Genomic DNA, 144,179 nt, shown 5'->3' on the forward strand with positions numbered 1-144,179 from the left:
GTGTTTGTTTTCCTTGGAGCAGAGGAGGCTGAGGGGGGACATGATTGAGGTGTACAAAATTATGAGGGGCACAGATAGGATGGATACTAAGGAGCTTTTTCCCTTCGTTGAGGGTTCTATAACAAGGGGACATAGATTCAAGGTAAAAGGCAGGAGGTTTAGAGGGGATTTGAGAAAGAACTTTTTCACCCAGAGGGTGGTTGGAGTCTGGAACTCACTGTCTGAAAGGGTTGTGGAGGCAGGAACCCTCACAACATTCAAGAAGCATTTGGATGAGCACTTGAAATGCCATAGCATACAAGGCTACGGACCAAATGCTGGAATATGGGATTAGAGTAGACAGGGCTGATGGCCTGCGCGGACACGATGGGCCGAAGGGCCTCTATCCGTGCTGTATAACTCTATGACTCTATGACTATGGCCCATAGAGAATATATGGCCATGAGCCTTTACAATCTGACCCATAGTGTCTCAGTCACATGCAGTACATTCTTGAAACAGGGTAGCAAATCCAAGTTTAGCTTGGGGGGAGAGTGCTTCATTGTTTTTTTAATCAAAAAATATTTTCAAATTTAAGTTTGTAACTTAGCTTGGGGAGCTTGCCCTTGAACTCAGTGGAGCTAATTTTAGTTTTAAGTGTACATTGGGTTGTTGGTGGGCAGAGCCCGCTCATTACCCGCCTGTTGTTGCTGCCATTAGGCCTGAGCTATTTTAAAGTCCGGGCATCATTTACATGGTACAGGCACTAAATGGACACTCCTAGGCAGCTCTCTGGTTAGGGAGGGCCGACAGTCGGGGCTTGGGAGGAGGTGATCCTTGGGGGTGGGGGCTGGGGTGGGAGGGGGATGGAGGCCTTGCAAGGAATTTTTTTGTGTGCCCAGGGAAGCACTCCTACTCCTCCTGGCCCCACAAAAATAAAAGTTAAAAAAACGTGGGTCGTTATCTGAGTGGCCTCCTGTCGTTCCTTTAAGGGCCACTGGTTAGGCCGCTCAATGCTGGTATAAATGAACGGACCATGGCCTGTCTACATTGCCCATTTGTACCTCAAAATTGCACATCATATGTAGTCATAGGACTCAATTTGCATATTACAAGTGGCCTCCCTGCTGGAACAGGCAGGTGGTCCGAACACGCATCTCAGGTTCACTATCTAAGTTGGCGGCAGCCGGAACACCAGAGTAAATGGAGCACCAGCATAAGTGGTAGGTGACCAATGCCATTTTCAGGTCGCTACCACCCCAATTAAGCCAAGCGGAGGCACTTAAAATTGGCCCCCATGATTTGAATCATAATCCTTTATATGTGACCTGTAGGGTTCCATTGTACAATACAATCCATTGTACAATGTGGGAGAACCGTCACCACACGGACTGCAGCGGTTCAAGAAGGCGGCTCACCACCACCTTCTCGAGGGCAATTAGGGATGGGCAATAAATGCTGGCCTCGCCAGCGACGCCCACATCCCGTGAACGAATAAAAAAAAAACTAGGTGGCTCCTAAAGACAAACTTTTGGACATCCATGATCTACCTCTATCTTTTCCTGTGGCCCTGCTTTATTAAATGAAAGGCACTAAGTTCTCAGTACAATACTCATATCAAATTTATTCAATTTGTTTTGTGATGTATGAATGTTGTTAGTTTGTCTTGCATACACTGCTTTGTGTTTGTACTTGTGGACTGTGTTCAACATATAACACTTATATAATGCTACAAACTCACAAAAGCTGACACCAGGGTATTGCATTTGCAGTTCGGTTTGTTTTCCTGTGAAAACTGAAAACTGAAACCCCCAATAGCCTTATCTATGACGTGGAAAGAATGAGAGCGCTGTTCAATGTGAGCTTGATAACTTAAGTTGCAGGTATAACCAATCTTTCATCAGTTGTGTTATAGGGAAAAAAAACAAAAGTACAAAAAAATTAGATATTTGCAATGGCATATTTACAAATTCCTGCATGTGGAAGCGGGCATTGATAATGCAAAATTTATTTCCATGAAGGGTTCGCAGATATTTGCCCCCCAAGAGGCTTTTATTTTGGATACTTTTTATGTATTTTCCACATTTGGAGTCTACTGTAATTCTTTAAGCAAAAGTAATGGTGAATAGAGCATACTAGATTCCCAATATCAAGTACTCAAAGAAGCGCATATCAAAAATGTCCAGAACAGACATTCTGAGACCATTCTTTACAATGTCTGGAAAGCCAGCACGGATTTGTTAATAGCAAATCGTGTTTAATTAACTTGATTGAGTTTTTTGATGAGGTAGCGGAAAGGGTTGATGAGGGCATTGCAGTCGATGTTGTGTATTTGGACTTTCAAAAGGTATTTGATAAAGTGACACATAATAGGCTTGTCAGCAAAATTGAAGCCCATGGAATAAATGGGGCAGAGGCAACATGGTACAAAATTGACTAAGTGACAGGAAACAGAGAGTAGTGGTGAACGGTTGTTTTTCGGACTGGAGGAAGGTGTACAGTGTTGTTCCCCAGAGGTCAGTACTAGGACCACTGCTAATTTTGATATATATTAATTGGACTTGGGTGTACAGGGCACAATTTCAAAATTTGCAGATGACACAAAACTTGGAAGTGTAGTAAACAGTGAGGAGGATAGTGATAGACTTCAAGGGGACATAGACAGGCTGGTGGAATGGGCAGACACATGGCAGCTGAAATTTAATGCAGAGAAGTGCGAAGTGATACATTTTGGCAGGAAGAACGAGGAGAGGCAATATAAACTAAATGGTACAATTCTAAAGGGGGTGCAGGAACAGAGAGACCTGGGGTATATGTGTACAAATCTTTGAAGGTGGCAGGACAGGTTGAGAAAGCAGCTAAAAAAGCATAAGTGATCCTGGGCTTTATAAATAGAGGCATAGAGTACAAAAGCAAGGAAGTTATAATGAACCGTTATAAAGCGCTGTTTCGGCCATAACTGGAGTACTGTGTCCAATTTTGTGCATCACACTTTAGGAAGAGTGTGAGGGCCTTAGAGAGGGTGCAGAAAAGATTTACTAGAATGGTTCTAGGGATGAGGGACTTCAGCTATGTGGGTAGATTGGAGAAGCTGCAGTTAGAACAGAGAAGGTTAAGGGGAGATTTGATAGAAGTGTTCAAAATCATGAAGGATTTAGATAAGGTAAATAAAGAGAACTGTTCCCATTGTTGGAAGGGCCGAGAACCAGAGGACACAGAGTAAAATAGTTGAAAACGATAACCAAATTAACAGGACAGTTGCACAGCAGACATCCGGCAGATCCGCTAGAGGGTGCTGTTGTAGTGCTTCTCATCTACAGTTCAGACGTCACGATGTTAAGGACATTTGTTTTGCACAAGATGTAATGTGTAGGCTAATTGTACTCAGATTAAAAGTTTGTTTCTAAAAATGTTAGCTGCTGCAGCCAAACATAGTCAGAAGGGAGGTTGCTTGTTGAAAACTTAATTACATGTTGCTATGCGGGAAGACATAGTAAGGCCACAGCTCAGAATGAACAGACACTTTGTAAAAAGGACAAATCCTTTTGTTTCATAATTTCATTGTGTTACTTTAACAAATATTCATACTTTCACTATCCTGTGAAGTAGGGAAGGATGACTTGCACAGTGATGGATAAAGAGTAAAACAACTTGCATTTATATTGCATGTCTCACATTCAGGAAGTTGTCTGAGCGTGCTTCACAATAAGGAGGAAAGGAATACATTGAACATCAAGTATGGGCAAAGTGGAAAGAAATTGATTGGCTAGGATGGGAAACTGAAGGCACAGTCAAAGAAGAAGATTTTGAGGAGGTTTCTAAATGGATAGAGGAAAGTGGCAATGCAGAGGGAACTGGGTAGAGAATCCCAGAGGCAGGAGCCTAGTAGTTGAATGAGTGTTGGTGAAGCAGAGAATGCAAGGGGTGAGGAGAAGTCCAGCGTTAAGGAGCAGAGAGTTCACGCCAGGATGTTAGGCAGGAGGAGATCATTAGAGTAGAGTGGATCGAGGCCATAAAGTGATTTCAAAACCAGGACAAGAATTTTGAAGTCAACACACTGAAGTATGGGGAATCAGTGGAGGTTAGAGAGGATAGAGTGGGACTTATTGCGGGCATGGATGCATGCTGCGATGTTTTGTAGCTTGTGGAGTTTTGATGTGGGGTGACCAGTTTGGAGAACAAGAGAAGTCAGGCTATAAATTGGGCCGTGTAGCACCCGTTTTGTAGGCGCTATGCGGCCTCCAGAATGCACGCCCACACTTCACGTGCGCAGACACCTTCTTGGTAAAGTCGTTTGCGCACATGCAGATAATGAACGCCGGCACCATGTAAAGTAGGATTATGCGTTAGATCAGTGCGCAACGCTGATTTAAAGGGACGGATACGATTTTAGAACTCAATGCTCCACAGCTCAGCTGAACAGGTCGTAATCAGCCTGGTGGACCCCCCCACCAGCGCTATTTAAAGGGACCATGCAGGATTTATAGGATACTTGCTGGATTATTGCTTCTGGCTGGTGATGCATTTGTGCCTATTTTTGGAGGTCTCCTATACTTGAATACCAGGACTAAGGGACATAGCCTAAAAATTAGACCCAGGACTTGCAGAGTGAAGTTAGGAAACGCTTCTACACACAAAGGGTGGTAGAAGTTTGGAACACTCTTCTGTAAATGGCAGTTGATGCTAGCTGAATTGTTAATTTAAAATCTGAGATTGATAGATTTTTGTTAACCAAAGGTATCAAGGGATATGGGCTAAGACGGGTATATGGAGTTAGATCATAGATCAACCAAGATCTCATTGAAAGACGGAACAGGCTTGAGGGGCTAAATGGCCTACTCCTGTTCCTATGTTCCTATAATAAAGTTTCAGTATTCTACAGAGAGTGGGCTGGCTAGCTGACAGCAAGGGCACTGGCAGAGTGGCAGGGTTGGGACAGGAATGCTGTCATCCAGAGAGAGGACAACAGGTTCATGTTCCATGGAGCCATGGAACATGAACCTTGCTTCCTCCTGTAATGCGCCACCTTCTCCTGCAAGAAAGTAGTGTGTTGGTGAGTGTCCTGCAAGATGTTTGGGTGATGTGCCTTTCATGGCTGAATAGCTGCCAGTTTGTGTGACCTGTGAGTTGTGGGTGTGTGGCTTGCAACAGTGGTAATGTGCGAGGATGAGAGGAAGTATCTGATTGAAAGAGTTGAGTACTGATTCAAAGAGTTGGTCTATGGGTGATGGGGCATATAGGGAGAGTATAGGGGGAGCAGTGGATGTGGCTAGTGGTGCAGTTGGTAGGAGATGCCAATTGACAGTTGGCCTCACAAACCTTAACCACTCATGTCTAAGCATTGAACTTCCTCCTGCGCTGCATCCATGTTCGTGGTGCTATTTGCCTGGCATTGACCTCGTCCCCTACTGCCTTCCACTGTCTCTTGAGCATATGTCCGGAGGGCCTCTTGCCCCCCTGCGGATATAGGATGCTCCTTCTTCTGTCCACCTCTTGCAACAAGGCCTCTAGTACATCATCAGAGAACCTTGGTGCACGCTCTCTCACAGGCTTGGTACAAACTCAGATCGGCAGATTGGTGGGGTCTGGTATGTAGATTGGGGATGTGGGATTTAGTAGTGAGCAACCTTTATTCAATTTTTCAACATAACCCTTTGTAAACATAGGGCCGAGACCTGCAGCTGTATTTTATGTGTACGATGTCTGATATCCGTTCAGACTCAGTGCGGACCCATTTCTTATATTTTGCAAAAAAGAGGTGCAGGCTGCCTTTAGTCGTGCAGGCTGCCTTTACGTGATGCGAGCCACTCACGCGATAGCGGAGTCCCCCTGCTGGTGAGCTGCCACTCAGCAGCACAGCTAGGTCTGGCTGCTCGCAGGAACCAGGTAAATGACCAGGCAGCCCGAACGTCACGTGCTGCCTGCATCTCAACGACTGGGCGCGGGTTAATCGCACACCGCGACTCCTGTGCCTGGATTCGGGGGTTATCGATTTTAACCCCCGTCAAGCCTTGAGGTGGTGAAGGCATAAATCAGGGTTTTAGCAGCAGAAGGGGAGAAATAGTCCGTGTGGTGAAGGTTCTCCCGCAGTGCTGTTAGGAAGGGAGTTCCAGGATTTTGACCCAGCGACGATGAAGGAACGGCGATATATTTCCAAGTCGGGATGGTGTGTGACTTGGAGGGGAACATGCAGGTGGTGTTGTTCCCATGTGCCTGCTGCTCTTGTCCTTCTAGGTGGTAGAGGTCGCGGGTTTGGGAGGTGCGTCGAAGAAGCCTTGGCGAGTTGCTGCTGTGCATCCTGTGGATGGTACACACTGCAGCCACAGTGCGCCGGTGGTGAATCGAAAATTTATGCCCCTTGCTATCGACCAGTGGAAATAATCTTTCACTATTTACCCTCTCAAGCCATTTCAAAACTTTGAATAATTCAATTAGAGCAAGATGCTACTCTCCTTCTGATACATACAACAGTTCATGGAATGCGGAGAATCAAAAAGGGGAGCAAAATTAGACTTAAAAAATAAAGCAATGTAGTGTTGGTAACTTAAGCAAAATGAAATAGAGGATGTATGGTAGCGTCTGTTATATTATGCTTTCTGCAATTAGACAATCTATCAGAGGGTATACAAGCAACAAACTCCTCAATATGTTATGGTATAAGATCCATGAGTTATATAAATACTGTATTCAATTCAAAGTGTTTTTGTGTATAGTGTGATTCTGCTGGAGTTACTGTGGTACATGTAACATATTTTGTTAACTTCATTACACATTAAGGGACTGGCCCAGTCAATGAAGCTTCTTTGGGGCCAGGTAAAAACGTTATTGAATGGGGAGGATAGAGACTCTGTTATGCTGGAGGAGGAGGGACAAAAAATTGTGTAATAATATTTACGTGGGGAACCTGGTTTGAATGCTATTACTCAGTGTTCTTGCTGTTATAAATTAGACTAGTGCATGCTTTTTCCATGCTTGGAGTGCAAAAGCTTCAGGTAAAAAATCATATCTATTATTTGGCATTTTAATACCATATTTGCAGAGACCTGTTATATTCCAAGAATTATACCCTAATAATAATTAGATACCAAAACTTTATTAATATTTCATTGAATTTTTCCTGGATTTTTTCTTTGCATTTTAATTATTTTATTTAATTATTATAATGATTAGTAAGTAGATGCACATAGTTCAAAGAATTTTGCTCCTTAATAATAATCAAATACTAACATTTTTCAATATGCTTGAATTTATTTTACTGAATTTTCCATATCTGTACAATTATGCAGGCAGTACAGTTCAATGTCATTGGTCAGTGACTCTAAGACTACATGATATGGTTTCCTCCGAGGAACTGCTTATTGTTTTTACCCCAAATCCATGAGACAAATGTTAGATGAACAAAAACTCTTTCAATTTAAGTCAAATCCTAAAAGCGGATGTGCCTAGCTCCAGATCCAGCTCCTGCAATTGCTTTGCCATTTGCTTGTTCCTAGAAAAAAAATGTAACCGACATGTGATCAGGATGTTTTCACATTTCTATAATCTATGGTAGATACTTGGGGATTGAGACTGCTGTTACATTGTCCTACTGATTTGACATTGGTAGCTACAGTGTGAGAAGCACAGTTGGTGTGGTCCCTGTTACATTGATGCTGCCCCTAGCTGCAAATCATGCTCCGCCCAGTAGGAAGAGCTCTACACACATGCTGAGACATGCTGCATTCCCAAATGATTCACCTTTAGTGTTTCAACATAGAAATGAATAGCTGCTTTCTCAACATTAAAAAAGGATCTCCGGTAAGTTCAGAAAGTGCCAGGAATTTTTTAAACTTAGCTTTACAGTGCATTGGTGTCAAACCGAGGTGAGATGGTCTTCATGCCTGAATTGTGCAAAGGCATCATGAAGAAGAAAGATGAGAGCCTCTGTGTTAGATCCATCAGTTTGAATGTTTCTTTTACAAGTTAATTTTCATGGGATTCTAAGAAAACTTTACTGCTTCAAAGATTATTTTATTTAAAGGAATATAGCCTGAATGAAAATATGTTCAGCAAACTTCTTTCAAACGCCTTTTATTTATTTATTTTTCTTCTAGGTATCAAAACCAACCTATTATTAACTCCTTAATGTAGAGGTTTGTAGCCAAAGTGAATAAATCTTCATACAATTAACAATAGAAAATAAATATCACTGGTATAGTGGTGAATAGTAGGAAGATATAAACACCTTGCAGCCTAGATCTTACGCTGTTCCATTACTTTGGTGAAATGTGCAGTGTGGTGGGTTTCTGCTGGGAACTCCGTGTTGGGGGGTGGCGGTGGGGGGGGGGGGGGGGGCGGTTGCAGCAGGATCAGAGGTGATCCCTCCGTTCCCATTTTAATTTTTTTTCAAACTTTTGAAAACAACTCCTAAGCCTAGCACTTTTTTAGCGCTTTAAATTTATAAATGTCCCACTGCCACCCATAGCAACACTGGATGGCAGGGATGAACATACAGTCCTTGCATCCAGCACTGCTTGGCGCAAATACTTTGGATGATATACTTCCATCTTTGCATAGCATCTGCGTACACTCATCCACATTTGGGTAGATATATTTTATGTCCTCCCTCCCCCAGGTCACTTCAGGTGGCGGAAAGTTCTGGAAGTGCCAGGAACAAGTGGAGATCCAGTGGACCAGCTCAGAAGCAATTTTCCACTGCATTGCGCTAGCATTACACTGGCTCCCTAGCATATCTCTACTGGAGAATCTCAGTCACGTGGTCTAAAGTTTGCACAATGAAACTAAACAGATTTTTTTACGTCTAAGGAACAATGCTGCTAAGTCAAGAATCTTCAATCTTTTGATCAGTGACACAATGGCTGACTCGTGATCTGGTGTTCCTAGTGGGGAGTGGCACTCTCAGAATGGAAAAGCATTCATTTAATGGCCGGGAAATCATGGGATGCGGGCCTGTGATTTCTGGCCCCCACTCCAGGTGAGCGCTGCTTCTTATGGGGAACGCAAATCGTGGAATCACCCCAGCAAACTGATCTTTAGTAAAATTAAACAAACAATTCAAATTTTGCCACACCGCAGCACAGGTAAATTCCACTTTTAATTCCAAATGGAACTCCTTCCTGGTGAGTTTGTGTAGTATGCACAGCACTCATTCTGCATACACTAGCTGACCCATATTGTACTAACTCAAACTGACATATCCTAACTTGCACCAAGTCCCGTTCACCCATCGCCCCTGTGCTCACTGACCTACATTGGCTCCCGGTCCGGAAACACCTCGATTTTAAAATTCTCATCTTTGTTTTCACATCCCTCCATGGCCTCGCCCCGCCCTGTCTCTGTATCCTCTTCCAGCCCTACAACCTCCGAGATCTCTGCGCTCCTCCAATTCTGGACTCTTGTGCATCCCTGATTTTAATCGCTCCACCATTGGCGGCTGTGCCTTCAGCTATCTAGGCCCTAAGCTCTGGAATTCCCTCCCTAAACCTCTCCCCCTCTCTACCCCTCTCTCCTCCTTTAAGAAGCTCCTTAAAACCTACCTCATAGACCAAACTTTTGGTTACCTGTCCTAATATCTCCTTATGTGGCTCGGTGTCAAATTTTGTTTGAAAATCGCTCTGTGAAGCGCTTTGGGATGTTTTACTACGTTAAAGGCCCTATATAAATGCAAATTGTTGTTGTTTTACAACATTCTGGTCATCTTGTGTGCCTGGTTCCGTCCAGTAATTTTTGCTCACTAATAAAAATTAAAATAAGACTTACGTGGCCCAAAGTTTCTAGGTTAGGGGAGAGTGTAGGTCAGCAATATCACCTTTCCAGGGCTAAGGACTTCAGATGGGGCCAATTCATGCTGGGCTTCTGCTGGAGAAGTGCCCTGTCATAAATTCTGTGCAGTTTCAGCGTGAGCTGAAGAAGTGCCTTTCCTTCCCAGTGGCAGGCTCATACAAATGACGGAGTGAGGGTGGGATGACGTCACCCATCCAAAATTTTGGGACTTCCAACTTCTGAATGTGCGCTACTGTTTATAAGGCACAGTTTGCCAGAATCCCCTCATCAAGGTGAAAGTACTTGGTTAAAGGGACACTGCTCAACTGACCTTGCTTGTAGTGACTTTTGGCCATATTTTGGTACTCATTGCAGGTACCAAAAAAAAATCTTCACTGTCATACTCACAAAGCCTAGATTTTGCATTACCTTTGGAAAGCATTCTATTTTAAGACAATTACTGAACTTCGATCTGGGAGCTGCTCTGGGAATCCCAATTTACATGTTCTATATGCAGAAGGAGGAGGAGGAGGAGCAGCTGGAGGTTGTTAAGCGAAGCCAAATTAATCAAGCAGTACAAGACAAGAGCCAGACCATCCAAGCAGTACACAGGCGTTATACACCCAAGTGGACTTTCTAAGACCTTTCCCCGCAGCTTTGTCGCAAGAGACTGCGCTTCAATCGTGAAGCTTTGGAGGAGCTCTGTTTGCTGCTGCAGCCAGGTCTGCAACCAAGGTCAACTGCATGGACAGCTCTAATGTTGGGAGAAAAGGAAAGGGCAAATACAGAAACAGTTTGGGTAGAGTTAATAGATGGTAACAGAGGTAAACTATTACTGGGGGATGGAGTAGACCCCCAAGCCACAGTGAAATCCATGATCAGAAACTCTGGGATGAGATAAAGAAGGTGACTGGTAAAGGGCCATGTATAGCAATTGAATATTTTAACTTACCAGGAATTGATTGGGACAATAATGTCTCAACTTGTAGGACAGGGAAGGGATTTCTAGAGTTAATAGAAGACTGTTTTATGACTCAATTTGAAAAAGAGCCAACAAGGAGAGACGACATCTTGGATTTGATTACGAGTAATAGGGACTATCAAATCTCAAGTAGCTGCAATATCCTTTTTGTACTAAGGCAACCAGTACTGTGCACAGTGTTCTAAGTGCGGTCACACCAATGATTTATAAAGTGGCAGGATTACCTCATTATTTCTGCTCAATGTTGACCTTTTAATACACCCAACATCTGACTTATTTTACTCACTGCCACCGAGCATTGTTGCGATAGTTTCAATTTATTGTCAATCAGGACCCCCAGATCTTTTTCATTTTCTATACACATTATTTTCTTTCCATTTTTTTAATCCCCATTTGAAGCACTTTACATTCCTCTACATTGAATTTCATCTGCCACTTGCCTGCCCAATTCCCAAGTATAATCAAATCCTCCTGTAGCTTATCCTGTTCAGCATTGCAGTCTATCACCATCATTAACTTTGTATAATCTGCCAACTTAGCCATTGTGCTTGTGACTCCTAGGTCCAGATAATTTATGACGCAAATACTGTGAAATACTTTGGAGGAGTTAATTCCTTCATTGGGTTCTACGTTGCATTCAGCGCCATCAGAACCTGAGCCCAGGAAATGGGGTGAGGACAAGAGGCAGGGGCATGATGGAGGATGTATACAAGCATGTTTCCAGCCTCTCCATCCCAGATCCACCGGTGGGAGTGGGCTAGATATCCAAGCTATTATTTCCAAAGTGGAAAATAACACTCAATAAATCACAACACAAGCAGGAGTGGCGGGGGTAAGTTACAGATAAGTATTTAGTTTATTTCTTCGTGTTTTTGGTGGTTTGTGTTAAGTATTTAGTTGATTGGTTAGTGTTTTTAGTAGTGGTTAGCGTTTATTTTAGTGGTTAGACTTTCAGTGTTTTAATGTTAGCTAAACAGATAAATAGCCTTAAAGCTAAAAAATCATTTTTAAATAACTGTTAGCTAACATGGCAGGACAACTGGGGCCTGTTGCATGCACATCCTGTTGTCGTGTGGAAACTCCATAACACTTTTTGTGTCCTGAAAGACCACATGTGCAGGAAGTGCCATCAACTGCTCGAGCTCGAGCTCAGAGTTTCTGTTCTTGAGGGGTGGCTGGTGTCACTACAGTGCATACAGGAAGCTGAGAATTTCGTGGATAGCACATTTCAGGAGGTGGTCATCTTGCAGCTGTGGAGAGTTCAGGAGGAGAGGGAGTGGGTGACCATCAGGCAGGCGAGAAGGAACAGGCAGACAGTGCAGGAATTCCCTGGGAGTGTGGCACTCACAAATCTGTTTTCAGTGTTGAATATCAGTAAAGAGTGATGACGCCTCGGGGGATTGCAGTCAGAAACAAATGCATGGCACGGGGGCACAAGAAAGTGTAGAAATGCAGTTGCTATAGGGGATTCGATAGTCAGGGGGATAGACAGGCGTGCCGTCGCAGATGTGAGTCCCGAATGGTGTGTTGCCTCCCTGGTGCCAGGGTAATGGATATCACTGAGAGGGTGCTGAACCTTTTGTGGGGGGAAGAGGAACAGCCAGAAGTCTTTGAAGAAGTAACAGAAAGGGTAGGCAAGGGTAATGTAATAGATGTAATATATTTGGATTTACAAAAGGCCTTTGATAAGGTACCATATAGTAGAATCATGACTAAGGTCAGAGCATGTGGAGTCAAGGGACAAGTAGCAGAATGGATAATAAGCTGGCTAAAAAAAGAAATCAAAGAAAAAGGGTTAAAGGTAGTTACTCAGACTGGCAAAAGGGGAGAAGTGGTGTTCCACAAGGATTGGTGCTGGGACCACTGTTGTTCACCATTTACGTAAACAATTTGGACTCGGGAATCAGAATTACAATTTTGGACGACACCAAATTGGGGGTATGGTTAATACCAAAGAGGACTGCAACAAAATACAGGAAGACATTAATAAACTTGCAGAATGGGTGTGTAATTGGCAAAGGAAGGATAAGAGAGCCACATACTGCATGGATAATAACAGTCTAAATGGGGTAGAGGTGCAGAGGGATCTAGGGGTACAGATACACAAATCACTAAAAGCAGCGACGCAGGTTAATAAGGTCATTTAAAAAAAAGCAAACCAAGCACGGGTTCATTTCTAGATGGATAGAATTGAAAAGCAGAGAAGTTATGTTAAACTTGTATAGAACCTTGGTTAGACCACACTTGGAGTACTGTGAACAGTTCTAGGGGCCGATTTTCGGATGACGGAGCGGTGCGTTGGGGGCGGGGGGCACCTAAAATCGTAGAAATCCGGAGCAGGTTCGGAGCCCGGCTCCAACTAATGCCGATGGGATGATCATTTGCATACCTTGACAGATAGTTAAGGTACTTGAGATATCTGATTGAACCCCTGCCAAAATGTCTACTCAATTTTGAAGGATCCTCAGCATGCTTCCCATGCTGAGGGAAACACTCCCTGTTGCAACAGACATGTTTCAGCCAGCAGCCAGTGGGAGATGCAAATGATTATTTGACAGGTGGGGAGAAAACGGCACTCTGTCATTTCAGACAAAGTTTTGGCTGCAAGACCTTTGTGTTTTCACTCAAAGTTCTTACTTTCCACCCAAAACATATTTACCGACTTTGCGGACCCCCTCAAACTCACACCGTCAGGATTGGGGGGGGGGGGCGCCATGGCTGCATTCACCACTTTATCCGAGGACGAGCAACATCACCAGCCTTGCCAGGCATGGCGTCCACCTCCGCCACGTGGAGCTCCACAACTCAGTGCTGCGCCACAGGCACCTGCACAAAAGCACGGAGGGTAACAACAGAGAGAGCGACGTCACTGGAGGCACTACCCTTGCAACAGGGTCTACAGACCGAGGCTCAGCTTCCTGGACCTCTCTGAGGAGCAGTGCATACGGAGGCTCAGAGTCAGTCGCCAGGTAGTCGCAGACATCTGCAGCCTCCTTCAGGCTGAGCTGCTCCCGGCTGGGCTGAGCAGCATCTTCTTACCTGTCACTGTCAAAGTCACCACTGCCCTCAACTTCTTCGCCTCCAGATCATTCCAGGGTGCCACCGGGGACATTTCCGGGGTCTCTCAGTTTTCTACATACAAGTGCATAAGGCAGGTCACCGATGGCTTGTTTCGCAGGGCTTCGCACTATGTCAACTTCCCCATGGAAGACCTTAGCCAGACGGAGAGGGCAGTGGGATTCCACGCTGTGGCTGGCTTCCCACTGGTGCAGGGCGTAATTGACTGCACCCATATAGCAATATGAGCACCTCCACACTGTTCATCAACAGGAAGGGCTATCACTCCATCAACACTCAGCTCGTTTGTGACCACCACAAGAGATTCCTTCACGTGTGTGCCAGATATCCTGGCAGCTGCCATGATTCCTTCATCCTCTGGGAGTCCAACATCCCGCCCCTCTTCCACGCACCGAACATCCACAAGGGCTGGCTCCTTGGGGACAAGGGTTGCCCCCTGCACACGTAGCTCATGACCTCTCCGAGGAACCCCACCACCGAGCAACAGCGTCAATATAACAACAGCCACATCGCTACCAGGTCTACAATTGAGCTATAGGGCTGCTCAAGATGTGCTTCAGGTGCCTTGATCGTCCTGGGGGAGCGCTCCAATATGCACCAGACAGAGTGGGACGCATTATAGTCGTGTGTTGTGCCCTGCACAACAGAGAGGGGTGCCGCTTGAGGAGGCCCCATCCATGTCTGCCACCTGGCTGTTCGTGAGGCCAGGGAGTCACTGATATGTGAACGGTTCTCCTAACATCAGACAGCGTGAAGACTCCAGTCCTCACTACCTGGAGAGTGCAACGGCAACACCAGCCCCCCCGCACAAAACAGTCCTGCAATTACACATACACCCACTGTAGAGTGACCCAATGGGTGGCATCAAGTATGGGCATTCATGGTGACCCTCAAGAAAGGACCTTATTACAGAAGCCAGTCAAGAATGGCCAAGACGTGGCAGTGGTGGTGACAATAATAATATTTAACGTGCGTTTAACAAAAAGCAAATATAAATAAAAAACATGACCAACCGTCAAACACCCTTGTGCATACCCTTTGTGCTTACAAAACTTTCGCCTTTCACTTCCTACTACTTATATATGGTGCATCCCCTGTGGCTGTAGCAGAGGTAGTGGCAGTTTGCTCTTGCTCATGCCCTGACCGATTAGATGTTTTGGGCCTATGCCCTCTGGGTTTTGGTGCCTGTGAGGGCCCCTCCAAGGACTGCTCCACCTGCACCTGTGCAGGGGCAGACTCGGCCACCTGGAGAGGAGGCAGCATTGCGGGTACTGGTTGAGAGGGGCCAGCGGGGGAGACGTGGACGCTTTGAGTGGCGTCCCCACTTCCATGTCCCCTTTCGCCATCATCCCACACCTGGGCCAGGCCCACACCACTCCTACCACTCTGCTGGACGACAGTTTGGAGGACATGTGTGAAGCCTTGTAAGGCCAGTGCTAGTGCATCTGCCTGCCTGTTTAAGGCGGCAGAATATTGTTCACCCTGAGTCCGAACGGCCGTTGTCAGGGCCTGAATGGACTCATTTGTGAGCCGTGCTTGAAGCTCCATGGAGGCTAGCTTTCCTTCCATCGCAGACATTCCCGCACTTACCCGCGACACTCTCTCAGAGATGCCCTCACATCCCTGTGACAGTATCTCAGAGATTCCCTCTCTTACCTGTGCCACCATTCCACTCATGCAGTAGTTGGACTCCTCCATCCTCTGCACAGCTGTGGAGAGCGCGCGTGGCACATGTTCCAGCACCTCGCAAATGTACTGCTGCCCCTCGATTGTTGTTCTTTTAAAGGATGGCCCCCAGGGTTCAGCATCTGTGTCCAGATGAGCAGAGCCTGGAGAAGAGTGCTCCCACTGATGGGACTCTCCACAGCTGCCCCTGCCACCAGTGTCTGCTCATGCTCATGTGTGTGGTAACTCACCTTATGCGACCCCAACTAACTGCGGACCCACCGAGGTGTGTGTATCTGTGCTGGTGGATGGCTCGCTCAGATGTGATGGTGCACCCTCAGAGGCCGGCAGATCCTCTGAGGAATCGCCCTCCGCTGTCACAGCGGTCGCTGAAGGCCCTGCAAGAGAACAGAAGGCAATATTAAGCATGATCACAGATGTTGAGGTGCTGAAGATGGCAAAGCATGTTAACATCAATTCATATTGTGTGTGCTGAATGTTAAAGTTCTGTCACCAGACGTTTGTCGGGTGCCAGTCTCGGCGTCCCCAACGGACAGGCACTCGAGGGTGCGGCTGAGCTCCAGCGCCTCCTGCACCATGTCTGTGAGCATGACTATCTGTTGTGGCCCCCTTCCGTTCCTCACCCTCTCCCATGCATTCTGAGCTCTCTTCTCCTTTAAGGGGAGAAAGTACAGACGTGTGAGTGAGTGATGGTGACGTGGCCAACCGATGAATGCACTGGTTTGGGTGTGGCTGACACATCAGAGGGTGAGTATGAGACAGAGCCATGATGTTGTATGAGGATTGGGTTGAGTGGTAGTGGTGGGGTGAGTAATAGGGAGGTGAGGAAGTGTCGGTAAGTTGAGGATGAGCTTTGAGTGGGTGTGAGGAGTGATGTGATGGAGTAGTGTTGGCAGTGCAGAATGAGTTGGGGGGTGGGGGCGATGATGTGGAAGGCAGAATGTAGGAGAATGAGTACGTGTACTCACTTTGGCTGACCTAATTAGGTCATTGAAGCGCTTCCTGCGCTGGATCCAGGTGCGGAGGAGTTGCTGCTGCTGGTGACCTCCTCTGCCACCTCGAGTCAATTGTAAACAATTTTACAACACCAAGTTATAGTCCAGCAATTTTATTTTAAATTCACAAGCTTTCGGAGATTTTCTCCTTCCTCCTCGAGTCAGGCCTTCTTGGTGGCAGAGGCAGGCCATTTCCTCCTGTCTCCTCGAGTCAGGCCTTCTTGGTGGCAGAGGCAGGCCATTTCCTCCTGTCTGCTGGGTAGAAGACATCCCTCCTCCTCCTCACCCCATCCAGTTGCACCTGGAGTGAGGCATCACTGAATCTAGGAGCAGTCTATCCCCTGGCTGCTCCATTGTTCTATTTGGGAGTTTGCTCCAGGAGCAGCCTTTGGAGAACTGCCCTTTTACATAGAGCTGCTCAAGCTGACAGCCTGTGATGCAGGCGCGCAGTCCGCCCGCTGCGCAGGTTTCAGACGCCAAACCCGGTAGCCATGTTAAGTGGCTCCAATTTACCCGCGATTGTGTGGGGATGGACAGATTTTATTGGGCGGGTTACCCAGGCGCCCAATCACTCCCCCACTGCCATCCCGCCTCCCTGCTAATATCGGGGCCCTGGTCTCCATATTATAAAAGGGATATTGAGCCACGGGAGAAGGTGCAAAAAAGATTTACTAGGATGATACCAGAACTGAGAGGTTATACCTATCTGGAAAGATTGAGCAGGCTGGGGCTCTTTTCTCTAGAAAAGAGAAGGCTGAGGGGTGACCCGATAGAGGTCTTTTAGATTATTAAAGGATTTGATGGGGTAGATGTAGAGAAGATGTTTCCACTTGCGGGGGAGACCAGAACTAGGGGCCATAAATATAAGATAGTCACTAATAAATCCAATAGGAAATTCAGGAAAAACATTTTTTACCCAGAGATTGGTTAAAATGTGGAACTCGCTACCACAAGGAGTAGTTGAGGTGACTAGCATAGATACATTTAAGGGGAAGCTAGATAAACACGAGGGAGAAAGGAATAGAAGGACATGCTGATGGGTTTAGATGAGAGATGGAGTAGGCTCACGTGGAGCATAAACATCGGCATGGACCTGTTGGGCCGAATGACCTGTTTCTGCGCTGTACATTCTGTGTAGTTCCATGTAAGTCATGGTTCATCTGGGAACCAATGACATAGGAAGGAAAAGGGTTGAGGTCCTGCAGTCAGAGTTTCAGGACCTAGGGAGGAAGTTAAAAATCAGGACCTCAAAGGTAGTAATCTCTTGATTACGCCCAGTGCCACGTGCTAGTGAGTATAGGAATAGTAGGATAAGACTAATGCATGGCTGGAGAAATGCTGCAGGAGGGAGGGCTTCAGATTTGTGGGGAATTGGAACAAGTCCTGGGGCAGGAGGGACCTATACAAACTGGACGGTTGCACCTTAACAGAGCTGGGACCAATGTCCTCACGGGGAGGTTAACTACTGCTGTGGGGGAGAGTTTAAACTAATTTGGCAAGGGGATGGGCACCAGAATGAAACATTAGAAAAAAGAAACAAGATATGCAGATGACTGGGAGAGACAAATAGCACGAGAATAAAGAATGGTTCAGAAATAGGAGGGGTCAAACAAGGGGCAAATGCGAGGAAATCTAACTTAAGTTTGTAGTGCATGTGCGTAAATACATAGAAACATAGCAAATAGGATTTGGAGTAGGCCATTCAGCCTTTCGAGCCTGCTCCACCATTCAATATGATCATGTCTGATCCTCTATCTTAGTACCATATTTCCGCTCTCTCCCCATACCCCTTGATGCCTTTTGTGTCTAGAAATCTGTCTAGCTCCTTCTTAAATATATTCAGTCACTTGGCCTCCACAGCTTTCTGTGATAGAGAATTCCACAGGTTCACCATCTTCTGAGTGAAGAAATTTCTCCTCATCTCAGTCCTAAATGTCCTACCCCATATCCTGAGACTGTGACCCCTCGTTCTGGACCCCCCAGCCAGGGAAAACATCCTCTCTGCATCCAGTCTGTCTAGCCCTGTCAGAATTTTATATGTTTCAATGAGATCCCCTCTCATTTTTTAAACTCGAGTGAATACAGGCCAAGTCGACCCAATCTCTCCTCATATGACAGTCCTGTCAGCCCAGGAATCAGTCTGGTGAACCTTCGCTGCACTCCCTCTATGGCAAGTATATCTTTTCTTAGGTAAGGAGACCAAAACTGCACGCAATATTCCAGGTGTGGTCTTACCAAGGCCCTGTATAACTGCAGTAAGACATCCTTGCTCCTGTACTCAAATCCTCTTGCAATGAAGGCCCACATACCATTTGCCTTCCTAACTGCTTGCTGCACCTGCATGTTTGCTTTCAGTGACTGGTGTACAAGGACACCCAAGTCCCTTTGTACATCAACATTTCCCAATCTATCACCATTTAAATAATATTCTGCCTTTCTGTTTTTCCTTCCGAAGTGGATAACTTCACATTTATCCACATTATACCGCATCTGCCATGTAGTTGCCCACTCACTCAACTTGTCTAAATCGCCTTGAAGCCTCTTTGCATCCTCCTCACAACTCACGATCCCACCTAGTTTTGTGTTGTCAGCAAACTTGGAAATATTACATTTGGTTCCCTCACCTAAATCATTGATATATATTGTGAATAGCTGGGGCCCAAGCACTGATCCCTGCGGTACCCCACTAGTCACCGTCTGCCACCCCGAAAAAGACCCATCTATCCCTACTCTCTGTTTCCTGTCTGTTAACCAATTTTCAATCCATGCCAGTATATTACCACCAATCCCAAGTGCTTTAATTTTGCACACTAACCTCTTATGTGGGACTTTATCAAAGGCCTTCTGGAAATCCAAATAAACCACATCCACTGGTTCTCCCTTATCTATTCTACCAGTTACATCCTCAAAAAACTCCAGTAGGTTGGTCAAACATGATTTCCCTTTCATAAATCCATGTTGACTTTGTCTAATCCTGTTGATATTTTCTAAGTGTCCTGTTATCACATTCTTTATAATAGTCTCTAGTATTCTAGTATTTTCCCTAGTACTGATGTTCGGCTAACCGGTCTGTAGTTCCCTGTTTTCTCTCTCCCTCCTTTTTTAAATAGTGGGATTACATTTGCCACCCTCCAATCTGCAGGAACTGTTCCATAACCTATAGAATTTTGGAAGATGACAACTAATGCATCCACTATTTCCATGGCAACCTCTTTTAGTACTCTGGGATGCAGATTATCAGGCCCTGGGGATTTATCAGCTTTCAGTCCCATTAATTTCTCCAGCGCTATTTTTTTACTGATACTAATTTCCTTTAATTCCTCCTTCTCACTAGTCCCTTGGTTCCCTAGCATTTCTGGGAAGTTATTTGTGTCCTCTTCCGTGAAGACAGAACTGAAGTATTTGTTTAATTGCTCTGCCATTTCTTTGTTCCCCATTATAAATTCTCCCGTTTCTATCGGTAAAGGACCTACATTTGTCTTCACTAATCTTTTTCTTTTTATATATGTGGAAGCTTTTACAGTCCACTTTTATGTTCCTTGCAAGTTTACTCTCATACTCTATTTTTCCTCTCTTAATCAATCTCTTGGTCCTTTTTTGCTGAATTCTAAACTGCTCCCAATCCTCAGGTTTGCTACTTTTTTCTGGCAACTTTATATGACTCCTCTCTGGATCTAATACTATGTTTAATTTCTTTTGTTAGCCATGGTTGGGCTGCTTTTCCTTCTGTGTTTTTGCACCATAAAGGAATGTATAATTGTTGCAATTCATGCATTCGTTCCTTAAATGTTAGCCATTGCCTATCCACAGTCATGCCTTTTAATGAAGCTTCCCAATCTATCATAGCCAACTCACTCCTCATACCTTCATAGTTTCCTTTGTTTAGATTTAGGTTCCTAGTTTCGGATTGGACTACTTCACTTTCCATCTTAATGAAGAATTCTATCATGTTATGGTCACTCTTCCCTAAAGGACCCCGCACAACAAGATTATCAATTAACCCCTTCTCATTGCACAATACCCAATCTAGGATAGCCTGTTCCAGGGTTGGCTCCTCAATGTACTGGTCTAAAAAACCATCTCGTACACACTCCAGGAATTCATCCTCCACAGTATTATTGCTAATTTGGTTGTGACTTGGTAAATAAGACTGGTGAGCTGCAGGCACAAGATGCCACATGGGACTATGTTATAGTGGCAATACCAGAGACCTGGCTCAAAGAAGGGAGGATTGGGTACTTAATATTCCTGGCTACAAGGTATTCAGGAAAGATAGGGAAGGAAAGAAAGGAAGTTATTATAGCACTGGAAAGGGTTGTTACAGTTGAGGGGTCAAAGACAGAATCTATTTGGTTGGAATTAAGGAACAAAAGAGGAGCTATTACACTGCTGGGTGTATACCATAGGCCACCAAATAGTGGGAAGGAGATAGATGAGCAAATTTGCAGGCAAATTACAGAAAGATGCAGGAACTATAGAGTAGTGATAACAGGGAATTCAATTATCCCAATAAACACTGGGATAGTGACAGTGTAAAGGGCAAAGAGGGGGAGGAATTCCTGAAATGTATATAAGAGAACTTTCTTGATCAGTATGTTTCCAGCCCAACGAGGAAGGAAGCAATGCTGGATCTAGTTCTGGGGGATGAAGTGGGGCAAGTGGAGCTTGTCTCAGTGGGGGGGCATTTGGGGAACAGTGATCATAATATCATTAGGTTTAGAATACTTATGGAAAAGGACAAGGAACAATCAAGTACAAAAATACTAAACTGGAGGAGGGCTAATTTCAGTGAATTAAAAAGGGATCTTGACCTGGTGGATTGGAATCAAAAGTTGGTGGGCAAAACAGTAATTGAACAATGGGAGGTCTTCAAGGAGGAGATCACTTAGGTACTGAGTAGACACATTCCCACGAGGGGGAATGGAAGGACATCTAAAGCCAGAGCTCTCTGGATGACTAAAAATATAGATATTAAAATGAAACAGAAAAAGGATGCTTATGACAAATGTAAGGTTCATAATACAGTAAAGAACCAAGCTAAACACAGAAAGTACAGAGGAGATCTAAAAAAGGGAATAAGGGGGGCAAAGAGAGAGTATGAGAATAGATTAGCGGCTAAAATAAAAGGGAACCCATAAGTCTTTTATAAACATAAATAGTAAAAGAGTAGTCATAGGAAGGGTGGGTTCGAATAGGGACAAAAAGGGAGATCTTCTTGTTGAGGTAGAGGGTAGGGCTGAGGTACTAAATGAATACTTCGCATTGGTCTTCACTAGAGAAGAGGATGCTGCCAATGTAGCAGTAAAGGAGGAGGTAGTAGTGATATTGGATAAGCTAAAAGTACATAAAGAGGAGGTACTTAAAAGGCCGGCAATACTCTACTGAAATATTGTAGAAAGTAGAAAAGTCGCCCGGTCCAGACGGGATGCGTTCTCGGTCACTAAGGTAATTAAAGGTAGAAATTGCGGCTGCTCTGGCCACAACCTTCCAATCCTCCTTAGGTATGGGGGCAGTGCTAGAGTACTGGAGGATTGCAAATTTTACACCGCTGTTCAAAAAAGGGGAGAGGGATAAACCCGGCAATTACAGGCCAGTCAGCCTAACGTTGGTGGTGGGAAACTTTTAGAGACAATAATCCGGGACAAAATTAATTGGCACTTCGAAAAGTATGGGCTAATAAATGAAAGTCAACAAGGATTTGTTAAAGGAAAATCATGTTTGAATAACTTGATTGAGTTATTTGATGAAGTAGAGGACTTGACAGGGTAGATGCTGAGAGGCTGTTTCCACTGGCTGGAGAGTATGGTACTCGGGGATCAGAGACTCAAGATAAGCAGTTGGCAATTTAGAACCGAGATGAGGAAAAATTCCTTCACTCAGAGGGTTGTTAATCTTTGGAATTCTCTACCCCAGAGGGCTATGGATACTCAGTCATTGAGTATATTCAAGACTGAGATCGATGGATTTCTGGACACTAAGGGAATCAAGGGATATGGGGATAGGGCGGGAAAGTGGAGTTTAGGTAGAAGATCAGCCATGAACTTTTGAATGGCGGAGCAGGCTTGAGGGGCCATACGGCCTACTCCTGTTCCAATTTCTTATGCAACGGTGTGGGTTGATGAGGATTATTGCAGTTGATGTTGTGTATATGAACTTCCAAAAGGCATTTGATAAAGTACCACATAATAGACTTGTAAGCAAAATTAAAGCCCAGAGCATTAAAGGGACAGTGGCAGCATGGATACAAAATTGACTAAGGGACAGAAAGCAGAGAGCAGTGGTGAATGGTTGTTTTTCAGACCGGAGGGACGTATATAGTGGTGTTCCCGAAGGGTCAGTATTAGGACCACTGCTTTTTATGATATATGTATTAGTGACCTGGACTTAGGTATAGAGGGTGTAATTTCAAAGTTTGCAGATAACACAAAATTCAGAAATGTAGTAAACAATGTGGAGGATAGTAACAGACTTCAGGAGGGCATAGACAGACTGGTGAAATGGGCAGACACATGGCAGATGAAATTTAATGCAGAGAAGTGTGAAGTGATATATTTTGATAGGAAGAATGAAAAGATGCAACATAAACTAAATGGTATAATTTTAAAGGGGGTGCAGGAACAGAGAGACCCGGGGGTGCACATACACAAATCTTTGAAGGTGGCAGGACAAGTTGAGAAGGCTGGTATAAAAGGATATGGGATCCTGGGCTTTATTAAGATATTATTGAAAGCATAGAGTACAAAAGTAAGGAAGTTATACTGAACTCTTGTGAAACACTGGTTAGGCCTCAGCTGGATTATTGTGTTTAATTCTAGGCACACTTTAGGAAGTATGTCAAGGCCTTAGGATTCAGAAGAGATTTACTAGAATGGTACCAGGGACGAGAGATTGCAGTTATGTGGAGAGAATGGAGAAGCTGGGGTTGTTCTCCTTAGAGCAGAGAAGGTTAAGGAGAGATTTGATAGAGGTTTCAAAATTATAAACGGTTTTTGCAGAAGGGTTGGTAACCAGAGGACATAGAACATAAGAACATAAGAACATAAGAAATTGGAGCAGGAGTAGGCCAATCGGCCCCTCGAGCCTGCTCCGCCATTCAATAAGATCATGGCTGATCTGATCCCAACCACAAATCTAAAGAACACAAGAAGTCAGAGCAGGACCCGGCCACATAGCCCCTGGGCCCTCTCCGCCACCCACAGGGCATTGACCGATCCGAACTCAGCTTCATGTCCAATTTCCTGCCCGCTCCCCATAACCCCTAATTCCCTTTACTTCTAGGAAACTGTCTATTTCTGTTTTAAATTTATCTAATGATGTAGCTTCCACAGCTTCCTGGGGCAGCAAATTCCACAGACCGACCACCCTCTGAGTGAAGAAGTTTCTCCTCATCTCAGTTTTGAAAGAGCAGCCCCTTATTCTAAGATTATGCCCCCTAGTTCTAGTTTCACCCATCTTTGGGAACATCCTTACTGCATCCACCCGATCAAGACCCTTCACAATCTTATATGTTTCAATAAGATCGCCTCTCATTCTTCTGAACTCCAATGAGTAGAGTCCCAATCTACTCAACCTCTCCTCATATGTCCGCCCCCTCATCCCCGGGATTAACCGAGTGAACCTTCTTTGTACTGCCTCGAGAGCAAGTATGTCTTTTCTTAAGTATGGAGACCAAAACTGTATGCAGTATTCCAGGTGCGGTCTCACCAATACCTTATATAACTGCAGCAATACCTCCTTGTTTTTATATTCTATCCCCCTAGCAATAAAAGCCAACATTCCGTTGGCTTTCTTGATCACCTGCTGCACCTGCATACCAACTTTTTGATTTTCTTGCACTAGGACCCCCAGATCCCTTTGTACTGCAGTACTTTCCAGTCTCTCGCCATTAAGAAAATAACTTGCTCTCTGATTTTTCCTGCCAAAGTGCATAACCTCACATTTTCAAATATTATATTGCATCTGCCAAATCTCCGCCCACTCACCCAGCCTGTCTATATCCCCTTGCAGGTTTTTTATGTCCTCCTCACTCTCTACTTTCCCTCCCATCTTTGTATCATCTGCAAATTTTGATATGTTGCACTCGGTCCCCTCCTCCAAATCGTTAATATAGATTGTAAAGAGTTGGGGACCCAGCACCGACCCCTGTGGAACACCACTGGTTACTGGTTGCCAGTCCGAAAATGAACCATTTATCCCAACTCTCTGCTTCCTGTTTGATAACCAATCCTCCACCCAGATTTAAGGTGAAAGCAATAGAACCAGAGGCGACATGAGGAAACATTTTTTTACGCAGAGAATTGATATGATCTGGAATGCACTGCCTGAAAAGGTGGTGGAAGGAGATTCAATAATAACTCTCAAAAGGGAATTGGATAAATACTTGAAGGGAAAAAATTTACAGGGCTATGGGGAAAGAGCAGGGGAATTGGACTAATTGGATGGCTCTTTCAAAGAGCCAGCACAGTCATGATGGGCCGAATGACCTCCTTCTTATGATACTACTATGAACTTTCACAAATGTCCAATACTTACAAAAAGATTAAGGGCAGGTAAACCGTATTTTGTAATCTTCGCAGATCCTAAATTCTTGATCTGCATTCACACAAGCAAATCCCGTCAAAGTGCTGCACCTATTAATGCAAAATGGGAGGGTGTGATAATGTAGTTGGTAAAACAATTCATACTGTTTGAAATGAAGTCACAATATCAAAATACGATGACAGGTATAGTTATTTACTCAGAAATGACGTCATTAGTGCTTGAGGCTGGCTTCCCAGATACCGTCTGTACTTCACAGGCAATCGGATCACTGCAGATCTGACCAGGATATTCTTTCCGAAGATTCACAAGATCTTCATAATCCCCATTCCCTGATGGGTTATCGCGATCAAACCATTGAGTTTTCTTATTGCCTGGTTAATGGAACAAAGAAAAAGTACACTGTAAGCAACACATTAAAAGATGGAATTGAAGGGTCTTTGTTGGGTGCAGAATAGAATCGAAAAAATAATAATAATTGGACTCTTTCTGGTGGTGACCTAATTGAAGAGAAATTACGTAAAGTAATAATAGATTTGAACAGGTAGTTAATTGGTAATGCTGTGTGGGTAATAAGGGACAAAGTTGAATTGTGTGATGGGAGAAGAGACTAATTATAAGAAAAGGGAAGACGTCTGCTTAGATTTTCCAGAATAGGGGTATATCTTTCGGAATGGTAGGACATCTGCCCACCACAAAGATGCAACCCTGATCCCATTGATTTTCTGGCCTCAGAACCATTTACATAACTTTGGTGAGCTCTCCAGCCTTCGCCAGGGCATCCATTCAGGGGGATCTGAAGATTGGTGTCACATTGCCAGGTGGACCCTGTGCAGGTCAAACATCTTACATTAAATGTAACAAATATACAAATACATCACAAGTGTTAATATTTGTCAAGCTCAATAAGCTTGCTACTTCAATGAATAGCAGGCAACCAAAGCCACTCAGCAACATTAGTCACATCAATTGAAGAGCAATAGATTGCACATCATTCTAATGCACAGATTTTAAAGTGCAACTAACCCCCAGCCCCGCCACCATAGCAACAATGGGTGCCATGAACAGATGTCCCTGTTTGTTTTTTTTATATATCTGTAACTCCTTTTTCTCATCATATTAACATGCCTATCTGTCTCTTATTTTTCAGTTTTAAAGAGGGGTATGCACCTAAAACTTAGACTGCCTGTCCTCTCCAAAGGTTCTGGTTGGCCTGCTATGCGTTTCCAGCTTTTTCTGTTTTGACTTACATATCAAAGCCTTCTTAAACTACGCTTCATACACAAACATACAAAATTGATGTGTAGGAAAAGACAAGCTGGTCCGTCAAGCCTGCCCCTTAAACTAATTTTAACCTTATATGTGCTGTGATAATACATGATAGATGAAAATGCATAATTTTTGTCAAAGTTACCATGGTATAGCTTTAGTTAACAGAGTAATTTCTATATAAGGTGAGAAGTGCTCTACAGTCAGTAGATAGGTAGCTCCTTTCAATTCACATAAGTCTGTTCTGGCCTTCTGCCACTGAAGCTCTGGCAGAACAGGAGGAATCATAGATTCAGCTAAGTTTATTCTCTGCTCTGCACATGCTGGATGGTTCTTGATTATTATTTCAGGTTGTTTGCTCAAGCCTGACGACCATATACTCTGTGTAGCTCATTTTCTATATTTTTGGACTGCTTTGTGTCCTGAATATCCAACATCTCAGAGTGCATTGATGCGAGATTCACCAATTGAGTATCTTTTTAAAAAAGGTCCACCTTGAACCATGGGCCTCGATATTAAAGCCCCCCCCCCCTCCCACGACTGGCAGGAGAGGGTCAGGGGAGGGGGTTGAAAACTTAAATATGGGGAATGCATCCCCAGCATGTCGCGTATATGCCCACCGCCCTTTCTATGGCAGTGGATAATGGGGCATCCGAGTGTCCCATCGTGGAGAGGAGGGACAGTGCAATTAGGAGCCCGATTTAAAATTCACTGCTGCAGAGGTCGGGAAACCCTGCAGTGAAAGGGAGAAGGGAGCTAAAGTGTTCCCCGACTGGGAGGGAACCCTCCTGTCTGGCGATTGTTGCGCATTGTCCGTTCATCCGTTGTCGCAGTGTCTGCATGGTCTCACCAATGTACCATGCTCCGGGGCATCCTTTCCTGCAACGTATGAGGTAGACAACGTTGGCCGAGTCACAGGAGTATGAACCATGTACCTGGTGGGTGGTGTCCTCTCGTGTGATGGTGGTATCTGTGTCGATGATCTGGCATGTCTTGCAGAGGTTGCCGTGGCTAACCTGTCTGAACACCAACGACACCTTTGATTGGTGTGATCGTCTCCCAGCCCAATATATGCAATGCGATTTGAGAACCTTTCACTCACTCACCTGACGAAGGAGGTAAGCTCCGAAAGCTTGTGATTTTCAAATAAAACTGTTGGACTATAACCTGGTGTTGTAAGATTCCTTACAAATCATAACAACTCACTGCGTCTTAGGGGATTCTATAATCCAATGCAATCATGACCTAGAGTCCAGGAGGGTGTGTTATCTACCTGGTGCAAGGGTAAAAGACATCTCGGAGCAACTGGAGTGGAACTTGGAAAGGGAGGGGGTGGATCCAGTTGTCATGGTCCATGTCCGCACCAATGACATAAGGAAAAACAAGGAGAAGGTCCTGCTAAGGGAATATCAGAAGCTAGGAACTGAATTAAAAAGCAGGACCTAACAAGTGGTAATCTCAGGCTTACTACCCAAGCCAGGTGCTAATTGGCACAGGGATAGCCAGATTAGAAAGGTGAATGCGTGGCTGAAAGAGTGCTGTGGGAAGGAGGGGTTCCATTTCATGGGACACTGGCACCAGTACTGGGATAGGAAGGAGCTGTACCGCTGGGATGGGCTCCACCTGAACCCGGAATGGGACCAGAGTCCTGGCGAAAAAAATAAATAGGACAGTGCTTGAGGCTTTAAACTAGAAAGATGGGGGGAGGTAACTGGTAGCAATAACAAAAGCCTAAAGATAAAAGAAACAGGAGATGAGAGTAAACATCAGACCAGAGTAAGGAATAAAGATAACATAAACGGTCAAGGAACAAATACAGTTATAAAACAGAAGTATAAAAGAACTCCTAAAAATAAAGAAAAAGAAACAACTATCAAAGATGCATTAAACTGCCTGTCCAGCAATGTACACAGCATCCAAAATAAAACACGGGAACTGGAGGCAATAATCTGTAGTGAGGAACCAGATGTAATAGAAATAACCAAAACATGGCTACATAAAGAACATGACTGGCAACTAAATTTTGCATGATTTAACATAATCAGCAAGGATAGGGGGTAGAGTAGCTGTACTAATTAGAGATAACATAAGAGCAGTAGAAAAAAGGGACATAACTAACAGAAGGATAGAAACAGAATCCATATGGATTGAAATAAAAGATAAGAAGGGATCGATCCCGCTAATGGAACACCTAATAGCGGAAAGGAGGTGGAGGAAGAACTATTTGAGCAAATATGTAAAATGAGAAATGGGCATAGAATAATAATCATGGGAGATTTTAACTATCCCCAAATGAACTGGTAAGAAGAGGTAGGTAAAGGGGTACAGGGAGTGGAGTTTTTACAATGTGTGCAGGATTCCTCTCTTACCCAGTATGTGAAAAGACCAACAAGAGAAGAAGCACTGCTGGATCTAGTAATGGGAAATGAGCCAGAACAGATAAGGGAAGTAAGCATAGGGGAACACGGTGACTAACACGGTGGGCATGACATTAGAAGAAGAGGTCTAAAAAGATATAAAGACATTTAAGATAGAAAGGTGGGAGATAGTTGATAAACTAATCAAACTTAGAGAGGATAAAACCCCTGGTCCGGATGGATTGCATCCGCACATATTAAAAGAAGTTAGGGAAGAGATAGCAGAGGCACTATTATACATACATTAAAATTTATTCGAAAAGGGAATAGTGCCAGAGGACTGGCGGACAGCTAATGTGATTCCCATATTTAAAAAGGGAGATAGAACCAGTCCAGGGAACTATAGACCACTTAGCTTAACGTCAATGGTAGGCAAGATAATGGAATCCTTACTTAAAGACGTAATAGAAAACATATAGAAACCAAAAACATAATAGTCAGCACAGATTTCAAAAGGGAAGGTTATGCTTGACCAACCTTATTGAATTCTTTGAAGAAGTAACAGAAAGAGTAGACAAGGGTAATGCAGTAGATGTAATATATTTGGATTTTCAAAAGGCCTTCGATAAGGTATTGCAAATGGATTCATGACTAAGGTCACAGTATGTGGAGTCAGGGGACAAGTAGCATAATGGATAGCAAGCTGGCTACAAAACAGAAAAGAGAGAGTAGGGGTTAAGGTAGTTACTCAGACTGGCAAAAGGTGGGAAGTGGTGTTCCACAGGGATCAGTGCTGGGACCGCTGTTGTTCACCATTTACATAAACAATTTGGACTCGGGAGTCAGAAGTACAATTTCAAAATTTGCGCACGACAACAAATTGGAGGTATAGTTAATACCGAAGAGGACTGCGACAAAATACAGAAAGACATTAATAAACTTGCAGAATGGGCGTGTATTTGACAAATGAATTTCAATATAGATAAGTGTGAGATGTTACATTATGGTAGGAAGGATAAGGGGGCCACATACTACTTGGATAATCAGAGTCTAAAGGGGGTTCTTTTTAGATGGATAGAATTGAAAAGCAGAGAAGTTATGTTAAGCTTGTATAGAACGTTGATTAGACCACACTTGGAGTACTGTGAACAGTTCTGGTCTCCATATTATAAAAAGGATATAGAGGCACTGGAGAAGGTGCAAAAAAGATTTACTAGGATGATACCAGAACTGAGAGGTTATACCTATCAGGAAAGATTGAACAGGCTGGGAATCTCTTCTCTAGAAAAAAGACTGTGGGGTGATAGAGGTCTTTAAGATTATGAAAGGGTCTGGTAGGGTAGACGTAGAGAAGATGTTTCCACTTGTCGGGGGGGGGGGGGGACCAGAACTAGGGACCATAAATATAAGAAAATCACTAATAAATCCAATAGGGAACTCAGGAGAAACTTCTTTCCCCAGAGAATGGTTAGAAACATAAGAAATAGGCCATACGGCCCCTCGAGCCTACTCTGCCATTCAATCAGATCATGGCTGATCTTCGATCTCAGCTCCACTTTCCTGCCCGATCCCCATATCCCTTGATTCCCCTAGAGTCCAAAAATCTATCTATCTCAGCCTTGAGTATACTCAATGACTCAGCATCCACAGCCCTTTGTGGTATAGAATTCCAAAGATTCATAGTCCTCTGAGTGAAGGAATTCCTCATCATCTCAGTCTTAAATGGCCAACCCCTTATCCTGAGACTATGCCCCCTAGTTCTAGACTTTCTAGCCAGGGGAAACAACCTCTGAGCATCTACCCTGTCAAGCCCCCTCAGAATCTTATTTTTTTCAATGAGATCACCTCTCTTTCTTCTAAACTCCAGAAAGTATAGACCCATTCTACTCAACTTCTCCTCATAGGACAACCCTCTCATCCCAGAAATAAATCTAGCTAACCTTTGTTGCACCGCCTCTGAGGCAAGTATATCCTTCCTTAGATAAGGAAACCAAAACAGTACGCAGTACTACAGATGAGGTCTCACCAAAGCGCTGTACAATTGTAGTAAGAATTCCTTACTCTTGTACTCCAACCCCTTTGCAATAAAGAGGGTGCAAAAGAGATTTACTAGAATGGTACCAGGGATGTGGGACTTCAGTTATGTGGAGGGATTGGAGAAGCTGGGGTTGTTCTCCCAAGAACAGAGAAGGTTAAGAGGACATTTGATAGAAGTGTTCACAATCATGAACGGTTTTGACAGAGTAAATAAGTACAAATTGGTTCCAGTGGCGGAAGGGTCGGTAACCAGAGGACACAGATTTAAGGTGATCAGCAAAAGAGCCAGAGGCGACATGAGGCAACATTTTTTTATGCAGCAAGTTTTAATGATCTGGATTGTACTGCCTGAAAGGGTGGTAGAAGCAGATTCAATAGTAACTTACATAAGAACATAAGAAATAGGAGCAGGAGTAGGCCATACGGCCTCTCGAGCCTGCTCCACCATTCAATAAGATCCTGGCTGATCTTCGACCTCAACTCCACTTTCCTGCCCAATCCCCATATCCCTTGATTCTCCTAAAGTCCAAAAATCTATCTATCTCAGCCTTGAATATACTCAACAACTCAGCATCCACAGCCCTTTGGGGTAGAGAATTCCAAAGATTCACAACCTTCTGAGTGAAGAAATTCCTCCTCATCTCAGTCTTAAATGGCCGACCCCTTATCCTGAGACTATGCCCCCTAGTTCTAGAATCTCCAGCCAGGGGAAACAACCTCTCAGCATCTACCCTGTCAAGCCCCCTCAGAATCAATGTTTCAATGAGATCACCTCTCATTCTTCTAAACTCCAAAGAATATAGGCCCATTTTACTCAATCTCTCATCATAGGACAACCCTCTCAAGCCAGGAATCAATCTAGTTAACCTTCATTGGACCGCCTCGAAGGCAAGTATATCCTTCCTTAGTTAAGGAGACCAAAACTGTACACAGTACTCCAGGTATGGTCTCACCAAAGCCCTGTACAATTGTAGTAAGACTTCCCTACTCTTGTACTCCAACCCCCTTACAATAAAGGCCAACATTCCATTTGGCTTCCAAATTGCTTGCTGTACCTGCATGGTAACTTTCTGTGTTTCTTGTACGAGGACACCCAAGTGTCTCTGAACACCAACATTTAATAGTTTCTCACCATTTAAAAAATATTCTGTTTTTCTATTCTTCCTACCAAAGTGAATAACCTCACATTTCCCCACATTATACTCCATCTGCCACCTTCTTGCCCACACACTTAACCTGTCTATATCCTTTTGCAGACTCTCTGCGTCCTCCTCACAGCTTACTTTCCCACCTAGCTTTGTATCGTCAGCAAACTTGGATACATTGCACTTGGTCCCTTCATCTAAGTCATTAATATAGATTGTAAATAGCTGAGGCCCAAGCACCGATCCTTGCGGCACTCCACTAGTTACAGCCTGCCAACCTGAAAATGACCCGTTTATCCCTACTCTCTGTTTTCTGTCCGTTAACCAATCCTCTATCCATGCTAATATGTTACCCCCAACGATCTTGTGTAACACCCTTTAATGTGGCACAACATCGAATGCCTTTTGGAAATCCAAATATACTACACCCTTTAACTACCCTGCTAGTTACAGCCTCAAAAAACTGTAATAAATTTGTCAAACACGATTTCCTTTTCATAAAACCATGTTGACTCTGCCTAATCATATTATGATGTTCCAACTGCCCTGTTACCACTTCCTTAATAATGGATTCCAACATTTTCCCGACAACTGATGTCAGGCTAACTGGGCTGTAGTTCCCTGTTTTCTCTCTCCCTCCTTTCTTGAATAGCGGGGTTACATTTGTTACTTCCAATCCACTGGGACCGTTCTAGAATCTAGAGAATTTTGAAAGATGGACGATCTCTCCCCACCGCCCCCCCCCCACCTCCAGCCCTGATGGCCTCTCTGTCCCTCCAGCTCTGAAGTCCAATCTCTCCCTCCTACTGCAATGGCCGACCTTCAACTCCCCAATCTTCCAAGGCCAATGTCTTTTTCCCCCACCCCAAGCCGTGACGGTCGACTTTTACCGCCCCCCCCCCCATTTACGATCAACGACCTTCCCCCCTCCCGATTGCCGGGCACTGCCCCCAAGGGTCTCCGGCTGCGGCATCCTGCCATTAGTTTTCCCTCTTGGCCACCGGCCAGGCTGTAAAGTTGGCTGGCGGCCAGGCAGGAAATGGGTCAAAGCAACGATAATGAGTTGCCATTAAGCTCGGCAGGACTTCCGCATCCCTGGCCTCGCCGGGTTCTTCAGCCATTTTTGGCCTATCCCACACCCTCCCCGCCTCCCCATAAATATCAGGGCCATAGGGGGCTAAATTGGGCCGCATAGTGCCCGTTGTGTAGGTGATACGTGGACTCCTAAGCCCTGAACATGGCTTCCAAGAAATGGGGGGACACTTGCAGCGCATCGTGCGCACGTGCACCTAACGAACACCAGCAGCGTGCAAAGTAGGGAGATTATGACATAAATCAATGTGCAACATTGATTTAAAGGGACCACTGCTATATTGGAACTTCACGCTCCAGCCAACACATGGTCTTAACCTCACACAGGTCTTAAATGGCATTGAGGACCCCCACCAGCGCTATTTAAAGGGTTCATGCAGGAGTTATAAGTTAGTTGCTGGATTATTGTTTCTGGATGGTGATGCATTTGTACCTGTTTTTGGAGGTCTCCTATACTTGAATACCAGGACTAGGGGACATAGTGTAAAAATTACAGCCAGGACTTTCAGGAGTGATGTTAGGTAACACTTCTACATGCAAAGGGTGGTAAAAGTTTGGAACTCTCTTCCACAAACGTCAGTTGATTCTAGCTTAATTGGTAATTTTAAGCCTGAGATAGATTTTTGTAAACCAAAGGTATTAAGGGATATGGAACTAAGGGAGTTAGGTCACAGATCAGCCACGATTTCATTGAATAGTGGAACAGGCTCGAGGGGCTAAATGGCCTACTCCTGTTCCTATCTTCCTATGTTCTTATGTTCTGATAATAAAGTTTCAATAGTCTATAGGGACTGGGCTGGCTAACAGGCAACAGCAAGGGCACTGGCGGAGTGGTAGGGGTGGGACAGGAATGCTGTCATCCTGAGAGAGGACAGCAAGTTCATGTTCCATACAGCCAGTGCCACTTGCTGCCTCCTGTTATACACCACCTTCTGCAAGAAAGCGGGACGTGTGTCGGTGAGCGTCCTGCAAGATGTTTGAGTGATGTGGCTGTCATAGTTGAATAGCTGCCAGTGCGTGTGACCTGTGAGTTGTGGGTGTGTGGCTTGCAACAGTAGTAATGTGTGAGGGTGAGAGGAAGCATCTGACTGGAAGAGTTGAGTACTGATTGAAAGAGTTTGTTGGTATGTAATTGATGGGGGGTGTCGTGCATGTAACAGTGGATGTGGCTAATGGTGCAGTTGGTAGGAGATGCCACTTGACAGTTGAACTCACAAATCTTGACCACTCGTGTCAAAACATTGAACTTCTTCCTGCACTGCATCCATGTTCGTGGTGCTATGAACCTGGCATTGGTTCTTGCCCCTCCTTCTGTCCACCTCTTGCACCAAGACCTCTAGCGCATCATCAGAGAACCTTGGTGCACGCACTCTCGCAGGCCTGGTACAAACTCAGATCGGCAGATTAGTGCGGTCTGACGTGTAGATTGGAGGATGTGAGATGTAGTTGTTGGCAATTTTTATTAAATGTTTTAGAATAAATCAACTGTTTTAAAACATAAGGATGGGACCCGCATCTGTGTTTTATGTGTGTGATTTCTGATCTCCATTCAGACTCTTAAGTTATATTTTCAAAATATAACAGTCCCGCAAACTTTGAGCAGCCAAGTTGTTGCCCATTAAAAATTCCATCATCACCATGCTTCACTATATTGCAGCACAAATTCATTTCACAATTGACTTCTACCACTTCCTGCAGCCTTTAAGAGGTGCAGGCTGCATTTAAGTGGTGCTAGCCCCTCCTGATATCTGGGCCCCCTACTGGTGCATGCAGCCATTCAACGAGTAGGTAACACTGGCTGCACGCAGCAATCACTGAAATCACCAGGCAGCACAAATATTACATGCTCCAATCTGCATCTCAACGGCCGGGCGTGGGTTAATCACGTACCGCAATCCTAGCGCCTGTTTTTGGGGGTTAACAAATTTAACCCCCATTGTTTCCAAAGTGGAAGGTAACACTCAGTAAATCAAATTGTATAAATGTCCAATACTTACAAAACGATTCAGGGCAGGTAAATCGTATTCTGTAATCTTCACAGCTCCCATCTTTTTGTTCTTTGTTCACACAAGTAAATCCAGAAGAAATGCTGCATCTATTTAATACAAAATGGGAGGGTGTAATAATGTAGTTGCTGAAACAATTTATATTCTTTGAAATAAAGGCACAATACAACAACAACTTTCATTAATATCGCGCCTTTAACATAGTAAAACTTCCCAAGGCGCCTCATAGAAACGATTATCAAACATAATTTGACACTGAGCCTGATTAGGAGATATTAGGAAGAGTTAGCTTTTAAGGAGCGTCTTCAACGAAGAGAGAGAGGCGGAGAGGTTTAGGGAGGGAATTCCGGAGCTCAGGGCCTAGACAGCTGAAGGCACGGCCATCTTTGGTGGAGCGAAGAAAATAGGGCATGTGCTGGAGGCAAGAATTGGAGGAGTGCAGAGATTTCAGAGGGTTGTAGGGCTGGCGAAGGTTACAGAGATAGGGAGAGGCGAGGCCATGGAGGGATTTGAAAACAAGGATGAGAATTTTTAAATCGAGGCATTGCTGGACTGGGGAGCATTGTAGGTCAGCGAGCACAAGGGTGATGGGTGAGCGGGACCTGGTGCGAGTTAGGATACGGGCAGCAGAGTTTTGGATGAGCTCAAGTTGACGGATGATGCAAGGTGGGAGGCTGGCCAGGAGAGCATTGGAATTGTCAAGTCTAGAGGTAACAAAGGCATGGATGAGGGTTTCAGCAGCAGATGAGCTGAGGCAGGGGCAGAGAGGGGTTATGTTATGGAGGTGGAAGTAGGTGGTCTTGGTGATGGAGCGGATATGGTGTCAGAAGCTCAGTTCAGGGTTAAATAGGACGTCAAGGTTGCGAATGGTCTCATTCAGCCTCAGACAGTGGCCAGTAAGGGATGGAATCGGTTGCAAGGGAATGGAGACAATGTCGTTGGTCTTCCCGATATTTAATTGGAGGAAATTACTGTTCATCCAATACTGGATGTCGGACAAGCAGTGTGAGAAATCAGAGGCAATGGAGGGGTCAGGATAGGTAGTAGTGAGAAATAAGACAGAAGTAATCATTAAATACTCAGCAACGATGTCTCCAGAGCTTGAGGCTGGAATTCCTGATGTTGTCTCCACTTCACAGGCAGTCGGATTATTGCAGATCTGATCAGGATATTCTTTTCGGAGATTCACAAGATCCTCATAATCTCCAAATCCTGATGGGTTATCACGATCAAACCACCGGGTTTTGCAATTACCTGATTTAAGGAATAAACAAAAGGCAAACTGTGAACAATACATTTGAAGATGGAATTGAAAGGTTTGGCTTAATGGATGCAGAATAGAAAGAGAAAAGTTTTAACAATTGGACTTCTTCTGGTGATGACCAAGTTGAAACATAATTACACAGAACGATAATTGGTTTCAACTGGCGATTGCTGACAGAGCTTAATAAAACATATCAACGGATCTAGGAACAGAAATCACTCTGTGCCAGCTCCAAAGGGAATACTCCCAAAACACTGGGTGACACTTCTCTTCCCCACTCCAGCCTTTCCTATCTCCTTTCTAAGTCAGACTGTTAATATAGTGCCCATGGGAAACAAAATGTGGATCTTTTTCAGTCGATTTGCAGTTGCTGGAAGCTGGGCTGAGACATGTCAATGTGTTTCAAATAAGATCCTTACAGCAGCAGTGAGAGAAGACGTTCCTTCCATCTGATCTCCTCGACTAAAACCAGGTCCCAGGTGAATGACAATGTTTAAAGCTAAATTGCTAACCACTTTCCCAGTGATATTGATAAATGTTTTGACAGAAATGCAAGAAATGTAAAGTCGGGAGAAAATGGTTTTGATCAGTTATGTTAAACTTATACAGAACCTTGGTTAGACCACACTTAGAGTACAATATTACAAAAAGGATATAGAAGCACTGGAGAAAGTGCAAAAAAGATTTACAAGAATGTTACCAGAACTAAGTGGGTACAATTACCAGGAAAGGGTGGGGTTCTTGTCGCTAGAAAAGAGAAGTCTGAGAGGTGACCTGATAGATGTCTTTAAAATTAAGAAGGGTTTTGACAGGGTAGCCGTAGAGAAGATGTTGCCACTTATGGTGGAGTCCAAAACTAGGGGCCATGAATACAAGATAGTCACTAATAAATCCAATAAGGAATTCAGGAGAAACTTGTTCACTCAGAGAGTGATGAGAATTTGGAACTTGCTACCACATGGAGTGGCTGAAGTGAATAGCATAATTGCATTTCAGGGGAAGCTAGATAAGTACATGAGGGAGAAAGGAATAGAAGGATATGTTGATATGGTGAGATGAAGTAAGATGGGAAGAGACTCATGTGGAGCATAAGCATCAGCATAGAGCTCTTGGGCTGATTGGCCTGTTTCTGTATTGCAAGATTCTATGTAATTCTATGAATTTGCAGCTGCTGAAAAATAGACGGAGACTGATCAATCTCTTTCAATTAGGGGCCTTACAGCAGAACTGAGACTATAATGGATAATAGCAAAATGGCAGAATTGTTAAATGAATACTTTGTATCAGTTTTTAAAGTAGAGGAAGTGGACAAAAGACCAGAGGTTCAATGGAACCTAAAAATAAGTCTGTGAGGAACTTAGTGGCTATAAGTTTAAAAAATGATAATGGAGTAAATAATGGGAGTTAGGGTAGATAAATCTCCAGGATCTGATACTTTCCATCCTAGGGTATTAAAAGAATAAGGAGGTGCGTCTTTTTCCAAAGCACTGTAAAGTTGGGAATTGTGACCTTGGATTGGAAAATTCCAAATGTCACTCCATATTTAAAAAAGGAGGGAAGGAGAAACCAGGGAAGTACAGATCTTTCAGTTTAATGTCAGTTGTTGGGAAGTTAATGGAATCTATCATCAGGGAGTGAGTGACTGAGCATCTGAACAAGTATGAGCTGATCAAAGAGAGTCAGCATCGATTTGTGAATGGTAGGTTATGTCTGATTAAGAACATAAGAACATAAGAAATAGGAGCAGGAGTAGGCCAATCGGCCCCTCGAGCCTGCTCCGCCATTCAATAAGATCAGGATCTGATCCTAACCTAATTCCCTTTACTTCTAGGAAACTGATTAAACTAGTTAAATGTTTTGAGGAGGTCACGAACAAGGTGGACAGGGGATTGTCCATGGATGTTGTCTATATGGACTTCCAGAATGCATTTGATAAGGTTCCGCACAAGATATTAATAGGAGAAATGAGAGCACATGGAATTGGAGGTAACCTTGTGAGATGGGTTGATTATTGCTGGGAGGTAGGAGGCAGAGAGTAGGAAGAAAAGAAATGTACTCTGATTGGCAGAATGTGAGAACTAATGTTCCCCAGGGATCTGTACTGGAGCTACAGCTTTTCACCATTTATATTAATAACTTGGATGAAGGAATAGAGAGTACTATATCATGTTTGCCGTGACACCAAGTTAGGAGAAACAGTAAGTTGTGTAGATGGGAGCAGGAAGTTACAAAGGGAGATAGACAGATTAATTGAGTGGGCAAATCATTGAAAGATGGAGTTTAATGTGAGGAAGTGTGAGGTAATCCATTTTGGATGTAAGAAAGACGAATTGGATTTTTTTTTAACAGCAAGAGACCAGAAACTGGAAGAGCAAAGGGATTTGGGTGTCCAGGTACACAAATCACGAAAAGCTAGTGCACAGGTATAAAGAGTAATCAAAAAGGCTAATGGAATGTTGGTCTTTATCTCAAGGGGTCTGGAATCCAATGGGGAGGAAGTTATGCTTCAGCTGTACAGAGCCTTGGGCAGACCCCATCTGGAGTATTGCATTCAGTTCTGGGCGCCGCACCTCAGGAATGATATATTGGCCTTTTGAAATAAATATATTAAGAATGGAAAATGGGATTCCACAAACAAGTAATACGAGGTGTAAAAGCATAGAATGGAAAACTTTGCAGAGCATCAAAAGTACAAAATTGGTTTAACAGAGATCTGGCTTGAACCTGAAGATTAGACACGACTTTTACATAATCTCATTTTTAAATGTTCACAAGGCCTTTAATGGTACACTGGGGCAAGTCAACTATCATCCCTGAAGGCAAGTGTTTGGCCTGTGTTCTCCACCTCCTGCAATGACATGGCCATGATTAGGCCCTCTGGGTGTTACGTTCCTACCGCTCGGTGATGCATTTGCTAAGTATTCAGTGCACCGTACCCCTAGAATGTTCTCGGTGTGTAACACTGCAATAACACCGTTTAGTTCTAACAACAGACTGAAATCATTGTTTTATTGAAACATACCGCAAAACTACATCACTGACTGCAGAGCAATTGTCCTCGATATTAATCCCCATAGAACAGGCAGATGAGGGTCTGGGCTGGGGTAAAGACTTAAATATGGGGAATGCGTCCCCAACATGTCACGCACGCTTTTTTAAGTCAGCGGATATCCGAGTCCCCCATCGTGGAAAGGCGGGACACTTCATTAACATATTTAATCGGGCTCCCACAGTGCAATTGGGAGCCCAATTTAAAATTCACAGCTGCAGAGGTCGGGAAACCCTGCAGTGAAAGGGAGACGGGAGCTGCCGGTTCCACAGGGTAAGTGTCTTTCTCAGCACTCCTTGTGGGCCAGGAGAAGCAGGCTTGCTCCCCTGGCCCCTAAACGAAGCCTTCGGCCTCCCACCTGCTGATCGCGGCCTCTCTCTCCCTCCAGCCCCGAAGTCCAATCTCTCTTTCCTGCTGCGATGGCAGATTTCTCCCTCCCTCCCCAAAGCTGCGATAGCTGACCATCACCCCCCCACCCCCACCAACCAAAGCCGCGATGGCCAGCCTTCCCTCCTCCTGATTGCCAGGGACTGCCCCCAAGGGTCCCCGACTGCGGCCTCCTGCGGTTAGTTCTCCCTCTCGATCACTGGCCAGGCTGTAAAGTTGGCCTGCGGCCGGGCGGGAAATGGATCAAAACAATGATAACGAGGTGCTGCCGTTAAGCTCAGCAGGACCTCTGCGTCCCCGGCCTTGCCAGGTTCTTCGCTCTTTTCGTCCTGCCCCCCCGCCTCCCCATAAATATTGGGGCCATTGTTTCCAAAGTGCAAGGTATCACTCAATAAATCAACTTTTACAAATGTCCAATACTTACAAAACGATTCAGGGCAGGTAAATCGTATTCTGTAATCTTCACAGCTCCCATCTTTTTGTTCTTTATTCACACAAGTAAATCCAGAGGAGATGCTGCACCTGTTTAATACAGAATGGGCGGGTTTCATAATGTAGTAGCTAAAAGAATTCATGTCCTTTGAAATAAAGACACTGTACAACAACAACTTGCATTGATATCGTGCCTTTAACGTAAAAAGTCCCAAGGCGTTTCACAGGAACGATTACCAAACAAAATTTGACACCGAGCACATAAGGAGATATTGGGACAGGTGACCAAAAGCTTGGTCAAAGAGTTAGTTTTTAAGGAGCATCTTCAGCGAAGAGAGAGAGATGAGGAGGCGGAGAGGTTTTGGGATGGAATTCCAGAGCTTAGGGCCTGAGTAGCTTAAGGCACGGCTGCCAACGGTGGAGTGAAGAAAATAGGGGATGCGCAAGAGGCCAGAATTGGAGGAGTGCAGAGATCTCGGAGGGTTGTAGGGCTGGAGGAAGTTATGGAGATTGGGAGGGGCAAGGCCATGGAGGGATTTGGAAACAAGGATGAGAATTTTAAAATCGAGGCGTTGCTGGACCGGGAGCCAATGTAGGTCAGCGAACACAGGGGCGATGGTTGAATGGGACTTGGTGTGAGGTCGGATACAGGCAGCAGAGTTTTGGATGAGCTCAAGTTTACGGAGGGTGCAAGGTGGGAGGCCGGCCAGGGGAGCATTGGAATAGTCGAGTCTAGAGGTAACAAAGGCATGGATGAGGGTTTCAGCAGCAGATGAGCTGAGGCGGGGCAGAGAGGGGCAATGTTACGGAGGTGGAAGTAGGTGGTCTTGGTAATGGAGAGGATATGGTATTGGAAGCTCAGTTCAGGGTCAAATGGGATGTCGAGATTGCGATCAGTCTGGTTCAGCCTCAGACAGTGGCCAGGGAGAAGGATGGATTCAGTGGCTAGGGAATGGAGTTTGTGGTGGGGACTGAAGCTATTGTCGTCGGTCTTCCCAATATTTAATTGGAGGAAATTACTGCTCATCCAGTACTGGATGTTGGACAAGCAGTGTGAGAAATCAGAGGCAATGGAGGGGTCAGGATAGGTGGTAGTGAGGAATAAGACAGCCGGAATCATTATTTACTCAGCAACGATGTCTCCAGAGCTTGAGGCTGGAATTCCTGATGTTGTCTCCACTTCACAGGCAGTCGGATTATTGCAGATCTGATCAGGATATTCTTTTCGGAGATTCACAAGATCCTCATAATCCCCATTTCCTGATGGGTTATCTCGGTCAAACCACCGGGTTTTGCAATTACCTGATTTAAGGAATAAACAAAAGGCAAACTGTGAACAATACATTTGAAGATGGAATTGAAAGGTTTGGCTTCATGGATGCAGAATAGAAAGAGAAAAGTTTTAACAATTGGACTTCTTCTGGTGATGACCAAGTTGAAACATAATTACACAGAACGATAATTGGTTTCAACCGGCGATTGCTGACAGAGCTTAATAAAACATATCAACGGATCTAGGAACAGAAATCACTCTGTGCCAGCTCCAGAGGGAATACTCCCAAAGCACAGGGTGACACTTCTCTTCCCCACTCCAGCCTTTCCTATCTCCTTTCTAAGTCAGACTGTTAATATAGTGCCCATGGGAAAGAAAATGTGGACCTTTTTCAGTCGATTTGCAGTTGTTGGAAGCTGGGCTGAGACATGTCAATGTGTTTAAATAAGATCCTTACAGCAGCAGTGAGAGAAGACGTTCCTTCCATCTGATCTCCTCGACTAAAACCGGGTCCCAGGTGAATGACAATGTTCAAAGCTAAATTGCTAACCACTTTCCCAGTGGAAGACTTACATTGATATTGATAAATGTTTTGACAGAAATGCACGTACTAGGAATAATACATGGAGCCAAAAGTTGTTTACAATGGAAAGGACAGAATTAAAACTTGAGTATTTGGCATGGGTTTCATATAGCATAGTTCAGAATGTTCACAAGCACCTTCCTGGTGGAACAGTAGTCAGGGCAACTTTCCTACCAACTGTGAAGATGAATGCTTGTCCATTGCTTGGAGCTTCCCCGCTGTGCCTGGTTAAAGGAACAAATGAATAGCACATTTTGAACACTTTTAAAAAATGGAAATGAAGGTTTTGGCTTAATGGGTGTAGAATAGAAAGAGAAAAGTTTCAACAATTGGAGTCTTTCTGATGATTACTGTGAAAAGTAATTACACAGAACAATAATTGGTTTTAACTGGTGATTGCTGAGAGCTTAATAAAAAAAAGGAAAAAGTGAAGGATTGGTAACAGAAATCATTACTGATTTCTGTGCGTGAATTTTGCGTTCATCACCGAGGGGAATTAATTCTGTTTAGGGAATTGTGTGCTTTGTTGCAGTCTTCACATCCAGTGTTAGTATCAGAAACACTCTGGTCAGCTGCAGCAGGGATTGGATAGTAATTACAGGTTCGTCTGTACAAATTTGACATTTGCCAGCTTCAGAAGGAAACCTCCTATAGCACTGGGTGACATCTCTGTTCCTCATTTCTGTCTTTCTCAATTGCTTTCCAAGTTAGACTGTTTATATCTGCCCATAAAAAACAAAATGTGGACTTTTTCTCAGTGAAGGGTAAAATTGAAATGAAAGAAAAAGGCATAATACATACTTTGTACATAGCACAAAGCTAAGTATATAGACAATAAAGGAGTGGACGATAAAAGGGAATACGAAAAGGTTAGGAAAGAAGTCAAAAAAACAATTAGGAAAGCAAAGAGGAACAATGAAATTAAATTATCAAGGAATATAAAAAGAAATTGTAAAGTATTCTAATGACACAAAGGACGCTAAATTGGGCTGTGTCGTGCCCATTGTTTCGGCACTACACGGCCTCTCTGACATCCAAGATGGAGTCTTGGATGCACACACACGTTTCCAGCGTGGCGTGCACCAAACACCATCTTGATACAGGAGCTCGCGCAGGTGCAGATAACGAATGCTGGAATCATGTAAAGTAGGGAGCAAATGGCTTCAATCAGTGTGCAACGCTGATTTAAAGTGATAGACACCATTTTGGGACTTAACGCTCAACTCGACACACAGTCTTAACCCCAACCATCTGAACGTGTCTTAGAGTACCTGGAGGACCCCCTCACCAGCACTTTTAAAGGGACCATGCAGCATTTACAGGTTAGTGGCTGGATTATTGTTTCTGGCTGCCGAGACATTTGTAACTGTTTTTGGAGGTGTTCTACATTTGAATACTAGGACGGGGGACATAGCCTAACATTTAAAGCCAGGACATGCAGGAGTGAAGTTAGAAAATGCTTCTACACGCAAAGGTTAGGGAGATGTTTGGAACGCTTTTCTGCAGACGGCAGTTGATGCTAGCTCACTTGTGAAAGTTAAATCTGAGATTGATAGATTTCTGTAAACCAAGGTTATAAAGGGATATGGGGCTAAGTCGGGTATATGGAGTTAGGTCACAGGTCCACCATGATCTCACTGAATGGCGGAACAGGCTCGAGGGGCTAAATACCACTGCCACTTTTTTTTTATTCGTTCATGGGATGTGGGCGTCGCTGGCGAGGCCGGGATTTATTGCCCATCACTAATTGCCCTTGAGAAGGTGGTGGTGAGCCGCGTTCTTGAACTGCTGCAGTCCGTGTGGTGAAGGTTCTCCCACAGTGCTGTTAGGAAGGGAGTTCCAGGATTTTGATCCAGCGACGAAGAAGGAATGGCGATATATTTCCAAGTCAGGATGGTGTGTGACTTGGAGGGGAATGTGCAGGTGGTGTTGTTCCCATGTACCTGCTGCTCTTGTCCTTCTAGGTGGTAGAGGTCGTGGGTTTGGGAGGTGCTGTCGAAGAAGCCTTGGTGAGTTGCTGCAGTGCATCCTGTGGATGGTGCACACTGCAGCCACAGTGCGCCGGTGGTGAAGGGAGTGAATGTTTAGGGTGGTGGATGGGGTGCCAATCAAGCGGGCTGCTTTGTCCTGGATGGTGTCGAGCTTCTTGAGTGTTGTTGGAGCTGCACTCATCCAGGCAAGTGGAAAGTATTCCATCACACTCTTGATTTGTGCCTTGTAGATGGTGGAAAGGCTTTGGGGAGTCAGGAGGTGAGTCACTCACCGCAGAATACCCAGCCTCTGACCTGCTCTTGTAGTCACAGTATTTATATGGCTGGTCCAGTTAAGTTTCTGGTCAATGGTGACCCCCAGGATGTTGATGGTGGGGGATTCGGCAATGGTAATGCCGTTGAATGTCAAGGGGAGGTAGTTAGACACTCTCTTGTTGGAGATGGTCATTGCTTGGCACTTGTCTGGCGCGAATGTTACTTGCCACTTATGAGCCCAAGCCTGGATGTTGTCCAGGTCTTGCTGTATGCGGGCTCGGACTGCTTCATTATTTGAGGGGTTGCGAATGGAACTGAACACTGCAATCATCAGCGAACATCCCCATTTCTGACCTTATGATGGAGGGAAGGTCATTGATGAAGCAGCTGAAGATGGTTGGGCCTTGGACACTTACCTGAGGAACTCCTGCAGCAATGTCCTGGGGCTGAGATGATTGGCCTCCAACAACCACTACCATCTTCCTTTGTGCTAGGTATGACTCCACCCACTGGAGAGCTTTCCCCCTGATTCCCATTGACTTCAATTTTACGAGGGCTCCTTGGTGCCACACTCGGTCAAATGCTGCCTTGATATCAAGGGCAGTCACTGTCACCTCACCTCTGGAATTCAGCTCTTTTGTCCATGTTTGGATCAAGGCTGTAATGAGGTCTGGAGCCGAGTGGTCCTGGTGGAACCCAAACTGACCATCGGTGAGCAGGTTATTGGTGAGTAAGTGCTGCTTGATAGCACTGTCGACGACACCTTCCATCACTTTGCTGATGATTGAGAGTAGACTGATGGGGCGGTAATTGGCCGGATTGGATTTGTCCTGCTTTTTGTGGACAGGGCATACATGGGCAATTTTGCACATTGTCGGGTAGATGCCAGTGTTGTAGCTGTACTGGAACAGCTTGGTTCTTTGCGGCAGCTTGATATGCGCCACCTTCTCCTGGAAGAAAGCGGGACATGCGTCTGGGTGATGTGCCTGTCATGGTTGATTAGCTGCCAATGTGTGTGGCCTGTGAGTTGTGGGTGTGCGGCTTGAAACGGTGGTAATGCGTAAGGGTAAGAGGAAGCATCTGTTGGAAGAGTTGAGTACTGATGGAAAGAGTTTTTTGGTATGTAGGGGATGGGGGGTGTAGTGCATGGAGCAGTTGGTAGGAGATGCCACTTGACAGTTGACCTCACTCACCTTGCTCACTCATGTCAAAGCATTGAACTTCTTCATGCACTGCTTCCATGTTCATGATGCTGTGCGCCTGGAATTGACTTCGTCCCCCGCTGCCTCCCACTATCTTTTGAGTATACGTCTGGAGGGCCTCTTGCCCCACCACCACCCCCCCCCCCCCGGCCCACCACCCCCCCCCCCGTGGCTATAGGAAGTCCCTTCTTCTGTCCACCTCTTGCACCAAGGTCTCTAGTGCATCAGCAGAGAACCTTGGTGCACGCACGCAGGCCCGGTACCAACTTAGCGGATATCCGAGTGCTCCATCGTGGAAAGGCGGGACACTTCATTGACATATTTAATCGGGCTCTAACAGTGCAATTTAAAATTCACAGCTGCAGAGGTTGGGAAACCCTGCAGTGAAAGGGAGACGGGAGCTGCCGGTTCCACAAGGTAAGTGTCTTTCTCAGCACTCCTTGTGGGCCAGGAGGAGCAGGCTTGCTCTGTCGGCCCCTTAAGGAAACCTTCGGCCTCCCACCTGCCGATCGCGGCCTCTCTCTCCCTCCAGCCCTGAAGTACAATCTCTCTTTCCTGCTGCAATGGCAGGTTTTTCCCCCCCTCCCCAAAGCTGCGATGGCTGACCTTCACCCACCCACCCCCCACCCCCCCGCTACCCCCCCAGCCCGCCCGCCCCCCCCCCCCCAAAAACCACGATAGCCAACCATCCCTCCTCCTGATTGCCAGGGACTGCCCCCAAGGGTCCCCTGCGGTTAGTTCTCCCTCTCGATCACTGGCCAGGCGGTAAAGTTGGCCTGCGGCCGGGCGGGAAATGGATCAAAGCAATGATGACGAGGCGCTGCCGTTAGGCTCGCCAGGACCTCCGCGTCCCCAGCCTTGCCAGGTTCTTCGCTCTTTTCGTCCTGCCCCCCCGCCCCCCCATAAATATTGGGGCCATTGTTTCCAAAGTGCAAGGTATCACTCAATAAATCAACTTTTACAAATGTCCAATACTTACAAAACGATTCAGGGCAGGTAAATCGTATTCTGTAATCTTCACAGCTCCTATCTTTTTGTTCTTTATTCACACAAGTAAATCCAGAGGAGATGCTGCACCTGTTTAATACAGAATGGGCGGGTTTCATAATGTAGTAACTAAAAGAATTTATGTTCTTTGAAATAAAGACACTGTACAACAACAAAAACTTGCATTGATATCGTGCCTTTAACGTAAAAAGTCCCAAGGCGTTTCACAGGAACGATTACCAAACAAAATTTGACACCGAGCCACATAAGGAGATATTGGGACAGGTGACCAAAAGCTTGGTCAAAGAGTTAGTTTTTAAGGAGCATCTTCAACGAAGAGAGAGAGATGAGGAGGCGGAGAGGTTTTGGGATGGAATTCCAGAGCTTAGGGCCTGAGTAGCTTAAGGCACGGCTGCCAACGGTGGAGTGAAGAAAATAGGGGATGCGCAAGAGGCCAGAATTGGAGGAGTTCAGAGATCTCAGAGGGTTGTAGGGCTGGAGGAAGTTACGGAGATAGGGAGGAGCAAGGCCATGGAGGGATTTGGAAACAAGGATGAGAATTTTAAAATCGAGGCGTTGCTGGACCGGGAGCCAATGTAGGTCATTAAGCACAGGGGTGATGGGTGAATGGGACTTGGTGTGAGGTCGGATACGGGCAGCAGAGTTTTGGATAAGCTCAAGTTTACGGAGGGTGCAAGGTGGGAGGCCGGCCAGGGGAGCATTGGAATAGTCGAGTCTAGAGGTAACAAAGGCTTGGATGAGGGTTTCAGCAGCAGATAAGCTGAGGCGGGGCGGAGAGGGGCAATGTTACGGAGGTGGAAGTAGGTGGTCTTGGTAATGGAGAGGATATGGTATTGGAAGCTCGGTTCAGGGTCAAATGGGATGCCGAGATTGCGATCAGTCTGGTTCAGCCTCAGACAGTGGCCAGGGAGAAGGATGGATTCAGTGGCTAGGGAACGGAGTTTGTGGTGGGGACTGAAGCTATTGTCGTCGGTCTTCCCAATATTTAATTAGAGGAAATTACTGTTCATCCAGTACCGAATGTCGGACAAGCAGTGTGAGAAATCAGAGGCAATGGAGGGGTCAGGATAGGCGGTAGTGAGGAATAAGAGAGCAGGAATCATTATTTACTCAGCAACGATGTCTCCAGAGCTTGAGGCTGGAATTCCTGATGTTGTCTCCACTTCACAGGCAGTCGGATTATTGCAGATCTGATCAGGATATTCTTTTCGGAGATTCACAAGATCCTCATAATCCCCATTTCCTGATGGGTTATCTCGGTCAAACCACCGGGTTTTGCAATTACCTGATTTAAGGAATAAACAAAAGGCAAACTGTGAACAATACATTTGAAGATGGAATTGAAAGGTTTGGCTTCATGGATACAGAATAGAAAGAGAAAAGTTTTAACAATTGGACTTCTTCTGGTGGTGACCAAGTTGAAACATAATTACACAGAACGATAATTGGTTTCAACTGGCGATTGCTGACAGAGCTTAATAAAACATATCAACGGATCTAGGAACAGAAATCACTCTGTGCCAGCTCCAGAGGGAATACTCCCAAAACACAGGGTGACACTTCTCTTCCCCACTCCAGCCTTTCCTATCTCCTTTCTAAGTCAGACTGTTAATATAGTGCCCATGGGAAACAAAATGTGGACATTTTTCAGTCGATTTGCAGTTGCTGGAAGTTGGGCTGAGACATGTCAATGTGTTTAAATAAGATCCTTACAGCAGCAGTGAGAGAAGACGTACCTTCCATCTGATCTCCTCGACTAAAACCGGGTCCCAGGTGAATGACAATGTTCAAAGCTAAATTGCTAACCACTTTCCCAGTGGAAGACTTACATTGATATTGATCAATGTTTTGACAGAAATGCAAGTACTAGGAATAATACATGGAGCCAAAAGTTATTTACATTGGAAAGGACAGCATATCTGTATGAACATAGACCAAATTAAAATTTGAGGATTCTGCATGGGTTTCATATAGCACTGTTCAGAATGTTCACAAGCACCTTCCTGGTGAAACTGTAGTCTGGGCAACTTTCCTACCAACTCTGAAGAAAAGTGTCCATTTCTTGGAGCTTCCCCACCATGCCCTTTACACATGGCATTGGTGTCCCACCCCTCTGAGATACAGTGTGGTGGTGTTCCAGCACACCATACCCGACAAGGCCGTTGTGCGAATACTATTATATCTCAAGCAATTAAACCATCCAGTTGTTATTTAAACGCAAAGCAAAAGAATAGCAGTTAGTTTATGTAGCATAATTTCCAATTAGTAAATCAACTTATAAATATCCAATGTTGTTTGCCATCTGAAATAAGTACATTAATAATGGAAAATAGGATTCCACACACAAGGAATATGAGGAGAAAAAGTATAGAACAGAAAACTTTGTAGAGAATCAAAGGCACAACTTAAATGGTTTAACAGAGATCTGGCTGGAAGCTGAAGATTACATACGCCTCAGCTAATAAAGGAATGTATCCCGTATGCCTTTTTAACGTCCCGTCATAATTTTATATACCTCAATTAAATCTCCCCTCAGCCTCCCTTCTTCCAAAGAAAACAACCCCAGCCTATCCAATCTCTTCTCATAGCTAAAATTCTCCAACCCTGGCAACATTCTCGTAAATCTCCTCTGTACCCTCTCTAGTGCAATCACATCTTTCCTGTAATGTGGTGACCAGAACTGTATGCAGTACTCAAGCTGTGGCCTAACCAATGTTTTATACAGTTCTAGCATAACCTCCCTGCTCTTAGATTCTGTGCCACAGCTAATAAAGGAAAGTATCCCGTATGCCTTTTTAACCACCTTACCTACCTGTCCTGCTACCTTCAGGGATCTGTGGACATGCACTCCAAGGTTCCTTTGATCCTCTACACCTCTCAGTATCCTCCCATTTATTGTGTACTCCCTTGCCTTGTTTGCCCTCCCCAAATGCATTACCTCACACTTCTCTGGATTGAATTCCATTTGCCACTTTTCTGCCCACCTGATCAGTCCATTGATATCCTCCTGCAGTCTACAGCTTTCCTCCTATCAACCACACGGCCAATTTTTGTATCATCTGCAAACTTCTTGATCAAGCCCCCACATTCAAGTCCAAATCATTAATATGTACCACAAAAAGCAAGGGACCTAGTACTGAGCCTTGCGGGACCGCACTGGAAACAGCCTTCAAGTCGAAAAAACACCCGTCAACCATCACCCTTTGCGTCCTGCCACTGAGCTAATTTTGGATCCAACGAGCCACTTTCCCTTGGATCCCATGGGCTTTTACTTTTTTGACCAGTCTGCCATGTGGGACCTTGTCAAAAGCTTTGATAAAATCCATGTACACCACATCAAATGCATTACCTTCACCGACCCTCCTTGTTACCTCCTCAAAAAATTCAATCAAGTTAGTCAGACAAGACCTTCCCTTAACAAATCTATGCTGACTGTCCTTAATTAACCCATGCCTTTCTAAATGATAATTTATGCTGTCCTTCAGAAATGATTCCAATAATTTGCCCAACACCAAGGTCAGGCTGACTGGCCTGTAATTACTCGGTCTATCTCTTTCTCCCTTTTTAAATAACCGTACAACGTTAGCAGTCCTCCAATCCTCCGGCACCACGCCTGTAGCCAGTTGGTTTGGTCATGGGGGGGGGGGGGTTGGCGGGGTTGATCGGGAGTCGTCGTTGGCGGGGGGGGGGGGGGGCGGTTCGGAGTGGTCGGGGTCGGGGGTCATCAGGGTCAGGAGTCATTGGGTGTCATGGGGTTGGGTCTCTGGTGGTCATCGGGGGGTTGGGAGGCACCAGGGATCATGGGGGGGTCAGGGTCGGGAGTCACGGGGGTTTGGGGGTCATCGGGTGTTGAATCGGGAGTCATGGGGGTTGGGTGTCATCGGGGTTGGGAGTCATCGGGGGGTTTGTAGATCATGGGGTAGGGTCGGAGATCGTGAGGGGTGACTGAGATCGTGGGGGGTGGGTCGGAGATCGTGGGGGGTGGGTCGGAGATCGTGGGGGATGGGATATCGGAGATCGTGGGCGTGCTTGCTGCAGGTAGGCTTGTTGGGCCTGGGGGAAGCACATCTGCTCCTCCTGGCCCACAAGCAGTGCTATAAAGGCACTTACCTGCTGTTTCGGGCTTTCTCACTTCCTCTCACATGGCGTGAAGGAGAAAGCCCAGGAATTCCAGCCCCCAGGGGTTATAACAAAAAAAAACTGTTAAAACGGAGGCCCGCAGCCTCCTTGAAAGCTATTAGTGACCAACCCGCCTCCTGAGAGCAGGTTGGTTACCCGCCCCTCGTCCCGTCTCCATTAAAACCGGAAATGGGCGGGTTTTAGATTTTAAAAATTTTTACTGTCCCCCCCCCGCCCCCAACCCATCTATTTTTCCGAATTAAAATCATGCTCCAGGAAACAAAAGACCTGTCAGTTTAACATCAGTTGTTGGGAAATTAATGGAATCGATCATCAGGGACAGAGTGACTGAGCTGATTAAAGAGAGTCAGCATGGATTTGTGAAGGGTAGGCCATGTCTGACTAATCTAGTTAAATATTTTGAGGAGGTCATTAACTAGGTGGACAAGTGAGTGTCTATGGATGTTATCTATATAAACTTTCAGAAGGCATTTGACAAGGTTCTGCACAAGAGGTTAATAGCAAAATTAATGGAATTAGAGGTAACCTTGTGATATGGATTGATAATTGCTGGGAAGTAGGAGGCAAGAAGCAGAGAGAAAGGGAATGCACTCTGACTGGCGGAATGTGACAAGTCATGTTCCCCCGGGATCCGTACTGGAGCCTTAACTTTTCACCATATTTATCAATGACTTGGATGAAGGAATAGAGAGTTCCATATCCACATTTGCAGATGACAGTGTAGGAGGAACAGTAAGTTTTGCAGATGGGAGCAGGATGTTATGAAGGGACATAGGCAAATTAAGTAATGGGCAAAACTGAGGCAGATGGAGTTCATTGTGAGGAAATATGAGGTAATCCACTTTGGTTGCAAAAAAGGCAAATTGGAATATTTTCTTTATGGCGAGAAACTTGAAACTGGAGGAGCAAAAGGGATTTGGGTATTCAGGTACACATAGGAACATAGGAACAGGAGTAGGCCATTCAGCCCCTCGTGCCTGCTCTGCCATTTGATAAGATCATGGCTGATCTGTGATCTAACTCCATATACCTGCCTTTGGCCCATATCCCTTAATACCTTTGGTTGCCAAAAAGCTATCAATCTCAGATTTAAATTTAGCAATTGAGCTAGTATCAATTGCCGTTTGCAGAAGAGAGTTCCAAACTTCTACCACCCTTTGTGTGTAGAAATGTTTTCTAATCTCACTCCTGAAAGGTCTGGCTCTAATTTTTAGACTGTGCCCCCTACTCCTAGAATCCCCAACCAGCGGAAATAGTTTCTCTCTATCCACCCTATCTGTTCCCCTTAATATCTTATAAACTTCGATCAGATCACCCCTTAACCTTTGAAACTTTAGAGAATACAACCCCAATTTGTGTAATCTTTCCTCGTAACTTAACCCTTGAAGTCCAGGTATCATTCTAGTAAACCTACGTTGCACTCCCTCCAAGGCCAATATATCCTTCCGAAGGTGCGGTGCCCAGAACTGCTCACAGTACTCCAGGTGCGGTCTAACCAGGGTTTTGTATAGCTGCAGTATAACTTCTTCCCCCTTGTATTCTAGTCCTCTAGATATAAAGGCCAGCATTCCATTAGCCTTCTTGATTATTTTCTGCACTTGTTCATGACACTTCAATGATCTATGTACCTGAACCCCTAAGTCCCTTTGGACATCCACTGTTTTTAATTTTTTACCATTTAGAAAGTACCCTGTTCTATCCTTTTTTGATCCAAAATGAATGACCTCACATTAGCCTACATTGAATTCCATTTGCCACAGTTTTGCCCATTCACCTAATCTATCAATATCCCTTTGTAATTTTATGTTTTGATCTACACTGCTTACAATGCCACCAATCTTTGTGTCATCGGCAAACTTAGATATGAGACTTTCTATGCCTTCATCTAAGTCGTTAATAAATATTGTGAGTACTTACCCATTATCCCTACTCTTTGTCGCCTTTCGCTCAGCCAATTTCCTAACCAAGTCCGTACTTTTCCCTCGATTCCATGGGCTTCTATCTTAGCTAACAGTCTCTTATGTGGGACCTTATCAAATGCCTTCTGGAAGTCCATATAAATAACATCCATTGACATTCCCCTGTCCACTACTTTAGTCACCTCTTCAAAAAATTCAATCAGGTTTGTCAGGCACGACCTACCTTTCACAAATCCATGCTGGCTCTCCCTGATTAACTGAAAATTCTCGAGGTGTTCAGTCACCCTATCCTTAATTATAGACTCCAGCATTTTCCCCACAACAGATGTTCGGCTAACTGGTCTATAATTCCCTGGTTTCCCTCTCTCTCCTTTCTTAAAAAGCAGAGTGACATGTGCAATTTTCCAATCTAGAGGGACAGTTCCTGAATCTAGAGAACTTTGAAAGATTATAGTTAGGGCATCTGCAATGTGCTCACCTACTTCCTTTAAAACCCTGGGATGGAAACCATTTGGTCCTGGGGATTTGTCACTCTTTCGGCTATTATTTTCTTCATTACTGTTGCTTTACTTATGTTAATTTTATCGAGTCCCTGTCCCCGATTCAATATTAGTTTTCTTGGAATTTCCGGCATGCTATCCTCTAAAAGCCAATGCACAGGTACAACAAGTAATCAAAAATGCCTGGTCATGCTGTGGGTCAATAATCCAATGCACTTTACATCCAGAAGGTCCTCAATGTTTAATATTGCACTAATACGGTTCAATTCTACGGTTCAATTCTACCTAGAGATTGAAACCATCTTTTTCTTACTTAAACATACAGCAAAACGACAGCATTGAATGTAGAGCCATTCTTTCCAAATTGGAAGGTAACAATCAATAAATTAACTTTTACAAATGTCCAATACTTACAAAAAGATTCAGGGCAGGTAAATCGTATTCTGTAATCTTCACAGCTCCTATCTCCTTGATCGTTGTTGACACAAGTGAATCCAGTAGAAACGCTGCACCTGTTTAATATAGAATAGGAGAGCATGTAAATGTAGTTGCTAAAACAATTCATATTCTTTTAAGTTATGTCACAATATCAAAATAAGATGGCAGGAATCATTATTTACTCAGAGATATTGTCTCCAGAGCTTGAGGCTGGAATTCCTGATGTTGTCTCCACTTCACAGGCAGTCGGATTATTGCAGATCTGATCAGGATATTCTTTTCGGAGATTCACAAGATCCTCATAATCCCCATTTCCTGATGGGTTATCGCGGTCAAACCAGCGGGTTTTGCAATTGCCTGGTTAAAGGAACAAACAAAAAGCACACTGTGAACAACACTTTTAAAGACGGAATTGAAGGGTTTGGCTTAATGGGTGAAGAATAGAAAGAGAAAGGTATCAACAATTAGACTCCTTCTGGTAATGACCAAGTTGAAAAGTAATTAAACCGAATAATAATTGGTTTCAACCTGTGATTGCTGAGAGAGCTGAATTAAAAAGGAAAAAGTGAAGGATCTAGTAACAAGAATCTTGTGTTGATCACTGAGGGGAATGAATGCTGTTTAGGGAATTGTGTGATTTGTTCCAGTCTTCGCATCCGGTGTTAGTATCAGAAACACTCAGATCAGCTGCAGCAGGGATCGGATAGTAAATACAGGTTCGTCTGTTCTCTACCACAAATTTCACATTTGTCAGCTGCAGAAGGAAATCTCCTATTGCACTGAGTGACATTTCTGTTCCCCACTTCTGCCTTTGTCAATTCCTTTCCAAGTTAGGCTATTTGTATCTGTCCATAAGAAAAAAAATATGGACTTTTTCTCAGTGAATTTGCAACTGCTGAAAAATAGACTAAGACTGATCAATCTCTTTCAATTCAGCACTTAAACCAGCAATTAGAGAAGATGGCCATTCGTTCATTCTCCAAGAATAAAACCGGGTCCTATCTGAATAACAATATTCCAACTATCAGCCACTTTCTCCAGGTGATAACAATAAATGTTTTGACAGAAAGATAACTGTGAAGAACAATACATGGAATGGAAAACTATTTACAAATGGAAAGACAATACATCTTCATTAACACAGACCTAGTTAAAACTTGGGGACGGAACAGTGGGTTTGCATAGTTTCGAATGTACTCAAGGTCTTTGCTGATGTCAAACGGCCTGATTTGAATTTCCTGCAGTTTTTGCCCACAGCATGTTGCCCCACCAGTGGGCCAGTAACACAGGGCATTAGGATCTCACCACTTCATGATGCAATATGTTAGAATCTCAGTGCACTGCACCACCACATGGTCCTCAATGCATCATATCTCAATACTGCAAGCACAATTCTGTCTCAAGGATGAGTTGTTATTTAAACAAACAACTAAATTAGAGCATTAATTTTATAAACATTAATTCTTAATTAATTATTCCCAAAGTGTAAGGAAGCTGTTAGTAAATCTACTTTTACAAATATCCAATAATGTTTTACAATGATCCAATGAGCTGAGCTTCCTACCCATATCCTCTCTATCAAGACTATTTCCACCTCCAAAATATTATCTGTCTCCGCCCCGTCTCAGCCAATCTACTGCTGAAACCCTCATCTATGCTTTATTTTTACCTCCTGACTCGACTATTCCAATGCTCTCCTGGCTGGCCTTGCAAATTCCACCTTCCGTATGCTTCAGCTCATCCAAAGCTCTGCTGCCCGTATCCTAACTCTAACGAAGTCTCATTCACTCATCGCCCCTGTGCTTGCTGACCTACATTGTCTCTGAGTCCAGCAACGCCTGAAGTTTAAAATTCTCATCCTTGTGTTCAAATCCCTCCATGGCCTCGCCCCTCCCTATCTCTGCAACCTCCTCCAACCCTATAACCCTCCGAGAACTCTGTGTTCCTCCAATTCTGGCCTCTCTTGCATCCTCGATTTCCCGCACCCCACCATTGGCAGCCATGCCTTCAACCGTCTAAAAGAAAGAAAGACTTGCATTTACGTAGCACCTCTCATGACCACGGAACATCACACAGCGCTTTACAGCCAATGAATTACTTTTGAAGTGTAGTCACTGTTGTAAGGAAAGACTAAGCCCTAAGCTCTGGAATTCTCTCCCTAAACTTCTCTGCCTCTCTACCACTCTCTCCCACTCTCTCCTCCTTTAAGATGCTCCTTTAAAGCTACCTCTTTGACCAAGCTTTTGGTCACCTGTCCTAATATCTCCATATGTGGCTCGCTGTCAAACTTTGTTTGATAACACTCCTGTGAAGCTTGGGATGTTTTACTTAATTAAAGGCGCTGTATAAATGCAAATTGTTGTTGTTTTGTCCACTTGAAGTCAAACATTAATGATGGAAAATCAGAGTCCACAAAGTAGGGATGAGAGAAATAGAGGCCTAGAAATTCGATCACATCCAGAAATGGGCACATAGGGCGCAGGGCAAGGTGCCCGAGGCAGGGCACGTTGGGCAGGGCACACGGCAAGGCACGGGGCAGGGTACACGGTAGGACAGGGGGCAAGGCACGGGGCAGGCACGAGGAGGGCGCGGGGCAAGGCATGGGGCAGGGTACACGGTAGGGCATGGGGCAAGGCAAGGGGCAAGGGACACAGGGTAGGGCACTGGGCAAGACACGAGGCAGGGTGCATAGAGGCTGGCACTATGCGTACTTTAGAGACTAGATTAGAGGAGGTGACTACACGTGGTGTCGCCAGGCAAAAGTCTGTAGGAGCTAGGGCAGGGGGATAGGACGCCACAGGTGCCAGCTCGCCGGAGGACGAAATCACACACTAGTTCTGCTGCAGAGGACTCAGATACTGACCTCGAGGGCCCAGGCTGATGTGCATCTACCAGTATATGCTAGGTGCTCACGCACAATGTTGCAGAGCATGGAGGAGTCCACCTCCAACTTGCCTCAAGGCTTCTTGCAGAGCATGGAGACCATTGTGTCCAACGTGGACCGTGTGGTCAGCTCCATTAACATCAGAATGGCACCCCAGTCATGAAGCATCTCCTGTCTACTGCCGTGGAAGCTCAGATGGCTGCCATCTTTGCTTTGAGGGCCACTGTTAACAGGAGCTTCCAGAGCATCACATCACTCCTGCACTCTTTTGTGAAGCAGATCAGTAGGAGTGCTGAGGAGCAATCCCAGGAGAGTAGGCTTGGCTCCATGGGAGAGGCACTTGCTGTAGTCTCTCAGCCAGTGCCCTTGTTAGTGCCACACAGCCATCAGGGCCAGACTGCCCTGGCCCATGCCGTGATGCTGCAGTCTGTAGCCGGGCCCTCAAGGCCCAGGGTTGCTTGAGGTCATCCTCCAGGGCCATCCGAAGTGTCCTAAATGGAAGCTCAGCAGCCTCCCACCTCCCAAGCTGTAGCCACTGGGAAAACATTTCGTAGCAGCACTAGGATAGGGAAATGAACACAGAAGAGAGGTATTAAGGGCATGCACAAGGGTGATACATGATTATTTTTGTCAATGCTGACATACTATGACAATATTTCTTTGATAAATTTGTTTTTTGTTCTGGATTTGGAGTTGATGTTTATCTTTGTAGTGAGGGCAAGACCTATAAGTCTGGACTGAAGGTAAGTAATCGGATAGTGGTAGTAAGGACAGTGGTAAGGATTGTGGGACTGTTAGTGTATTGAGGATGGGAGGGATGATTTAGCTGGAGCGCTTCTTGATGAGCTGCTCTCTGAGACCTCTGGCAGCTAGGGGCACTGCCTCTCCTCCTCCTCCTGCTCCTCCTCCTTTTTCTCTTCCTGCTCCTCCTCCTCTTTCTCTTCCTGCTCCTCCTCCTCTTCCTCTTCCTGCTCCTCCTCCTCTTCCTCTTCCTGCTCCTCCTCCTCTTTCTGCTCCTCCTCCTCTTCCTTCTCCTGTATTTGTTGCTACTCAGGTGACGGTAAGGGCAGGACTCATGATGGTGAAGTTATGCAGCATGCATCAGATGATGACAAATCTAGATACCCACTCGGGTGTACTGCAAAGCTCCTCAGGGACAGTCTAGGCTACAGAAGCATTACTTGTGTATGCCTATTGTTTGCTCAATCACATTTCTCATTATGGCATGGCTCCTTGTAAGCCTGCTCTGCAGCTGTGCCCAGGTTCCTGATAGCAGACATGAGCCATGTCCAACAGCTAGTCTGTAACTTGCTGACCTGGTTGGAATAAAGGCGTCACAGAGGACTGGCAAAGGATGAAAGAGTCATTACTGCTGCCAAGATATTGGGCATAGACCTACATGATGCACTGCCTGTGGTCGCAAACCAGCTGGACATTGAAGGAATGGAATCGCTTATGATTGATAAAGGTGCCAGTCTGGTGATAGAGAACATACATGGCAACGTGTGTGCAGTCTATGGCACTTTGCACGTTGAAGAAGTCTGCCTAGTGCTCTCTCGTCCTGTTTCGCTCTGTCCATGGGGACGGAGATGTAGGTGATCTACCTGGTGTAGAGAGCCTTGGTGACCTCACTGATACAGCAGTGTACTGCGAATCGGGATGTGTTGTTAATGTCACTTGCTGCAGCCTGAAAGGTTCAGGGCTACGGTGACCTTGACAGCCATAGGCAGTGCTGTCCATGACCAGGTGCAAGGCTCGAGCTGTGGTTGCAGCAGGTGACATAGCTCGGTGACAGCCTCCCTGTGAAGCAAAGGCACCTGAGACAATGCTCTTGAGTAAAGTTAAAGTAAAGTAGGAGAACTGCTCCCTAAATACCCACTGTGGATATGGCCTCCTGCGCCGTGCCCTCCTCCTCCTCCTCCTTGTGACAGCTGTGCCTGCTCTCTGGTATCTTGCTTGCTATTCCCCCTCATCCTCCAGCCCTGAATCATGCGATTATCAAAGATGGCCAAGCACTCAGTAAACAAGCTGGAAATTGAGCGAGTCCTGCTGACCACCTGTTTAGCCTCTGCTTTACTGCCGAAGTAGCATCAAAGCTGGGTGGTCGCATTGTGTCTCCTTCAAGGGATTGCATTAACAGGGGAAACTGCACAGTTGAAGAGATTACATTTGTAACGTGTGTATTGTCTGAGTCCTATGAGACCAACCATGACTGAAGCCAAAATATTTCTGAGGCAGCCAACAACAATCTCATTTCATTCCTGAAAGTAAATGTTCTGCCTATACTTGGTGCCTCCCGCAGTAACACAACTGTGGTTAGGAACTCTTGGGTGTTGGGCCTTAATGCCCGGTGATGCTGTGGGTCAATGTTCCAGTGCACTGTGCTTCTAAAGGTACTCGATGTGTAATATTGCACTAACACGGTTCAGTTCTAGCCAGAGACTGAAATCATAGAATCGTAGAATCGTACAGCACCAAAGGAGGCCATTTAGCCCATCATGTGCCTGTACTGGCTCTTTGAAAAGAGCTATTCAATTAGTCCCATTCCCCATAGCCCTGCAATTGTCTCCCCTTCAAGTATTTATCCAATTCCCTTTTTACTATTGAATCTACTTCCATTACTCTTCCAGATCATATCAACTCGCTCAGTAAAAAAAAAATTCTCCTCATTTCCCCCCTGGTTCTTTTGGCAATTACCTTAAATCTGAGTCCTCTGGTTACCGATCTTTTTGCCAGTGGAAACAGTTTCTCCTTATTTACTCTATCAAAACCTTTTATGATTTTGAATATCTCTATTAAAACTCCCCTTAACCTTCTCTGCTTTGAGAACAATCCCAGTTTCTCTAGTCTCTGCATGTAACTGAAGTCCCTCATCCCTGGTACCATTCTAATAAATCTCCTCTACACCCTCTCCAAGGCCTTGACATCTTTCCTCAAGTGGCGTGCCCAGAATTGGACACAATATTCCTGATGAGACCTAACCAGTGATTTATATATCTGACTTAAATTACACCAAAACTACAACAATAAAGGTGGAATTATTATTTCAAAAGTAGAAGGTAATGTAAATCATCTTTTATAATTTCCAATACTTACAAAAAGATTCAGGGCAGGTAAATCGTATTCTGTAATCTTCACACCTCCCGTCTTTTTGCTTTTTATTCACACAAGTAAATCCAGAAGAAATGCTGCACCTGTTTAATACAGGATGGGAGGGTGTAATAATGTAGTTTGCAAAACAATTCATATTCTTCGAAATAAATATACAGTATCACAATAAAATGACAGGAATCATTATTTACTCAGGAACGTTGTCTCCAGAGCTTGAGGCTGGAATTCCTGATGTTGTCTCCACTTCACAGGCAGTCGGATTATTGCAGATCTGATCAGGATATTCTTTTCGGAGATTCACAAGATCCTCATAATCCCCATTTCCTGATGGGTTATCGCGATCAAACCACTGGGTTTTGCAGTTGCCTGGTTTAAGGAACAAACACAGTACATTGATCACAATAAATGTTTTGACAGAAATTTAAGTGTGAAGAATAATACATGGAGTGGATCATTATTTACAGATGAAAAAGACAGTACATCTTCATTAACACAGACCTGTTAAAACTTGGGGACTGAACAGTGGGTTTACATAGTTTAGAATGTACTCAAGGGATTTGCTTGTTCCAAATGGCTAGGGTTGAATTTCTGGCAGTTTTTTTGTACAGCATGGTGCCTCGCCAGTGGGCCAGTAACACAAGGCACTCAAGTCTCACCACTCCGTGATGCAGCATGTTAGATTCTCAGTGCACTGCGCCACAATGCACAATATCTCACTACTGCAAGCACAATTCTATCTCAAGGAATGAAACCATCCAGCTGTTATTTAAACAAACAACTATATTAGACCGTTAATTTTATAAACATTAATTATTCCCAAAGTGTATGGTAGCAGTTAGTAAATCGATGTTTACAAATATCATATGTTTTATCTTTTCCTTATACTTAAACAGGTTGGTGAGTTGCAGGTTTAAGTCACGACCTGGTGGCAATAACAGAGACCTGGCTCAAAGAAGGGGACGATTGGGTACTTAATATTCCTGGCTACAAGGTATTCAGGAAAGATAGGGAAGGAAAGAAAGGACGGGGTGGCAGTATTGATCAAAGAAACTATTATAGCACTGGAAAGGGATGATGTCCTTGAGATGTCAAAGACAGAACCTATTTGGTTAGAATTAAAGAACAATAGAGAAGCTATTATGTTACTGGGTGTATACTATAGGCCACCAAATAATGGGAAGGAGATAGAGGAGAAAATTTGAAGGCAAATTACAGCAAGATGAAAGAACTAAAGAGTAGTGATAATGGGGGACTTCAATTATCCCAATATAGACTGGGACAGTAACAGTGTAAAGGGCAAAAAGGGGGAGGAATTCCTGAAATGTGTTCAAGAGAACTTTCTGGAACAGTGTGTTTCCAGCCCAACCAGGAAGGAAGCAGTCCTGGATCTAGTTCTGGGGAATGAAGTGGGGCAACTGGAGCATGTTTCAGTGGGAGAGCATTTAAGGAACAGCGATCATAATATCATTAGGTTTAGATTAGTTATGGAAAAGGACAATCAAATATGAAAATCCTTAGGGAGGAGGGCAAATTTCAGTGAGTTAAAAAGGGATCATGCCCAGGTGTGTTGGAATCAAAAATTGGCAGGCAAAACAGTAATTAAACAATGGGAGGCCTTCGAGGAGGAGTTGGTTCAGATACAGAGTAGACACATCCCTACAAGGGGGATAGGAATGGCATCCAAAGCTAGAGCTCCCTGGGTGACTAAAGATATAGAGATTAAAATGAAACAGAAAAAGGAGGCTTATGATGAATGTAAGATTCATAATATAGTAGAGAACCAGGCTGAATATAGAAAGTACAGAGGAAATCTAAAAAAAGGGAATAAGAGGCGAAGAGTGAGTATGAGAATAGATTAGCGGCTAACATAAAAAAGAACCCAAAAGTCTTTTGTAAAAATATAAATAGTAAAAGTGTAGTCAAAGGAAGAGTGGGACTGACAAAATAAGAGATCTTCTTGTGGAGGCAGAGGGCATGATTGAGGTGCTAAATGAATACTTTGCATCCATCTTCACTGGAGAAGAGGATGCTGCCATTGTAGCAGTAAAGGAGGAGGTTGTAGCGATATTGGATAGCTTAAAATAGGTAAAGAGGAGGTACTTAAAAGATTGGCAGTAATCAAAGTCACTTGGTCCAGATGCGATGCATCCTAGGTTACTGAGGGAAGTAAGGGTGGAAAATACGGAGGCGCTGGCCACAATTTTCCAATCCTCCTTAGTTATGGGGACGGTGTCGGAGGACTGGAGTATTGCAAATGTTACATTCTTGTTCAAAATAGGGGAGAGGGATAAACCTGGCAATTGCAGGCCAGTCAACCTAATGTTGGTGGTGGGGAAACATTCAGAGACAATCATAGAATCATAGAAAGTTACAGCATAGAAGGAGGCCACTCGGCCCATCATGCCAGCCGAAAAAGAGTTATCTAACTTAATCCCACTTTCCAGCACTTGGTCCGTAGCCCTGTAGCTTACGTCACTTCAAGTGCACATCCAAGTACTTTTTAAATGAGTTGAGGGTTTCTGCCTCTACCACCCTTTCAGGCAGTGAGTTCCAGACCCCCACCACCCTCTGGGTGAAAAAATTTCTCCTCAGCTCCCCTTTAATCCTTCTACCAATTACTTTAAATCTATGCCCCCTGGTCACTGATCCCTCTGCTGTGGGAAATAGGTCCTCCCTATCCACTCTATCTAGGCCCCTCATAATTTTATACACCTTAATTAAATCTCTCCTCAGCCTCCTTTGTTCCAAAGAAAAAAACCCCAGTCTATCCAATCTTTCCTCATAGCTAAAATTCTCCAGCCCTGGCAACATCCTCGTAAATCTCCTCTGTACCCTCTCTAGTGCAATCACATCTTTCCTGTAATGTGGTGACCAGAACTGTACGCAGTGCTCAAGCTGTGGCCTAACCAACGTTTTATACAGTTCTAGCATAACCTCCCTGCTCTTATATTCTATGCCTCGGCTAATAAAGGCAAGTATCCCGAATGCCTTTTTAACCACTATATCTACCTGTCCTGCTACCTTCAAGGATCTGTGGACATGCACTCCAAGGTCTCTTTGTTCCTCTACACCTCTCACCGTATTCTTCCATTTATTGTGTATTCCCTTGCCTTGTTCCTCCCCAAATGTATTACCTTACGCTTCTCTGGATTGAATTCCAATTGCCACTTTTCTGCCCACCTGACCAGTCCATTGTTATCTTCCTGCAGTCTACAGCTTTCCTCCTCACTATCAACCACATGCCCAATTTTTGTATCAGCTGCAAACTTCTTGATCAAGCTCCCCATACTCAAGTCCAAATCATTAATGTGTACCACAAAAAGCAAAGGACCTAGTACTAAGCCTTGTGGAACCCCACTGGAAACAGCCTTCCAGTCGCAAAAACACCCCTCAACCGTTACGCTTTGCTTCCTGCCACTGAGCCCATTTTGGATCCAACTAGCCACTTTCCCTTGGATCGAATGGGCTTTTACTTTTTTGACCAGTCTCCCATGTGGGACCTTGTCAAAAGCCTTGCTAAAATCCATGTACACTACATCAAACACGTCACCCTCATCGACCCTCCTTGTTCCCTCCTCAAAAAATTCAATCAAGTTAGTCAGACACGACCTTCCCTTAACAAATCCATGCTGACTCTCCTTAATTAACCCGTGCCTTTCTAAATGACGATTTATGCTGTCCCTCAGAATTGATTCCAATAATTTGCCCACCCTTGAGGTTAGACTGACTGATCCGGAACAACATAAATTGGCAGTTGGAAAAGTATGGGCTAATAAAATTAAAATCAGCATGGATTTGTTAAAGGAAAATTGTGTTTGACTAACTTCATTGAGTTCTCTGATGAAGTAATGGAGAGGGTTGATGAGGGTAGTGTGTTTGATGTTGTACATATGAACTGTCAAAAGGCATTTGATAAAGTACCACATAATAGACTTGTTAGCAAAATTAAAGCCCATGGGATTAAAGGGACAGTAGCAGCATGGATACAAAATAGACTAGGGGACAGAAAGCAGAGAGTAGTGGTGAACGGCTGTTTTTCAGACTTTTTTTTTATTCGTTCACGGGATGTGGGCGTCGCTGGCAAGGCCGGCATTTATTGCCCATCCCTAATTGCCCTCGAGAAGGTGGTGGTGAGCCGCCTTCTTGAACCGCTGCAGTCCGTGTGGTGACGGTTCTCCCACAGTGCTGTTAGGAAGGGAGTTCCAGGATTTTGACCCAGCGACAATGAATGAACGGCGATATATTTCCAAGTCGGGATGGTGTGTGACTTGGAGGGGAACGTGCAGGTGGTGTTGTTCCCATGCGCCTGCTGCCCTTGTCCTTCTAGGTGGTAGAGGTCGCGGGTTTGGGAGGTGCTGTCGAAGAAGCCTTGGCGAGTTGCTGCAGTGCATCCTGTGGATGGTGCACACTGCAGCCACAGTGCGCCGGTGGTGAAGGGAGTGAATGTTTAAGGTGGTGGATGGGGTGCCAATCAAGCGGGCTGCTTTATCTTGGATGGTGTCGAGCTTCTTGAGTGTTGTTGGAGCTGCACTCATCCAGGCAAGTGGAGAGTATTCCATCACACTCCTGACTTGTGCCTTGTAGATGGTGGAAAGGCTTTGGGGAGTCAGGAGGTGAGTCACTCGCCGCAGAATACCCAGCCTCTGACCTGCTCTTGTAGCCACAGTATTTATATGGCTGGTCCAGTTAAGTTTCTGGTCAATGGTGACCCCCAGGATGTTGATGGTGGGGGATTCGGCGATGGTAATGCCGTTGAATGTCAAGGGGAAGTGGTTAGACTCTCTCTTGTTGGAGATGGTCATTGCCTGGCACTTGTCTGGTGTGGATGTTACTTGCCACTTATTAGCCCAAGCCTGGATGTTGTCCAGGTCTTGTTGCATGTGGGCACGGACTGCTTCATTATCTGAGGGGTTGTGAATGGAACTGAATACTGTGCAATCATCAGCGAACATCCCCATTTCTGACCTTATGATGGAGGGAAGGTCATTAATGAAGCAGCTGAAGATGGTTGGGCCAAGGACACTGCCCTGAGGAACTCAGCTCTGCTCCGCTCCCCAGCTGTCTACCCACCCGACAGCCAGCCAGCCTCTCAATCTGGTTGGCTGCATCCGGGACACCAATTTGAAAAATTTAAATCAGGTCCTGGCGTTAAATACAGCAAGACCTCCGGGAAACTGGTATTTCCACCCCACCCCTGCTTCATTCCTGTCTCCCTGTTATTATCAGAGCCATTCTTTCCAAAGTGGAAGGTGACATAAATTAACTTTTACAAATGTCTAATACTTACAAAAAGATTCAGGACAGGTAAATCGTATTCTGTAATCTTCACATCTCCCATCTTTTTGCTCTTTATTCACACAAGTAAATCCAGTAGAAATGCTGCAGCTATTTAATACAAAATGGGAGGGCGTGTTAATGTAAAACAGTTTATACTCTTCGAAATAATGACACAGTATCAAAATAAGTTGGCAGGAATCAGTATTTACTCAGAGACGTTGTCTCCAGAGCTTGAGGCTGGAATTCCTGATGTTGTCTCCACTTCACAGGCAGTCGGATTATTGCAGATCTGATCAGGATATTCTTTTCGGAGATTCACAAGATCCTCATAATCTCCATTTCCTGATGGATTATCACGGTCAAACCACTGGGTTTTGCAGTTGCCTGGTTAAAGGAATAAACAAAAAGTACACTGTAAATAATACTTTTAAAGATGGAATTGAAGGATGTGACATGGTGGATGCAAAAAAGAAAGAGAAAAGTTTTAATAATTGGATCTCTTTTGGAAGTGACCCAGCTATAAAAAAATTAAACAATCATAATTGGTTTTAACAAGTAGTTGCTGAGAGAACCTAATTAAAGAGGAATAAGGGAAGGATCTAGTGATAGAAATTATTACTTATTTCTGTGTATGAATATTGTGAGAGCAATGTAACTCTTTTTTGCACTTTTAGCATCCAGTCTTACTGTCAGGCACTCTCAGGTTAGCTGGATCAGGGGTTAAATGGTAATTAAAGGTCCCTTTGTTCTGCACCACAAATTTGACTTATTCACCAGCTTCAGCAAGAAATCGCCCTTAACACAGGGAGTATTTCTGTTCCCCACTCTGGCCTTTGTTTAGTCCTTACAGGTGGGTGTAAAACATCCCAATGGCACAATTTGAAGAGCAGGGGAATTCTCCTGGGGACCTTGTCAACATTTATACCTTGACAAACACCTAAAACAGATCATCTGGTCACTTATTTCATTGCTGCTTGTAGGATCTACTTATGTGTGCAAATTTGCTGTTGCGTTTTCCATATGCCAGCAGTGACTACACTTCCAAAGTAGTTTGGAACGTCCTGAGGTTGCAAAAGATGCTATATAAATGCAAGCTCACACTTCCTTTCTTTCTTTCTTCTCCTTCCTAATTCTCATCTACATGCTGCCCCCGGCGACATCACCCGAAAACACGTTAGATTACACATGTGCGCTGACAACACATGGCTCTAACTCATCACCACCTCTCTCAACCCCTACACTGCTTCTGTGTTGTCAGGCTGCTTGTCTGACATCCAGTACTGGATGAGCAGATATTTCCTCCAATTAAATATTGGGAAGACCGAAGCCATTGTCTTTGGCCTCTGCCACAAACTCCGTACCCTAGCCACCTATTCCATCTCTCTCCCTGGCCACTGTCTGAGGCTGAACTAGACCGTTCACAACCTCGGCATCGTATCTGACACTGAGATGAGTTTCCGACCCCATATCCGCTTCATCATCAAGACCGCCTCCTTCCACCTCCGTAACATCACTCGTCTCCGCCACTGCCTCAGCTCATCTGCTGCTGAAACCCTCATCCATGCCTTTGTTACCACAAGACTCGACTATTCCAATGCTCTCCTGGCCAGTCTCCCATCTTCCACCCTCCGTAAACTTGAGCTCATCCAAAACTCTACTTCTCTTATCCTAACTCGCACCAAGTCCCGTTCACCCATCACCTCCGTGCTCGTTGACTTACATTGGCTCCTGGTTCAACAATCCCTTGAATTTAAAATTCTCAACTTGTGTTGAATTCCTAGTGTGGCCTCGCCCCTCCATTTCTCTGTAACCTCTTCCAGCCCTACAACCCTCCGAGATCTCTGCTCTCCTCCAATTCTGACCTATTGTGCATCCTCGATTTTAATCGCTCCACCATTGGCAGCCGTGCATTTAGCTGTCTAGGTCGTAAGCCCTGGGAATCCCTCCCTAAACTTCTCCACCTCTCCACCACTCTTTCCTCCTTTAAGATGATCAATAAAACCTACTTCTTTGATCAAGCTTTTGGTCACCTGTCCTAATATCTCATGTGACTCAGTGTCAATTTTTGTCTGATAATGCTCCTGTGAAACGTCTTGGAATGTTTTAGTACGTTAAAGAGGCTATATAAATGCAAGTTGTTGCTGTTTCCTTCTTTCTCATGTTTTGTACAGTGAATGTGAGTAGCAAAATATGAACATTCTTGCTGTGGATTAACAGTTGCTGCAAACCAGCCTGAGATGGAAAATGAAGATGGGCAAGTGGGTGAAGTGACAGTGGGTGACCATATTGGGGATAGTGCCCATAATTCAGTTAGTTTTAGCATTATTATGGAAAAGGACGGAGTTAAATCAGGAGTAAACGTTTTAAATTGGGGGAAGGCAAATTTCACAGAACTAAGAGGTGATTTGGCAGAAGTGGACTGGACACAACTACTTGAGGAGAAATCAGTGACAAGCCAGTGGGAGGCACTAAAAAGTGAAATTCTACTAGTACAATGCAGACACATCCCCTCAAAGAAAAAGGGTGGCACTGCCAAATTTAGAGCCCCCTGGTTGTCTAGAAGTATACGGGGCAAGATAAAGCAGAAAAAGAAAGCTTATGATTGTCACAGAAAACTAAATACTGCAGAAAGCCTAGAGGAGTATAGAACGTACAGGATGACGTTAAAAAGGAAATAAAGAAAGCAAAGAGAGGGCATGAAAAAACATTAACTAATAAGATTAAAGAAAACCCAAAGATGTTTTATCAATACATTAAGAACATGAGGATAGCCATGGAAAAGGTGGGACCTATCAGGGATGATAAGGGTAACTTGTGTGTAGAAGCAGAGGATGTGGGTAGGGTTTTAAATGAAAATTTTGTCTCCGTATTAACAAAGGAAAGGGATGATCCGGACATAGTTGTTAAAGAGGAGAGGTGTGAAATATTGGATAAGGTAAACATAACGAGAGAGGAAGTACTAGAGGGACTGGAATCCTTGAAAATTGATAAGTCAGCAGGCCCGGATGAATTGTTTCCTAGGATATTGAAGGAAGCCAGGGAGGAAATAGTGGATGCTCTGAGGACCATTTTCCAATCCTCACTAGATACAGGGGAGGTACCAGAGGACTGGAAGACTGCAAACGTACTACCATTGTTTAAAAAGGGTATGAGGGAAAGGCCGAACAATTATAAGCCAGTCAGTCTTACCTCAGTGGTGGGCAAACTATTAGAATCAATACTGAGAGATAGGATAAACTTTCACTTGGAAAGGCATGGTTTAATCAGAGATAGTCAGCATGGATTTGTTCAGGGAAATCATGCCTTACAAATCTGATTGAATTCTTTGAGGAAGTGACAAGGAGGATTGATGAGGGTAGTGCAGTGGATGTTGTCTACATGGATTTTAGTAAGGCTTTTGACAAGATCCCACATGGCAGACTGGCCAGAAAGGTAAAAGCCCATGGGATACAGGGAAATGTGGTGAATTGGATCCAAAATTGGCTCCGTAACAGGAAACAAAGGGTAAAAGTCGATGGATGGTCTTTGCAAATGGAAATCCATTTCCAGTGGTGTGCCACAGGGCTCAGTGTTGGGTCCCTTGCTGTATGTGGTATATATTAATGATTTGGACTTGAATGTAGGGGGGCATGATTGGCAAATTTGCAGATGGCACAAAAATTGGCCTTGTAGTTGATAGTGAAGAGGATAGCTGTAGACTCCAAAAAGATATCAACGGGTTGGTGGAGTGGGCGGAAAAGTGGCAAATGGAGTTTAACCCGGAGAAGTGTGAGGTAATGCACTTAGGGAGGGCAAACAGTAAAAGGGAATACGCAGTAAGTGGGAATATATTGAGAGGGGTAGAGGAAGTGAGAGACCATGGAGTGCATGTGCACAGGTCCCTGAAGGTGGCAGTACAGGTAGATAAGGTTGTGAAGAAGGCATACGGAATGCTCTCCGTTATTAGCCGAGGTATAGAATACAAAAGCAGGGATGTAATGATGGAACTGTAAAAAACGCTGGTAAGGCCACAGCTGGAGTATTGTGTGCAGTTCTGGTCACCATATTACAGGAAGGACATAATTGCTCTGGAGAGAGTGCAGAGAAGATTTACGACAATGTTGCCAGGGCTTGAAAATTGCAGCTACGAGGAGAGATTGGATAGGCTGGGGTTGTTTTCCTTGGAGCAGAGGAGGTTGAGGGGTGACTTGATTGAGGTGTACAAAATTATGAGGGGCCCAGATAGAGTAGACAGGAAGTACCTGTTGCCCCTAGCGGAGAGTTCAAGAACTAGATTTAAGCTGATTGGCGGAAGGATTAGAGGGGACATGAGGAAAAACTTTTTTACCCAGAGGGTGGTGGGTGTATGGAATTCGCTGCCCGAATTGGTGGTAGAGGCAGGGACCCTCAACTCTTTTAAAAAGTACCTGGACCTGCACCTAAAGTGCTGTGAGCTGCAGGGCTACGGAGCGGGTGCTGGAAGGGATTAGAATGGGCACCTGGTTGTTCTTCGAGTCGGCGTTGACATGATGGGCCGAATGGCCCCCTTCTGTGCTGTATCTTTTCTATGGTTCTATGGTTCTATAGATGGATCAAACCCTTTTCAGTTATGATCCCTTGCTACAACAGTGAGAAAATGCTCATTCCGTCCGAACTCCTAGACTAAAACCCGATTCCAGCTGAAAGACAATGTTCAAAGCTAAGCTACTAACCATTTTCTCCAGTGGAAAAGAATACATTGATAATAATAAATGTTTTGACGGAAATATAAGTGTGAAGAATAATACATGGAATGGAAAATTATTTACAAATGGAAAGACAGTGCATCACCATTAATACAGATCTAGTTAAAACTTGGGGACTGAACAGTGGGTTTGCAAAACATAGTTTAGGTGCTGTCGAAGAAGCCTTGATGTGTTGCTGCAGTGCATCTTGTAGATGGTACACTCTGCAGCCACAGTGCGACGGTAGTGGAGGGAGCGAATGTTTAAGGTGGTAGATGGGGTGCCAATCAAGCGGGCTGCTTTGTCCTAGATGGTGTCAAGCTTTTTGAGTGTTGTTGGAGCTGTATTCATCCAGGCAAGTATGGAGTATAGTCCATCACACTCCTGAATTGTGCCTTGTAGATGGTGGAAAGGCTTTGGGGAGTCAGGGGAGTCAGCTTCTGACCTGCTCTTGAAGCCATGGCATTTATGTGGCTGGTCCAGTTAAGTTTCTGGTCAATGGTGACCTACAGGATGTTGATGGTGGGGGATTCGCTGATGGTAATGCCATTGAATGTCAAGGAGAAGTGGTTAGATTCTCTCTTGTTGGAGATGGTCATTGCCTGGTACTTGTCTGGCGCGAATGTTACTTGCCACTTATCAGCCCAATCCTGGATTTTGTCCAGGTCTTGCTGCATGAGGGCATGGACTGCTTCATTATCTGAAGGGTTGCGAATGGAACTGAACACTGTGTCATCATCATCGAACATCCCCATTTCTGACCTTATGATGGAGAGAAGGTCATTGATGAAGCAGCTGAAGATGGTTGGGCCTAGGACACTGCCCTGAGGAACTCCTTCAGCGATGTCCTGGGGCTGAGATGATTGGCCTCCAACGACCACAACCATCTTCCTCTGTGCTAGGTATGACTCCAGCCACTGGAGAGTTTTCCCCCGATTCCCAGTGACTTCAATTTTACTAGGGATCCTTGATGCCACACTTGGTTAAATGCTGCCTTGATGCCAAGGGCAGTCATTCTCACCTCACCTCTGGAATTCAGCTCTTTTGTCCATGTTTGAACAAAAGCTGTAATGAGGTCTGGAGCCGAGTGGCCCTGGCGGAACCCAAACTAAGCATCGGTGAGCAGGTTATTGGTGAGTAAGTGCCACTTGATAGCACTGTTGACGACCCCTTCCATCACTTTGCTGATGATTGAGAGTAGACTGATGGGGCGGTAATTGGCCGGATTGGATTTGTCCTGCTTTTTGTGGACAGGACATACCTGGGCAATTTTCCATTCTGTCGGGTAGATGCCAGTGTTGCAACTGTACTGGAACAGCTTGGCTAGAGGCACGGCTAGTTCTGGAACACAAGTCTTCAGCACTACAGCCGGGATGTTGTCGGGGCCCATAGCCTTTGCTGTATCCAGTTCTTTCAGCCGTTTCTTGATATCACGTGGAGTGAATCGAATTGGCTGAAGACTGGCTTCTGTGATGGTGGGGATATCGGGAGGAGGCTGAGATGGATCATCCACTCGACACTTCTGGCTGAAGATGGTTCTAAACGCTTCAGCCTTGTCTTTTGCACTCATGTGCTGGGCTCCGCCATCATTGAGGATGGGGATGTTCATGGAGTCTCCTCCTTCCATTAGTTCTTTCATTTTTCACCACCATTCATGACTGGACGTGGCAGGACTGCAGAGCTTTGATCTGATCCCTTGGTTGTGGGATCACTTAGCTGAGTCTATAGCATGCTTCTTCTGTTGTTTAGCAAGCATGCAGACCTGTGTTGTAGCTTCACCACGTTGGCCCCTATTTTTAGGTACACTGGTGCTGCTCCTGGCATGCTCTTCTACACACCTCATTGAACCAGGGTTGGTCCCCTGGCTTGTTGCTAATGATAGAGTGAGGGATATGCTGGCCCATGAGGTTACAGATTGTGGTGGAATACAATTCTGCTGCTGCTGATGGGCCACAGTGCCTCATGGATGCTTAATTTTGAGCTGCTAGATCTGTTCTGAATCTATCCCATTTATCACGGTGGTAGTGCCACACAACAAGATGGACGGTGTCCTCAGTGTGAAGACGGGACTTCATTTCCACAAGGACTGTGCGGTGGTCACTCCTACCAATACTGACATGGACTGATGCATCTGCGACAGGTAGATTGGTGAGGACGAGGTCAAGTAGGTTTTCCCTCATGTTGGTTCTCTCACCACCTGCCGTAAACCCAGACTGGCAGCTATGTCCTTCAGAACTCGGCCAGCTCGGTCAGTAGCGGTGCAACCGAGCCACTCTTGGTGATGGACATTGAAGTCCCCTAGAGTACATTCAATGCCCTTGCTATCCTCAGTGCTTCCTCCAAGATGTACTCAACATTCATCAGCTGAGGAAGGGTGGCAGGTGGTAATCAGCAGGAGGTTTCCTTGCCCATGTTTGCCCTGCTGCCATAAGATTTCATGGGGTCCGGAGTCAATGTTGATGACTCCCAGGGCTACTCTCTTCTGACTGTATACCACCTTGTCGCCACCTCTGGTGGATCTGTCCTGCCGGTGGGACAGGACATACCCAGGGATGGTAATGGAAGAGTCTGGGACATTGGCTGAAAGGTATGATTCTGTGAGTATGGCTATGTCAGGCTGTTGCTTGCCTAGTCTTTGGGACAGCTCTCCCAATTTTGGCATAAGTCCCCAGATGTTAGTGAGGAGACTGGACTTGGTTTGCCTTTGCCATGCCTAGTGGTCCGATGCCAGGCAATCCATCCGGTTTTATTCTTGTTTATGACTTTTTTTGCGGGATTTTACAACTGAGTGGCTTGCTTGGTCATTTCAGAGGGCAGTTAAGAATCAACCACATTGCTGTGGGTCTGGAGTCACATATAGGCCAGACCGGGTAAGGATGGCAGGTTTCCTTCCCTAAAGGACATTAGTGAACCAGATGGGTTTTTACGACAATCCAGTCGCTTCATGGTCACCATTACTGGTACTAGCTTTTTATTCCAGATTTTATTTAATTAACTGAATCTAAATTCCCCGGCTGCCGTGGCGGGATTTAAACTCATGTCTCAGGATTATTAGCCTCAAGGAATGAAACCAGCCTGTTGTTATTTAAACAGACAATTAGATTAGTACATTAATTTTATAAACATTAATTATTCCCAAAGTGTAAGGGAGCAGTTAGTAAATGATTTTTACAAATATCCAATGATGTTTTGCCCACTTGAAGTCAAACATTAATAATGGAAAATAGAATTCCAGCAAGAAAGAAAATGAAAAATAAAATCTTGGAACTGAAAACTATACAGATAATGAAAAACACAACTTAGTTGGTTGAACAGAGACCTAGCTGAAAACTGATATTTTGACACGACTTTAACAGTTTTATTTGTTAAAGTTCACTCAGACCCTGATCGTACAATGTGGGGGTCTCATTTCATTCCTGAAGGGAAATGTTCGGCCTGCACTCGGTGCCTCCTGCAGTAACACAACTGTGATTAGAAACTCTGGGTGTTGGGTTCTAACGCCTGTCGATGCTGTGGGTCAATGTTCCAGTGCACTTTACTTCCAGAAAGTCTTCAGTGTTTAATATTACATTAACATAGTTCAATTCTGCCCAGAGACTGAAACCATCTTCTTCTTACTTATACATACAGCAAAACAGCAGCATTGAATGTAGAACCATTCTTTCCAAAGTGGAAGGTAACATCAATCAGCTCTTACAAATGTCCAATACTTACAAAAAGATTGATGTGGAGATGACCCCACCAGCGAAAAAAAGTTATCTGTTTTTAATACAAGGGGTCATTCTCTGTCTTTTTCTTCGTTTCGGATGTTTCTCTCTCTCTCTCTGTCTTTTGTTCTGGCCGTTTGTATATTCGGTGGTCCTGTAGGTAACACCTCTCTGTCTGAACACTTTGATTGCCTTGACAACGGGCAGTTGGAAAGATTATCTGTAATCACCAGGTATTGTTCTCTGACTATAAATGCGGTAACCTTCCATGGAATCCCACACTCACTCACCTGACGAAGGAGAAAGCCTCCGAAAGCTTGTGATTTTCAAATAAAACAGTTGGACTATAACCTGGTGTTGTAAGATTACTTACATTTACAAAAAGATTCAGCGCAGGTAAATCGTATTCTGTAATCTTCACAGCTTCCATCTTTTTGCTCTTTATTCACACAGGTAAATCCAGTTGAAATGCTGCACCTGTTTAATACAGAATAGGAGAGTGTGATAATGTAGTTGCTAAAACAATTCATACTCTTTGAAGTAAGTTGACAATATCAAAAATAAGATAGGAGGAATCATTATTTACCCAGAAACGTTGTCTCCAGAGCTTGAGGCTGGAATTCCTGATGTTGTCTCCACTTCACAGGCAGTCGGATTATTGCAGATCTGATCAGGATATTCTTTTCGGAGATTCACAAGATCTTCATAATCCCCATTTCCTGATGGGTTATCACGGTCAAACCAGCGGGTTTTGCAATCACCTGGTGAAAGGAACAAACAAGAAGTACACTGTAAGGGACACTTTTAAAGATGGAAGTGAAGGCCTTGGCTTAGTAAGTGCTGCGTAATTGGGCTCCTTCCATTGGTGGCCTGTTAGAACAAAAGTTACGTAGAAAAATAATTGGTTTCAGCATATTTCCGATGAGAGGGGAAAATAAATCTACAGGAAATTGAAAAAAATAAAAAAGAGTTCACTGATTTGCTCCTTGAATAGGATCTTGAACCCACAAATTTCTGACTCAGCTGAATGCTGTTAGTGAACTAAGAGGAAAGTATTGGGTGAAGAAAACAATAGAACTGAACTTGTAGGTGATTTTTATCCTTGACAGTGAGAAGTGAAATTGATAGCAACTCCTCAATCCTATGACCAAGCCCTCAGGTCAGGTGATTGCTGGGAATTTAGACCGTTGCTTCTTTGCTTAAACCCAACAAGGCTTTACGGGATTGTTTTTTCCAACCATTTCTCCCACCTACGAATAATAAGTTAATAAAAATGTTGAAGAACTTTTGTAGCTCTTTAAATGAATTCTTAAGTGTCACCAGACGAGCCTTCTTTGGCTTGGATGTTTCACTTTGCTGCTCTCTATGTGGCTGTGCTGTGCATTACAACACAGCTTCATACAGTTGTGGAGGCTAATTGTTCTAAAAGACATTCTTTCTCACAAAGAAATTGTTCCACTCCATCTAAGTTAGCTTATTAGGGCCCTATTGCAGTCAAACAGACTAAAATAAACTGCTGAAGAGCTTCAATTTTCTCTCGGGTCAGACTGGTCATTCGTAGTCCGCCCACTAAATTTGACATTGAATGTCATGGATGTCTGACTTATTTTAATTGAAGGTAGTAAATCCTGACCAACTTATCATACTCTCAGCCTCATTATTCTTAGCAATATAGATCATTCTCTGGGTTTTTTTTATTCGTTCATGGGATGTGGGCGTCGCTGGTGAGGCCGGCATTTATTGCCCATCCCTAATTGCCCTTGAGAAGGTGGTGGTGAGCCGCCTTCTTGAACTGCTACAGTCCGTGTGAAGGTTCGCCCACTGTGCTGTTAGGAAGGGAGTTCCAGGATTTTGACCCAGCGACGATGAAGGAACGGCGATATATTTCCAAGTCGGGATGGTGTGTGACTTGGAGGGGAACGTGCAGGTGGTGTTGTTCCCATGTGCCTGCTGCTCTTGTCCTTCTAGGTGGTAGAGGTCGCGGGTTTGGGAGGTGCTGTCGAAGAAGCCTTGGCAAGTTGCTGCAGTGCATCCTGTGGATGGTACACACTGCAGCCACTGTGCGCCGGTGGTGAAGAGAGTGAATGTTTAGGGTGGTGGATGGGGTGCCAATCAAGCGGGCTGCTTTATCTTGGATGGTGTCGAGCTTCTTGAGTGTTGTTGGAGCTGCACTCATCCAAGCAAGTGGAGAGTATTCCATCACACTCCTGACTTGTGCCTTGTAGATGGTGGAAAGGCTTTGGGGAGTCAGGAGGTGAGTCACTCGCCACAGAATACCCAGCCTCTGACCTGCTCTCGTAGCCACAGTATTTATATGGCTGGTCCAGTTAAGTTTCTGGTCAATGGTGACCCCCAGGATGTTGATGGTGGGGTATTTGGCGATGGTAATGCCGTTGAATGTCAAGCGGAGGTGGTTAGACTCTCTCTTGTTGGAGATGGTCATTGCCTGGCACTTATCTGGTGCGAATGTTACTTGCCACTTATGAGCCCAAGCCTGGATGTTGTCCAGGTCTTGCTGCATGCGGGCTCGGACTGCTTCATTATTTGAGGGGTTGCGAATGGAACTGAACACTGTGCAATCATCAGCGAACATCCCCATTTCTGACCTTATGATGGAGGGAAGGTCATTGATGAAGCAGCTGAAGATGGTTGGGCCTAGGACACTGCCCTGAGGAACTCCTGCAGCAATGCTCAGGGGCTGAGATGATTGGCCTCCAACAACCACTACTATCTTCCTTTGTGCTAGGTATGACTCCATGATTGTACTTGATAAAGTAATGAAACTTATGGTTGGTATATTTTTAACAAAAGTCCTGAGGAAATAACAGGGTCATATGTAACGAGTCTCTGTGGCTTAGCTAGAACATGCAACTATGGAGCTCTAGGGGAAAGTCTAATAGATGTAGAATAGTTATTGGAATACAAAACTGTACTACTAGGAAGAGATTTTTACGAAAGCAAATATTGAAAGCTTAGCCTGACATATGTAAAGCTAGTGAATCAACGACAAAATAGCTCAAAAATTAAGTACCCAGGAAGAAGGGCAACCTTTAGTAAGGAAACAGAAGAAAGCGACTCAGATATCAATGCTGTGTAATTTTGGAAAACCTCCTATAACAGACTGTAAATACTGTGGAAACATTAGGGTGGTGTTTCCTTCTCAAAAGTTGCCCATTTTTGGGTGGATTTGTGGCATTAAAAACAGAAAACAAGAGCCGTGAGTCTTAATGTCACAGTCCTGCCCCAATAAATGGCCATCAGAATCTTAATCCCATAAAATCACCGGTCGCCATTACCTTCTGCCCTCAGTGCCCCCCTCCCCCACTATGTAAATAGAGACAGGTGGATGTGGCCAAGTAATCCCTGCAATTTCCCTTAATTACTGCCTCAAATGCCACCAATGGAAAAACCCATAAAAGTGGCTGTAGGGAGCTCCCTGAGGTGGATCCACACAGAGGACACCTTTGTTGGAGAACTTCAATGCATGTTTCTGAAATTTATTTGGACGGTGAATTTTGTTTTTGGGGGTTCAGGAGCTTCACTGTGTATTCTAGGAAAATTTAAGTTTTAGAGTGGAGAGATGGATTTCCCTATAGGAATCCCTGCCTCCCTGTATTACAGAGAGCAGAGGATGATGATACAGAGGAAGCTGGATTGGCGGAATGTACAGTGGGTCATCGTGGAAGATGCTTGTTTGCAACACATCGACACCCATTCCACAGGGTTTACAGATCTGCGAGATCTTACCGTAATTTTTCCTTGAGACAAATCATTAAAATGCTGCACTTACCCCCACCTCCCCACCCCTCCAGGTTATTGGAGAGTTATTCCAGTTGCTGGCTGTAGAGTTGCAATACCTCAATAAGGAGCACGGCCTTCTCAGTAGCTGTTAAAGCAACCATAGCCATGATTCAGTTCTGGGCACCACACCTCAGGAGGATTTATTGGCCTTGGAGGGGGTACAGTGCAGATTCACCAGAATGATATTGGGCTAAAATGGTTAAATTATGAGGGCAGGTTGCATAGACTAGGCTAATAATCCCTTGAATTTAGAAGGTTTAGGGGTGATGTAATTAAGGTGTTTAAGATGATTAAAGAATTTGATAAAGTAGATAGAGAGAAACTGATTCCTCTGGTGGGGGAATCCAGAACAAGGGGGCATAACCTTAAAATTAGAGCTAGGCCATTTAGGGGTGATGTCAGAAAGCACTTTTTCACACAAAGGTTAGTGGAAATCTGGACCTGTCGCCCCCAAAATGATGTTGAGGCTAGGGGTCAATTGAAAATTTCAAAACTGCAATTGATAAATTTTTGTTAGGCAAGGATATTAAGGGATATGGAACCAAGGCGGGTAAATGGAGTTGAGATATAGATCAGCCATGATCTAATTGAATGGCGGAACAGGCTCGAGGGGTTGAATTACCTACTCCTGTTCCTATGTATTGTTATGCCACTGGGACATTCCAGGCAATTTCAGGCTACCTCAAGTCACATTTTCAGAAAGGGTGACAAAGCTAACTTGAGGAATTATAGGCCAGTTAGTATAATATTTTGGAATCATTAATTAAAGATGAAATTACTAAATATCTAGATGAAGCAAAAATAATTAAAAGTAGCCAACACAGATTTCAGAAAAGAAGGTTATGCTTGACAAATCTGATAAGAGTTCTTTGAGGAGGTGATAGATATGATGGGTGGGGAAATGCAGTGGATATGGTGTACGTGGACTTTCAGAAAGCCTTTGACAAGGTACCACACAGGAGACTGTTGGAGAAGATTAAGGGATATGGATTTAGGGAAGGGCAGCAAATTGGATTAAAAACCAGTTAGAAGGGAGAAAACAAAGACTAGGAGTTAAGGGCAGTTTCTCAGAGTGGTTGAAATAGGGTAGCAGTGTCCCACAGAGTTCTGTTCTGAGACTGCTTCTGTTCACTGTATACATCAATTATTTGAATTTGATTAGGACTAGAGGGAATGGTGCCCAAATTTGTAGATGATACTAAAATATGAGACATAGTAAATAACTCCTGAGGACCAAAGGAAGCATCAAAGGAGTGAGTAATAGGGATGTGGAGTTAGGGATGGTGGAATGGGCAAAAAAGTGGCAGATAGAATTCAATGTCAGTAAATATGAGGTAGTACATTTTGGATAAAAAAGTAATAATTGAATTGGGGAAAGCTGGGTGATGTGAAACAGCAGAGGGATTTGGGGATTCAGGTTCACAAGACATTAAAAGGAGCACCTTAAATGGATAAGGCCATAGAAAACATAATGGAATACTGAGGTTTATGGCAATAGGTATAGAATATAAAAGCCAAGATATATTAGTGAATCTATATAAGACCCTAGTAACACCAAAGTTGGAGTATTGTGAGTGGTTTTGGGTTCCACATTATAGGAAGGATGTTGAAGCAATAGAAAGGGTACACTGCAGATTCATAGGTTGCTGCCTGGTATGAGAAAATACAAATATGAAGAAAGACTTCAAAAATTGCAGCTGTTTTCGGTAGAATAGAGGAGATTAAGTGATGATTTGACAGAGGTGTTTAAAATTATAAAGGGATGGGACAGAATAAATAGAAACAAATTGTTTCCAGTGATTGAGGAGAATCGAACAAGGGGACATAGATATTACATTAAATGTAGGAGATTTAGGACAGAGAGCAGGAGATTTTTTTTTAACACAGAATTGTGAGGCTGTGGAATGCACTACCAGAGTGATTGAAGCAGAGACCATGTCAATGATTAAGAATAGGTTAGATAGATGATTGAAGGAAATTGACTGATTAAAGAGATATGGGAACAGAACAAGCAAATAGGATTAGGACTGCTACTCGTGTGGAAAATAAACACCAACATGGGCTGGTTGGGCCGAACTGCCTGTTTTTGTGTTGTAGTTGTTATGTAATTCCACGTAAATCAATTTGCAGTACACCACTGCATCAAGAAGATGATGGATGCTCACATTTTATAACTTCTATGGACCCTGCCAAGCAACAAGAACAAATAGTGAGATTGCATCAAGTAGCAGGCTTCCCCCAGGTACAGGTGCAATAATGAACATCCAAAAAATGACAAGACATGAAAAGACCTAATGGTCCATCCAGTCTGTCCCATGCAATGCCTTGTACATCACAATATATTCACTTCCTGCCTCACCTGGGAGCAATGCAAAAAATGTCCATGATATTGATGAAAATTTCTCGAAGTCGTAGGGAATAGGCAGTCACCTGTCAGAGTGATTGAAAGTACAGAAGCCAAAAAATCTAAAGTACAGAAGCCAAAACACAGTGTGCTCTTCAGTGAGGGTGTCAACATTGTTTAAGGAAAGGAACACTTTGGCCTCGATATTAATACCACCCCCTCCCGCCCCCCCACGACTGGTGGGAGAAGGTCAAGTACTGAGAACCAAAATATGAACTTTTTGCTATGGATTGCACTCACTGCACGCTGGGCTGAGATAGGTCAAACTAAGGAGCCTACAAATTCCACCTACCCGTCTGGCCTCACTGTGACCCCATTCCAAATCTCGGGAACTGGATTATTTGACTATTAGGGCTGGGCAGCAGTGCCATTGATAGCGTTAATGGGGCAACCGGCTCACGGAGTGAGTGAAATTTCAGAGCATTAACTTGCTGCTCCATCATGAGGGGCACAGGCCCATCTGGCCCAGGATTTAAATTTGTCAAATGGGCTTCCATGTTGTTCCCTTGCCCGATGTCCAAATGCAAGTGATCGACTGCCGTTTGAATGCAACATTGTGGGTTCTGTATACAACCCTATACTGCAAGTATGTTCACTTCAAGTAGGCTTACTTACTGCTGGCCGCACAGGAGGCATAACTAGTGGGATCCTGGACACTCCCAGAAATCCCAAGGAGTACAGGATCTCACTAGTACTACTTTCAAAAGTGACCTCAGGACGAAGGGGAGTGGGTGGATGAAATGCCCATCCTTCTCCATCAGTGCTTTTCTCTGAGCCAGAAAGCGGAGCAAAACCTGACAGAAATGGTACTGTCCCAATTTCCTGCTCTTCCAATCCCAATATAGCAAATTTCTGCCCCCCCCCAAAAAAAGCAAAATTTCTAGTCTAGAATCCTTACACCAGCAATAGAAAGAAAGTAGTCACATTTATACAGCACCTTTCACAACATCAGGATGTCCCAAAACGCTTCACAGCCAATGAAGTAGTTTTGATGTGTAGTCACTTTTGTAATATGGGGAAAATGTGGCAGCTAATTTGAGCACAGCAAGGCCCCACAAACAACAATGTGATAATGACGGGATAATCTGTTTTAATGTTGCTCGAGGGGTAAATATTGGTCAGAGCACCAGGGAGAACTCCCCTGCTCTTCCTCGAAACAGTGCCATGGGATCTTTTATGTCTACCTCAGAGGGCAGATGGTTTAATGCCTAATTTGAAAGCCAACACCTCCAACAGGGTTAGGGTTAGGGTTAGGGTTAGGGTTAGGGTTAGCACTCCCTCAGTACTGCAGTGGAGTGTCAGACTAGATTATATGCTCAAGTCTCTGGAATGGGGCATGAACCCACAAGCTTCTGACTCAGGGGTGAGAGTGCGACCATTGAGTTAAGGTTGACACTTGCAATGGGAGGGGACTTGATCGTTCCATCAGATTAGTCCCCTTGACATTCAACAGCATTACCATCAGCGAATCCCCCACCATCAACATTCTGGGAGTCACCATTGACCAGAAACTGAACTGGACCAGCCACACAAATGCTGTGACTGCGAGAGCAGGTCAGAGGCTGGGTATTCTGTGGCGAGTGGCTCACCTCCTGATTCCCCAAGTCAGGAGTGTAATGGAATACTCTCCACTTGTATGAATGAGTGCAGCTCGAACAACACTCAAGAAGCTCAAAACTATCCAGGACAAGCAGTCCAATTGATGGAACGATCAAGTCCCCTCCCATTGCAAGTGTCAACCTTAACTCAATGGTCACACTCTCATCCCGAGTCAGAAGCTTGTGGGTTCATGCCCCATTCACTCCCTCCACCACCGGCGCACAGTGGCTGCAGTGTGTACCATCCACAGGATGCGCTACAGCAACTCACCAAGGCTTCTTCGACAACACCTCCCAAACCCACGATCTCTACCACCTAGAAGGAAAAGGGCAGCAGGCATATGGGAACACCACCACCTGCAAGTTCCCCTTCAAGTCACACAATATTCCGACTTGGAAATATATCACCGTTTCTTCATCGTCGCTGGATCAAAATCCTGGAACTCCCTACCTAACAGCACTGTGGGAGAACCTTCACCACACGGACTGCAGCGGTTCAAGAAGAAGCCCACCACCACCAACAAGGGATGGGCAATAAATGCTAGCCTTACTGGCGACAGCTATATCCCGAGAATGAACTTTTAAAAAATGATGGTGGAAGGCAGTATTCTAATCCAGTGTGCTGCTCAGTTGTTCTATGGAAGCCATTACATTGATCATCGCCTGTGTTCATGCAAATAAAATTAGTACAATGAATACAATCATTAAGCAGAAAGTTATGTGTAGAATGAAAGGCATAACACAGTTGGTTTATCAAAGACCTGATTAAACTGGGAGGATTGGACATGGGTTTCATACAGCAAGGAGGATTTGAGTGCTATTGATAGGTAGAGAGGGGGCGATTTTCAACTGCTGGCCAGCCCGTTTACGTGGAATCCGGCAGTTGAAACTTGCAGGGACATAGCGGAGGTCCCTTGGAAGTCCAAGGTCCACAGGATGAAATTCTCAGGCAAGCCTGTAAAAGAGCCCCCAGTACCCCTGCCCGAAACAGGCGGGTTGCTGCTTGCAAAGGTAAATCAGGGTCCTATTCTCGCTGTAGGACTCTGTTTGCAATTTTCGAGTACAAATGGGTGGAATGTGCGCCTATTTGTATCAGGTGATGAGCAGGCTAACCAGCACTCCTTAAAGGGACCTCTAGGGGTCGCTCCAAAAACAGCCTGGAACATTTTTTGGGAGAATTTTCGTGGGGCTAGGAGCCAGTATGCTCCTCCTTGCCCCACAAAAACACTGGGTAGGCCCTCTTCCCTATTGCACCTCCCCTCCCCTTTAGTGCTGACTACCAGTCCGGCTTGCCCACGGAGCTGCCGGATTTGCCACCCTCCAGCCCAGTGAGCTGCCCTCTAGCACTCATCGAGCACTTGGCCCCCTGCTGTATTCAACGGGTGGGCACGGCCCTTAGGCTGAAAGTTCACAATCACCCCCAGCTACACCAAAAAATCAATATGAAAGGACATCTGTGACAGAAAGATAGGAATTTAATGATGGACAATTGTTATTATTATTACAATTATGATGCAAATGATCCTACACTGATTACCAATCGAAAAGCAAGATTATGACACAGTTGCGAGGGTAAATTAGTCAAATCTGGAAATTTGAAGCAAACAAAGTCAATAGGACACCACAAAAATCGAATGAATAATATGGAAGCACAGTACACAGATAAAACAGTTGAAATAGTCTAATAACAGTTTGCCTTTGCATGCGCAATATCCAGCTAAATGTATCAAGACACAAGGGCCGAACAGAGAACCCATGTCACTGTACTCCAGCTTTGTGGTGTAACTGAAAGGAAGCATTGTGCTAATGGCAGGAAACATATCAGGGACCCTTCAGACAGGCAGAGATATTTTAGAGTGAAATAGTGAGCCTTATGCAGCAGCACCTCTTTTTTTGCTGCAAGTTGCATTCTGATTTCTGTCAGCAGTAAACGTTACTATTGGTGGGCCTGAAGTTTCAGGGGAGCAGAGTAGAACCCCCATCCACACATGTGCTAGGACATAGGCCTCACCCCAAATTGCAGAGACGGGATCATTTGAATGGTTGGGGCAAGCCTGCAAGGACACGTCAGCAGCACCTGCCTTAATCTGCCCATGAAAAGCAGAGTACTCCACAGCTGTACCCCACGAGAAAACGTCAGGATCCAAGAAATGGTCCTTCCCAATTTCGATCCGGAAATCTGCCATGTTTCCACCTTGGCCTTGACCAGAATTTTGTGCTGATGAATATTTTAACAAACGCGTATGCTTGTAACTGACACTGCACAAGATACCTTTACCTAAACTATTCTGCAGTAAGACCTGCCATTAAATGAATTAATTTGCAGCAGGTCTTAAAATTAAACATACTGGATAAAGATTTCAAGATTCCAGCCAGCATATTGTAGTCAAAGATTACATAAATTAAAATGGGTCAAAAAATAAACACTTTGGGGGATACTTACCTTGGCATTCAAAAGCATAACCTGGAAGCAGAAACAAACAATTAATTAATTACAATTTGGAAATTGATCAAAATTAATAAAAAGATTATAAATATCAAAATATAAATGATAATACTTACTGTTGGTACAAAGTATGGAAGTAATTATGAATATCTAAAATGAAACATAAAGCAACATTTCAGCGTACTTGACTAGTAAATAGTGTGGGAAATGGGCAAACAAAATGCAACTTGCAGTTTTACAACAATAAATTGTTTTTTTTATTCGTTCATGGGATGTGGGCGTCGCTGGCGAGGCCAACATTTATTGCCCATCCCGAATTGCCCTTGAGAAGGTGGTGGTGAGCCGCCTTCTTGAACCGCTGCAGTCCGTGTGGTGAAGGTTCTCCCACAGTGCTGTTAGGAAGGGAGTTCCAGGATTTTGACCTAACGACGATGAAGGAACGGCGATATATTTCCAAGTCAGGATGGTGTGTGACTTGGAGGGGAATGTGCAGGTGGTGTTGTTCCCATGTGCCTGCTGCTCTTGTCCTTCTAGGTGGTAGAGGTCACAGTTTGGGAGGTGCTGTCGAAGGAGCCTTGGCGAGTTGCTGCAGTGCATCCTGTGGATGGTACACACTGCAGCCACAGTGCGCCGGTGGTGAAGGGAGTGAATGTTTAGGGTGGTGGAAGGGATGCCAATCAAGCGGGCTGCTTTGTCCTGGATGGTGTCGAGCTCCTTGAGTGTTGTTGGAGCTGCACTCATCCAAGCAAGTGGAGAGTATTCCATCACACTCCTGACTTGTGCCTTGTAGATGGTGGAAAGGCTTTGGGGAGTCAGGAGTGAGTCACTTGCCGCAGAATACCCAGCCTCTGACCTGCTCTTGTAGCCACAGTATTTATATAGCTGGTCCAGTTAAGTTTCCGGTCAATGGTGACCCCCGGGATGTTGATGGTGGGGGATTCGGCAATGGTAATGCCGTTGAATGTCATGGGGAGGTGGTTAGACTCTCTCTTGTTGGAGATGGTCATTGCCTGGCACTTGTCTGGTGTGAATGTTACTTGCCACTTATCAGCCCAGCCTGGATGTTGTCCAGGTCTTGCTGCTTGCGGGCATGGACTGCTTCATTATTTGAGGGGTTGCGAATGGAACTGAACACTGTGCAATCATCAGCGAACATCCCCATTTCTGACTTTATGATGGAGGGAAGGTCATTGATGAAGTAGCTGAAGATGGTTGGGCCGAGGACACTGCCTTGAGGAACTCCTGCAGCAATGTCCTGGGGCTGAGATGATTGGCCTCCAACAACCACTACCATCTTCCTTTGCGCTAGGTATGACTCCAGCCACTGACTTAGAGATCTCTTTCAATTATATCTTACAGAATATCCCCATTAATATAATTTAATAAACTGCTATGGCTAAGGAGGGTCTACATAGGAATTCTATCGGTGAGTAACTATTGTTCTAGAATTCTATAGGTGAGCAGTAATATTTGCAAACCAATGTGTAATTAATGCATTCATATGACACTCCTGTACCCTATTTTTCAACCGAGGCATTAACCCATTTATTAACTCATTAATTAAAATAGCAAACATTGGGTTGTCATAGGAACATGTTAAGTATTTGTACGCTTGTAGAATGCTCAACAACAACTTAAATTTATATAGCGCCTTTCATGTAGTAAAATGTCCCAAGGTGCTTACAGGATCATAATTGGACAAAAATTGACACTGAGCCAAAGAAGGAGACATTAGGACAGGTGACCAAAAGCTTGGTCAAAGAGGTAGATTTTAAGGAGGGCCTTAAAGGAGGAGAGAGAAGTGGAGAGGCGGAGAGATTTAGGGAGGGAATTCCAGAGCTTAGGACATAGGCGGCTGAAGGCACGGCCGTCAATGGTGGGGTGAAGGAAGTGGGGGATGCACAGGAGGCCAGAGTTGAAGGAATGCAGAGTTCTTGGAGGGTTACAGGACTGGAGGAGGTTATAGAGATAGGGAACGGCGAGGCCAAGGAGGGATCTAAAAACAAGAATGAGAATTTTAAATTAGAGGCGTTCAGGGACCGGGAGCCAATGTGGGTTAGTGAGCACAGGGGTGATAGGTGAGCAGGTATAGGTGCACGTTAGGATACTGGCAACAGAGTTTTGGATGAGCTTAAGTTTATGGGGAGTGGAAATGCCAATATCTTCTCTGCAATTAATTTAACTCTTTTACTTTAAATGCCTATGTTAAAATGTCACAGAGAGTGCAATAAGTATTTGCACAGGGACAGAGCCCATCATAATTTCTACTCTATTATCACCGAGCATGATGTGTCAGAACCACTTGTGTGGCAGGTTGAAGTGTGTACTAAAGGTTCCAAAAATCGCAACGGCAACAAACTCATGAAAAACATTCCCATCCAAAATAGTGAAGTGGAGTGAGGGGTAAATAATTCAGTGTCTTCACTTCGGGGCATACTGTGGGTCGAAGACATGTTTTACCGGCTCCTGGAGAAGATTGATATAGCTGGCTTTCTAATGCTATCATTTATTGGCAAAAGAATAAAGTATCTATGATGAGGTAAAACCTAGATCATCAGCCTTTTGACTAAAGCAAGCAGCTCTCACCAAATATTTCACTGCTATTTGATCTTACAGAGCAGAGTAATAGTTACCATGAGCATTCACCCAGGGCCTGAAGGAGAATGTATCTGCTTTGGTCCCTAGTATTTTTTAAATTGACTCTCCCTTTCTCTATAGCCCTCAGTGCTGACAACCCACTCCCAGCCTATACTGATGCTGCTCTGACAATGCACAGCGGACTTTATACAAGGGCATTCTGGGAGGATTCACTCTTTGACTTGTTTCTGTTTGTCACTTTCCTAATCATGAACGGAATCGCAGGTAGGAGCCAATATCCTTACATTCCAGGACACAACACAAATGAAAGATATTTTAAGAGATTTTTTTAAAAAGAGAATACATGTGAGTGAGATTATGCTGTTGGGATTCCGATACCTATATGTGTTTAAACAGTGTAACTGCTAATTATATTTTCAAAGGAAAAAAAATGAAATATGGAAACTCCTGACTCCCCATCATCTTAAAATAAATTTGTTTTTGGTATATTGCTCATTAATCATAGTATTATAGTAGGTACAGCACACGAGGTGCCATTCATGCCTCTGCTGGCTCTTTGAAAGAGCTATCCAATTACTCTCATTCCCCTGCTCTTGCCCCACAAGTATTTATCCAATTCCCTTTTGAAAGTTACTTTTGAAACTGCTTCCACCACCCCTATAGGCAGGGTCTTCCAGATCATAACAACTCGCTGCGTAAAAAAATGTTTCCTCATGTCGCTTCTGGCTCTTTTGCTGATCACCTTAAATCTGTGTCCTCTGGTTAACGACTCTTCTGCCACTGGAAACAGTTTCTCCTTATTTACTCTGTCAAAATGTTGGTATCTTTTTGAGGGTAGAAATTCCTGTTGAGGTGCAATTCTGATGGGAGCAGAGCACTGCAGGAGATCCTGCTGACTTTTCTCGCATGAGCATTTCCAAGGTATTTGCTTAAACTTACTGATCAGAACAAGCTCCTGCACAACAGGTTGCCTAAGGGAGCACTCATACAACTGACAGGAGTTTTAGAGTGCTGCAGTACCCATTTTAAAGGTCGAAACAGCTATTTAGAGGGCTGAATTCTGATCTACACACCAAGGGAAAGGTACTGACACTGCACTATTGCTGTAAAAAGATTCTCATTCCCACACACTCAAATTCATGAATGCTGCCCTTGAAATCATACTCAATGAACTGAGGTGAAAGGAAACCCTCCCCAGAAAAGAGTGGTCTAAAATGTCTGACAAGAGGTAGCTGATCAGCAACATGCAGAGGACCTGGATCCAAATGAGAATATAAAATGGTGGACTTCAGGAGTTGCCATGTACAGCCACCTTACTGCTTCCTGTACCACATAGCTGCCCCAAGTGCTACAGAGTGTTTCCTCATAACATATTGCTAACTTATTGATGCCCTATGTGAAGCAGTCAGGCACCTAAGACTCTTTGAATGCTTCCCATGCATGGAAATATTGCAGCAGGGCACAAATTCAAGCTGCAACTTACAAACTGAAACAGTTGTAACACTCACATAACACAGTAAATCCTTCTAACACAACCTATAGATACAGTTGGTGAAGAAACTACAGTTACTCATCAAACATTTGACTCTCTAAATTGAATGTTGATAAACTTACCAAAAACATTTTGACAATTTTCTTCCAATTCTGGAAAACAAAATTCACAAACGCTACTTATTAAAACACAAACATGGAGTAAAATGATGAAGAAGTACACCCGTAGAATGTTTACATACTGCATTAATAATAACATATCACAACATACTGCCCTTGAATGAGACTGCTCCTGGACACGGTATCATTCTGGTTGCTCTCCTCTGAAACTTTTCCAGGACCTATATATCCCACCATGTGAGAGAACAAAAACTGGACTCCGTATTCTAGACGAGGTCTCACCAAGGCCTCATGGGAGTTCTTTGCTCTCAATACATTTATTAACATGTCGGTCTAGAAATTCGATTGTGCATCGCTCGTTTTTTAGGCGAAAAACAGGTGCTGTGGGACCCAATATGGCGTGCGGCATGCACGAGCTCAGTCTGCACCGGAAGTGCGCTGCACGCCATATTGGTTAGGGTTCCCAGTAGTCATCCGGGGTGCAGGCCCCTGTTTCAGGCCCCTTTGTAAAATTCATTGGTGACTGACCACAGCATATGCCGTGCACACTGCAATCAGTTTCCTCAGATGCTCAACAGCCAAATCAGTGGTCCTTTAAGTTGGAGGCTGCCATCCGAAAGGTAAGGTTTTTTAAACTTACCTGAATGTGGAGCCCGGGTGTTGCAGGAGTGCTCCTCCTGTCTCCACATTAAAACCAAGGATCACTGCCAACCACCGCTCACACCCCCTCCAATTACCCCAGCCTCCCCCCCGGACTCACCTGAGGACTCCCTGCAACTCGATAGCTGCCTCTGAGGCCCTGGTCCTACAGACAGCCCCATGAGGTACATGCGGCCCATTCCTCCATCGCATCTAAATCTGATTGTAGTTTTATAAAACAGCATTTGAACACGAACACAAATCTATGTGTCATCTGCGAACTGACTAGCAGTTCGCCCAATGCCTTCATCCAGATCATTAATGTAGATAGTGGAGAGTTACAGTCCAAACATGGATCTCTGTGGGACTCCATTAGTAACCGGTCTCCACACAGAACCACTACCATTAAAGCAACCCTCTGTCAACGAAAAAGCAACCGGTTCCCTATCCAGCTCAGGATTTGCCCTCCTATCCCATAGGTCTCCATCTTATAAATTAGTCTATTGTGTCGCACCTTATCAAAGGTTTTTTTGAAAATCCAATAATACAATTTCTACAAGGCTACCTTCATCCACGTAGAATCATAGAAAGGTTACAGCACGGAAGGAGGCCATTCAGCCCATTGAGTCCGTGTCGGCTCTACGCAAGAGCAATCCAGCTAGTCCCACTCCCCTTTCCTTTCCCCGTAGCCCTGCAAATTTTTTCCTTTCAAGTACTTATCCAGTTCGCTTTTGAAGGCCATGAATGAACCTGCCTCCGCCACCCCCTCGGGCAGTGCATTCCTGATCCTGACCACTCGCTGTGTAAAAATGTTTTTCTTCATGTCACCTTTGGTTCTTTTGTCAATCACCTTAAATCTATGTCCTTTGGTTCTTGACCCTTCTGCCAATGGGAACAGTTTCTCTCTATCTACTCTGTCTAGATCCTTTATGATTTTGAATAACTAAAGCCCCTCATCCCAGGAATCATTCTAGAAATTTCTTCTGCACCCTTTCTAAGGCCATCACATCTTTCCTAAAGTGCGGTGCCCAGTTGTGGCCGAACCAGTGTTTTATAAAGGTTCATCATGACTTCCATACTTTTGTATGCCTCTATTCCTCTATTTATAAAGCCCAGGATCCCGTATGCTTTTTTAACCGCTTTCTCAACCTGCCCTGCCACCTTCAACGATTTGTGCACATATACCCCCAGATCTCTCTGTTCCTGTACCACTTTTAGAGTTGTGCCCTTTAGCTTATATTGCCTCTCCTCATTTCGCATTTTTCTGCGTTAAATTTCATCTGCCACGCGTCCGCCCATGCCACCAGCCTGTCTATATCTTCCTGAGGTCTATCACTATCGAACTCACTGTTTACTACCCTTCCAAGTTTTGTGTCATCTGCAAATTTGGAAATTGTGTCCTGTACACCCAAGTCCAAGTCATTAATATACATCAAGAAAGCAGTGGTCCTAGTACCAACTCCTGGGGAACACTACTATACACCTCTCTCCAGTCTGACAAACAACCGTTTGTCACTACTCCCTGTTTCCTGTCACTTAGCCAATTTCGTATCCATTTGCTACTGCCCCCTTTATTCCATGGCCGCAATCTTGATGATAAGCCTACCATGCAGCACTTTAACAAACAAACGCCTTTTAAACTTCCATATACACCACATCAACTGCCCTCATCTACCCTCTCTGTTACCTCATCAAAAAACTCTTTCAGGTTCGTTAAACACGATTTGCCTTTAACAAATCTGTGCTGGCTTTCCCTAATCAATCCACACTCATCCAAGTGACTATTAATTCCGTCCCGGATTATCATTTCTAAAAGTTTCCCCACCACTGAGGTTAAACTGAATGGCCTATAGTTGCTGGATTTATCCTTACACCCTTTTATGAACAAAGGAGTAACATCTGCAATTCTCCAGTCCTCTGGCACCAGCCCCGTATCTACGGATGTTTGGAAGATTATGGCCAGTACCTCCGCAATTTCCACCCTTACTTCCCTCAGTAATCTAGGATGCATCCCATCCGGACCGGGTGACTTATCTACTTTAAGTACAGCTAGTTTTTCTAGTACCCCTCTTTATCAATTTTTAGCCCATCCAGTATCTCAACTATATCTTCCTTTACTGATACTTTGGCAGAGTCTTCTTACTTGGCAAGGACAGATGCAAAGTACTCCTTTAGTACCTCGGCCATCCCCTCTGCCTCCATGAGTAAATCTCCTCTATGGTCCCTAATCGGCCCCAACCCTGCTCTTACTACCCATTTACTGTTTACATGCCTGTAGAAGACTTTTGGATTCCCTTTTATATTGGCTGTCAGTCTATTCTCATACTCTCTCTTTGTCCCTCTTATTTCCTTTTTCACTTTCCCTCTGAACTTTCTATATTCTGCCTGGTTCTCACTTGTGTTATCAACCTGACATCTGTCATACGCCACTTTTTTCCGTTTCATCTTACTCACTATCTCTTTTGTCATCCAGGGAGCTTTGACTTTAATTGCCCTGCCTTTCTGCCTCGAGGGAATGTGCCTGCACTGTACCTGAAACATCTCCTCCTTAAAGGCCAGCCACTGTTCAATTACCAAACTAATAACCGCCTCAAAAAATTCAACTGGGTGGATGAGACACGAACCTCTATTACAGAAATCATGTTGAGAGTCTCTAATAACACCTTCTCTGTCCAGGTGGTCATACAGAGTTTCTCTAATGATCCCTTCCAGCACCAAAATCAAGTCAAAGGGCTTACAATTTCTTGCTTCTGACTTGTTGTCCTTTTTGAATATTGGTGCAATATTACCTCCTCACCAGTCCAGGGAAATAATCCCTGATTCGAGCTACCTATTTTACATACATATGTGTGTAAAATATATATATATAAGGACTTGCACAACACCAGGTTATAGTCCAACAGTTTTATTTTAAATCACAAGCTTTCGGAGCTTTCCTCCTTCGTCAGGTGTGTGACGAAGGAGGTAAGCTCCGTAAGCTTGTGATTTAAAATAAAACTGTTGGACTATAACCTGGTGTTGTGCAAGTCCTTACATTTGTCCACCCCAGTCCATCACCGGCATCTCCACATCATGGCTAAAATATATATGCACACACATTTATATGCAAGGTTAACTTAATGAGTTGAATAACTTAACCTCAGTATAGTCAGTTTAGCAGTAGGTTTTGGCTATAGAAACTAGTCATTTTTTTGCTTCCAGCAATGTCATCAAGCTCAGTTGCTACAGTGGTCACAAACAATGCTTGGCTCTCATGATGCTAATAGGGAAGATTTTCCTGTTCCCCCCCCCCCCCCCCCCACTCCATGCCCCAGTGTTAGACCTGAGCAGGTGTGCTGCCCCTATCCAACCCAGGTAAGTTGGGATTTCCTGTCCTGGGCCATTAACACAGCCCAAGGCCATCATTTTCTCTAATCTAATGTCATGAATATTGGTTCCTCACAAACATTCACATGGTTCACTCGCCAGTTGCCACCTCAAGCTTAGCTCAGTTACAGATCCCTGGTGCATTGCATGAATCAACCTCAGCTTCGTCCCCCAGATTGAATCCATTACCAAAACTGATTTGTTTCATCTATGCAGCATCATCCACCCTTGTTCCTACCTCCCCACAGCTCTACCAAAACCCTAATCCATGCTCTTATCATCTTGTGCTTAGACTTCTTTAATGGCCTCCCTCATTCTGCCACTCACAAACTAAAAGTAACCCAGAATACCGCAGCTCATATCTACACCTGTCCTAAGACGTGCAACCCCACCACACGTCCTCACCAAGATCCCACGTCCTAAAAAATTGGCTTTAAGATTTTGATCCCCACCTTGAAATCCCTCCATGGCCTCACTCCTCCCTAACTGTGCCCCTTCACACAGCCCTGGATCTTTTTGTACTGCCCTACTTCTCCTTTCCCACTCGCTTCACTCCACCATCAGTTTCTTCAGCCACCTTGTCTCCATCCTTTGGAACTCCACACCACACTTGGTAGAATAGCAAACTTCTAAGAAGAATGTAGCCCCTACCACCACTCTTTGCTGTTTGCCATTCAGTCATCTCCCTATCCATACCGCTCATTTCTCTTTTAGGTTAGTTTTTTCAACTGATTTCTTATGTGGTACTTTATCCCATACTTTCTGGAAGTTCATGTACTTTACATCCACTGTATTGTACGTTCCATTATATTTGTATATCTATCACAGATATCAAATGATAATGATGTGATCCAATTATCTTGTTTTCATGGTGGAATTGTCTTTATTTACCACTTCTATAGGGGAAGCTTTTGCACACGTTGCTGGGAAATTACAATGTGAGAAAAGATATCCTTCCACATGGTGCTCCCAGCAGACAGGGAGCATACCTCAGGATATAACAGGCTGCACACTCCCTGTGACTGCCTCCCACTGGAACACCACATCATGGAGTCATCTCTAAAGTGTAAAGGCTCCAATGTATTACTGTACAGTTACCTCCTGAATAGCCTTAAATTCCAATCAGAATGATTCCTGTATGAAAACAAGATACTTGGAGAACATCATTGTAATTTTATGCCTGAAATTACATATGTTCATCATATTATTTTTTTAAACTAGTCCTAATAACTATATCTATACAGGTGAAATAATAAGGATAACAGAGAATTTTTAACGCAGGAATGTTCTAGAAGCCTTTTGAAAAATATTGCATTGTAAAGAAAAAACTTAATGGGGGCTCTGGAGTCTCATATTAAATGACATATTTAAAGATAAACTTATTAAAATATTTGAAATTTGTAATAACATTTTAGAACCTTAAGTACTTTCTAGCATTGTCATAAAGCATAATGATCTCTTCTTATTCACCCTTCTAGAGCTGAAGCTTTCCCCACACTTTTGGGATGTATGTAGATAACTTTTCATAGCTCCTTGAAAGTGGAGTCACAGGTGGATAGGGTGGTGAAGAAGGCATTCAGCATGCTTGGTTTCATTGGTCAGAACATTGAATGCAGGAGTTGGGATGTCTTGTTGAAGTTGTACAGGGCATTGGTGAGGCCACACTTGGAGTACTGTGTACAGTTCTGGTCACCCTAGTATAGAAAGGATATTATTAAACTAGAAAGAGTGCAGAAAAGATTTACTAGGATGCTACCGGGACTTGATGGTTTGACTTACAGGGAGAGGTTAGACAGACTGGGACTTTTTTCCCTGGAGAGTAGGAGGTTAAGGGGTGATCTTATAGAAGTCTATAAAATAATGAGGGGCATAGATAAGGTCGATAGTCAAAATCTTTTCCCAAAGGTAGGGGAGTCTATAACGAGGGGGCACAGATTTAAGGTGAGAGGGGAGAGATACAAAAGGGTCCAGAGGGGCAATTTTTTCACTCAAAGGGTGGTGAGTGTCTGGAACGAGCTGCCAGAGGCAGTAGTAGAGGCGGGTACAATTTTGTCTTTTAAAAAGCATTTGGACAGTTACATGGGTAAGATGGGTATAGAGGGATATGGGCCAAGTGCAGGCAATTGGGACTAGCTTAGTGGTATAAACTGGGCGACATGGACATGTTGGGCCGAAGGGCCTGTTTCCATGTTGTAACTTCTATGATTCTATGATTCTATAACTACATTTATGGAAGGTCCAGGTCAAGTTTTAACTAAAACTTTCTGATTCCCGTGAAACTCAGATATCACCACAGGCTAGAATTACTGATATGGAGGAACATTGTCCACAGCTGATCAACAGCAGCAGACTGTCCCAAGACAGAGCTTACCAGCTACAGTACAATAAAACTTAATCATAGCTCCATGTAGTACATGGTAAGGTCCCATAGAGGGACAGAGGGGGGAAAAAATTGGATAAGGGCCGTTTTTGAGCATGGATAGCGTGATGCGCTATTACCCCACGCCCAATGACCCCTGCGCAGGCAGGACACAAGTTTCGGCCGGCCCGAGGACTCACCTGCAATCAGCGTTCCGTTCCAGGCCTTGCACGTGGAATCAATGCAATTTGCAATTTCCACCAGTAGGTGGAACCAATCTCTTAAACGGAGGATGTTCCTTAGAAATCTCTTAAAGGTAGCTGGTATCTGTTATTTGCTGAAAATAACAGTCTACTGTCTGCACAGAGTCTGAATGGAGATCAGACATTTCACACCTAAAACACAGATGCAGGTCCCATCCCTATGTTTACACACTGATGAGTTATGTTAAAACATTAAATAAAGGTTGCACACTACTAAATCCCACATCCTCCAGTCTGCAAGCCAGACCTCACCAATCTGCTGATCTGAGTTGGTACCAGGCCTGCGAGAGTGCATGCACCAAGGTTCTCCACTGATGCACTAGAGACCTTGGTGCAAGAGGAGGACAGAAGGAGGGACATCCCATATCCGCAGGGGGGGGTGGGGGGGGAAGAGGCCCTCCAGACATATATTCAAAAGACAGTGGGAGAAAACGGGGGACGAAGACAATGCCAGGCGCACAGCATCATGAACATGGATTCAGTGCAGGAAGAAGTTCACTGCTTTGACATGAGTGGTCAAGGTGAGTGAGGTCAACTGTCAAGTGGCGTCTCCTACTAACTGCACCACACACTACACCCCCATCACCCACATACCAACAAACTCTTTCCATCAGTACTCAACTCTTCCAATCAGATGCTTCCCCTCACCCTTACACATTACCACTGTTTCAAGCCGCCCACCCACAACTCACAGGCCACACACACTGGCAGCTATTCAACCATGACTGGCACATCACCCAGACACACGTCCCGCTTTCTTGCAGGAGAAGGTGGCGCATATCAAGAGGCAGCAAGTGGCAGTGGCATTTAGCCCCTCGAGCCTGTTCCACCATTCAATGATATCATGGTGGACCTGTGACCTAACTCCAAATACCCGCCTTAGCCCCATATCCCTTAATGCCCTTGGTTCACAGAAATCTATCAATCTCAGATTTAACATTCACAAGTGAGCTAGCATCAACTGCCGTCTGCAGAAGAACGTTCCAAATGCCTCCCACCCTTTGTGTGTAGAAGCATTTTCTAACTTCACTCCTGCATGTCCTGGCTCTAAATGTTAGGCTATGTCCCCGCGTCCTAGTATTCAAATGTAGGAGATCTCCAAAAACAGTTACAAGTGTCTCGGCAGCCAGAAGCAATAATCCAGCCACTAACTTGTAAATCCTGCATGGTCCCTTTAAATAGCACCGGTGGGGGGTCCTCCAGGCACTCTAAGACACGTTCAGATGGTCGGGGTTAAGACTGTGCGTTAAGTTGAGTGTTAAGTCCCAAAATGGTGTCTATCACTTTAAATCAGCACTGCACACTGATTGAAGCCATTTTCTCCCTACTTTACATGATTCCAGCGTTCGTTATCTGCGTCTGCGCTAGCTCCTATACCAAGATGGCGGCCAGCGCACGTTACGCTGGAAACGTGCATGTGCATCCGAGACGCCATCTTGGATGTCAGAGAGGCCGTGTAGCACTGAAACAATGGGCGCTACACGGCCCAATTTAGCGCGCAATGTTTCCAAACCCTTTTTATACATGAAGAGCTCATTAAATATTAGGATATTGTACAGTTGTAATTAGATCTAAAACCAGAATTAACAATGATGTATAAAACTGTTCGCTATTTGTAACAATATCATTAATACATTTACAAAGAACCTGTTTACCTTCTCCTGACATATAATGAAAGGAAGAAATCTTCGCTCTCCCCGACAATCTTTGGGAATAGATTAATAGTACTGGAGAGGATTAGTAAAATTTATCCCAAGCCAAATTTATAACTTATTACTAAAAGTACTGTCCTATAATTCATTTATGAAAAAATGTTAGCAGTAAACTATGCAGAACAGGCCCTACACAACTCTGAACCAGACAGGATTATCTCAGTGTGGTGACTGTTTCTTTCAATTCTTCAAAAACAATGTCTTCATGTCTCCCTCAGTCTTTCATTCTTCCTCAAACTTGAGGCTTTTAAAAGCCAAGCCTGGCATCACTGCTTCCTGTTTTACACTATTTTACTCATTTGGTCATATGCTGCACTTTGGGTCTTGGTCCATGATCTTTGTTTCTCAATTAAAAAGAATATAAAAGTCATAATGAAGATGTTAAAGACCTTACCTGTGGGGAACCAGCTATGGACAGAGCAGCATGATAGATGATAGTGCTATTGTCCTGGCAGCTGCTTATATACATTCACAAGGGACCAATAGTGAAATAGGAGGTGTTCAAAAGAGGTATAATTATGCAAATGTTTTACCTAAAGTGTCATGATCATTAAAGAGGAAGAACTCTAGTAAGGGAAGGATCGAACAGACTAATCTGGCAACCTAATACAAACTGCACTTTTTCCTGCATTTATTACATTCAGAAAATTACACCAAGGAAACAGCACAATGAACAAACATGTCAAACATTTTGATAAAATGTTATTTAATTTAACAAAAGAGCCCTGATTTAAGTAGGGTATAGATGCAGTGGTCACTAATCTCTAATCACTAAATAGAGTCCTAGACCACTGGTCTCTAAAGAACAGTATCATGCACACCTTAAGCAGGCACACACTGCTACAATTCTATGAAAGCTCTGGGATGGCTAAAATGCTGAAACAGTTGGATCAAAACAATCTCCTTTGCAAATCGTGGTTTCTGCAGTTCCTTTAGAAAAGCTGCAGTTGTGCGAGAATACCTGCTTGAAGAGCTCTCACATTTGGTGGTGGGGGTCTGGAACTCACTGCCTGAAAGGATGGTAGAGGCAGAAACCCTAATCGCATCTAAAAAGCACTTGGATGTGCACTTGAAATGCCACAACCTAGAAGACTACGGACCAAGAACTGGAAAGTGGGATCAGGCAGGATAGCCCTTTTTCGGCCTGCACAGACACGATAGGCTGAATGTCTCCTTCTAGTCTGTAAATTTCTATGATTCTACATTGATTGCCAAAATGCAGTGTGCTGTCAGCACAGAGACTCCATTCCTCAGTTATGCTACAGTTTTTACATAAGCCTAACTTTTGGACCCACCCTTGGAATAGGGTTACACAAATTTTGAGCAATCAATTACCCACTTTAGGCCAGTGCACTCTCCATTACAGATTAATTTCTTATCAATTTCACCATGTCCCTGATTGAGAAATGGACTGTCTGCAAATGGATGAAATAGGTATACAATTTCAACTGGGAAAAATTAGCAGTGACATATAAAACACAATGAGAAGGCTTTAAAATTATGGTAACAAATACCAATTAAGGGTAAAAAAAATCAGCTGTCAGCTGTGGCTCAGTGGTAATGCCTCTGAGGCAGGAGATTGTGGGTTCAAGTTCCACTCCAGGGAACTTAAGTGTAGTACTGAGGGAGTGCTGCACTGTTAAAGGTGTTGTCTTTTGGATGTGACATTAAGCCGAGGCCCCATCTGCCCTCTCAGGTGGACATAAAAGATCCCACGGTGCTATTCACAGAAAGCAGGGAAGTTCTCCCTGGTGTACTGGTTAATATTTATCCCTCAACTAATGCCTAAAAATAGATTATCTGGTCATGTTTGTGGGACCTTGCAGTGCGCAAATTGGCTGCTGTGTTTCTTAAATTATAAAAGTGACTACACGTCAAAAAAATAAGTACTTCTTTGGCTATAAAGTGCTTTGGGACGCTTTTGAGGGTACGCTACTACATTAGGGTCAATGATAACCTTAAATCTAATACAGCCCAAGCCTCATTTAACTCTTGACTTAACCAAATTGTTCTCATGCCAGATTTCACATGTTGTTGCATTGCTTCCTCTTGCATAGCACAGCTTGGCCATATAAAACAGGTACAGGCAGCAACTGATGGTTGGGCCTGTGAGAGTTGGACTCTTAAAGGTGCAAGACTGTTTCATAAGCTTGTTTTTGCATTCTGGATTCCTTTAGTTACATTTTGACTGTTGCATTGCTTCCTACTGTTATCTAGCCTCGATTTCTTTGCATTGTATTGCTTTTTCACCATAACTTTTAACACAACAGTCTTGCGGACTGGTAGCAAGTAAATTGCTGATGTTAGGAATGCCATTGGCACTCACAGAATTGGGAGAGGAAGAAATGTATCAAGAAGCAAAGTTATAGCCAGGGTGGCTTAAAAATTCCTGACTGATTGACAGCACCTTTATCTAAGTTATTAAACTGGGTCGTGTACAATCAGTCTTGTCTGTTGTGTATAACATTGTGCCCCAATAAATTTTCTGCTTTCATACTCCGTGATGGAGTCTAACCCACTGGGAGCGTATATCGGAAAATCACACAAACGCAGCCCAGGAATATATTGTTCTTTGGACGCTACTTATGCCTGTACTCTTACGAGCTGACCTTAAGCTATGAAGCAACGTTAGCTCCTTGACATAATATCACAGTGCTTCCTGCACACAGCTCTTGAAGAAAAGGGGAATATAATCTGGTGTCAGCAGCTTTTAAAAGACTGATGGTTGTACTAAACCTGCAAATCTATTGAGGGATAGAAATGCCTGCAGTAGGATCAAGAAGATGAACGGTATACTTTCAGAATGCAGCTTCACAGGTCCTCCTGCAGGAGGTGCTAAAGAGAAGGGTGGTCCTTTTGCAGCAGATCTGCAGTAGCAGAATCCAAAGCCACCATGGCATAAACAATGAAATCCTTGCACCAAAATGTAGCCCTTTGATGAAAATACCAAGCAGATTCCCCTTTAAGGAACAGGAAACAATATGGCTGAATGGGACAAGTATGCACCCCCATTGTAAATGGATGCTGAACTTCAACAGCGTTGTGATGTGCTCAGACGACATTAGGGGGCTAAGACATAATTTACATTTTGTTACCATTAATGAAGCTAGCACAGGCCTTCAGAGCTGCCCTACCATGCCATGTTGTGCCTGGGGAGCACAGCAGGCCTCAGAGTCCAGTGCCAGTTAATGTGGATCACCTGTATCTAATGCGCAGCCGCAGCAGAGGCACTTGAGCATCAAATCGCCTGTGTAGTTTTATGTTGAAATGACTAAAGTCCTCTTCACTCCATCCACAGACATTGCTCAAAACTGTTGAAACCTGTTCTCGACAGAAGAAAATAAACATAGATGTCAGTTCTGCAGAGTAAGGTGCTTGTTAGAAGGGAAATTGCAGATGCATTAGTCATAATTTTCCATCGTTCTCTAGGTGCCTTTGGATTGGAAAATTGAAAATGTCACTGCATTATTTGAGACAGGAGGGAGGAAGAAACGAGGATACAATGGACCTGTCAGTTTAGCGTCAGTTGTTGGGAAGTTAATGGAATCTATCATCAGGGACAGAGTGACTGAGCACTTGGATGAGCTGATCAAAGAGAGTCAGCATGGATTTGTGATGGATAATTCATGTTTGACTAATCTATTTGAATTTTTTGAGGCGGTCACAAACATGGTGAACAAGGGAGTCTATGGATTTTGTCTGTATGGACTTCCAGAAAGCATTTTCGTAAGATTCCACACAAGAGATTATCAGCAAAAATAGGAGCGGGTGGAATTGGAGGTAGCCTTGTGACATGAGTTAGTAATTGGTTGGGAGGTAGGAGACAGAGAATAGGGTTAAAGGGTTCATTCTCTGATTGGCAGGATGTCACAAGTGGTGTTCCCCAGGGATCTGTACTGGGGCCTCAGCATTTCACCATATATATTAATGACTTGGATGAAGAAATCAAGAGTTGCAGCTGACGCTAAGTTAAGCAGTACAGTAAATTGTGTAGATTGGAGCAGGAAACTACAAAGTGACGTAGACAGGTTAAGTGAGCAGGCAAAACTGTGGCAGATGGAGTTCAATGAGGGGAAGTGTGAGGTCATGTACTTTGGATCCAAGAAAGATAAATCAGAGTAATTTCTTAATGGCGAGAGAGTAGGAATTGTGGAGGAGCAAATGGATTTGGGTGTCCATGTACATAGTCACTAAAAACTAGTGCGCAGGTATAAAAAGTAATCAAAAAGGTGAATAGAATGTTGCCCTTAAACTCGAGGGGTTGGAATACAGAGGGGAGGAAGTTATGCTCCAGTTGTACAGAGCCTTGGTCAGACCCCATCTGGAGTACTGGATCCAATTTTGGGCATCACATCTCAGGAAGGATATGATGGCCTTAGAATCATAGAAATATCATAGAATCATAGAAAGGTTACAGCACGTAAGGAGGCCATTCGGCCCATCAAGTCCATGCCGACTCTATGCAAGAGCAATTCAGCGAGTCCCACTCCCATGCCCTAGCCCGGTAGCCCTGCAAATTTTTTCCTTTCAAGTACTTATCCAGTTCCCTTTTGAAAGTCATGATTGAATCTGCCTCCACCACCCCGTCGGCAGTGCATTCCAGATCCTAACCACTCGCTGCATAAAAAAGTATTTCCTCATGTCACCTTTGGTTCTTTTGCCAATCACTTTAATTCTATGTCCTCTGGTTCTTGACCCTTCCACCAGTAGGAACAGTTTCTCTCTATCTATTCTGTCTAGACCCCTCATGATTTTAAATACCTCTATCAAATCTCCATTCAACCTTCTCTGTTCCAAGGAGAACAACCCCAGCTTCTCCAGTTTATCCATGTATTTAAAGTCCATCATCCCTGGAATGATTCTAGTAATTCTTTTCTGCATCCTCTCTAATGCCTTCACATCTTTCCTAAAATGTGGTGCCCAGAATTGGACACAATGCTCCAGTTGTGGTCGAACCAGTGTTTTATAAAGGTTCATCATGACTTCCTTGCTTTTGTACTGTATGCCTCTATTCATAAAGCCCAGAATCCCGTATACTTTTTTAACCGCTTTCTCAACCTGCGCCCTGCCACTTTCAACGATTTTTGTACTTATACCGCCAGATCTCTCTGTTCCTGTACCCCTTTTAGAATTGTGCCCTCTAGTTTCATAAAATCATAGAATCATAGAAAATAGGAGCAAGAGTAGGCCATTCAGCCCTTCGGGCCTGCTCCGCCATTCAAAATGATCATGGCTGATCATCTAACTCAGTACCCTGTTCCCGCTTTTTCCCCACATCCCTTGATCCCTTTAGCATTAAGAAACATATCTATCTCCTTCTTGAATACATCTAATGACTTGGCCTCCACTGCCTTCTGTGGTAGAGAATTCCACAGGTTCACCACCCTCTGAGTGAAGAAATTTCTCCTCATCTCGGTTCTAAATGGCATACCCTGTATCCTAAGACTGTGACCCTTGGTTCTGGACTCCCCAGCCATTGGGAACATCCTCCCTGCATCTAGTCTGTCCAGTCCTGTTAGAATTTTATATGTTTCGATGAGATCACCTCTCATTCTTCTAAGCTCTAGTGAATATAGGCCTAGTCGACCCAATCTCTCCTCATACGTCAGTCCTGCCATCCCAGGAATCAGTCTGGTAAACCTTCATTGCACTCCCTCCATGGCAAGGACATCCTTCCTCAGATAAGAAGATCAAAACTGCACACAATACTCCAGATGCGATCTCACCAAGGCCCTGTACAACTGCAGTAAGACATCCCTGTTCCTGTACTCAAATCCTCTTGCAATGAACGCCAACATACCATTCGCCTTCCCAACTGTTTGCTGCACCTGAATGCTCATTTTCAGCGACTGGTATACAAAGACACCCAGGTCTCGTTGCACCTCCCCTTTTCCCAATCTATCGCCATTCAGATAATAATCTGTCTTTCTGTTTTTACAACCAAAGTGGATAACCTCACATTTATCCACGTTATACTGCATCTGCCATGTTCTTGCCCACTCACCCAAATTGTCTAAATCACAATGGAGCCTCTTTGCATCCTCCTCACAGCTCACATTCCACCCCAGCTTTGTGTCGTCTGCAAACTTGGAAATGTTACATTCCGTTCCCTCATCCAAATCATTGATAAGTATTGTGAATAGCTGGGGCCCAAGCACTGATCTCTGCGGTACCCCACTTGTCATTGCCTGCCACCCGGAAAAAGACCAGTTTATTCCTACTCTCTGTTTCCTGTCTGTCAACCAATTCTCAATCCATGCCAGTATATTCCCCCCAATCCCATGTGCTTTAATTTTGCACACTAACCTCTTGTGTGGGACCTTATCAAAAGCCTTCTGAAAATCCAAGTACACCACATCCACTGGTTCTCCCCTATCTATTCTACTAGTTACATCCTCAAAAAACTCCAGTAGATTTGTCAAGCATGATTTCCCTTTCATAAACCCATGCTGACTTTGTCCAATCCCGTTAATGCCTTCCAAGTGTTCTGTTATCACATCCTTTATAATAGACTCGAGCATTTTCCCCACTACTGATGTTAGGCAAACTGGTCTGTAATTCCCTGTTTTTTCTCTCCCTCCTTTTTTAAATAATGGGGTTACATTTGCCACCCTCCAATCTGTAGGAACTGTTCCAGAGTCTATAGAATTTTGGAAGATGACCACCAATGCATCCACTATTTCCAGGGCCACTTCCTTTAGTGCTCTGTGATGTAGATTATCAGGCCCTGGGGATTTGTCAGCCTTTAGCCCCATTAACTTCCCTAGCACTATTTTTTTTACTAATACTGATTTCCTTCAGTCCCTCCCTCTCACTAGACCCTTGGTTCCCTAACATTTCCGGGAGGTTATTTGTGTCCTCCTTTGTGAAGACAGAACCAAAGTATGTGTTCAATTGTTCTGCCATTTCTTTGTTCCCCATTATAATTTCCCCCATTTCTGACTGTAAGGGACCTACATTTGTCTTCCTTTTCTCTTGACATATTCATAGAAGCTTTTACAGTCAGTTTTTATGTTCCGTGCTAGTTTACTCTCAAACTCTATTTTTCCCCTCTTAATCAATCTCTTTGTTCTCCTTTGCTGAATTCTGAACTGCTCCCAATCCTCAGGCTTGCTGCTTTTTCTGGCAATTTTATATGTCTCCTCTTTGGATCTAATACTATCCCTAATTTCTTTTGTAAGCCACGGTTGAGCCACCTTTCCTGTTTTATTTTTGCGCCAGACAGGAATGAATAATTGTTGTAATTCCTGCACATGTTCTTTAAATATTAGCCATTGCTTATCCACAGTCATCCCTTTTAGTAAGGTTCCCCAATCTATCATAGCCAACTCACACCTCATACTTTCGTAATTTCCTTTATTTAGATTCAGGACCCTAGTTTCGGATTCAACTACTTCACTCTCCATCTTAATTTATATTGCCTCTCCTCATTTTTCCTACCAAAATATATCACTTTGTATTTTTCTAAATTAAATTTCATCTGCCACGTGTCCGCCCATTCCACCAGCCTGTCCATATCCTCTTGAAGTCTATCACTATCCTCCTCACTGTTCACGACACTTTCAAGTTTTATGTCATCTGCAAATTTTGAAATTGTGCCCTGTGCACCCAAGTCCAAGTCATTAATATATGTCAAGAAAAGCAGTGGTCCCAATACCAAACCCTGGGGAACACCACTGCATACCTTCCTACAGTCCGAAAAACAACCGCTCACCACTACTCTCTGCTTCCTGTTACTTAGCCAATTTTGTATCTGTGCTGCTACTGCGTCTTTATTTAATGGGCTTCAATCTTGATGACAAGCCTATTATGCAGCACTCTATCAAATGCCTTTCGAAAGTCAATATACACCACATCAACCGCATTGCCCTCATCAACCCTTTCTGTTACCTCATCAAAAAACTCTAGAAAGTTGTTTGAACATGATTTGCTTTTTAACAGATCTGTGCTGGCTTTCCGTAAACAATCCACATTTGTCCAAGTGACTGCTAATTCTGTCCCGGGTTATCGTATCTAAAGGTTTCTCCACCACCGAAGTTAACCTGACTGCAGTTGCTGGGTTTATCCTTACACCCGTTTTTAAACAAGGGTGTCACATTTGCAATTCTCCAGTTCTCTGGCACCACCCCCATATCTAAGGATGTTTGGAAGATCATGGCCTTGGAGGGGGTGCAGCGCAGGTTCAGCCGAATGGTACCGGGACTTAAAGGGTTAAATTATGAGGCCAGATTGCATAAGCTTGGCTTTTGCTCCCTTGAGTTTAGAAGGTTGAGGGTTGATCTAATTGAGGTGTTTAAAATGATAGAAGGATTAAATAGGGTAGATGCAAAGAAACTATTTCCTCTGGAGGGAGAATCCAGAAAAAGGATGCAGAAATTAGAGCTAGGCCATTTAGGAGTGAAATCATGATGCAATTTTTCACACAAAGGGAAGTGGAAATCTGGAATTCTCTCCCCCAAAAGGCTGTGGATGCTGGGGGTCAATTGAAATTTTCAAGATCAACAGATTTTATGAGGTAAAAATCAAGGGATATGGAGAAAAGGTGGATTAATGAGTAGAGGCACAGATCAGCCATCAGGTTCGAGGGGCTCAGGAATATTCCCATCCTAGTTATGGGTTACAGCAGTCTCCTGGAACTTAGAGGGTCAAGAGGCATATCGCAGAGTTTTTCCAGAAATGGCCTCTTACCTTGTTTTTGCTTCTCCCAGCAGATTGTGTGATTAGGTGATGGCTTACTCGTGTGTGATGGTCCACTGTCTCTGCTTAGGATGGGCGAGGCCTTTTCATACCTGCATCTGTGGACTTCAACATGTAACCACTCTATTGGGGAGGATGTGCTGTCTGTGCTACTTACTATTGCATAATCTAACCATTTTGCAATCATCCTTTCAACTGCTATGCAACAAAATACAGGTGCATTAAATATAATTATCAGGTATTCCGTGCTGCAGGGATTTAAGAATCTTAGTTATGTAATACACCTATCTGATGTACAATGAATACAGCCTTTTGCAATCTGTATCAAATGGCAGATCCCCACATTTAAAGCAATTTACAGATAATTGCACCTTCCTATCTGGAGTAAAGAAGAACGTGAGAAAATAGTAAGAGACAAAAGCTAAGATAAAATTAGAAAAACTACAAGAAAAGGAAGTTCCCCTCTCTTTACCATTATAGGTTTAATTCTTCAAGGTGTAAATCAAATTAACAGCAGCAAAACTCTCAACAAGACTGCAGTAACTCCCCATTCTGATTTTCAGAGAGGAAACCATGGTGAAGAAGATTGTTATCTTGGGGTTGAACTTTTCCTATTTGATAATTTTAGCAAAAAAAAACTCTACGCCAATAGAAAATGGGAACTCCTGCCATGACTTTTCTGACAAAACTATCAACAGAAGGAATTTTGCTTCCACATTCTTAACTATTCTGTCCTTCATGAAGGAATGATGGGGCTGCTTTTGCAGTTCTGTCGCAGTGATGCTGGGTTGGCTACTCTTTGAGCACTTTGCAAGCCTGCAGCACTGAAAGTTCTCCTCTCACTAAAAGGGAGGCCAGTTGCATGGTCAGTTATTCTCACAGCACCCCTGGCCCACATTGAATGATGGGCTCGGGTCAATGGGTGGGAAATCCAGTGCTTGCAGCTCTTAAAGCACTGTGATGCTGCTGAGGAGAGCACGAGAGTTCCTTCAGTCCACAAAGCTGCTTCTAAGTAGGGGGCGAATGGTTGCACCAACTATATGAAGGTGAAGTGCAGCATTCAATGATGCAGTTTTGGGAGGTCCTGCTGCATGAGGCTTCCACAGAGAGATGTTCTTATTTGGAGTGAAGGGACATCATATCAAGGGCAGCCTGAACAGAAGTTGCAGAAAGGACAAATGCAGAGTGTGTCACCGATTATCCACGCAGATATAAAAAAATAAATTTATATAGAACGTATCACATCCTCAGGATGTCGCATCGTAGCCAAGGAATTGCTTTTGAAATTTAGTTCACTGTTGTTAGGAAATGCAACAGCAAATTTTCACACAGCAAGGTCCCACAAAATGGAATGAGTTAAATTGCCAGTTATCTGTTTTTGTTGGTGTTAACTGAGGGATAAATGTTGGCCAGGATAGCTCCCCTGTTCCTCTTTGAAGAATATCATGGGATCTTTTACATCCACCTTATAGGGCCTTAGTTTAACATCTCATCTGAAAACCCACCCTTGACCCCTCTGTCCTTGCAAACTACCACCCAATCTCCAACCTCCCTTTCCTCTCCAATGTCCTTGAACGTGTTGTCGCCTCCCAGATCCGTGCCCACCTTTCCTGCTATTCCATGTTTGAATCCCTCCAGTCAGATTTCCGCCCCTGCCATAGTACTGAAACTGTCCTTATCAAAGTCACAAATGACATCCTATGTGATTGCGATAATGGTAAATTCTCCCTCCTCATCCTTCTCGACCTGTTTGCAGCCTTTGACACAGTTGACCACACCATCCTCCTCCAACGTCTCCCCTCTGTTGTCCAGCTGGGTGGGACTGCACTCGCCTGGTTCCATTCTTATGTATCCAGTCGTAGCCAGAGAATCACCTGCAATGGCTTCTCTTCCTGCTTCCGCACCCGCATCCAGACCGTTCGCAACCTTGGCGTCCTATTTGACCCTGAGATGAGCTTCCAACCACATATCCGCTCCATCACCAAGACCACCTACTTCCAACTCCGTTACATCGCCTGTCTCCCCCCCGCCTCAGCTCATCTGCTGCTGAAACCCTCATCCATGCCTTTGTTACTTCCAAACTGGACTATTCCAATGCTCTCCTGGCTGGTCTCTCATCTTCCACCCTCCGTAAACTTGAGCTGATCCAAAACTCTACCGCCCAAGTCCTGTGCTCACTGACCTACATTGGCTCCCGGTCCGGGAACACCTTGATTTTAAAATTCTCATCCTTGTTTTAAAATCCCTCCGTGGCCTCGCCCTTCCCTATCTCTGTAACCTCCTCCAGCCCTATAACGCTCCGAGATCTCTGCACTCCTCCAATTCTTGTCTCTTGCGCATCTCCAATTTTCATCGCTTCACCATTGGCAGCCGTGCCTTCATCTGCCTAGGCCCTAATCTCTGGAATTCCTTCCCTAAACCTCTCCACCTCTCTACCTCTCTCTCCTCCTTTAAGACGCTCCTTAAAGCCTACCTCTTGGTCATCTGTCCTAATACCTCCTTATGTGGCTCGATGTGAAGTTTTGTTTGATAACGCTCCTGTGAAGCGCCTTGGGACTTTTTACTACATCAAAGGCACAATGTAAATGTAAGTTGTTGTTGTTGTTGAAAGACAACACCTCTGACAATGAAGCACTCCCTCAGTACGGTCGTGAGATGTCAGACTAGATTATGTGCTCAAGTTAGAAACGTAGAGGGAAGAGTGCTACCATTGGGCCAAGCTGACATATGAGAAAGGGATTTTGTTGGTATCTGAAAGTTTACCAAAGCACTTGCAAACAGACTTCATGGTCTTCAGAACTTAGGTTCCAAATGCTACACCATCACTTCTTATTGCGAGTGACAGTGAAGTAGCATCTGTCTGGACTTTTTGATTATTGTTTGCTGTCTTTTGTAAGTTGCATTGTTTTCAGATCATTTTTCAATTTACTGCTTATTTCATTTTGTTAGCAGCTACTGTAATTAGAGCTAGGCCTTTCAGGGGTGATGTCAGGAAGCAATTGTTCACACAATGGGTGGTGGAAATCGAGAACTCTCTCCCCCAAAAAGCTATTGAGGCTAGGTCAGTTGAAAATGTCAAAACTGTTTCAATAATGTTTGGTGTGGTGTCAGTTTCCCTGATGTCCATACCTGCTTTGTGACTATATTGCCCATCCCCACTTGCCTTGAAAGGTTGGTGCTGGGCCTTCACCTTGAACCACTGCAATCCTTGTGGTGATGGTTCTCCCTCAGTGGTGTCAGGTAGGAAATTCCAGGATTTTGACCCAGCAACACAGCAATATATATCCAAGTCAGGATGGTGTGTGACTTAGAAGGGAACTTGGAGATGATGATGATTCCACAACATTACTGCTCATGTCCTTCTTAGCAGTAGAGGTTGTGGGAGAGGGAGGTGCTGTCGAAGTAACCTTGGTGAGTTGCTGGAGTGCATCCTGTAGATTGTACATACTGCAGCCACAGTCACCAATGGTGGAGAGGGTGAATATTGAATCCAATGCAGGGGCACCGATCAAGAAAATTGCTCTGTGCTGGACGTTCTTGAGCTTATTGAGTGTGTTGAACTGCACGTATACAGGCAAGTGCGTATCAGGAACATAGGAACAAGAGTAGGCCATTCAGCCCCTCGTGCCTGCTCCGCCATTTGATAAGATCATGGCTGATCTGTGATCTAACTCCATATACCTGCCTTTGGCCCATATCCCTTAACACCTTTGGTTGCCAAAAAGCTATCTATCTCACATTTAAATTTAGCAATTGAGCTAGTATCAATTGCCGTTTGCGGAAGAGAGTTCCAAATTTCTACAACCCTTTGTGTATAGAAATGTTTTCTAATCTCGCTCCTGAAAGGTCTGGCTCTAATTTTTAGACTGTGCCCCCTACTCCTAAAATCCCCAACCAGCGGAAATAGTTTCTCTCTATCCACCCTATCCGTTCCCCTTAATATCTTATAAACTTCGATCAGATCACCCCTTAACCTTCTAAACTCCAGAGAATACAACCCTAATTTGTGTAATCTCTCCTCGTAACTTAACCCTTGAAGTCCGGGTATCATTCTAGTAAACCTACGCTGCACTCCCTCCAAGGCCAATATATCCTTCCGAAGGTGCGGTGCCCAGAACTGCTCACAGTATTCCAGGTGCGGTCTAACCAGGGTTTTGTATAGCTGCAGCATAACTTCTGCCCCCTTGTACTCCAGTCCTCTAGATATAAACGCCAGCATTCCATTAGCTTTCTTGATTATTTTCTGCACTTGTTCATGACACTTCAATGATCTATGTACCTGTACCCCTAAGTCCCTTTGGACATCCACTGTGTTTAACTTTTTACCATTTAGAAAGTACCCTGTTCTATCCTTTTTTGATCCAAAGTGGATGACCTCACATTTGTCTACATTGAATTCCATTTGCCACAGTTTTGCCCATTCACCTAATCTATCAATATTGCTTTGTAATTTTATGTTTTCATCTACACTGCTTACAATGCCACTAATCTTTGTGTCATCGGCAAACTTAGATATGGGACTTTCTATGCCTTCATCTAAGTCGTTAATAAATATTGTGAATAATTGAGGTCCCAAGACAGATCCCTGCGGGACTCCACCAGTCACATCCTGCCAATGTGAGTACCTTCCCATTATCCCTACTCTCTGTCGCTTTTCGCTCAGCCAACTTCCTAACCAAGTCCGTACTTTTCCCTCGATTCCATGGACTTCTATCTTAGCTACCAGCCTCTTATGTGGGACCTTATCAAATGCCTTCTGGAAGTCCATATAAATAACATCCATTGACATTCCCCTGTCCACTACTTTAGACACATCTTCAAAAAAATTCAATCAGGTTTGTCAGGCACGACCTACCTTTCACAAATCCATGCTGGCTCTCTCTGATTAACTGAAAATTCTCGAGGTGTTCAGTCACCCTATCCTTAATTATAGACTCCAGCATTTTCCCCACAACAGATGTTAGGCTAACTGGTCTATAATTCCCTGGTTTCCTTCTCTCTCCTTTCTTAAAAAGCGGAGTGACATGTGCAATTTTCCAATCTAGAGGGACAGTTCCTGAATCTAGAGAACTTTGAAAGATTAGAGTTAGGGCATCCGCAATCTGCTCACCTACTTCCTTTAAAACCCTGGGATGGAAACCATCTGGTCCTGGGGATTTGTCATTCTTTAGTGCTGTTATTTTCTTCATTACTGTTGCTATACTTATGTTAATTTTTTTGAGTCCCTATCCCCGATTCAATATTAGTTTTCTTGGGATTTCCGGCATGCTATCCTCTTTTTCTGCTGTAAATATTGACGCAAAGTAATCGTTCAACATGTCCGCCATTTCCCCATTGTCAATGACAATATCCCCACTTTCAGTTTTTAAGGGGCCAACACTGCTCCTGACCACCCTAACTTGAGCCTTGCAGATGGCGGAGAGACTTTGAGGGTCAGGAGTTGAGCTACATCGTAAGGTACCGAGCCTGTGTCTGCGTTTGTCGCCACAATGCTTTTATAGCTGGTCCAGTTAAGGTTCTGATCACTGATGACCCCCGAGATGTTGATGGTGGGAGACTCCGTGATGGCTGTCCTTTCGAAGGTGAGGGGGAAATGGTTGGGCTTCTATTGTTTGAGATGGTCATTAAATGGCACTTATGTGGCCCAAATGTTACCTCCACTTGTCAGCTCAGGTGTGATGTTATCCAAATCCTGCTGTAGACTGGCATGGACTGCATCATTATCAGAGGAGTTGTGAATGGAGCTGAGCCCAGTTGAATTGTCAATGAACAGCCACAGCCTGACCTTTTGAAGGAGGGAAAGTAACTGATGAAGCAACTGAAAATGGTTGGACTGCAGACACTTCCCTGAGGAATTGCTGCAGCGATGTCTTGGGTCTGCGATAATTTGCCTCTGACAATCAAAACCATCTTCCTTTGTGTCAGGTATGACTTCAGTCACTGGAAGCTTTTTCCTTTGATTCCTCCCCTCCTCCCCAAGTGACCTCAATTTGGTAAGGGCATTTTGGGCCATATTTGGTTGGGTTTTTTTTATTCGTTCACGGGATGTGGGCGTCGCTGGCAAGGCCAGCATTTATTGCCCATCCCTAATTGCCCTTGAGAAGGTGGTGGTGAGCCGCCTTCTTGAACCGCTGCAGTCCGTGTGGTGACGGTTCTCCCACAGTGCTGTTAGGAAGGGAGTTCCAGGATTTTGACCCAGCGACAATGAAGGAACGGCGATATATTTCCAAGTCGGGCTGGTGTGTGACTTGGAGGGGAACGTGCAGGTGGTGTTGTTCCCATGTGCCTGCTGCTCTTGTCCTTCTAGGTGGTAGAGGTCGCGGGTTTGGGAGGTGCTGTCGAAGAAGCCTTGGCGAGTTGCTGCAGTGCATCCTGTGGATTGGTTACTGCCTTGATGTCAAGGGCAGCTACTCTAATCTTTCCTTTGGCATTCAGCTCTTGGGACGATGTCTGGATCAAGTCTGTGGTGATTTCTATTGCTGAGTGGTTGTGGCAGATCCGGAACTAAATGTTAGTGAGCATGTTATTGGTGATTGGGGAGGAGGCTGATAGAGTGGTAATTGGCTGGGTTTGATTTATCTTGTTTTTTTGTGGATAGGATATACCTGAGCAATTGTCCACATTGTTGGATAGACAATTCCTTCCTCCTCTTCCGCTACCACCACTCTTCACTTGCATTGTGTGTTTCACCCATGCTCCCTGCTCTAACTCTAACTAAACTTGTACCCCTTGGAATGGATTTTCCTGAGCTGTTGTTTACAGGTGGAGTGAATGCCTCTGTATGTGAGGTAGAATCCAAAAGCCCTGCTTTAGAGTGCTCCTCAGCCATGACTATGGAGTCACATTAGGAACAAACATTTATTGCTATTAACAACACACTCCTTGTAACATCTTTCAATAGCCAACACATAGCCATGCTACAATGTTTCCTATTGACAAAATGTCCATGTGCAACAAATTCATGGAGGACAGAAAATGCAGCAGTGAGAGGTACTAGCCTGGACATGTGGTTGCCACCTGCACGAGTCTCTCTAATGGTGTGATGGCCCACAGTTTCTTTCAGTTGGGTTAGGGGTTTCAGACTGGGGGTACTGCTGCCAATTGCTAGTATCTCCTTCTGGCTGTGGGTGTCCTTTTCTTTCAACCATAAAGAGCTGAAGTGCCCCTGTGCAATTGGCCACTCTGCCAAAACAAGACTGCAAGAACATGCAGCATGCAAACAAGTGTCATTGGAGTCTTTTATGGCTCAATCCACCATCACTGAAAAGTTTGATTGGAATTTGGAAGGTGTGTCTTGCGTGAATCTGGGCTGTTTTGAGGTTGTTTGACCAAGGCTCAAGTTTCTCCCAAATTATGAGCATGAACCCTTGTGCACTGGAAACAGGTACATTCAATAGACACTAACCTTGGCAGATGTCTTAAATGTGCTGAACCCCTAACTGCAGAAACTTCGTTCTCCTGCTCCTCCTCCTCTACCCACACAACCTGGACAACAGGAAGTAGAATTTTGTGGACTGATTTAACATTTTTAATTTGTTATCAATATTACTGTTATTTATTAACTTCATTTGATTATTAAAGTCCAAAGTCCAAAATGTTGTGATACCATTCTGCTTTCCAAAACATGAGTAAAATCCTGCGGAGGCATGAGATAGTTCCAGTAGTCAAAGGAGATTTTAAAGAAAGGTTTTCTGTTTATTAGCCTAGGCACAATCTCAAAACTTATCTTGATATCAGTGACAGTGAAGGTACTCTTAAGGCTATGAGGATCTAAAACCTGACCTAAATTACAAAATCTAAAGTAAACAGGGAAAAATCAATATTGTAACAGTGGTGGTAACATAGGTCAGCTTAGAGCATCATAGACCAACAAGTGAAATTTAAAACTGGCAGGAAAATAACAAATTACAATAGTTTAAAAATGCTAACCACAAGAACTCATTGATTATGGAAGTAGATTAGCAACCCAGAAGTTATGAGGTCAAATTGAATTAAATAAATTTGATAATTTGTGCACTAACACTAGAAAGGTGACCATGAAAGCTTCTGGATTATTATAAAAACCCAACTGGCTGACTAATGTCCTTCAAGGAGGGGAACCTGCCATCTCTGCCCTACATGTGACTCTAGTCCCATACCACATGGTTGACTCTTAATGGCCCCCAGGATAGCCAGGGTGGACAACAATCGCTGCCATGCCGGTGTCACCCACATCTCAAGAACAAATATAAAGTTACCTTGTGTAACTGCCAAGGAAAACATAAAAGAATGTGAGTTCCAACTAGACAGACAGCGAAGAAACAACGTAGGAACATACTGGACTGGAAAAGATCATTGCAGCCCATCTGGCTGGTCACAAAGAAATAAAAGAGAGACACAAATAGGAGGTGGACAAGAAGGAAAGACCTCACCAGTATGAAATGATTGAGACAGACAACATCACTGTGCTCTTGAACTGGCAGAGAGAGACGCATATTGACAGTGAGTCCAGTTAGTGAGGGTACAGACAAGGAAATTTTAAAGAAAGGTTTTCTGTTCATTATTATTGGCACATTACTGAAACTATCTGAGAAAGCAGGGTACTCTCAAGGCCGTGAAGAGCTAAAAACTCCCCTATGAGAGCAACCCAGAATTCTAAGACTTGGAATCTCTTACCATTGGTAGGTTTGTCGCTGGCTGATCCTAAGTCTGCTCATGTCAAACTGCCACTAATTTCCCCCCAGAACCTTCATTAGCCATGCTGTGGTTTATAGGGCAGAAAACTACTCTTCAATGGCTTATCATCACTGGGAGGGAGGGAATCACAGTTCTTTAAAAGGCTACAGCCAGTTAAAGTGCAACATCACTTCTCAGCAGGATGGCAGAAAGAGCCTTGAGCCTGGGTATTGTCAGCGCTTGGAAGGACCCTCAGATTTTCCAGTGACTCTGGAGGAGCTGCTGGTAGAAGTGAGGACCAGGAGGGACCATCTGATGAACATTGAGGGCAGGAGTGCAGGCTGTATGGATAGAGGAAGCAGAGGAAGTCAGTACAATCTCCACCACCTCAAGAGCTGTAACACAGTGCAGGAAAAGGTTCAATGATCTCACAAGGGTGGCCAAGGTAAGTCAAGGGTCTGATGCTAATACACATCTTCTACTCATACAACTTCGTGCACTTCCTTACCTATCATATTCTTTCTGTCTGAGCACCTGGATGGAGGGGAAACTGACCGATGCAAAGGGCAACCTCTCCAAACATTCAAGCACTATACTTACTCAAAATTACTCTATTAACTCATTTTGCGAGCACAAGGCCTTCTGCTAATCTTCAAGGACACTTCAATTAAAGGGACATGGCAGCTTCCCCATTTATCATCATGGCATGCATGAGCTCCTATGAGGGAAGTCTCCATGACACATAGGAGAACCGGGGGAGGACCACCATCACTGGAAACCCTGAGTCTGCAGGAAGAGGAGGTGTTAGACATAACAGGCAGGAAAGCCTTTAGGAGAGGGTGAGGTTGGAGGGGAGCTGATGAGAAGGGATGGTAAAGGCTGGGCAAGGTCATCACACACAGTTTCAACTTCATCTGCTTTCTCAAAATATTGCAATACCCTTACACTCACCCGATATTTCTTCAAGAGCAATGTCACAGCTAAACAAGCTCTTCTGTCCTTTACATCATAGGGGGTGTATTGGAGGAAGATTCCAGCCACTCCAATGACCTCCTGGACACTTGCAGATCCACAGCTGCTGCGACGTTCTCACCAATTCTGTCCTGGCATCTTACCTATGCAAGCAACCGGCACAGAAACATCCACTCATGAGGAATTAGTTAGACAGTAAGAAAGGTTATCAGTGGGTCAGTGAGCACTAGTGAGAAGGAGGTCCAGGGAGTGGTAGAGAGGGAGAGTGCTATTCCTCCATGGAGGGGGGAGAAATGACTACCCAAAGCCAAGGAATCGAGATCTCAGGGCCACAGGGTTTGAAAGAACAATAGAAACATAGAAACAGGAGTAGGCCATTCAGCCCCTCAAGCTTGTTCCGCCATTCAGTTAGATCATGGCTGATCTGTACCTCAACTTCATTTACACGTCTTGGTTCCGTAACCCTTAATACCCTTGCCTAACAAAAATTTATTAATCTCAGTTTTAAAATTTTCAATTGATCTCCAGCCTCAACAGCTTTTTGAGGGAGAGAGTTCCAGATTTCCACTACCCTTTGTGTGAAGAAATGCTTCCTGACTTCACCCATGAACGGCCTAGCTCTAATCTTAAGATTCTGCTCCCTTGTTCTGGACTCCCCCAGCAGAGGAAAATGGTTTCTCTCTATCTACCCTATCAAATTCTTTAATCATTTTAAACACCTCAATTAGATCAGCCCTTAATCTTCTACATTCAAGGGAATACAAAGGGCACAATGATTTGGGAGCATCATTCTTGTGGAGGCAGTGCAGACAGTTTCCACGCATATTGTTGAGAAGTTACTTACACCCTGCAGAACATCCTGGAGCCTGGGAGATTGCTGTGGCATCAGGACACCGCAAACAGCTTCTAAGGATATTGGAGGATTCTGGTGTAGAAATTACCAGTGCTTCAATAGATACCTTGGAGGTCAACCTGAACACTACACTTTCAAGGCCAGATTGGGTCTATTCAGTCTGTGATGACATTGACTAGTGGCACTTTTGAGCCTGTGCCCAGCACAAGTGGGCTGCAAGAAGTGGAGCATAGGAACATTAGGAATAGGAGTAGGCCTGTTAGCACCTCGAATCTGCTCCGCCATTCAGTTAGAACATGGCAGATCTGTACCTCAACTCTATTGCTCCATATCTCTTCATACCCTTATCTAACAAAAATCTATTGACCTCAGTCTTGAAAACTCCAATTGACTCAGCATCCACAGCCTTCTGGGGGAGAGAATTCCAGATTTCCACTACCCTTTGTGTGAAAAGGGGCTTCCTGATTTCACTCCTGAATGGCCTGGATCTAATTTTAAGATTATGCCTGCTCATTCTTGAAATGCCCACCAGAGGAAATATTTTCTCTGTATCTACCCTATCGAATCTTTTTAACATTTTAAACATCTCGATCAGATCACCCCTCAATATTCTATACTCAAACCAAATTTATGAAACCTGTCCTCTAAGCCCCAGTATCATTCTGGTGAATCTGTGCTGCACTCCTCCAAGGCCAATATATCCTACATTTTATATGTTTCAATGAGATCCCCTCTCATTCTTCTAAACTCGAGAGAATACAGACTGAGTCGACCCAATCTCTCCTCATACGACAGTCCTGCCATCCCAGGAATCAGTCTGGTCAACCATTGCTCCACTCTGTCTATGGCAAGTATATCCTTTCCAGGGTAAGGAGACCAAAACTGCACACAATACTCCAGATGTGGTCTCACCAAGGCCCTGTATAACTGCAGTAAGACATCCTTGCTCCTGTACTCAAACCCTCTTGCAATGAAGGCCAACATACCATTTGCCTTCCGAACTGCTTGCTGCCCCTGCATGTTTGCTTTCAGTGACTGGTGTATAAGGACAGCCAGGTCCCTTTGTACATCAACATTTCCCAATCTATCACCATTTAAATAATACTCTGCCTTTCTGTTTTTCCTTCCGAAGTGGATAACTTCACATTTATCCACATGATACACCATCTGCCATATATTTTCCCACTCACTCAACTTGTCTAAAAAGCCTCTTTGCATCATCCTCACAACTCACGATCCCACCTAGTTTTGTGTCGTCAGCAAACTTGGAAATATTACATTTGGTTCCCTCATCCAAATCATTGATATATATTGTGACTAGCTGGGGCCCAAGCACTGATCCCTGCAGTACCCCACTAGTCACCGTCTGCCACCCTGAAAAAGACCCATTTATTCCTACTCTGTTTTCCTGTCTGTTAACCAATTTTCAATCCATGCCAATATATTACCACCAATCCCATGTGCTTTAATTTTGCACACTAACCTCTTATGTGGGACTTTATCAAAGGCCTTCTGAAAATCCAAATAAACGACATCCACTGGTTCTCCCTTATCTATTCTACCAGTTACATCCTCAAAAAACTCCAGTAAGTTTGTCAAACATGATTTCCCTTTCATAAATCTATGTTGACTTTGTCTAATCCCGTTGATATTTTCTAAGTGTCCTGTTATCACATCCTTTATAATAGACTCTAGCATTTTCCCTACTACTGATGTTAGGCTAACTGGTCTGTAATTCCCTGTTTTCTCTCTCCCTCCTTTTTTAAATGGTGGGGTTACATTTATATACCTCCAATCTAAAGGAACTGTTCCATAATCTAAGGAATTTTGGAAGATAACAACTAATGCATCCACTATTTCCATGGCTACCTCTTTTAGTACTCTGGGATGCAGATTATCAGGCCCTGGGGATTTATCAGCTTTCAGTCCCATTAATTTCTCCAGCGCTATTTTTTTACTAATACTAATTTCCTTTAATTCCTCCTTCTCACTAGTCCCTTGGTTCCCTAGCATTTCTAGGAAGTTATTTGTGTCCTCTTCCGTGAAGATAGAACCAAAGTATTTAAGAACATAAGAACATAAGAACATAAGAAATTGGAGCAGGAGTAGGCCAATCGGCCCCTCGAGCCTGCTCCGCCATTCAATAAGATCATGGCTGATCTGATCCCAACCACAAATCTAAAGAACACAAGAAGTCGGAGCAGGACCCGGCCACATAGCCCCTGGGCCCTCTCCGCCACCCACAGGGCATTGACCGATCCGAACTCAGCTTCATGTCCAATTTCCTGCCTGCTCCCCATAACCCCTAATTCCCTTTACTTCTAGGAAACTGTCTATTTCTGTTTTAAATTTATCTAATGATGTAGCTTCCACAGCTTCCTGGGGCAGCAAATTCCACAGACCTACCACCCTCTGAGTGAAGAAGTTTCTCCTCATCTCAGTTTTGAAAGAGCAGCCCCTTATTCTAAGATTATGCCCCCTAGTTCTAGTTTCACCCATCTTTGGGAACATCCTTACTGCATCCACCCGATCAAGACCCTTCACAATCTTATATGTTTCAATAAGATCGCCTCTCATTCTTCTGAACTCCAATGAGTAGAGTCCCAATCTACTCAACCTCTCCTCATATGTCCGCCCCCTCATCCCCGGGATTAACCGAGTGAACCTTCTTTGTACTGCCTCGAGAGCAAGTATGTCTTTTCTTAAGTATGGAGACCAAAACTGTATGCAGTATTCCAGGTGCGGTCTCACCAATACCTTATATAACTGCAGCAATACCTCCTTGTTTTTATATTCTATCCCCCTAGCAATAAAAGCCAACATTCCGTTGGCTTTCTTGATCACCTGCTGCACCTGCATACCAACTTTTTGATTTTCTTGCACTAGGACCCCCAGATCCCTTTGTACTGCAGTACTTTCCAGTCTCTCGCCATTAAGAAAATAACTTGCTCTCTGATTTTTCCTGCCAAAGTGCATAACCTCACATTTTCCAATATTATATTGCATCTGCCAAATCTCCGCCCACTCACCCAGCCTGTCTATATCCCCTTGCAGGTTTTTTATGTCCTCCTCACTCTCTACTTTCCCTCCCATCTTTGTATCATCTGCAATTTGTTTAATTGCTCTGTCATTTCCTTGTTCCCCGTTATAAATTCTTCCATTTCTGACTGTAAGGGACCTACATTTGTCTTCACTAATCTTTTTCTTTTTACATACTTATAGAATCTTTTACAGTCCACTTTTATGTTCCTTGCAAGTTTACTCTCATACTCTATTTTTCCCCTCTTAATCAATCTCTTGGTCCTTTTTTGCTGAATTCTAAACTGCTCCCAATCCTCAGGCTTGGTACTTTTTCTGACAACTTCATATGACTCCTCTTTGGATCTAATACTATCCCTAATTTCTTTTGTTAGCCATGGTTGGGCCACTTTTCCTTTTGTGTTTTTGCACCAGAAAGGAATGTATAATTGTTGCAATTCATGCATTCATTCCTTAAACGTTAGCCATTGCCTATCCACTGTCATGCCGTTTAATGAAGCTTCCCAATCCATCATAGCCAACTCACTCCTCATACCATCGTAGTTTCCTTTGTATAGATTTAGGATCCTAGTTTCAGATTGGACTACTTCACTTTCCATCTTAATGAAGAATTCTATCATGTTATGGTCACTCTTCGCCCAAAGGACCCCGCACAATAAGATTATCAATTAACCCCTTCTCATTGCACAATACCCAATCTAGGATAGCCTGTTCCCTGGTTGGCTCCTCAACGTACTGGTCTAAAAAAAACCATCTCGTACACAATCCAGAATTAATCCTCCACAGTATTATTGCTAATTTGGTTTGGCCAGTCTATATGTAGATTAAAGTGACCCATGATTACTGTAGTACCCTTGTTACATGCTTCTCTAATTTCCTGTTTGATGCCATCCCTACATTACCACTACTGTTTGGAGGCCTATAGACAACTCCCACCAGTGTTTTCTGCCCTTTGGTGCTTCCTAACTCCACCCAGACTACATCTTGATTTTCTGAGCCAATATCCATTCTCACTATTGCTCGGATTTCATCCTTTACTAACAATGGCACCCTACCTCCTTTTCTTTTTATTGTTCTTCCAAAATATCGAAGACCCTTGGATATTCAGCTCCCAGCCTTGGTCAACCTGCAGCCATGTCTCTGTAATTGCAATTATGTTATATCCATTTACATCTATTTGCGCTGTTAACTCGTCTACCTTATTACGAATGCTTCGTGCATTCAGATACAGTGCCTTTAGATTTGTCTTTTTAACATTTTTTTGTACTATGGCCCTATTTGTCTTATTACCATTTTTTCTTACCCGGGCCCTATTTGTTGTCTTTTGTTTGTTCGCTCTGTCCCTTCCTGATACAATCTGGTTATCCTTACCCCGATCACTTTCCTGCACGGCTTCTTTGTCTTTTCTCTTTAGCATTCTAGATTTCTCTCTGCTGGGACCCTCCCCCCCACCCCCCACCCCCCCCCCCCCCCCCCCCGTATTTAGTTTAAAGCCCTATCTACCTCCCTAGTTATTCAATTCGCTAGAACTCTGGTCCCAGCATGGTCCAGCTGTAGTCAGCTTGGGCTAATAAGTGGCAAGTAACATTCATGCCAGACAAGTGCCAGGCAATGACCATCTCCAACAAGAGAGAGTCTAACCACCTCCACTTGACATTCAATGGCATTACCATCGCCAAATCCCCCACCATCAACATCCTGGGGGTCACCATTGACCAGAAACTTAACTGGACCAGCCACCTAAATACTGTGGCTACAAGAGCAGGTCGGAGGCTGGGTATTCTGTGGCGAGTGACTCACCTCCTGACTGCTCAAAGCTTTTTCACCATCTACAAGGCACAAATCAGGAGTGTGATGGAATACTCTCCACTTGCCTGGATAAGTGCAGCTCCAACAACACTCAAAAAGCTCGACACCATCCAGGACAAAGCAGCCCGCTTGATTGGCACCCCATCCACCACCCTAAACATTCACTCCCTTCACTACTGGTGCACCGTGGCTGCAGTGTGTACCATCCACAGGATGCACTGCAGCAACTCACCAAGGATCCTTCGACAGCACCTCCCAAACGCGCGACCTCTACCACCTAGAAGGACAAGGGCAGCAAGCATATGGGAACACCACCACCTGTACGTTCCCCTCCAAGTCACACAACATCCCAACTTGGAAATATATTGCCGTTCCTTCATCATCGCTGGGTCAAAATCCTGGAACTCACTACCTAACAGCACTGTGGGAGAACCTTCACCACATGAACCGCAACGGTTCAAGAAGTCAGCGCACTACCACCATCTCAAGGGCAATTAGAGATGGGCAGTAAATGCTGGCCTTGGCAGTGACATCCACATCCCATGAACGGATAAAAAAGAAAAAAAAAGAACGTAGAGGAATGTGGACTTGTACATAGGGCAAGAGGAGGTTCCAGGAGACTTGGAGAAGTGTATGGAGGGATTTGTAACAAGGACAAGGATTGGTAATTCAAAATGCAGGACACCAGGGGGTAGACAGTGGAAGTCAACGAGGGCTGGAGGGGAGCTGGGTAGGATTTATTATGCGATAGGAAGCAATGGCAGAGACATTGACGAGTTGGAGTTTATGTAGGGTAGAAGTTGGAGGCCAGCTGGGAGGCATTGGAAAACTCAAGCATGGAAGTGACAAGGCATGGATGAAGGTTACGACAGCGGTGGGGATGAGATAGGGACTGACACAGGCAATGTTTCAGAGGTGATATTTGTGACAGATTGGAAACTCCGCTCAGGGTGAATCAGGACAAAAAGGCCATTTGGCCCAACAAGTCTATCTATTTTAGGACAATCTCCACCTCACTAGCTTGCTATCTCACGATATGCCTCTACTCCCCTACCCCCCAGAAACATGTTTGTTCATCTGCTGAACCTGTTTATACTATTTGCTTCAATGGTCTCTCTAGTAATACATCAGTACATAAGTATGGAAGTCATGATGAACCTTTATAAAACACTGGTTCGGCCACAACTGGAGTATTGTGAGCAGTTCTGGGCACCGTACTTTAGGAAAGGTGTGAAGACCTTAGAGAGGGTGCAGAAGAGATTTACTAGAATGATTCCACGGATGAGGGTCTTTCGTTACGTGGATAGACTGGAGAACCTGGGGTTGTTCTCCATGGAACAGAGATGGTTGCGAGGAGATTAGATAGAGGTATTGATGAAGGGGATAGACAGAGTAGATAGAGAGAAACTGTTCCTGTTGGCAGAAAGGTCAAGAACCAGAGGACATAGATTTAAGGTGAATGGCAAAAGAACCAAAAGTGACATGAGGAAAACATTTTTATACAGCGACGGTTAGGATCTGGAATGCACTGCCCGAGGGGGTGATGGAGGCAGATTCAATCATGGCCTTCAAAAGGGAATTGGATAAGTACTTGAAAGGAAAAAAACTTGCAGGGCTACGCGGATAGGTGGGGGAGTGGGACTAGTTGGATTGCTCTTGCATAGAGCCGGCGCAGAATCAATGGGCCAATTGGCGTCCTTCTGTGCTGTAACCATTCTATGATTCTATGTTGAAATAAGGAATAAGAAATGTGTGTTATGTTACTGGACTAGTAATCCAGAGGCCTGGATTAATAATGCAGAGAATATGAGTTTAAATCCCACCATGGCAATTTGAGAATTTGAATTCAGTTTATAAAAATTTGGTAACAGTAAAGTGACCATGAAGCTGCCAGACTGTTGTACAAACCCAACTGGTTCACTAATGTCCTTTAGGGAAGGAAACCTGCCTTTCTTACTCGGTCTGGGCCTTTATGTTGCTGAATTCCCATGCCAATGTGTATGGCTCTTAACTGCCCTCTGAAGTGGCCTAGCAAGCCACCCAGTTGTATTATAGAATCATAGAATGGTTACAGCACGGCTGAATTGCCATTTGGCTGTTTGGCAATTTTTTTCCCTTCAAGCACTTATCCAGTTCCCTTTTGAAAGCCACGATCGAATCTGCCTCCACCATCCCCTCGGGCAGGGCATTCCAGATAATGACCACTCGCTGCGTAAAAAAAGCTTTTCCTCGTGTCGCCTTTGGCTCTTTTGCCAATCACCTTAAATCGATGTCCTCTGGTTCTTGACCCTTCCACCAATGGGAACAGTTTCTCTCTATCTACCCTGTCTAGACTCTTCATGATTTTGAATACCTCCATCAAATCTCCTCTTAACCTTCTCTGCTCTGAGGAGAACAACCTCCAGTCTATCCGCGTAACTGAAGACCCTTATCCTTGGAATCATTCTTGTAAATCTCCTCAGCACCCTCCCTAAGACCATCACATCCCTCCTAAAGTGCGATGCCCAGAACTGGACACAATAATCCAGTTGAGGCCGAACCAGTGTTTTATAAAGGTTCATCATGACCTCCTTGCTTTTGTACTCTATGCCTCTATTTATAAAGCCCAGGATCCCGTATGCTTTCTTAACTGCTTTCTCAAACTGTCCTGCCTCCTTCAACGACCTGTGCACATATACCCCCAGATCTCTCTGTTCTTGCACCCCTTTTAGAATTGTATCTGTTATTTTATATTGCCTCTCCTTCCTACCAAAAGGTATCACTTCACACTTTTCTGAGTTAAATTTAATCTGCCGCATGTCCGCCCATTCCACCAGCCTGTCTATGTCCTCTTGAAGTCTATTACTATCCTCCTCATTGTTCACGTCCCTTCCAAGTTTTGTGTTATCTTCAAATTTTGAAATTGTGCCCTGTACACCCAAGTCCAAGTCATTAATACATATCAAGAAAAGCAATGGTCCAAGTACACACCCCTGCGGAACACCACTATATACCTCCCTCCAGTCCGAAAAACAACCGTTCACTACTACTCTCTGTTTCCTGTTACTTAGCCAATTTTGTATCCATGCTGCCACTGCCCCTTTTATTCCATGAACTTCAGCTTTGATGACGAGCCTGTTATACGGCATTTTATTAAACACCTTTTGGAAGTCCATTTACACCACATCTACTGCATTGCCCTCATCGACCCTCTCTGTTACCTCATCAAAAAACTCAATCAAGTTAGTTAAACATGATTTGCCTTTAACAAATCCTTACGTGGTTTAGTGTCAAATATTGTTTGAAAACGCTCCTGTGAAACGTTTGATGTAGCATTAAACTGCTACACAGCAGTTGAAGAAGATGGCCCACCACACCACATGGCAACTAGAGATGGGCAATAAATGCATTATAACATGGTGTAATTTACATTCAGTCAGAGGGTATACTGTATTATATCATGGTGTAATTTACATTCAGTCAATAACAACTACTTGCATTTATATAGCGCTTTAACATAGCAAAATGTCCCAAGATACTTCACAGGAGCATTTTCAAACAATATTTGACACTGAACCACATAAGGAGATATTAGGACAGGTGACCAAAAGTTTGGTCAAAGAGGTAGGTTTTAAGGAGCGACTTAAAGGAGAAGCGAGAAGTAGAGAGGCGGAGATGTTTAGGGAGGGAATTCCAGAGCTTAGAGCCTAGGCAGCTGAAGGCACGTCCTCCAATGGTGGAGCAACTAAAATCGAGGTTGCACAAGAGGCAAGAATTGGAGGAGCGCAGAGATCTCAGAGGGTTATAGGACTGGGGAAGGTTACAGGGATGGGGAGGGGTGAGGCCATGGAGGGATTTGAAAACAAGGATGAGAATTTTAAAATTGAGGTGTTCCCGGACCGGGAGCCAATGTAGGTCAGTGAGCACAGGGGTTATGGGAGAACGGGACTTGGTGCGAGTTAGCATATGGGCAGCAGAGTTTTGGATTAGCTGAAGTTTATGAGGGGTGGAAGATGGGAGGCTGGCCAGGAGAGCATAGGAATAGTCGAGTCTGGAGGTAACAAAGGCATAGATGAGGGTTTCAGCAACAGATGAGCTGAGGCAGGGGCAGAGATGGGCGATGTTACGGAGGTGGAGGTAGGCGGTCTTGGTGATGGAGCAGATATGTGGTCAGAAGCTCATCTCAGGGTCAAATAGGGTGCCAAGGCTTGGTTCAGCCTCAGACAGTGGCCAGGGAGAGGGATGGAGTCGATGGTTAGGGAACAGTGTTTGTGATGGGGACCAAAGATGGTGGCTTCAGTCTGCACAATATTTAGTTGGAGGAAATTTTTGCTCATCCAGAACTGGATGTTGGACAAGCAGTGTGACAAACGAGAGACAGTTGGAGGGGGGAGGGGGAGCGGAAGAGGTGGTGAGGTAGAGCTAGGTGATGTCAGCGTACATGTGGAATCTGACATGTTTTCAGATGATGTCGCCGAGTGGAAGCAGGTAGATGAGAAATAAGAGGGGACCAAGGATAGACCATTGGTGGACTCCAGAGGTAATGGTGTGGGAGCAAGAAGAGAAACCATTGCAGGTGATTCTCTGGCTATTTCTGGACAGATAGGAATGGAACCAGACGAGTGCAGTTCCACCCAGCTGAACCATGGAGGAGAGGCGTTGGAGGAGGATGGTGTGGTCAACCGTGTCAAAGGCTGCAGACAGGTGGAGAAGGATGAGGAGGGATACTTTACCACGGTCACAGTCACATAGGATGTCATTTGTGACTTTGATAAGGGCCGCTTCAGTACTGTGACACGGGCGGAAACCTGATTGGAGGGATTCAAACATGGAGTTGTGGGAAAGATGGGCACAGATTTGGGCAGAGGGTATACTGAATTATAACATGGTGTTCTTTACATTCAATAATTTGATACACTTTATTATAACATGGTGTTGTAAGAGGTTATACTTTATTATGACGTGTTATTTACATTCAGTTAGATGGTTTACAGTATTATAAGATGTAATTTACATTCAGTAAGAGGGTATGCTGTATTGTCACATACCATTATTTACATTCAGTAAGAGGGTATGCTGTATTATAACATGATGTTATTTACATTAGGTAAGAGGGTATACTGTATTAAAGCACTGCAATATTTATGTTAGTAAAATGGTATACTATTATAACACAGTGTTATTTATATTCAGTAAGAGAGTATACTCTATTATACCATGATGCCATTTACATTCAGTAAGAGAGTATACTCTATTATAACATGGATGTATTTACATTCATTAAGAGGGCATTCTCTATTATAACATGGTGCTATTATATTCAGTAAGTGGATGTACTGTATTATGACATGGTGTTATTAACATTCAGTAAGAGGGTATACTGTATTATAACATAGCGATATGTATATTCACTAAGATGGAATCCTGTATTATAACATGGTGCTATTTATATTCAGTAAGACGGTTTGTGGTATTATAATGTGGTGTTATATACATTCAGTAAGAGGGCACACTGTGTTATAACACAGCACTATTTATATTCATTAAGATGGAATATCGTATAATAACACAATGTTATTTGAATTCAGTAAGCGGTTTACTGTATTCTAACATGATGTTAATTACATTCAGTAAGAGGGTATACTGTATTATAACATGGTGCTATTTATATTCCATAAGAGTGTATACTCTATTATAACATGGTACTATTTATATTCAGAGCATATACTATATTACACAAATTGGGGTTGTATTCTCCAGAGTTTCGAAGGTTAAGGGGTGATCTGATCAAAGTTTATAAGATATTAAGGGGAACAGATAGGGTGGATAGAGAGAAACTATTTCCGCTGGTTGGGGATTTTAGGAGTAGGGGGCACAGTCTATAAATTAGAGCCAGAACTTTCAGGAGCGAGATTAGAAAACATTTCTACACACAAAGGATGGTAGAAATTTGGAACTCTCTTCCGCAAACGGCAATTGATACTAGCTCAATTGCTAAATTTAAATCTGAGATAGATAGCTTTTTGGCAACCAAAGGCAGGTATATGGAGTTAGATCACAGATCAGCCATGATCTTATCAAATGGCGGAGTAGGCACGAGGGGCTGAATGGCCTACTCCTGTTCCTATTAGAACATGGTGTTATTTACATTCAGTAAACTCTATTATAACATGGTTCTCCTTACATACAGTAAGAGGGTATACTGTATGATAACATTGTGCTATTTACATGCAGTAAGAGTATACTCTATTATAACATTGTGTTATTTATATTCATTAAGAGGAGATTCTCTATTATAACTTGGTGTTTTTTATATTCATTAAGGGGTATACTGTATTATAACATGGTGTGATTTACATTCAGTAAGAGGGTATACTATATTATAACATGGTGCTATTTCTATCCAGGAAGATGGTATACTCTATTATAACACAGCATTATTTATATTCAGTAAGATGGTTTATGGTATTATAAGATGGTGGTATTTACATTCACTAAGAGGGTATTCTGTATTGTAACATGACTTAATTTATATTCAGTAAGAATATAAATTAAGTATTACACCATGATGCCATTTACACTCAGTAAGAAAGTATGCTGTATTATAACATGGTGCTATTTATATTCAGTAGGAGGGTATACTCTATTATACCATGGGTTTATTTACATTCAGTAAAAGAGTATTCTCTATTATAACATGGTGCTATTTATATTCAGTAATAGGGCGCACTGTATTATAACATGCTGTTACATACATTATGTAAGAGGGTATGCTGTATTATAACATGGTACTATTCACATTCAGTACGAGGATATACTGTATTATAACATTGTGCTATTTATATTCATAAAAGGGTATACTGCATTATAACCTGGTCCTATTTACAGTCAGTAAGAGGATATACTGTATTATAACATGGTATTATTTGCATTCAGTAAGAGGGTATACTGTATTATAACACGGTGATATTTATGTTCAGTAAGATGGTGTACTGTATTATAACCGTGCTATTTTCATTCAGTAAGAGTTTATACTCTATTATAACATGGTGCTATTTGCATTCAGTAAGAGGGTATACTCTATTATAACAAGATAACATTAATATTCAGTAAGAAAGTATACTGTGTTATAATGTGGTGCTAATTATATTCAATAAGAGGGTATACTCTATGAGAATATGGGTTTATTTACATTCAATAAGAGGGTATTCTCTATGATAACATGGTGCTATTTACATTGAGTAAGAGGGTATATTGTATTATAACACTGCACTATTTGTATTCAATAAGGTGGTTTACACTATTATAACATGCTGCTATTTACATTCAGTAAGAGAATATACTCAATTATACCATGATGCCATTTACATTCAATAAGAACATATACTGAATTATAATATGGTGCTACTTACATTCAGTAAGAGGGTATACGCTATTATAACATGGGTTTATTTACATTCAGTAAGAGCGTATACTGTATTATAAAATGATGTTATTTACACGCAGTAAGAGTGTGTACTATATTATGATATGGTGCTATTTATATTCAGTAAGGGGGTATACTTCATTATAACATGGCATTCTTTATGTTGAGTTTGAGGACATACTGTATTATAACATTGTCCTCTTTACATTCAGTAAGGGGCTATACTTTAATATAACATGGTGCTACTTACACTCAGTAAGAGTGTGTACTATATGAAAACATAGTGCTAATTATATTCAGTAAGAGGGTATACTTTATTACAACATAGTGATATTTACATTCAGTAAGAGCATATACTGTATTACAAAATGGTTCTATTTACATTTAGTAAGAGGGTATACCCTATAATAACGTGATGTTGTTTATATTCAGTAAGAAGGTACACTGTATTAAAACATAATGTTATTTAAATTCAGTAAGAGGGTATACTCTATTGTAACATTGTTTTATTTACGTTCTGTAATAGGGTATTCTCTATTATAACATGGTATTCTGTACATTAAGTTAGAGGGTATACTCTAATGTTGTCCAATAAGGTCAGCTAACAACAGTCTTCTTTGATTCCCAGGAGAGCCAAGAATGTGCCTAGTCATGCACATGTAAGGATCTCTCTCCCTGCCTTCTGTGCTCCTTCAGTAGCGAGTGCCCTTGTGTCTCTCATTTGCTCACCCCTAACTGGCTCTGCTGTGCTCCTTTGCATTGCCTCTGTGTCCTGGATCATCTTATTACATTGCAGTGTCCATAATAGTCTCACAACTTCAGATTGACTTGTTGAAATTTTGAGCCCAACTGATTGGCAGTGTAATCCAGCATTCTATTTGCTTTGCTGTTGCCACATTGCACTAATTGGAACGTTGAGTGGCCAGTCAACCAATACCCCTACACCTCATTCAACTTTTCCCGCTTGGCAAGTGCTATCCAAACCAAGGAATGCGTGCGCCTCCTCTTTTTATGGTCTGATTATCTCTCCATATTTAACCCGATAACTTTCAATTCTTTCCTAAGGAATTACACAGCCCTTTTTTGAAGGAATTAACTGAAGCGGTATTAATTATTTTGCTACGAATCCATATCACATTTGCACTATTCTATGGGAAATAAAATTCTTTCTAAACTCTACTTGTTGCCCTTCTGCCCCCTCTTTCTGCACACATTGTTCAAGTTAAATAATTTGAATTATTTGTGCACTCTCAACTCTGAGTCAGAATGTTGTGGGTTCAAGTCCCACTCCAGAGTCTTGAGCACATAATCTAGGCTGACACTTCAGTGCAGTACTGAGGGTGCGTAGCACTATCGTAGCTGCCGTCTTTCGGATGAGATGTTAAACTGAGGCCCCGTCTGCCCTGTCAGGTTGACCTAAAAGATCCCATGGCACTATTTCGAAGAAGAACAGGGGAGTTCTCCCCGGTGTCCTGGCCAATATTTATCCCTCAACCAACATCACTAAAACAGATTATCTGGTCATTATCTCATTGCTGTTTGTGGGACCATGCTCTGCACAAATTAGCTGACCGTTTCCTACATTATAACAGTGACGACACTCAAAAGTACAGTACTTCATTGGCTGTAAAGCACTTTGGGATGTCCTGAGGTCATGAAAGGCGCTATATAAATTCAAATCTTTCATTTTCTTTTCTCTCAACATCGTAAAACTTGGATCATGTGCCCCCCTGAAACTATTCTGCAATAAACAAAGTCTGATTTTATATCCCTGTTTCTGGCAGGATTTGCAGAGTACTCACTTTGCTGATCACACTTAGCACTTGTCAATCAAACTGATGGGTGCTGCTGGGTTTCCTCCTGGTTGTTAAATGTTTCGCCAAGTTCTCCTGTGAGAAACCGATCAGTCAGCATTTACTTGCATTCTTGACAGATTCACACTTTTCAAGCAGCGAACAAACTCCTCAGTTAGCAGCAAATACAAAAAGGGAATACATTGAGCCGTTCAGTGAAAGAAACAAAGTTTTGCCAATAGCTATCTACAAGTCAGGGTGTTGTCAGATCAGATCTGGCCCCTTACTCTGAGATACAGCCCACGTCCAAAGTAAGCGCCAAACAAAACTAACATACTTGCCTGAACTGTGAGATCCAACCACCACTCAGTCCAGACTGCTACTGGTCTGTGATCCCCCCTCCCACTCTCATGCTGTCAGATTCTGACAATGAATATAACGTCCCTGGGCTTAGAAATTCGATGACGCTTATCCTGTTTTATAAGGCACAAAAGTGTGCAACATGGTGGGCGGAGTGCACCGCGCACCATATTGGTATAGGCTTCAAAAGAGGCATCCAGGGCCCACCCTATGTATATGGAAATAAGGGGTCTCTGCCTGTTTGATGCCCCCTTTGCCAAATTGTGCTGCCCTGAACGCAATGGGTACCAGATCGGCTGTGTTCAGTCAAGTTTGGTCTAGATGCAGCCTAAGCTTAAAGGGACCACCTGCAGGCCGACACCAAGAAGTTAACTTTTGTAAAAAAACTTAGCTGAATGTGGAGTCAGGAGGAGCAGGAGTGCTTGCCCCCACTCCACTGCAACTCCAAAGATCGTTGCTGGCCCCCGATCGCCCACCTCTCCCTCCGACCACTGACTCCCTCCCTCTTCCGATCACCCACCTCCCTCTCCTGATTGCTGCCTCTGTCCCTTTCCCAATCGCCCTCCTCCCTCTCAGAATTGCTGCCCCCCATCCCTCTCTTCCGGGACCTAGCAGCCCGAAATTGAAATCCTCTCTACTGGCGAGCTGCCTGGGGACTTTCAGCAGGTGTCTGTATCTCGCCAGTCTCATGCAAATGAGGCCCGAGACCCAATATCGGGTGGAGCATGGGCTTACCCGCAGGGATCATCCTGTGTGCCCAGTTTGCGCCGACATGCAAACCAATTACTACGACCTGATCTTTTATTATTTGTGCTGCAGACTAAACATCCAGACTCGACAAAATAATTGATGTTTCTTCAGAGAGAATGCCTTGGATATGATTGAGGTTGGCATAGGAATGAAGATTCCAGAACCCACCTGGAATTGCAGGGCTGCCTGGAGCTAATTGATCAGAGTTTCTATGTTCCTATCAGAGTTGCTGGGGAACAGAGTTTGCAGTTGCCAGGCTTGTGGGGAGGCCAAGATCTGTGGATCTGCCTGAAGGCCAGAGTCTGGGATCTGGCTGGAAGTTTCAATGTCAGTTTGAGCTTTTCAGATCCAGGCTGGAGATCAGATCAGAAATCATTCCACTTTGCTGAGTCCTGGATATTAATCCTTCAGACTTATTTGCTATTGTAAAGGAGTGAAGTGTGTTTAATTTTCTGAACAAGTAATTTTTCATCTACTTGTTCCCTAGGAAACATAGTAAAATGTTTCTTGTTATTTTCACAGGATGGTTTTGCAAAACCACAAACCATAAACTAAAGAGTGATCATCTCCAAGTCCAGTGGAGTCACAAGTACAGTTATCAGAATGTACATAGTCTATACCAGCGACAACAAATTGCCTAAATGATCCAGTTGCCATAGAGATAAAAGAAAATACATAGTGGTACTGGACGAATGACATTGGGATGGATTGCTTCCACATATTATGCACAGTTACTTTTGTCTCAGAGCTCAGTGTGACCCACTGTTTGTGTAACTTGAGACTGTGCCTGTCCATCACACTGTACAAATATCAATTATCTGGGTGACGACAACCTAGAGAGTCTTGTGAATGTCCAGAGTTTGATCTCCAGTCTGGGCTGAGTTGGACGATTTAGGACGCTACAGTGCATAGGTATAGGGAAAGGAAAAATCTGTCAGCTCCTGACTGTTATCCAATATTTTTTTTCATTCGTTCATGGGATGTGGGCGTCGCTGGCGAGGCCGGCACTTATTGCCCATCCCTAATTGCCCTTGAGAAGGTGGTGGTGAGCCGCCTTCTTGAACCGCTGCAGTCCATGTGGTGACAGTTCTCCCACAGTGCTGTTAGGAAGGGAGCTCCAGGATTTTGACGATGAAGGAACAGCGATATATTTCCAAGTCGGGATGGTGTGTGACTTGGAGGGGAACATGCAGTCCATGTGGTGACAGTTCTCCCACAGTGCTGTTAGGAAGGGAGCTCCAGGATTTTGACGATGAAGGAACGGCGATATATTTCCAAGTCGGGATGGTGTGTGACTTGGAGGGGAACATGCAGGTGGTGTTGTTCCCATGTGCCTGCTGCTCTTGTCCTTCTAGGTGATAGAGGTCGCGGGTTTGGGAGGAGCTGTCAAAGAAGTCTTGGCGAGTTGCTGCAGTGCATCCTGTGGATGGTCCACACTGCAGCCACTGTGTGCCGGTGGTGAAGGGAGTGAATGTTTAGGGTGATGGATGGGGTGCCAATCAAGCGGGCTGCTTTGTCCTGGATGGTGTCGAGCTTCTTGAGTGTTGTTAGATCTGCACTCATTCAAGCAAGTGGAGAGTATTCCATCACACTCCTGACTTGTGCCTTGTAGATGGTGGAAAGGCTTTGGGGAGTCAGGAGGTGAGTCACTCGTTGCAGAATACCCAGCCTCTGACCTGCTCTCATAGCCACAGTATTTATATGGCTGGTCCAGTTAAGTTTCTGGTCAATGGTGACCCCCAGGATGTTGATGGTGGGGGATTCGGCGATGGTAATGCCGTTGAATGTCAAGGGGAGATGGTTAGACTCTCTCTTGTTGGAGATGGTCATTGCCTGGCACTTATCTGGCGCGAATGTTACTTGCCACTTATGAGCCCAAGCCTGGATGTTGTCCAGGTCTTGCTGCATGCGGGCTCGGATTGCTTCATTATTTGAGGGGTTGCGAATGGAACTGAACACTGTGCAATCATCAGCGAACATCCCCACTTCTGACCTTATGATGGAGGGAAGGTTATTGATGAAGCAGCTGAAGGTGGTTGGGCCTAGGACACAAGTCAGGAGTGCGATGGAATACTCTCCACTTGCCTGGATGAGTGCAGCTCCAACAACACTCAAGAAGCTCGACATCATCCAGGACAAAGCAGCCCGCTTGATTGGCACCCCATCCACCACTCAATGTTTATTCACTCCCTTCACCACTGGCGCACAGTGGCTGCAGTGTGTACCATCCACAGAATGCACTGCAGCAACTCGCCAAGGCTTCTTGGACAGCACCTCCCAAACCCACGACCTCTACCATCTACCCTCTACCCACACACGACCTCTACCCACGACCTCTACCATCTAGAAGGCTCACAGTGGAAAGGATATCCAAGAAGATCGCGCATTTAGACACAGACATCAAGTTTTTACAGAGCTGCAAGAAAGCAGACAAGATCCCGAAAGGACTCCAGATCACGAACCCACTCAAGTCCACATACAACTCGGATTACGCTGAGAGACTCTGCCGCCGTACCTCTCGCACACTCCGCAACCATCTCATACACCAACTCTACAGCAGACGCCACAACCTCGAAACCAAGATAGAGTCCATACTCTCAACCTGTACTCAGGACACAGCAGACCAGCTACGTTATACCGCCAAACAGACGAGGCAACGGAACTACGCTGCCTACATGAAAACCAAGAGCAGGAAGCTTGAGAAACTCGGCATCACCACCAGCAACGACCAAGCTTCCCCTGGTACCACGGTTGCAACCACAGGGAAGTCTATTGTCAATTTATCCGACCACACCCTTCAACCAGACGAAATCGAAGTTCTCAGCCGAGGGCTCAATTTCTGCCCCACTACCAAAATGGACCCCACTAGTCTCGCGGCGGACACAGAGGAATTCATCAGGAGAATGAGGCTCCGGGAATTCTACCACAAACCCCAAGATTTCAGCAGCGAACCCAATGAGACAATCGACGATCCGGAACAGCAGACAGAGGGATCCGCGGTACAGCAACCGAAGAGGAAAGAGTCAAACTGGACTCCTCCGGAGGGTCGCTGCCCTCAGCTGGACATGTATGCTCAAGCTGTCAGGAAATGCGTCAATGCCAGATTCATCAGCCGCACTCAGAAGACAGTCCAGAATGTCACCCGAGCACAACGCAACGCCATCAACGCTCTCAAGACCAACCGCAACATCGTCATCAAACCAGCGGACAAAGGAGGAGCCATAGTCATACAGAACAGAACAGACTATTGCAAAGAAGCATACCGACAACTGGACAACCAGGAACACTACAGACGGTTACCCGCAGATCCGACCAAAGAACACACCCACCAGCTCAACAAACTGATCAAGACCTTCGATCCAGACCTTCAAAGCATCCTACGCATTCTCATCCCACGTAATCCCCGCGTGGGAGACTTCTACTGCCTCCCAAAGATACACAAAGCCAACACACCCGGACGTCCCATCGTATCAGGCAACGGAACCCTGTGTGAGAACCTCTCTGGATACATCGAGGGCATCCTGAAACCCATCGTACAGGGAACCCCCAGCTTCTGTCGTGACACTACAGACTTCCTACAAAAACTCAGTACCCACGGACCAGTTGAACCAGGAACACTTCTCACCACGATGGACGTCTCGGCACTATACACCAGTATCCCCCACGATGACGGCATCGCTGCGACAGCATCAATACTCAACACCAACAACAGCCAATCTCCGGAAGCCATCCTACAACTCATCCGCGTCATCCTGGATCACAATGTCTTCACCTTCGATAACCAGTTCTTTACCCAAACACACGGAACAGCCATGGGGACCAAATTCGCACCCCAATACGCCAACATTTTCATGCACAAGTTCGAGCAGGACTTCTTCACTGCACAAGACCTCCAACCAACACTATACACCAGATACATCGACGACATTTTCTTTCTATGGACCCACGGCAAGGAATCACTAAAGAGACTACACGATAACATCAACAAGTTCCATCCCACCATCAAGCTCACCATGGACTACTCCTCAGAATCAGTTTCTTTCTTGGACACACGAATCTCCATCAAAGACGGGCACCTCAGCACCTCACTCTACCGCAAGCCCACGGACAACCTCACGATGCTCCACTTTTCCAGCTTCCACCCTAACCACGTCAAAGAGGCCATCCCCTATGGACAGGCCCTGCGAATACACAGGGTCTGCTCAGACGAGGAGGAACGCGATGGACACCTACAGACGCTGAAAGACGCCCTAGTAAGAACGGGATATGACGCTCGACTCATCGATCGACAGTTCCGACGGGCCACAGCAAAAAATCGCATAGACCTCCTCAGGAGACTAACACGGGACGCAACCAACAGAGTACCCTTTGTCGTCCAGTACTTCCCCGGAGCGGAGAAACTACGCCATGTTCTCCGCAGCCTTCAACATGTCATCAATGAGGACAAACACCTCGCTATGGCCATCCCCACACCTCCACTACTCGCCTTTAAACAGCCACCCAACCTCAAACAGACCATCGTTCGCAGCAAACTACCTAGCTTTCAAGAGAACAGCGTCCACGACGCCACACAACCCTGCCACGGTAACCTCTGCAAGACATGCCAGATCATCGACACAGATACCACCATCACACGAGATGACACCACCCACCAGGTGCATGGTTCATACTCCTGTGACTCGGCCAACGTTGTCTACCTCATACGTTGCAGGAAAGGATGCCCCAGAGCATGGTACATTGGCGAGACCATGCAGACGCTGCGACAACGGATGAACGGACACCGCGCAACAATCGCCAAACAGGAGGGTTCCCTCCCAGTCGGGGAACACTTCAGCAGTCATGGACATTCATCCACCGACCTTCGGGTAAGCGTACTCCAAGGCGGCCTTCGAGACACACAACAACGCAAAATCGTCGAGCAGAAATTGATAGCCAAGTTCCGCACCCATGAGGACGGCCTCAACCGGGATCTTGGGTTCATGTCACGCTACACGTTACCCCACCAGCGAACAAATGTTATCTGTTTTTAATATAATGGGTCATTTGCTGGCTCTCTCTGCCTTCCGGATGTTTCTGCCTCTCTGTGTTTTTTTTTCTCTGTTTTTTTTCCCTGTTTGTTTTTTTGTTGAATGTGTATTCGGGGGTTCTGCAGGTGACACCTCTCTGTCTGAACACGGTGATTGCCTTGGCAACGGGCAGTTGCAGGGGCAGTCTGTAAACACCATGTATTGTTCAATATGTATAAATGCGTAGGCTTCAAGGAGCTCTTGAAACATTTGCCTGAGGAAGGAGAAAATCTCCGAAAGCTTGTGAATTTAAAATAAAATTGCTGGACTATAACTTGGTGTTGTAAAATTGTTTACAATCTAGAAGGACAAGGGCAGCAGGTACATGGGAACAGCACCTGCACGTTCCCCTCCAAGTCACACACCATCCCGACTTGGAAATATATCGCCGTTCCTTCATGGTCGCTGGGTCAAAATCCTGGAACTCCCTTCCTAACAGCACCGTGGGAGAACCTTCACCACACGGACTGCAGTGGTTCAAGGCGGCGGCTCACCACCACCTTCTCAAGGGCAATTAGGGATGGGCAATAAATGCCGGCCTTGCCAGCGACGCCCACATCCCATGAACGAATAAAAAAAAATACCCATCCTGGAATTGCATGTGTGGATGTCACGTGAGGACAGGATTGGGCTTGGTTGTGATGCGTCTCTGCGATTGAATAGCTCGCTGATAATCACTATCAAAGCTCAAACATGTGACAAGCACAACAACTGTATTGCAGCAACAAGTTACTCCCATCGGATGAGAAGAGAAAGAAAAACATTGAAGGAGGAAAAAAAAGGAAAAAGGCAGACTTGTACATTTCTTCATCTCTTTTCCTACCAAAGAGCTATGAGCCATGGTACAAGCTATAATTTAAGGTCGTATCACACATCTCTAATCAAGAGCCTAAATGACCACTATTGCAACTCTCACCTCCCCCCAGCAGCGGCCTGATCCAGCTTTTCTTCGCTGGCTGACAGTTCGCACCATGAGACCTGAGGCCCAATATCGGGGCGCCTCGGGACTCACCACCCAAGTGTAGAGAATGTATCCTGCGCCCCCTCTACGCCCAAAAATAGGCGTGCCCGAATTTCTAGGTCATACTGCGAATGCTGACAACGAGCTCTCTGCACAGCCTAATGTTCCTATATTCTAATTATTATACAGACACTGGAAAGCATCGAGTATCATGTGACTTAGCTGTAGGAGCACTGTGTTGTTTAAGATCCAATCTAATGGAAACAGAGATGACCGATTCTTTGGTTTCAGGGGAAACTGTGTTCTATAAAAAGTTTCCTGTTTCAGAAAAGGGAACCTTTGGACATTTAATAGATGTTTGGCAAAGTTGGTAAAGGGTTTCATTACAACATTTCTCCTTTTCACAAATTTATTCTGTTCAATTTGGACTGAAAACTCACTTTTAATTAACATTGTGATACTGCATATCTTGCAAATTTGAACTATGATGGGAAATCTCTCTATGACACTGTTCTGTCAAGTGTTTCTTGAAATCCCATGAGATAATCAAATCCCTGTTGACAAGACATGGGTCAAGCCGCTGCCTTCAAGTATCAGCTTGGCTCGATGGTAACACTCTCATCTCAGAATTCATTGGTTGTGGCTTGAGCACATAATTTAGGCTGATGCTAAAGGATCCATCTGTCTTTCCAAGTGGATGTAAAAGATCCACAGCATCTTTCAAAGGAGATCAGGGAGTTCTCCCATGGTCCTAGCCAACATTCATCCCTCCACCAACATCACCAAGACATTGCTCGAGATACCTTCAGTTTTGCAAAGAATTTACAAAGACGCTTTCAGCAGCCTGATATTTCCCAACCCGTCACCAGAGGGCTCTGCTGCTACATCATCTCCGTTATAATGAGGTCCGAGGCCTAACATCTAGGGATGATGTGGAGATGCCGGTGATGGACTGGGGTTGACAATTGTAAACAATTTTACAACACCAAGTTATAGTCCAGCAATTTTATTTTAAATTCACAAGCTTTCGGAGGCTACCTCCTTCCTCAGGTGAACGATGCGGAAATGAAGTCCGATCCGACTTCATTTCCGCATCGTTCACCTGAGGAAGGAGGTAGCCTCCGAAAGCTTGTGAATTTAAAATAAAATTGCTGGACTATAACTTGGTGTTGTAAAATTGTTTACAAACATCTAGGGAGTCTAGGGAGCCTCGGGCCTCACCATTTAGGCGTGCCTGAATTTCTGGTCCCATGGGACTTAGAGCCGAAAGTTTATGTACTGACGAATTTCTAAGTATTATGAGCATAACTGGAAGAACAAGGACATTCTTGCAATGGCAAGTTCAAATCTCAAGTCTGCATTCAAGTATAAGTAGGTTAAAACTCTTAGCTCTACGTATCACTTATGGACACTTGTATATATGTAAATTTACTTGTAGCTTGTTGCAATAGCTCCATGGTATGTTGTGTCTGTAAACATTTTCATTTATTTAATATTCTTCTACTAATTTTCTGCTGATAATACGATATAATCTTTGATAAAATAACATGCTAAGTTTAACGGGGTCAAGAAGCTATATTTTTGCCATTAATTGGACTCCACTGGGACAAGGGGTCAATAATGCAGTCCTGATGCAGAGGCTGCTTTTTGGATGCAAGGTCTGTTTATTAGCATATTTTCGTGGTGCTTCTGGAATGCAACACATGAAATGCTGAGTCAAGAGGTGGGTCACCTAGCACCAGGTGATAAAGAAAGACTTGCATTTATATAGCGCCTTTCATGACTTCAGGACGTCCCAAAGCGCTTTACAGCCAATGAAGTACTGTAGTACTGTAGGAAACACGGCAGCCATTTGTGCACAGCAAAGTCCCCCAAACAGCAATGAGATAATGACCAGATAATCTGCCTTTTAGTGATGTTGGTTATAATAAAGGATCTTATAATAAAGGACCCTCTGGGGAAGAGTGATCATAATATGATAGAATTTCATATTGAGTTTGAGAGTGATGTAGTTAAGTCCAAAACTAGGGTCTTAAATTTAAACAAGGCCAATTATGTAGGTACGAAAGGTGTGTTGGCTAAGGTAGATTGGGACATTAGATTAAAAGATATGATGGTAGATAAGCAATGGCAAACATTTAAAGAAATAATTCATAATTTCCAACGAATACACTTGAGGAATAAAAACTCCATAGGAAAAGTGATCCAACCATGGCTAATTAGAGAAGTTAAAGATAGTATTAGATTAAAAGAAGAGGCTTACAATGTTGCCAAAAAGAGTAGTAAGCCTGAGAACCAAGAAATTGGTGAAGAGGGAGAAAATTGAATATGAAAGCAAACTAGCAAGATATATAAAAAGATTGTAAGAGCTTCTACAAGTATATAAAAAGGAAGAGATTAGCGAAAGAAAACGTGGGTCCCTTAGAGGCAGAAACAGGAGAAATTATAATGGGGAATAAGGAAATGGCAGAGACATTAAAAAATATTTTATATCTGTCTTCATAGTAGAAGACTCAAAAAATATACCGAAAATAGTGAGGAACCAAGGGTCTAATGAGGAGGAGGAACTTAAAGTAATTTAGATTAGTAAAGAAAAAGTCAAGATTGAGTAGAATGGGCCTATACTCTCTGGAGTTTAGAAGAATGAGAGGTGATCTCATTGAAACATATAAGATTCTAAGAGGGCTTAACAGGGTAGATGCTGAGAGTATGTTTTCCTTGGCTGGAGAGTCTAGAACTAGGGGAACATAGTCTCAGGATAAGGGATCGGACATTTAGGATTGAGATGAGGAGGTATTTCTTCACTCGGAGGGTCGCAATTATTTGGAATTCTCTACCCCAGAGGGCTGTGAATGCTCAGTCATTGAGTATATTCAAGACTGAGATCAATAGATTTTTGGACTCTAAGGGAATCTAGGGATATGGGGATCAGGCAGGAAAGTGGAATTGAGGTCAAAGATTAGCCATGATCTTATTGAATGGCGGAGCAGGCTCGAGGGGCCATATGGCCCAATCCTGCACCTGTGTTCCTATGTTAAGGGATAAATATTGACCAGAACACTGGGGAGAACATCCCTTCTCTTCAAATAGTGCCATGGGATCTTTTATGTCCACCTGAGAGGGCAGATGGGGCCTCAGTTTAACGTCCCATCTGAAAGATGCCACCTCTGACAGTGCAGCACTCCCTCAGTACTGTACTGGAGTGTCAGTCTACGTTTTGTGCTCAAGTCTCCAGAGTGGGACTTGAACCCACAATCTTCTGACTCAGGGACAAGTGTGCTACCCACTGAGCTACAAGGGCCGCTGATTGCCCTTAAAGTTGGCCTGCTCCAAAAGAGGGAGAAATGGCTGCAGAAAGTGCATGAAGCTGAATAGCAGCATTTAACAAAGTGGCTTTGAAGTGTTTCTGAGGAAGGTCCTGCAAAGAAGGATTGCCCTGTAGGCAAGGGACACCATGCAGTGAACAGCAGTTCCACAGCAGCTTAAATAGAGGTTGTAGAAAGAGTCAAATCCTGTCTGACTGGGTGCACTAAACTTGGGATTAGATGAGGAAAAAACTACTGCTCTCAGAAAGGTTGCCAAGTTAGCTTCTAATTTCATAGCCCTTCATTTTATAATGTTGACTTGCAAGCACCTTAACAGCACTTCAGTTAACTTTGGGGCAGCAGCACAGAGGGTCAACGCACTGGTAATTGCCCATGTACTTTCCAAACATATAAGCATGCCCATATTCTCACAGATGTGTATATTGCTGCCATGGCAATGCATTTTCCATGTAGCCCAATACAAGTAGCAAGCAACAAATGAGGCACTTTGCCAACACAAGATATCTATGTGTTCACAGACTCACAAGTTAATAACTGGGCTTTTGCATTTGGGCAGCACACATCTTCTCTCAGATTCCTTTTTTCAACATCTGTCCACATTCTATCTGCTTGCAGGAGAAGGCCGCTTGTAACAGGCTGCAGCATCTGCCGATTGGAGAAGGGATCACCTAACCTATGACCTTTGTCTCCTGACAAGAAGAGGGTCTTTGAGATTCTGAGAATGAGGAAGCGAGAGAGTGTGGAAACAGAGGTCTTTCCCAAACTCACAGCCAGCAACATTCTTTGTTTTTATTTTTTGCCTCCATACTCACTCCCTCCGATACATTGCAGCACTTCACCATAATACACTGGAATGTCTTGCCATGTAAGCTCTGTTTCAAGGGATGTCTTACTGATACCATTCTGAAGTATGATCTTCTGCTGCCCTGGATGCCCGAGAGTAGGAGGTGGCAGAGCCCAATATGGGGCCTCAATTGAGCACATCAGCCAGTATCACCTGCTCTAACAGTGGCAAGCATTATCACGGGTATGCCTACTCTGGGAGGGGAAGCCGTTGGAATGATGAGAGAGCAGAGATAGTGTGAGGAGCAGCAAGTGTAGGTGGAACTGGAGGAGCCGGAATCTGCTGTTGAAGGTCCAGCTTTAGGGCTCCTACAACTGCTGATCGTCGCGATTCGGATCCCACAGCATCTGCCGACAAACTCTTGTAGGTCAGCATCACCAGTTCATCAATTGAGAGTCCACATGCTGCATTGTCGCCCGGACGAGTGTGGCCACTCCAGGGTCGCCCGGAGGAGAGCGTGGCCACTCCAGGGTCGCCCGGAGGAGAGCGTGGCCACTCCAGGGTCGCCCGGAGGAGAGCGTGGCCACTCCAGGGTCGCCCGGAGGAGAGCGTGGCCACTCCAGGGTCGCCCGGAGGAGAGCGTGGCCACTCCAGGGTCGCCCGGAGGAGAGCGTGGCCACTCCAGGGTCGCCCGGAGGAGAGCGTGGCCACTCCAGGGTCGCCCGGAGGAGAGCGTGGCCACTCCAGGGTCGCCCGGAGGAGAGCGTGGCCACTCCAGGGTCGCCCGGAGGAGAGCGTGGCCACTCCAGGGTCGCCCGGAGGAGAGCGTGGCCACTCCAGGGTCGCCCGGAGGAGAGCGTGGCCACTCCAGGGTCGCCCGGAGGAGAGCGTGGCCACTCCAGGGTCGCCCGGAGGAGAGCGTGGCCACTCCAGGGTCGCCCGGAGGAGAGCGTGGCCACTCCAGGGTCGCCCGGAGGAGAGCGTGGCCACTCCAGGGTCGCCCGGAGGAGAGCGTGGCCACTCCAGGGTCGCCCGGAGGAGAGCGTGGCCACTCCAGGGTCGCCCGGAGGAGAGCGTGGCCACTCCAGGGTCGCCCGGAGGAGAGCGTGGCCACTCCAGGGTCGCCCGGAGGAGAGCGTGGCCACTCCAGGGTCGCCCGGAGGAGAGCGTGGCCACTCCAGGGTCGCCCGGAGGAGAGCGTGGCCACTCCAGGGTCGCCCGGAGGAGAGCGTGGCCACTCCAGGGTCGCCCGGAGGAGAGCGTGGCCACTCCAGGGTCGCCCGGAGGAGAGCCCCCCTTCACCCCTTATCAACCTAGAAATCGGGGCCAGAGCTCCGGTCGCCACTCACCAGATCTCTTCTGGGCGGGATTTGAACCTGCGCCTTCTAACTCAGAGGTGGGAATCCTACCACTGAGCCAAAGGCTCACTCCAGTACATGGTTAAGGAGTAGAAGACATACTCGATACTCTATTAACTATTGATCTAATTGAGGTGCTTAAGATGATTAAAGGATTTGATAGGGTTGGTAGAGTGAGATTATTTCCTCTGGTGGGGGAATTCAGAACAAGGAGGCATAACCTTAAAATTAAAGCTAGGCCATCCATGGATGATGTCAGTAAGCACTTCTTCACACAAAGGGTAGTGGAAATCTGGAACTCTCTCCCCCAAAAAGTTGTTGAGGCTGGGGATCAATTGAAAATTTCAAAACTGAGATTGATAGATTTTTATAGGAAAGGGTATTAAGGGAAATGGAACCAAGGCGGGTAAATAGAGTTAAGATACAGATGAGCTATGATCTAATTGAATGACGGAATAGGCTCGAGAGGCTGAATGGCCTACTCCTGTTCCTATATTCCTTCTGATATTCCAGTATTAAGGGGAAACAGCGGAGCAAACACACTAGCCTGGAAATTGTGGGCATAAATGCGGCAGCCAGAAGGGGGCCAGATATGCTGGGACAGCCTGTAAAATTTATTTAAAGAGGTGAAGCAAGGGCACAACTTCTATATTTAAAGGGCTCCATGCATTTAAAGGGCTGAGGAGGCTTTTGCAACTGTTGAGGAATACAGGCTGAAATAGCTGAAGCTAAAGAAGGAAAACGGTGAACATCTAACTTCTCAGAACCACTTGTGGAAGTGCTGCTGGCCTAAATTAAAGAAAAGAGGGATGCAACAGTTGGAATACCAGGAAAGAAGTCATCGCATAGAGCAGGGCCGGCCATTTGGAAGGAGGTGGCGGTGGCTGTAGGTGGGATCTCCAAACCCCAAGGACCTTCTTGCAATGCCAAAAGAAGTTTAATGACCGCACTAGGTCAGCAAAGGTAAAATAAATAACAGGGCAGATAACTGAGTCAGAGTATGTAATTGTCTTACATTTGTACTGCATGCCAGCACAGTGAAGTTTCAAAATTTAGATCCTTGCTCCCCACACATACCATTACAACCATCTATTCCATGAATCCTGATGGGTTGTGACTGCAGGATCTGGAGACTCCTTCAGGAGAAGACAGCACACAATGCCATGGAATGCCTGGCTACTGGAGGAGGACATACCAACTTCTGGCATTTAACATCACAAAGAGGAAGTAATGACAATCATCGCCTAACACTCTGGCTTGACAGTTGGGGATGGAGATGCGGGAGTTGTAAAATCTCGTTAAAAAATGTCATCATAAGAATAAAACCGGACGGACCACCCGGCATCAGACCACTAGGCACCGGACACGACAAAGGCAAACCAAGCCCAGTCGACCCTGCAAAGTCCTCCCCACTAACATCTGGGGACTTGTGCCAAAATTGGGAGAGCTGTCATAGCCATAATCTCAGAATCATACCTTTCAGCCAACGTCCCAGACTCTTCCATCACCATCCCTGGGTATGTCCTGTCCCACCGGCAGGACAGACCAACCAGAGGTGGCGGTACAGTCATATACAGTCAGGAGGGAGTGGCCCTGGGAGTCCTCAATATTGATTCTGGACCCCATGAAATCTCATGGCATCAGGTCAAACATGGGCAAGGAAACCTCCTGCTGATTACCACCTACCGTCCTCCCTCAGCTGATGAATCAGTCCTCCTCCATGTTGAAAACCACTGGAAGCACTGAGGGTAGCAAGGGCACAAAATGTACTCTGGGTGGGGGACTTCAATGTCCATCACCAAGACTGGCTCGGTAGCAGCACGACTGACCGAACTGGCCGAGTCCTGAAGGACATAGCTGCCAGACTGGGCCTGCGGCAGATGGTGAGCGAAACAACACGAGGGAAAAACGTACTTGATCTCGTCCTCACCAATCTACCTGTCGCAAATGCATCTATCCATGACAGCATTGGTAGGAGTGACCACCGCACAGTCCTCGTGGAGACGAAGTCCCGTCTTCGCACTGAGGACACCATCTAAGGTGTTGTGTGGCACTACCACCGTGCTAAATGGGATATGATGTGGAGATGCCGGTGATGGACTGGGGTTGACAAATGTTGGACTATAACCTGGTGTTGTAAGATTCTAAATGGGATAGATTCAGAACAGATCTAGCAGCTCAAAACTGGGCATCCATGAGGCGTTGTGGGCCATCAGCAGCAGCAGATTTGTATTCCAGCACAATCTGTAACCTCATGGCCCAGCATATTCCTCACTCTACCATTACCAACAAGCCATGGGATCGACCCTGGTTCAATGAGGAGTGTAGAAGAGCATGCACCAGGCATACCAAAAAATGAGTGCCAACCTGGTGAAGCTACAACACAGGACTACATGCATGCTAAACAGCGGAAGCAACATGCTATAGACAGAGCTAAGCGATTCCACAAATAACCAATCAGATCAAAGTTCTGCAGTCCTGCCACATCCAGTCGTGAATGGTGGT

At 44.4% G+C, this 144,179-nt stretch overlaps 1 protein-coding gene across 2 annotated transcripts; it reads right to left on the reverse strand.

The window, feature by feature from the left end:
* Positions 1 to 7,207: 7,207 nt before the first annotated feature.
* Positions 7,208 to 87,530, reverse strand: si:dkey-205h13.2 (mucin-5AC). 2 transcript variants are annotated; one of them, XM_067970126.1, is made up of 20 exons: positions 87,511 to 87,530; positions 83,415 to 83,448; positions 83,296 to 83,316; positions 73,636 to 73,810; positions 73,423 to 73,526; positions 64,849 to 65,023; positions 64,650 to 64,747; positions 59,554 to 59,728; positions 59,348 to 59,445; positions 53,550 to 53,724; positions 53,344 to 53,441; positions 47,481 to 47,655; positions 46,342 to 46,439; positions 41,186 to 41,360; positions 40,051 to 40,148; positions 36,006 to 36,180; positions 34,918 to 35,015; positions 25,220 to 25,394; positions 25,015 to 25,112; positions 7,208 to 7,468 (listed from the first exon to the last, which is right to left on the reverse strand). In XM_067970126.1, the coding sequence occupies exons 1-19, from the start codon at positions 87,517 to 87,519 to the stop codon at positions 25,022 to 25,024; spliced, it is 2,247 nt and encodes a 748-aa protein (XP_067826227.1). In that variant the 5' UTR covers positions 87,520 to 87,530; the 3' UTR covers positions 7,208 to 7,468; positions 25,015 to 25,021. The 2 variants fall into 2 exon arrangements, with proteins under 2 accessions (XP_067826227.1, XP_067826228.1); XM_067970127.1 differs by lacking the exons at positions 34,918 to 35,015; positions 36,006 to 36,180.
* Positions 87,531 to 144,179: the final 56,649 nt, after the last annotated feature.

This window comes from Heptranchias perlo, chromosome 32 (genome assembly GCF_035084215.1).
Source record: "Heptranchias perlo isolate sHepPer1 chromosome 32, sHepPer1.hap1, whole genome shotgun sequence".
NCBI classification, from domain to species: Eukaryota; Metazoa; Chordata; class Chondrichthyes; order Hexanchiformes; family Hexanchidae; genus Heptranchias; species Heptranchias perlo.

Bases quoted from the DNA above. Each gene is read 5' to 3' on its own strand.
- si:dkey-205h13.2 (XM_067970126.1), bottom strand. The intron at 73,811-83,295 runs GTAAGTATCCCC...TCCTTTCACCAG, and splicing joins TTATGCTTTTGAATGCCAAG to GTGATTGCAAAACCCGCTGG. The intron at 35,016-36,005 runs GTATTTAATGAT...TGTATTAAATAG, and splicing joins TCTGGAGACATCGTTGCTGA to ATGCAGCATTTCTTCTGGAT.